Source organism: Onychomys torridus, chromosome 9 (assembly GCF_903995425.1).
Source record: "Onychomys torridus chromosome 9, mOncTor1.1, whole genome shotgun sequence".
NCBI classification, from domain to species: domain Eukaryota; kingdom Metazoa; phylum Chordata; class Mammalia; order Rodentia; family Cricetidae; genus Onychomys; species Onychomys torridus.
In genome coordinates this window covers 63,486,067-63,630,245 of record NC_050451.1, presented here as the reverse complement: position 1 = coordinate 63,630,245, position 144,179 = coordinate 63,486,067, and the positions used below count along the sequence as shown (strand labels likewise).

The window sequence follows — 144,179 nt, the reverse complement described above, 5'->3', positions numbered from 1 at the left end:
AAAACAGCAACAACCAAACACCTTTAATCCCAGCACTGAGGAGGCAGAGGCAGGTGGATCTCTTCAAGTTCCAGGCCAACCTGGTCTACAAAGCGAGTTCTAGGATAGCCAGGGCTATTACACAGAGAAACCCTGTCTCAGAAAACAAACAAACAAAACAAACCCCCTTAGCTCCAGAGACTCTGGGTTTGGGCTACTGGTATATTCTCGAGTCCTCTGGGGATTTGGAGTCCACTGAAGTTTGGGAAACACTACTTGCATCATTTCCAGTAAACTCGGGGTCTCATTTCCTTACACGTCTACAAGAAATTGACTACAGCCGATAGCATCTTGTTTGGAGAGTATTGGAAGGAAATTGATGGAGAATATTGATGTGGAGGTGAATCGGGGCTGGATGGGAACACGGGGCCTCCTGATTCCTCCTTCCAGTTAAAGAAGAGAACCACAGGCGCCAGGGAGAAACTCGGGTCTCAAACTGGCTCCCTGCCCCTTGCCTTTGACCTGCTTATGCAAAATGCCTTCTTAAAGCCTCCATTAGGTTGCCAGCTCCAAGGCAGCGCCTCGGCCATTAATAATGCAAGCCTGCACAAATGCCTGGGCGCTCAGCTTACTTTTATTCTGCTTTTTTCATTCACATGCACACACACACACACACACACACACACACACACACACACACACACACTCAAGAAAGTCTCATACTTGAATTAGCCTTTCCATTTTCCAGGTCTATTTCTGGAACTTTATAAGCCAAACTAGTCCTTCTCAGAGCTGCTCTGTGAGTCAGCACAGTCTGTGCCCTGCACAATTCAGGAGGGACATTCACAAATGTAGCCTTCCTAGCTCCTGTGGTAACTCAGATGCTGGTGGGTGTTCCTGCCTCTCAGGACCTGACTCCTGCTAGCGGCAGCTTCCCTGTCTTCCTTCCTAATTGGCATCACTTCATCCAAGTCATTCACTCAATCATTCCAAGGCTGCCCTACTTCATACTTTGCCTAGGTCCAAGGGCTGCCTCTTCCTGCTTCCCCTTCCCCAAGGACCCTTCAGGCTACACAATCCTATACTTTCCTGCTTGGAGATCCGAGGACACTGGGTTTTCAAGATCAGGAGCAGAGTCCCCTGTGAGCTGTCCCATCTTTAACTGTCCTAAACTCCCCCAAGTAATTGAGGAAAGGGAGAGTCTTTTGTATGAAGTCTAGCATAGACAGGAAATGGGTTTCCATGAGAAGCCAACATCTTGTGTCTTTGTTTAAACAAAGTGAATTTGAGAAGAGCCTGAAAGGGGCATCTCAGGCTCTAGACAGGAGGTGGAGGGGAGGTACAATGACCTTGGCTGACTGCCAGCAGGCTGTGAGCCTGGTGAGGGGCTGAGTAGATAGAAGGAGGCAACCTGATGGTGATGGGCTGAAAGCCACACCCTAAAAGCTGTAGTCTCCCTACCAGAAGGCTTCCTACTCACAGGACCCTTTCCATCTCTGTTTCTTGCATGTGTACAGTTTGTGTGAGCATTCTGATTGCTTTTGGAATGAGATCAAAATCCCCACTGTGAATGAAACTCAGCCTTCACCCAGCACCAGAAACTCTACAGCCCGTGCTCAGTCAAGCATTCAGTTCATGGGCCTCATGCAGACTGTTTGCTCCAGTTCTGAGGGACAAATACTTTCCCTCATTGAGTTCTCTGAGACAGGGACATGGAGCCCAATAAGCACTTTCAGTGAACACGCCTCCAGTGGCTACCTCTCCCTCCCTGAGAGGAAAAGCATCCACCACAGCACTGTGTCCTGTGTTTGGCTGTTCTGAACCACTAAGGTTCAACATTGCATACACACACACACACACACACACACACACACACACACACACACACACCACTGCTCCCCTACTCTCCTTTAAAATAATGAATCTTAGGATTTTAAGGAAATGAGACGCTAGGCTTCTTGGAAGATGCACTGGGTAGTGAGTTGCCAACTGTTCAGGGCTCAGGATCCCCTAGAGTGCTTAGGGAAACATGGATGTGTTGTTCTCAGAGTTTTCAGATTACAGAGGTATGGGATAGGACCAGGGGTTAGCATTTCCTCCAAACCCCAAGTCATGCTGACTCAGTGGGTGGGTCCAGGCCACACCGTGAAACTGTCAAAACTGCTGGGACAGAAAGCTTACAACACTGGCCTTTGCTCCTCCAGACTGCAGCTGTGAATCCCAGTCGCTCTCCTGAGACCTGAAGTGAGATAACTGCATTAGTCAGCAGACTGTGTGTTCCTGCGATGCGGATCATGCATTGTGAAAATAATGATGATAACTGCATCTGCCCCAGGGGACTTCCTGTGAGCTGGCCAGCTTTTCTAGGAAGCACCAGACTGAGCATTTTCTAGGCTCTGAGGGCTTGAACAGTCTCTGTAGCAGCCATTCAACGGCGCCACCTCAGGAGAGCAGCCACAGTCCTCGGAAGTGCAGGGCTGGCCATGCTCCAGAGGCAAAAATAGACAAGGAGCAGGGTTCAGACCATGGCATGGGGTTGCCAACTCCTGATTTAGCAGAAACAAGATGTTTGTGAAAGTCAGCTTGCTGCTAAGAGCTGTCTAAAGAGAGAAGCGGCCACTGCCCAGTCTGTGTGGTGTCCACACAAAAACCAAGCAATCACCTCAAAGAGAATAAGAGGGATTTTTATTCTAGAGCCAAATATGCGTGACCATGGCCCAAGAACACAGTTTCAGGTTAGCTCAAATCCAAATGTTCTAACATGGTGACAGTTTCATGAAGTTTTTATAGATAAAGAACAAAGCTATAAATCAAGGCACTTTTCAAACACATTGGTGGAGACATCAGGTGGTGGCTTATCCCAGAGTGAGGTAACCTCTGCTATAGGCCTTAGATGCTATCTGAGGGCTGTTGTGCGATATTTTGTTTTATGTTTTGACAAATCAAGCTTGCCTGGAGATCACAGGACAGAGCTAGCCACTAGTTAACTATTGAGCCGGGCAGTGGTGGTGCCCGCCTGTAGACGAAAATCTAAATGGTCTTATTAAATAAGAAACACAGAGCCAATTACAGGTTAAGGCCTAAGAGGTCAGAGCAAGAGCCATGACTCCCTTTAGGTTACCACTCGCTGTCATCCTTCCCCTGAGAGAGAGACCTTCTTTCTGTGTGTCTTGAGTTTTATTGCTTTCCTGTTCTGCCTTCTCATTGGCTCTAAGCCCAGCCACATGACTTCCTCATCACTGCCTGTCTATACAGACCTCCTGGTCTCTATGGTTGGTACTGGGATTAAAGACTCAAGGGTCACCACCCTTGTCTGTGTCCTTGACCACACAGAGACTCTGCCTGCCATGTGATCAGGTTAAGGGCCAGTTCCTCAGCTGATCTTGTTTCCTCAGACTGGAAACCTCTGAGTCCTCATCCTAATGGATCTCAGCTGAACTGCTGCTAAAAGCTTAACCAGGTTCTAGTTTCTGGTTTTCACACCTTATATACCTTTCTGCTTCCTGCCATCACTTCCTGGGATTAAAGGTGTGTGTCACCATGCCTGGCTATTTCCAGTGTGGCTTTGAACTCACAGAGATCCACATGGATCTCTGCCTCCAGAATGCTAGGATTAAAGGTGTGTGCAACAGCATTTTCTGATCTCTATGTCTATCTAGCGGCTGTTCTATTCTATGACCCCAGATAAGTTTATTAAGGTGCACAATATATTGGGGGACACAATATCACCATAGGCATGGGCTACCACCATCTGACTTCTATTCCTGGCTCACTAATGACCTCTGATCCCCAGGCAAACTTTATTTATTAACATACAAATAAAATCATATTTCAGCACAATTAAAATATCACCACACCCACCTTTAATCTCAGCCCTTTTGGGGGGCTTACAACTTTGATCCCAGTATAATCAGGAGGTGGAGACAGGAATATTGGGTGAGTGGAGACAGAATCTTAGCCCCCATTTGGTCAGAGGGTCTGGAGAGGTAAGAAGTCACTAGTGGCTGCTCCTCTGCTTCTCTGATCTTTCAGGTTATTACCCCAATATTTGACTCCTGGTTTTTATTGATAAAACTAAAATAGATCCACGCTTCAGAGGACCTTTTAGCCTTTGGGTTGGTAGAAGCCAGGGGATATGTTAGCACATTCTAAAAGGACTACACAAGACTGAATGGGCTTGCACCGAAGCATAAACACTTTGGGGTCAGGAAATAGATGAGTGACTGGATGAAGAGAGAACTGGGCATTTCACTCTGGGTATCAGGAAAAGCCAACATTTTGTGGGCACATATTCCTGTGCACCCAGGATGGTTAATTTTATGTGCCTATTTGGCTGGGACTTGGGGCCAGGTACCAAACATTTAACCATTCGGGGTGTTTCTCTAAAGGAAGTTTTCTATGAGTTTAGCATTTAAATTGACACACTGAGTGAACTAGAGGACAGGCTCTTGAGTGGGTGGGCCTTGTAGTTTCAGTTGAAGGTCTAAATAGAGTACTGTCCCTCTTGGGAGTCAGAGGCAATGTCACTTGCCTCGGGGCCTTGAGCTGAGACAGCAGTGTTTTTCTTTGCCTTCAAACATGGAGAACCTAGTTCATAAACCAAATGTTTTCATAGAATAAGGAGATAAGGCAAGAGATTCTTACTTAGGCTTAAGTGTGAGTATTTGGGCAAGATCCCCTAGAATGATTGCTGGGTTGGAACTTGTGAGGTATGGTATAAGGTACATGAATTATCCCAGACAAAGGAAAGACATGGACCTCAGGGGCATGTCTCAGGATAAGGGGCTCAGTCTGAATGGGGTGGTGGCTAGGGAAAGTGTACACAGTTTGATGAAGGGGCTAAATTCTGAGGTGTGGGGAGACAGAGTAAGGAAGGTGGGCCACAGCCTGGGACTCAGGGAAGACCATGCAGGGGCTCAGACAGTGGACTCAGAGAGATGAATCCCACCACTTCCAAATGCACAACCACAGGAGAAGCCAGAAAGCAAAGACCTCCATATTATATGTGTGTATATGGGTACACATGTGTACGTGCACATCTGTATGGTACACGGGCCAGGGAGCAACATCATATGTCTTCCTGGGTCACACTCTCCAACATAATTTTTGAGACAGAATCTCTCACTTAATATGGAACTCACCAGTTTGGCTAGGCTGGCTTGTGACAGAGGCCCAGGGAGGAGCCTATCATGGCTTCCTCAGTACTTTGACCTGAACATGGGTATCTGTGCTTGGGGAGCAAGCACTCTACCAACCAAGCCATCCTCCAGCCCTACGACCTTTTCTTCTCTCCCTCCCTGCAGTCTTGGGTCAAACACAACGGGAAGTCATTGCTCTGACTCAGTGAGGTAGAGGACACAAAATTAAACATCAGGAGACGAAGAGAACAGAGGGCCACAGTAGAGGCTAGTTTCCACAGCCAACAGTATATATAGCTTACGATTCATTCCTATCCCATGGAAAACAGACAAAACATTCACCTTTCTCTCAGTGTCCCCCAAAACATTATCTCATGACTTCCCCAAAGCCAACTCAGATTCCAGGATCTTGTCATCTGCTTTAGTATGGACAAGGCTCCTTGCTTCTCCTCAAGCAGTTTCTGTCTATCCTGAAGCACAGGGCTTAGCCGTTCATGCACTCCCCACCCCAGCATACGGTGGCAAGGCCAGGCAGGCGATGCTGAAGAACCACCACTGCTGTCCACTACGGTAACGAGGGAGTCACAGCGCAGAGGACTTCTGAAGTACGCGGTACCAGTGGGAATTCTCTGCTAGGACTTGACACCTGGGTCTCTCTCTCACTGATGCTTGATGTCCCTCTCCAGGTTGCCCTTCATCTTGTTGGACAAGTAGTTTCTGTTTATAGTTTCCAAAAGTTTGAGGGTTCAAAGACCTTTTCAAATTTTGTGTTCTCCCTGTGCCAGTGTGTCTGTTGGTGTATCTCCAAAGCCTGGCGGTAACTCCTCCTCATCTGCATTCATTCCCTTACTTACGGAACAAAGACCCTGATCCTAGATACATGCCTCTAATGGGTGTGCATGTGTGTCTGTAGAGCCATGCTCTGGGCAAGGGGTGGAGGCTGTGTTGTGTGTATCCATGTGGTGAATGTGTGCATCTGTATCCACAGGTATGTGTTTATGTGTGTGAATATGTGTGTAGGTGCATGCATGCATGCGTGTAAATATATGTATGTGTGTAGTGTGTGTATGAGTGCTTGTGTGTGTGTGTGTGTGTGTGTGTGTGTGCATGGGCAGGCACAGTTGTGTGATAATGAAAGACTGTGAAGAAGTGCAGCGCACAGGGAAACATTTCCATAGGTTCAGCTATAGAGAGTGTGTGTGTTTGTGAGCAGCAATGGGCTGAGAATAGAGCAAACGAACAGGACCTTTGCTGTAGGAACATGACCTCTCATGAGAACTCTTTTCCATCAGAAAGCTGAGGACAGCCTGGGCTACATAACAAGTTCTAGGCAAGCCAGGGTACTTATAGAGACAATCTCAAAATGAATCAGTAACATTTTGCAGTAGTGTAATTTATGTATGTATATAATTTTAAAAACAACATAAAGTCTCAACTGAAATTAAGGATAGATGGTTTATATAATATAAAATGCCGTGTCAACATGCTCACTCACAGCTGCACTAGAAGACACAATGTCTGAGAGACTGTACCCCTCGATGGGGCTGCAAGTGGGACAGCCATGTCTTATGCTGGCAACTCAAGCAGTAGTGTGGCCAGCACTGCTGAGAATTTCTAAAACTTGGGAATATTTCAGACAAAATAAATTGCAAATCCTTCCTTGATTTCCAGAACTCTGATCCTCAAGTTTTAGCTTGTGAAAAATAAAAAGGGAAAAAACTTTGTGTTTATATATAAAGTAGAACATGGTAAAGATTTAGTTAACTAAGGGCCAGAGAGATGGCTGAACGGTTAAGAGCACTTGGTGCTCTTGCAGAGAACCGAGTTTGGTTCCCAGCACCCACATCAGAAGGCTCACAACCACCTGTAACTCTAGTGCCAGAGGTTCCAAGATCTTCTTCTGGCCTTTGTAGGCACCTGCACACACACATATCCATACATATACTAAAAACTCAAAAATCTCAAACAATTCTCATTTAGTTCATTAAAACCAATTTCCCACCTACCATTTGTCTGTCATGACATTTCAAATGGTGCAGGTTGGGAGCTGGTTCTGCTGGAACAGCTGGAGCTGCTGGCATTTCCTCCTGCCCAGCCAATGCCAAACAAGGCAGTAGCCCCTCTCCTGATCAGTATGGTCCCAGAGTCTTCCAAAGTCCCAAAATCTTCCCTGGGGTGATAAGAGACTCCGTGCCCAGGCCCTACCTCACAACCAAAGAGAATTAACACGCAATGGTGTCTTACGGGCTTGTCGTTTGGTTGATAGACTGCATGCCTTACAACCACGGAGCTTCAGCCACTGCGTACAACCATGTGTGGTAGCATGCACAAGCCTATAATTCTGGCACAACAGAGACCCTGTTTCAAAAAAGAAAGTCTGAGAGGCACACATGCCATTTAAAATTCTCCAGGCACTGAAGAAGTAAAATGAAGCAATTTCAAGTGACTTTAATAATATCTCTTATATAACTCAGCCTGCTAAAAATATTATCATTTCACCACACTAATCCATATCAAATTGTTAGAGATTTTTATTCTTCTTACCCAAGTAAGTCTTTGAAATCCATGGTGATGTGTCTGCCTGTGTATTTCAGCTCAGGGGAGCCACACTCTATGAGCTATCTGCCACAGGTGGCTGGCCACTGATTTTCATATTGGATAGTGTGGTTCTCCAGAGTCTCAAGTCCCCTTCTTTGGCCCAAAGACATCGTTTTTGAACTCTTAGTCCTAGACTTTTTTTGAACTTAGAAAACATGGAGTAAGGTTTCTAGACAGGCACGTGGGCCTTGCAATGCAGACGATACATTGTTTAGAGGAGCTAGAAGGAGGACAGCCAGCCTGAGTCACACCGTCCAGCTCTCACGGAGGACCAAAAGCCACAATTAACTGCCACTAACCACACATGGCTGAGAATGGGCTGCAAACTGGAGGCCCCCTTGGAAATGATGGAAACAGATGTTCTGAAGAGGATGACCTCTCCTCATTAATTTCAGAATATAAATGCCTGGTAATTTCCACCTTTTTATGCTGAGCCCCTCATAGCAGCATATTCAATGTCAGTGGAAATATCCTTTGGGGATACGCAATGTATCAACTCTGAAAGTCATGGGAAGTCAGGACACTGAGAGGAAGGGAGGAGGAACAAGAGAGCAGGGTGAGGGGCACCTTGGGGCCCAGGGAGACGCTGCCTCTGCCTCTGGCTCTGGTTGAGGCCTGAGAAAGCACCAACCTGGGGCATGGACAAAATAAGAACTATGAGGAGGGAACAAGAGCCTGAGGAAGACAGACATGACGCGCTCTGCACATCTTATGACCTGATGCTGACCATCACGCACTGGTCACCAGAGGGCATGCCGTGTAGACTCCAGTCAAGCAAGCAGGTTCAACTTCTTTGCACAGTGCTGGGCAAACTGTGGGGACTTCGTAAACTCCCATTTTCTTCCCCTTTATTAGGACCTGTTCCCACAGACTCAGTAGGTGGAATTTATAGTGGCTGGTGACTTCGGGGACCTCCCAGAACTATCTGGGAAATTAAGAATGCAGTCCCCCAGCGGCAGAATCAAGGTGACTACAGACTGAGGCTCCAGAAAAGCACCGTGGCTGAAGACAGCCCAGCTCCTAGTATGTCCATGCCTCAGTGTCATTGGTTGACTAATATGAATGACCAAGGGAAGGAGACACAGAGGTGACTCACTGTTGGATTCACGGTTGTCACCCTAGCATGGCAGCAGAGGACAGCAGCAGCAGCACATGCTGGCTGGGCACTGGGGGAGAGGTGTGCCTGCCACTGACACCCAAGGACATGTGTTCACCCCTTCCCATTGAAGGTTTGCTGAAACCCTGGCTGAGGCCTGAGATAGCAACCATTTTCATGCAAAACCGTGATTTACACTGTCAGTGCTTAGGAGAAAATCCAGTTTCCTTCACAAAAGGAAGCTCTCCTGGGCTTTTAACTTTCCTTCTCTAAGGAGGAAATAAAATGCCTTCAGCAACCTGCAGGGGCTCAGACAAAGCTTTGGAGAATGTCCCAGTCCCCTGCTGTCACTTTTACCCTTGTCTCCTGGCCTACTCCCCAGGAAGGACAATGAAGAGAGGAAACGACCCTCACTCAGAGACCCTGCGTAGACTCACTCTACCTGGGAGCTGTTCCCCATTGGGGTGGGGATGCCCTTGTGAAGTGGGAAGCTGCTCTCCCACACGAGCCTTGGGTCACCTTTCTTGACTTTGCTAATATTGATGAAGTCATCTTACCAAACTGGCGCTACAAGACTAGCAGTGGTGCCCTTAAGGCCTTGCTTTTGATACCTGTGCCCATTTTAAAGCCACATCTAGCCCAGAAAGGGGCAGTGAGGCCAGCATCTCCTAGAAACAATAGAAAACAATCCATGTCCCTCAAGTACCAAATAGTAAGTCCCCTGTTTCTTTACCTGTTGCTTGGGAGTTGTGACCTTCTGGGGAAGGATGCTTGGTTCTCACTGGAATGGATAAGGTGTGCTGGGAATCCTGAAGCCTCCTCTGCGTCCGAGTTAGAGCCTGCACATGGTACAGGGACAAGTACACCTGAGGGCTTTGCTGGGTATTTTGTATGGTCTGGGGAATGATCTATGGTGGACATATTTGAGTTTTGAGTGAGTTTATTAACTATATAAGAAGCAAAAGTAAAAACAAAAACTAGCAAGAGATAGGTAGATGATAGACAACAAGATAATAGACAGATAGATAGACAGACAGGCAGACATAGCAACACATCATCACATCAGGTGCTCAAAACACCCACTGGAAGCCAACAGGAGAAGTCCCTTTAAGGCATCCAGCTGAGTTCCCAACAGACAGAGTCCCAGTGCAGAGCCGAGTGTCACCTAAGGAGAAGGATTTTCAAGAAGAAGAACAAATAACAGAGAGGACATCAAATCAGGGGTTCACAGCACCCAGCAGAAATGACGGGGGAAGTGGAGGCAGTCAGCTGGAATTCCCAATTGAGCTGTCGCTCCACAGCTGTACTTCCGGCGGCTGAACGTCCAGCCTCTTGTCCCCACACAGGCCCTTTCATGGAGAAGCAGCAGTCACATCTGTTGGAAACTGTTACCTCTCAGCTGTTCACAAGGGCACAGTTTTTTACTTTTGGACTCTTGTTCTTCTTCCTCCTCACCACAGATTTGTCCAGTGACAATGAGCCTTGAGGGCACTTTGAGACAACATACCTGAATCAGGAATGCCCGGGGAAACACCACTTTCAATCCCAGCTTCTCAGCCAGCTCACACAGCACACAACAGCTTACCAATATAACGCTCATCACCACCCAGGAGCTCCTAAACGCTGAAGGAGTTCCTGGACCCGGGTTGTGACAGAACTTCGCAGATTATGAAAATAGGGCCACTCCTCTTCGCTTGCAAATCCACCTGGAGCAGCACCAAGACCCTGGATGGCCTAGCCCCTGTGTTCCCCATCCTCCCATTGTGACCTTGAACCCCTCCTGCACTGCCCACTCCCGCTTGACCGCCCCGGGACACACAGCAGATGTACTCGGAACAATATGGCAGTCATCGTGGGCTGTGATGTAACTACATGTTACTCATCGGTTTACTGGGGCTGCTCTGCTTTTCCCGAATAGAAAGCATGGGTAGGAAGAGAGGTTTTCCACTCGCTGGTGTTTGACAGCTCCTATCCCTCGGTGTTGGACAGCAGGAAGTGACGTCAGTGGCAGGCGGGGCCCTCTGCCATGGCAGCTGTTCTACAAGTCTTGGGTCGTGGGCAGCTAGCTCCACATGTCACAGCTGTCATGGAGACCCAGGAAGTCGAGAGCCCATCGCCCTCAGCAGGCATTGCAGCTTGAGGGAAACCTAGGTTTTAGGATTCCTCAGACCTTGACAGTGGCCAACAGTACAACTTGGGGACATAGTGTCTAAAACATTGTAATCCCAAAGGTGGCTTAGTTTGCCATTCTCTCTAATATCTCCACCCTCCTTGTTCTCACCCTGGTCATTCTCTCCCCTTTCAGCTACCTCCTGTGATGGACGCTAATGCAGATGCTTTTAGGAGGCAGTTTGGGGCATCTTTTCACTGCGGCTGCTCCTGCTGTTGGCGATGCGACCGGCCCCTTTCACCGCTGTCCATGGTGCTGGTCCCTCGGCTGCTTTTGCGGCTAGGCCTGGGACGGCTCAGTTCCAGAGCTTCTGTGGCCCTTCCACTTGCCCGGCCGTCCTTGCCAGGCTGCTGCTTCCGCACCGCCCCAGTCTTTCATGCACACTTCTTCGAGTTACCAGATGAGCCTGCTTTAGTAATGGCCATCAAGAAAGACCACAGGAGAGGACCTATGCATTGGATCTCATGTCACCATACCAAGAGAGGCAGGACAGAAGGATGTCTCTCAGCCTCATCACTCGGTGAGTTTATACAATAAGAGAAGGGATGGATGACGGACCCAGTCATGTAATGAAGGCTTCTGCTTGCACCAGCCATGGCAGTGTCTCTTTTAGATCTGTCTTATTAATCTCCCTCTACTAGGCCACCAGGGAAGTATTCCCTTCTGTGACTCAGATGGAAAGATTGTAGGAACATCCAGAGTTGACTTATGATAGCAAACATGTGTTACTATATGTGTTACAAATAGCTTAAGAGTCTTCAGTGTGGCTATGTACCCTCGGGGTCAGACAAGATGCTTTTGGAGTTTCCTCAAGGCTTCTGTGGGGTGCCCAGGGTAGCTGGCATCAAGATTTGTCCTTGATCATCTTCTGCCTAAGCAGCCAAGACAGCAGGGAATCAACAGCTGCCATCAGAGTTGAGTTGCCCATCCCCCTCTCCCACACCTTCACCTGTTTCCAGGACAAGAGGAGTGCTTACAGCAAAAACTTAGAGTGTATCACGAATCCTCACAGTGATTAAGAGTGCTTTCACAGCCTAATGCACCTGGCCAGTACCCCAAGAGGTGAGTCTCACATCACCTTTCTCCCAAAGATCCCTCCTCTTCCAGCTGATTGAAAACTGAACCTTCCCAAGCATGGCGGCATGGGCTTTTAATGAAGCAACATGGGGTGGTGTAGAGGGAAGAGGAACACAGTTTGAGGTCATCCTTAGCTACACAGTGAGTTCAAGACCAGTCTGGGCCACATGTGACCTTGTCTCAAAACACACACACACACACACACACACACACACACACACACACACACACACGGCTGGCAAGATGGCTTAGTGGGTAAAGCACTTGCTGCATAAGCCTGACAACAGCTGAGTTCAGTCCCAGAACCCATCATGTAAAGGCAGAAGGAAAGGGCTGGCTCCTCAAGGTTGTCCTTTGACCTCCACAAGGGTTGTGTGCAAGCACTCTTCCCCAAGGCATACACATCACACATATGTATGTGCACACACACACACACACACACACACACACACACACACACATCAGACAGACAGACAGACAGACAGACAGAGACAGAGATAGTAACCCACTAACCTCGTGCACAGACAGACCCCTGTTCTTCACTGGTTGCTCGTTCTCACACATGGAAATGAAACATGTCAGAAATGTCACAAATGTGATAACGGGACAGAAAACTGGCCTAAGATAAGCAGGCAGGATTAGTGATCCCAGAAGCCTTCTTGGCTGCCATGCAGCTTGAATAAGGATTAACAGGGGAGGGGTACTAAGTAAGGGTGGTGTAGGAAAACAGAAAGAGAGAGGCAGCGGAAACCATTTAGGAGCATGGGCTGGCAGGCTGCAGGAGGGAAGTCTGTCTAAGAAAAAGAGGCAGGGAAGACCAGAGCACAGGACCTCATGTACCCCAAGGAGCAGTACTGGAGAAGAGAAAACGCATAATCAGAAGTGTAAGAAAAGAAGCACACATGGGCAGTGGGTGTGCTGTTGGGAGGACTAGGGACCAGGAAGAACCTTGGGCTTCTGGAAAGCAGAGATGGTGCCTGGCAGGTGCTGATGTCTTCCCACCTTCATCTCACCCACACTTTCTAATCCCTTGAGATGGGTCTCTCACTGAACTGCAAGCTTGTCATATTGACTAGGCTGGTTGGCCGGTGAGCTCCCAGAATCTACCTCTCTCTAACCCCTGGGTATGATGGCCAGATATGATGGCTATTCTTGGTTGTCAACTTGACTATATCTGGAATTAGCTAAAAACCCAAGCCGCTGAGTATACCTGTGGGGAGTTTTAGTTTATGGTATCATTTGAGGTGGGGAGACCCACCTTTAATCTGGGCCACACCCTCTGGTGGCAGCCTGTGTGAAGGACAAGGAAGGAAAGGCCTTCTGCTCTTTGTCTCCTTGCCTTGCTCTCTTTAGCAAGTCCATATCCTCCCTCATTGGTATTAGAGCCTATTCTTCTAGATTCTGGCATAGACTGAAGATCAGCTGAGACATCCAGCCTCATGGTCTGAACAGCAATTGGAATCTTGGACATCTTGTTGGGAGACAGCCTTTGTTGGACTAGCTGGACCACAGCCTGTAAGCCACTGCAATAGACAAATCCCATATATATCATGTGTATAGCTGCTCCTGAGGTGCTTGACTCCCAGTGTGTCTCGTATTAATTCTTCTTAATCAATAAGCCTTTCAACTTTGTTTCGTTCTCATTGCTCCTGAAATTCTTTCCTGTGGCATCAAGTCAAAACTCTGGGTATCCTCTAGTAGAAACCCCTCAAACTCTGAGAACCCCTCAGGCTTCAAAGCTGCAAAGCCCCAAAACACAATTGCACTTCCTGGGCTAGCAGCAGAATGGGACACTTTAGGGAGCCTGGGTCCTGCCTTCACCAGCGTTTGGGGAGCCACACAATGCCCATGGCTCTCCCTCCAGTCAGAGAGGGCTGATATTCAGTGCTACAGAGGGGCATTTTAGGCTGTGGGTTTTTCTGATTTCCAGCCAATCTCTTTCCTAGCTCCACACTAATTTGCCCACTCCACTTTATTCTTTCAGTTTCCACTTGAAAATGCCAGGAGTCCAAACATACAAGGTTTTCACACAGAACTATCTGACATACAGAAACACACACAATGAAAATTGAAGGCTGCCCTTCCTATTGAGTCAGTTCAGGCTTGGATGATAAAATGCTGTAGTCTGGACAGCTTAAGCGATAGATGTGTGTCTGTCATGATTCTAGAAGCTGGAAGGCCAGAACCAAAGCATTGGCATTGCCAGGGTCTGGGGAGGACTGTGGTCTGCTCATGTCCTCACATGGCCTTTCCTTGGTGTGTACACAGTGGGAGACAGGCCTGCTTCCTTTCTGAGTCCTGCTCCCATTCGAGAACTCTGAGGCAAACTCCAAAGGGAGGGCAGAATGACAAAGCATTCCATAAAATTAGACAAAAGCAGGAGAAGGGAAATGCCCAAATCATAGTTGTTCTGGAAGTGACGGAGATGATTTGCCACTCAGGGGAAAGAGTAAAACTTCAGGGTGCCCTGTCCCATCTCATCTGTGATGACAAGATCATTCCTGGGGTCACTTACTGTTGGAAGTCCCATTTGATAAATGAAACCCGGTCGAAATCTGGAACCTTTGATGACCCTTTAACACAGGACGAAGAAGAACCGAGGAGATCAACGGGAACCCACGATTTCTCTATGGGACACTGAAGAAGAAAAACTGGAACTACTCCTCTACAGTGGGGCTAACATATGGGCCAGGGTAGGGTCTGATGGTTTAGGCTCACATGTTAAAGTCTTGTGTTCCTCATGGTAGATTCAACCATAGACTGGTGACGGCGTCCACAGGGCTCAGACCTACTGGTGGATTAATTCACTGATGAACTCCTAATGTGATGTCATTATGAGCAGATGCTGAGAGGACACAGGCCTCTGGGAGAGTGCCTTTCAGTAGTATCTTGTCCCTGGTTCATCTTGTGACCCTCTGGTTTCCAGCTGCTGGAATGTAAGCAGCCTTCTCTCCCACAGTGTTTTGTTTCCACACAGGACAACTAAGTAGGAGAGACTGCATTTACTTTAGCAGGACCACAAGACCAAGTGTCTGGAGAGGCCACAAGCAACAGTCTACCTGTAGTCTTCACGCTGAGCAGGGGCATATTCTTAATCTCCATGGTAGGAGTGGTTGCCATCCCTTGGGAGGGTTTAAACATTTCCTCTCCTCTTCTTTCTGAAGCATTGGCCTCAGGAAAGATCAGCTCTCAGCTGCATCAACAGTCTGGAAGCCAGGTTGAAATGGTGATGGCAGTTCCCAGATGTGGGTCTTTGTTTTTTCCAGGCAAGGTGAATCGAGAGCCCATTTTTGAGATGATTCTTGGTCTTTGTTCTCAGGGAACATTCGTCTGAGTGCTTTGGCTGGAATCTTAGATAGCTGGTGAGAAATCCCAGGAGGAACATGACAGGATCTAGAAAGCACACTTCTTGTGGCTAGCTGGCCACTCTTCATGCTAGCAGGACATCTTCATTAGCTAATGGGTCTGTGCAAAGAATTGGTAAGGCTGGTTAAGTATTGATCATTTGATCAGCATTATTTAAAGAATTCCTGGACTGGATAAATTATATCTTTTCTGGGTGTGGAGAAGAACAAGAATTGGAAGTAGTAAGGGCAAAAAGTAAAGTAAAAACATACTATAAAATAACAGTGGGGTTTGTCATCTTCTATTACTGTTGAACTAGATGCCCTTTGAGGTCATTTCCAGTCACAAAAGCGGTTTATAAAGTTATTAAAACACTAGTCATTGGTTGTTTAAAAGCAAGTCATTTTTCCCCCATGGTTCCTAAAATTCCCCAATTTTTCTCTCCCTCTACAGAATAATTTTCTCCCAAACACCTACACTTGTGTTCATTTGAAAGGTGAGGGTCCTTTACACATTGCTTAACCAAAGTCACCCAGTAATCCTGTGTGGTGTTTGGTCCCTTTCACGGCAGAGCCCTGGAGAGGTTAAATATCCTCCCCACCACAGCTCTGATCCAGATAAAGGTGGTGGAGCACCAGCTCTCAGACTTGCAAAAGCAGCATCGTGTACCAAATCATGCACTGACCAGAGAGTTAAAAAGACAGAACCCAAGACCACCATCAGACTTGGTGCAGCCATGTTTTTAAGGAGCAGGGAATGGAAAGCACATAAGGAGTAGAAATGTGGGCCAGGACTGTCTCCCCACACTAAACGACCTTGAAGGACAGAATCTCCTTTGTTACGAGCATCTGAGAATTTAAGAATATCGTTCCCATGAACACTATCTAAGGAACTGGTTTGAGAACAGGTTTTACACAATCAAAGTGATCAGTGGGACATGGGCACAAGGACTTGTGAGGGACAGTATATGTTTACTTTAGGAACTTAGGTGGTGGAAATATGGGAGACAGTCTAGTGATTTTATGTTGTTGACAATGTGTTCACAGGTTGTCTTAGTTACAGTGCTGAGATGAAGCACAATGACAACAAGCAATTAGGGAGGAAACGGTTCATTTGGCTTATGTATCCCAAGTCACAGTCCAAATGAGGGAGCCAAAGCAGGAACTCAAACAGGCCAGGAACCTGAAGGCAGGAGCTGAGGCAGAGGCCATGGATGAGTGCTGCTTACTGGCTTGCTCCTCATGGCTTGCTTAGTCTGTTTTCTAATAGAACCCAGGACTACTGGCCCAGAGATGGAACCACCTATAATGTCTGGGCCATCCCCCATCATCACTAATTAAGAAAATTCCTTACAGACTTGCTGACAGTCCCATTTTATGAAGAAATTTTGTCAATCGACTCTCAAATGACTCGCTTGTGTCAAGTTGACATAAAATGAGCCAGTACACAGATCAGCCACTGAAATATGGAGGCAGGAAGTGGAGAGCACGTGGAAAGTAAAAAGGCCCTGTGAGGAAAATATCACTCTTTAGAATAACATGCTTGGGAGGATGCAGGAAGAGGAGGAAAGGAAAAAATCATTTGCAACTGTCATATAGCTTAAAGTGAAAAAATGATGGGTAGTGCCCCAAAAGAGGGATAAAATGTCACAAATAAAAGTGAACACACACTAGGATACTCACCTCCTCTTCCTACAAATGGCCTCAGGTGAATTGTGAGAATGGTTCGCTACTCTTGACCCAGAAAACCCTAAAAAAAATCATGCAAATCAAGAGGTTCAAGTCTTCGAGTTCACTTTAAGAACATCCATGAAATACCAGGGCACTGTCTTAGTTAGGGTTTCTGTTGCTGTGAAGAGACACCATGGCAACTCTTATAAAGGAAAACATTTAATTGAGATGGTGGCTTACAGTTCAGAGAGAAAGTCCATTATCATCATGACAGGGAACATGGCAGCATGAGGCAGACATGGTGCTGACTACATCTTGATCAGAAGGCAGCAGGAAATCCATTGTGACACTTGGAGTAGGTTGAGCATAGAGAACTCAAAGTCGGCCCCCACAGCCACACACTTCCTCCAACAAGGCCACACCTACTACCAACAAAGCCACGCCTCCTAACAGTACCACTCCCTTTGGGGCCATTTTCTTTCAAACCACCACAGGCACCATATCTGAAAAGCCATCAAGTATCTAAAAGATGTCACTTTAAAGATGCAACATGCACCATTCCAGTAGTTTAATGGTAGACTCAGTAGATGCGTCCGGGCCAATCAATGGGGCTGGACACAAGACTGGTGGTGTGTCCAAAAACAGGGCTGTATTTTTGCTGTTTGTGCTTTAAAATGCAGAAATGAAGGCCAACCTGAGGGTCTAGATGTTGATCCTCTAGTCGTTGAACATACCCAGTGAACAGAGCACCTAAAATGTGCTGCCAAACTTACAGAGCTTGTGATTGGATTAATTCATACACGAGCTCCCCATGACACATTGAGATGATCCTGACTGAGAAGAAACAAACTGTTCCTAAGCCAGAAGAGGAGGCTACAGAGAAGAAAAGATACCACTGAAGAAGCAAAATCTTAAGGCATGGAAAAAAAATCCAGGATAAAATAAAAGCAATTAAAAGTAAAAACAAGAACAAAAAATGGGTACTTGGACAAAAGTGTAGGCCTCTGTTTACAAGATTTCTTTGATTTCTTATTGATGTATACACATGTGTGTCTCTGTGTCTGTGTGCATGTGCATGTTAGTGCAGGTGCACACAGTGGCTAGAAGAGGGCATCAGATGCCCTGGAGCTGGAGTTCACCAGTGTTAGGATGTGACTTGGTTCCTCTGGAGAGCACCTGTTGAAGGCAAGTCAATCCAGGTCACAGTTCATCACTGAGGGAGAGCAGGGCAGGAACTTGAAGCAGAAACCATGGAGGAATATCACTTTGCTGGCTCACTCACAGATTCATGTTTAGCTAGCTTTCTTATACAGCTTTCCTGAGGCTCTGATATATGGAGAAAGAACATAGTTTCTTTTCTAAAACCAGGAATATGCTGGGCAAGCCCAGTAACAGCCTGGAGCCAGGGCCTTGAGGGAGCTGTGGCTTTGGATCCTGAGAACCCAACACTTCCCCATTAATGGGATATGGTTATCAGTTCCAAGGCCACTGTGTATTGGATCTGTGTTTCCTTGTGTGACATTGCTTGATTATCTTCCTGCTGACTTTTGTCCCTTGTGTGATAACTTTCTGCAAACTCTGTCTCACCCCCCACTCCGCCCCTCCACCCCCAGCAAACTGTATATAAGATACTACACTTCTTAATAAACGTGCTTGGCAGAAGACATAGCTTGTGCAAGACCTTCTAAACCTAGCTTTCTCATCTTTATTTTCTCATCCCCTGGTACTTTCAGGAACCTGTCACTGAAAAATGACCTGCCGGTTCAGGTCAAGTAGCAAGTGCTTTTAACCACTGAGCCATCTCTTCAGCCCCGAAATATAAACCTTCTAACCACAGAAGATATATCTGAGAGAACACATAAACTAGGAGCCACAGTAAAAGAATATGAGGTGGAATATGTGAGCCATAATCACTAAAAATAAGTGGGCTTACCTAACCTATAAAACTAAATAGAACTGCAGATTGTCTGGCCAAGCGAAAATAAGCTCTATTCCAAACACCTTAGAAAACAAAGAGGTTTGGATATGTTCTAAAAATCTCAAACCATGTTTAGTAGCCCTGGCACGCCAAATTGATATCATTATTCTATGTTTGTGTGTGCTACCTCAAGGAAAGTACATGGTTCTGATGTTATTGTGAAACAGAATTTGTGTGTGTGTATGTGTGTGAACATATTTGTGGAGGTCAGAGGTTAATGCCAGGTTTTTGTCAGTCTCTCTCCACCTTGTCTTTTGAGGTAGGGTTTCTCACTGATGCTGGGGCTCACTGACTGGGTAGATGGCCTCCTAGCAAGCCCCAGGGACCCTCCTATTGCTATCTCCCCAGCACTGGGACTGAAGGACACTGTAACTCCTGGTTTGATGTTGTGAGTGCTGGAACTTGAATGCAGGTCTTCATGCTTGCACAGCAAACACTGGACAGACTGAACCGTCTCCCCAGCTGTGGGAAGCACAAGTTTAATGTAGGAGAGAGAAGATACCAGTGTGAGACTGGAAAGATTAACTGAAAACTGTGGTTCTGAATTGAATTTAAGTGTGCTCGTCTTGATATGAACTCACATTTCTCTATGGGGAAATTATATATATATATATCTTGTTCTGTTCATTTAAAGGTCCTAGAATCAAGATTATAGTCTCTAAATATCATTTCCCACTATGGTGGTTTGGATTAGCATGGTCCCCATAGGCTCATACACTTGAATGTCTGGTCCCTAGTTTGTGGAACTGTTTGGAAAGGATTAGGAGGTGTTTCCTTGTTGGAGGAGGTCTGTCACTGGGGGTGGGCTTTGAGATTTCTAAAGCCCATGCCATTCCCAGTTAGCTCTTTCTCAGCCTCCAACTTGTGGAGCCTGATATAAGTAAGCTCTTAGCTACTGCTCCAGCGTCATTCCTGACCACAGCTGCCATGCTCCCTGCCATGATGACCATGGACTCTATGCTCCAGAAACTTGAGCCCTAATATATGTTTTCTTTTTATAAGAGTTGCCTTGGTCATGGTGTCTCCTCAGAGCAATAGAGCATGAACTAAGATACCCACTGAAAGAAACAAAGAGTTTTGGAGAAATGGCTGAGTAGGTCTTGGGGAAGAGATGCATATAACATCCTTAAACATATTAGAAGATAAGAAGCTTTTTTTTTTTTAAATTCTGAGTTGTATAAAAAAAAGTCTTAGGAGTCAATCTGAAAAGATCCAGTCAGGTGAGACTTTTACTAAGTGATATAATTTTGTTGTATTAAAACTTCGATTCCTCAGAAAGATGCCTGCTCCCTCCCAAACCAAACCTCTATTCTTTCCAACTGCCTCTACTGTCTTTATAGTGCTTCCTAATCATAGACTGTCCATGAGTCTTGGACTTGTTTGCTGTCTGTTGACAGAGACTGTAAGGTGTCTATGAAAAGGGAGTTCGTCCTTACGGTTCTATACTCAGCATCTGGAACACCATCCAGCGCTTATGGGCATGAGGTATTGCTGGGAAAAGAACTATCTCAGTGACACACAAACAAAGCTGAAGCAATCTGGCAGGTGATCTCTTATTTAGAAACGCTGTACCAGAACCAGGCTAGCACACACGCTCGACCCAGGCCCGTCTTCTGTCCCTCAAGTAGGTAGTGACTACATCTTGTCCCACTGGTGGGAGCTTTGGTTTTACGATTTGCCTTGGCAAACGGGAGGGAAGAGGTTCAGGAAATATGGGCCCTTCTTAGGCTGACTAAAATAAATGTCCTCAAAGTCTGTATCTGGATCAATAGCTCTATGATGTCCAAAGGGTCAATCCATTATCAGCTGATATCTTATTGCTGGGTGGTTGACAGGAAGTTAGGGGTGAGATTCTGCAGACTGGGGAAAAAGAGACAGCTGACACTCTGGAATAGAGAGGGATGTGAGAGCAAGAGAAGAATAAGTTAGTGTTGGTGCTGCGGTGTCCAAAACACCCAATAGAAACGCCCGGGAGAGGAGGGCCTCTGTGGCTCAGGGTTTAGAAATATTTCAGGCCACCACGGTGATGAAGGCATGGTGGAGTTCATGGTGTCAGAGCATGTGGCAGAGACTCCTTATGCCTTGAAATTTAACGAAACAGAAATACCTAGACCAGAATTAAGGCTGGCTATAATCTTCAACAACCAGGACCGACCCATTTTTCCCAGTCAGACCCTACTTACTAAAGCTTCCCACAAGTAGGAGGCTGAGAGCTCCAAACATGATTAGAACCTTAATAAGGGACAGAATACTACACTCTAGGTCAGGTGACGATGTCACAAAATGGATGAGAAGAGGCAGGGAAATCCTGTGCCTGGGAAGCAATGGCTTCTCTACCAAGCACCATTCCCCTCCTATCTGGAAGGACTGCCCCAGTCTCTTTGGAGAACTCGGACATGGAAATGAGTTTTAAACCCTAAACTAATAGTAGGAGATTTCTCAGCAGGAAAAGGCATTTGCTGCTAAGCCTGATGACTGGAGTCCAGTGCCTGGAAGCCACATGGTGGAAGGAGAGAGCCAACTTCAGCAATTTCCTCTGTCCTCTGACTTCCACACACATGTCATGATACACTCGCCATAACATATGTGTGGACACTCAATAAATCAAATGCTAAAAACTTTGAAAAATGAAAACCATAAACTATAGTGGCAATTAATGAGGCAGTTCCATGTAGTTTATCTGAGAGTCAAAAGAGGTTTGTTTTGGTAAACTTACAGCAAGCAAAGGGGCCACTTATAGGATCCAGGAGAGGTGAGCCCTGGTCCAACGTGGTTCTCTGGAGAACTCTGACTTGGTCTGCAGTACCAGCATCCAGCATCCAAGATCATGAGGCAGCTGAGAGAGAGTGAGCATGTACACATCTCAGGTCTTAAGGGGTCTCCATCTTGGACACACCCCAGGCGGGGGCACGTACCACTGCCTACTAGGGGCGGGGCTTCATGGGTGAACCACCCCTACAATAAACACTTGAAAACAGTTCATGATCAGGGTTGTAAAAAGAGATCTCACCCCACAAAAGGATTGTAATAAGGAGAGACTGCAGCAGAGACAAGGGGCTGACCATAGATCTGCCATGCCTCAAGGTCCTGCAAAAGGTTTTCTTTTATAGGATGAGAAGGACAGGTGTGGGGACTGAGACACTGGGCAATGGGATGGGGCAGTTGGTCAGAGGATTTACCCTGCAGCCTGCCAGTTCTGGGCGGGGTAGTGGTGGGGGTACAGACTGTTCCAGAAAGGGATGCTCTTGGTTGCTCATGCTCAAGGGTGAGTTAACATCCAGGAGTGTGAGGGAAGTCTGAAGTTTAGTCCTGTTAATTCAATGGATGTTTAGTTTGATGCATCAGTGAGGACTGTGGAAATCACTAATTGGGAGCCTACGGGGCTGAGCCTGTCCCACCCCTTGGGTTCCCACACAAGCTTAGGAGAACTCACTCCATATAATGGAACAGAACTCAAGCTTGACCAGCCAGAAGCCACCAACTAAGCTCTAACTAGGCATGTTCCACTTTAACCAATCATGCTTTCCAGCTACTGTGAGGTATTTTAGGAACCCGTTGTTAGAGTCTTCAAAATCAATTATGACTTACACTCAGCAGGTTTATTTAGATTCTCTGTATTTAAGCTGTTCCCACAGTGAAAAGACCAAAAACGCTTACTCAACATTATGCACTAACAGCAGGGAAAAAAGTGCTTTCATAATTGAAGTGACTCTCAGTTTATGTGTTCAAAACACATTCAGGATCAAGGAATGCCTCCTACCCAATTCTGTATATCATAAACAAACCTTTTCTCTTCCCACGTAGAAAGAAAAAGGGGGAAGAAGGAAGTCTCCACACAGATGGGGCTGGAGTGTAAGGATGCTAGAAAGGGAAGTGGTGTCAATGGCCAGCAATGATCATCTCCTCCAGAATGGAAGTCTTTGTCCTAGCTGTCCCCATAGCAATGGAAAGAACTGAAATTCGCTTCTCAAAGATTTGAAAATTCACTCATCATTTTCAAACAACACATTGAAATCTCCACATGTATAGCCTAGATGGGTCAACATATTTGTTCCATTTTAAATTCACAAGGGAAAGGAAACAGCAGAACAGTCCCAGAACACACCTTATAATTAGTGTAAACTGAAGTTAAAGATTCTACTAGGCTGACTGAGAAGTGTCATGACTGTGGTCTAAGGCTGTCCCATACCAAGTGCATCTGATCTGACCTAGGAAATCAAGCACCTTCTGGCAGCTGCTGGAATCTCCACCTTGCCTATGCTATTGTTTTGCTCTCAAACCCTAACAAAACAAAAACAATCCTGCCTTCCCTGGGAACTATCAGGCAAAACCTTTGGAGGGTATTAGCTAAGCAGTCATAGACTTCTACCAACCCTAAAGCTAACAGTATCATCTGAGACCCCATGTTAGTGTTCCCTGCCTATCTGATGTTCCCACCAATGTATTTAGTGCTTTGTTTTGTAATTTCCTTTGGCTCTGTGTCTATAAACCTCCAAACATCTTATTTTTTCTGTAGAGCCTGAGCATCCCACAAGCCAGTGCAAAAGCCAGAAGCCCTGACTCTTCTGACATTGTGGAAAGCCAACAATTGTGTCCATGTTGTTTCAGACATATCGTGCTGTGGCAACAATGCTTTTCACTGACATTAGTTAGTTAGACCTCACCAACTGAGGTCTGGGTTATCAGCTCTCCACAAAGACCATGAGAGCCAATTCGAAATAAATTGAACACCCCCTTGTCCCCTCTCTCCACCCTTGCCACTGTCTGCTTCTTAGAGATGACTGTTTTAATTTATGCTGCACCCATGGAGTCCTGATGGGAAATAAAAGTCAGTATATACAAGATTCTGTTCCAGACAAAACAAAGAGCTTCAGAAGAGCTCTGTATTAACATCCCAGTGTGGCTGCTAGAAATGCCATCATACTAGTTCACAATTATTCGTTAACCTTTTACACTTCAAAAGGACTAAAAGGTTCCTTGGTCAGATGAGTAAGTTTAAGAGGAAACCTGGCTACATTTGCCCTGTAGGAGAATTCACATTGTCTGTGAACAATCAGATTCAAGGTTGAACCCATTTAACATTGTCATTAGCACAATATGAAGATTAATTAGGCAATGATCTCTCCACCAGCTGCCCAGCGGCGGATAACAGGTTTGTTATCTTAAGCTACATCTTTAAATTGAAGCTCGACCTGGGATGGGAAGGTTCTGGACAGCTGGTTGACTGCCACAATAATTTTGACAAAGCTGATTGCTGCTTCAAATGGCTCTTGGTGACTAGTGACAGTTGAACTTTGTCATAAGGACTGCACAGGAGCAGCAGTATCTGCCTCCTCCATTCTCTGTCACATAAGCTAGCCCAGACAAATCACGGGGTGTGCAACGCCCATTACCCACTGAAAGGATATAAAATCCACGTATGTTCCTTTGTTTTAGAGCAGTGGTTCTCAACCTTCCTAATGTTTCAACCCTTTAATACAGTTCCTCATGTTATGGTCACCCTCAACCATAAAATCATTTTCGTTGTGACTTCATAACTATAGTTTTGCTTCTGTTAGGAATCAGAATGTAAATACCTGTGTTTTCTGACAGTCTTTGGGGGGCATGACCCGCAGGTTGAGAACCACCATTTTTAGAGGATTTCTCTGGAGGCTCTTTCTCCCTCCCCCATCCTCCTGTCCCTGACAGGTCTTCCATTACTTTAAACTAAGCCATCTCTTCATGCAGCTCCCCTTCAGGCTTCAGGGAAAGCCTCTGTTCTTAAAGTCCCATCATGCTAATGTACGGTGTTGCACGGCTCCTTTTCTATCTCAAGGCCCATCACAGGCTTGAGCCCCTTCTCCTTAATGAGGCTAATTCAAAAGGGTAATTATGTGTCTGCTCCTTTCCAGGTGCCCACTCATCACATTTTTTCTTTTTCTCCACATAATAGTTCTTATCGACATAAACCAAAATGGAACTCAGAATTTAAAAGGAAACAACACTTCCACTGACTCATTCACAAGTGGCCACCAAAGAAAGCCGTCCTAGTCCAGATGTCAGCGAACCCCAGTTCCTCAGCCCCAGTGTGCCTTCCGTCTACCCTGATGGCCCTGCAGTTTTAGTTCTCACCTAAATACCTTGCCCGACAACCAAAGACAGCACCTGTCCTACTCACAGTCTATTCTTTCAATTCCCTACTCAGCCCTTTCCTTCCTTAGAAGCACTATGATTTAATAGTCTGCTTACATCTAGTTTTGCCTAAGCCACTTAAACTGACAAGTCCACAAAAGTGCATACCAAGACAGTATGATAATCTGAATTTGATGAAGTAACTCTACAGCTGGGAAATTTTGTCTAGTTTTATATAGAAAGTTACTTAACAAAAACTTGCATTGCCTTCAGAATAGAGTATATCACTACATACAAAATACTCATATGGAAAATGCTAGTAGACCAGTGAATAAAAGAACTTTATTACATAGACTTTTAAAGGAGACATTGACTTTTTTCTCCTCTGAGCTGGGAATCTACACCAAGCCACTAAGCACATGTTCTGCCTTTGAGCTATATTCCCAGCACCACATACCTTTTAATGATTTATTTAATTATGTATGCATGTGTCTGTGCACATGAGTGCAGGTACACGCAGAAGCCAGAGGCATCATATCCCCTGAAGTTGTGAGCCCCACATGTAGGTGCTGGAAGGAACAGCAAGCACTGTTTATTAATAGCTGAGCCATCTCTCCAATGCCATCTATCTTTAAAATAAGCAGCACAGGTTCTGCTGGCAGCTCCTTCCTGAGGTTCCAAAGCATCGTCAATGGTCAATGTATCCCAGCTGCTTCACTCAAATGAAGAGCAAGAAACAAAGCGGGATGTTCTACAGACTCAACGTTCCACAGAATTCCTAATGTGGCTGTGTGGTAGGATAGGAACATCTGCATTCAGTGGCCAGGATGGGGATCTTCTGTGTATAGAGGCCAGGATGGGGATCTTCTGTGCTCAGTGGCCAGGATGGGGATCTTGTGTGCTCAGTGGCCAGGATGAGGAACTTCTGTGTTCAGTGGCCAGGCCTTTTGGTATGTTACTACTTAGGCATACTTGGAAAATTGTCAAATAAAAAGCTATCAGCTAGTGTCACGGTGTGGACAGGTGCTCCACGGACCAGCTGATTGGGTTATTTGACCACGCAGCCCTCACTGATCTTGCACTCCAGATACACTTGTCCTTTCTAACGAGCAGCTGGACTTGGGAGGCGCCACTACAGCAAAGGAACAAGCTTGTGAGAGGTTTCTTTACAACAGCCCATACTTAGACTGGAAGGTGTTTTCCAGGACTTTAGGCCCTGAACTTTTATAACACCCAACATGACTCAGGTAGCATTTCATCTGTGTAACATTGAGTTTGGAAACAAGACTGAATAGTGTTCTCCAACTGGGAATGTGAAGCTATGGAAATGGTTATCTCATGCAAAGTGTACTGTTCTAAAGCTTTCCCTGCAGCCTAAGAGAAAGACAGGCAGATTCAGTCATAAAGTTTCCATGTGTGTGTGTGCGTGTGTGTGTGTGTGTGTGTGTGTGTACATGCATGTGTGTGAGAGGGGGGCAAGGAGGAAGAAAGAGAGAGGGTGGGTATTTGTGCTATGTAGACCAGGTTGGCCTTGACTTCACAGAAACCCATCTACCCATCTTTGCCTCCCAAGCAATGGGTTTAAAGGCATGCACCACCGCACCTACCATAAATAAGTAATTTAGAATATTCTCAGCATTAGTGAACAAATTAGGAAGCCATAATTTTTGTCATGTTCTATAATCCTGGTAGCTTTTAGTTCTAGGACATGAAATGTCTTTTTCTTTTTAAACTTTAAATCTTGATGATGGAGAACAGTGTTATCCACTGCAATCAGGAAGTGGCTTCCTGCTGGCACGCACTCTCTGAGGTCATGACTGTCTGTTGTTCTTTTTTTTTTTTTATTTAGAGAATTCAGAAAGAGAAAATGACACCAGGAAATTTGCTTACTTTCTCCTTGCTCGGCTGGTGGATTTTTCTTAGAAATGGTTTCAAAGCTACTTGAAAATAAGATTATTTCCCATGTTAGGTAGATATCCTACATAAAAATGTTTCTTGAGACTGATGTAGTAGAAACTAAAAAAAAAAAAAAAAAAAAAAAAAGGAATTGATGTTAAGAAGGATTAACCAATACACCTGCTCAGGAAGACATTAAGTCACACAAAACAGACTTCAGCTAAGGAAGTGTTGCCTCCCAATACCCCAAGACAAGCAGTATGCTAGCCAGCCTCTTAAAGACAAGCAATATTTAGGGTGCTAAGATGTAAATGTTTCTTCATCAGGGTGGACCAGCCATCAAGCCCTTCCCCAAAGAACATGCTTCTAACAAGCAGTGCAAGGGGGCAGCGTGGGGCCACAGTCCTGGCTTGCCCTAGCTCCCCCAGATCTCCTCGTGAGAACATCGTAATCCTGCCAGATGGACAAGATGACCCAGGGTAAAAGAACAACACTGGTGTACTTAATAATTCTGGCAATATCTTTGCTGTGTAAACCTCCCATCTGCCCAAGTAGCCAGACTTGCTGTCTCCTGTCCTGTTTAATGTGTTCCAAGTGTAACCTGGGTCCAGGGCCTGAAGGAGAATTAAGGATGATTTAAGAGTTAGGAATCTTCTGTTGGAGGCTGACTCTTGCTTGGGCTTCCGCCTTAGTGAAGAGCTCTTCCTTCATCTCTTAGTGTGCAGTGGCCTCACTGAGAAGCACGTTATTCCCAGAACAAGATCAACAGACACATTGTCCAAGTGTCCTTATGCAATCTTCAGAGAAGGGACTATGAAACCAAAGACAGTCAACACAGGCTCATGGTTTTAACAAAGCCCCATAAAGAGCCACGGGCAAATTCTAACGTTTCTTTTATTATCACCTCAGTATCACTGTCCACCCAAATTCTTGAACTTGCAGTCCAGTCCAAGGCCTCCAAAGAGTCTACTTCATGAGCTAGGATATACAGAGAACAAAGTACTTTCAACTTTAAAGAAGTAAACTTTACAAAGTAAGGGGGGATGGAGGCAGCTCAGCACTGAGATGTAGTGGTCACATTTTCACCCTCAGATGACAAGTTAGCTTCCAGAACTACAGAGCTGGACGTGACGCACACGCTCCAATATCCTCACACATACACACCTGTCCAGTGCTCAGTACAAAAGGAGGGAAGATGTGAAGCATGGAACTATAATGCTGGTGACACATGTTTCTAGGGGTCTGGAGTCTGAGTAATAAAGAGCAAGGGAAATCTACAATGAGGAAAGGGAACATACATTTATTAAAAATAAAATATCACAGTCTCTGATAATGAACAATTCAATCCCACTCAAGAGGTCTAAGAATTCCAATATACAATGTAGCAATGCACACGTGTAGAAAATCCCAGTCATTTTTTTTTTTTTTTTTTTTTTTAAGAATTTTCAAAAGAAAAAACAAAAAACCATCCCTCGGGCTTCCCCGTGGTGGAGGCTGTCTCCAGGCACACTCCTGAACCCGTGGCGGCTCCGTGGTGCTCTGTACCTGGCCCAGCAGTGTGTGCAGTGGCTCCTCCAACACAGCCTTTTGGACTAAGGTCAGGTTCTGTGTGATGATCCAGAATACAAACCTTTTATTTCATAGGAAGCTTCGCAGGCTGGAAGAGCAGGGCTGATCTGGTTTCCTAAAATCTTCAATTTTAATGGAGACACAGACGAAACTACTAAATCTAGATGCTTTCACATTATTTTGGCTGAGAGTCAAGTACTGTATAAAAGTTAATGTAAAATCTAAAATGAACCAAAGCTCATGTCTCTAAAGGTCGAAGTTCTTCACTCTGGTGTGGCTGGTCAGTCTTCTGTCTCTGTAATTAGCTGCTGAAGGCTGAACCAAAGGGCTGCCCAAGCTTTTGCCTAGGCCACGCACAGCTCCTGCTGGATACTGGAGGGTGCCAATTTACTGTCCTCAGTCTTTTCTTGTCCAGGGGCTTGACAAGTGGCCTTCCTCTTAAATAACCGAAGGCTCAGCCGAAGCAGCTCGTTGTCCACCATCGGAGTGTTTGTGTACGCCTGCTTCACAGTTCCCTGTTGGGAGAAAATAAAAGCAACACGCTGTACACTGCTGGGCCATAGTGGGAAAGACAGGCAGGGTAGCTCTACCCCAACCCCAGTTAGCTGAGCACTGACTCTGAACTCTGCTGATGTTAAAGCAAAATTAGGACTCTGTTCAAGACCAAGCAAGCAAAGAAGCTTCAGAGGGTACCCTGTCTAGCTCTTACTAAGTGGGGCTCCCCAGCAGTTCCCAACAAGTAATTAACTGAATTTACTCCACCATTTCTAATGAGAAAACAAACACTGGAGTGAAGCAGAGGGATCCCTGCTGAGCACCACTTGTATTCAATCTTGCTTTTGCCCGGCAAAGTGAAAATTCTGAAAGAAGAATCCCAACTTCTTCCTCATTCTTCCTTCACCCACCAAACATCCTTCACTCGTCATTGGTCTCATAGCACTTGGGCCGTAGAACTGAACACATTTTCTAGGGGCCGGTTTGTCATCACTATGCTGAGGAGCTATTCCTCATACAGAAATAATGTGGGTCTCTGTTCCCGTAGCCTAAAGCCTCAAGAGATGGGACAATCAGAGTCAAACATTGTGTTCTGTGCCCTTAGCCACATGTAATGAAAAGGGCAAGAGCACCACACTATTACTCTTACTTTCTAGGGTCCCAAATGCAAATGACTGTGAATGGTCTCTGAACCACATTTGCATTCTTTCAAAAAGTATTTTATTTCCTAAGATATGGTAGAGTAAAAGTAACTTTTTATGTGCATTTCTATGAGCTTTAACACAGATTCATGCAAACATGGCAACAATCAGGGTAGACAGGGGCTTTACTTAATGAAGCATTCACACTATAGTCTCAATCCTAACATCCAGACATACAGGCCAGGTTTAACCTATTGATGTAGTTCCTCCCTTCAGCACAATGCCTTTGGATGCATGCATGCTGCCCAAGCTGCCAACAGTCTGGTTGTGTCTTTGACAGTGACTGTCTACTGTCTGGGTGGTGGTACAGTTCACCTACTGGCTGATGAAGGTCACGGAGGTTTCAGTTTGGAAGGAGTGTGGTCAAGTCTTAACAGCTTAGTTCTTTTTGGCAACTGATATAGGTAATTAATAGGACTTCACTGCAGTCTTAAATTGCATTCCCTAATGGCTAGTGTTGACACATCTGTTCATGTGCTTAATGCTATCCACACTGGCCTAACGTCTGTTTAAATATTTCACCATTTTGAAAAACTGAGTTGTTTTCTTACTGTTAGTTCTTCAGAATATCTTCATATACTGGGGATATTTAAGAAGTGTATTCTTTAAGTATTGTTTCCCACTATTTGTCTTTTCCTTTTCTTATCAGTCTCTTTATGAAGAGGAGTGATTCTTTCACAATAAAAATAATTTTAAAAATCAAAACTATTTTACACTCTCCCCTGCCCTTTAACTGGTCACATTTGTGCCTGTCTACTTGCGGAATCTGCTTGCTTCCATTTAACTGAAATTATATTCTTTTACCAATATCATACTATATGAAATACATTTTTCACAGCAAGTCTTGAAATGAGTAGGTAACACCCCATTTATTTTTAGAGGTTTTGTTTTGTGAAAAGTGATATGACCAGACTCCTTGTAAACTCCTGATCAGCTTGTTCATCTCTAGAGAGATCTTGGTTGAATTCTTATTACAATTCTGTTAAATTTGCAGACCAGCCTTGGGGAGAACAGCAAATCTTCACTATCACTTGATATGATCTTGATATGATCATGTATATATATTTTTTAAGTCTGATTCACAGATCACAATGAATGATTTTAAAACACTGGCCAGTCTTTCACTCTCAAGGTAACCCATATTTGACTGTGGTCCAGGATTCACTTCATATATTTCTGGATTTGATTTCTCAACATTTTTGAGTGTCTTTAGGACCATCTTCATGAGAGCGGATGGATGAGCAGCAGTTTTCTCTGTGTGTGTGCAATGCTGGAGCTGAGACATAAACCGTGACATAAGCTACTGTTTCTTCAGTATGTTGTTGTTTAATTTTTTTTTTTAACCTATTTAGCAGATTTGCAAGTGTGACTGTCCAGGAATAGAAATTTCATTTCTAAAAGTATCAAAACCAGAGGTTCTCAACCTGTGGGTCTTGACACTTTTGACAAACTTCTATCTCCAAAAATATTTACACTACGATTCATAACTGTGATAAATTGCAGTAATAAAGTAGCAACGAAAATAATTTTATGGTTGGGATCACCACATGAGGAACTGTATTAAAGGGTCACACCATTAGGGGGGTTGAGAACCACTGCTCTAAACTAAACTCAGTGTAAAGCCTCTTACGGTTTCTATTACTTCTTACATGGTTTGGTAGTCTGAGGACTCAGTCTACTGATTGCTACTAAACTGAACTTGCAGTGCTGGGGTTGACCTCAGAGCCCCGGTCCTGCCATGGAAGCCCTCTATCTCGGGAGCCCCCCAGGCCCCACTACTCTCCTGTCTCCTGTGGTGTCTGCAGCACCCTCTCAAGTCTCATTCTATGTGTGTGTGTGTGTTTTCTTCTCTATCAGTTTAGCTAGGAGACTATTCATTTCTTTAAAATAAAACAAAACAGCTTTTAGTTTCACCGTTTATTTTTCTAATGTCCTTCTATCTCCAATTTTGTTAATCTGCTATTATTTCCTTCCTTTTATTTGCTAAAATGATAGTTAAAGTAATTTACAATCACTAAGTGGCTCCCCTCCCCCCCATTTTTCCTAAGGTGCTTTATACTTAAATACTTCAAAGTGATTCTCTTATAAAGAGACAATGTCAAATAAATGATTAATGTTTTCCCATTTCTTGTCACTGGAGTGGAATCTAGCTCTTCTCCCAGGATCCAGTTCTGTACTTCTACTTTATAGTAACAGAAAAGTTAATCTCAGTATTCTTCATTAGGCTATTTCATGTTTGAAACTGCTTTTTTTTTTTTTTTTTTTAGCTCTGTCCCCTTCTTTCAGCTAGTGTTGCTATTTGTAACCCAGGCTGGTCTCCAACTCAAGATCCTCCTGAGCAGAGTCCACAAGCCTGAGCTACCAGGCCCAGCTAGTGCTGATGTCTTCAATACTGAGACATCTGAAAGCTCATAATTCTTTCTGCAGATGGGTTAATTAAGACATTTATTAAGACAATGTGTCACATGGTTCGTGAATTATGTGCACTCTCTGTTACAGTGTATGTATGAGGTCCATGAGATTTTTCAGGGGTGTTTGAGTTGCTACACTTTTGGAGGGACACAATGGTATGTTAGGGAAAGACAAGTACCATGAGATTTTTGTACACAAAGTGGGCAGTATCCTAGGATACCGGCACTTCTTACTGGAACTAGCCCTAACAAGACACAAGTGATCATTTACAACTGAACAATAAGGGTGATGGTGACTGCTGTTAGTGCCCAACTGCAGAGAGGACTCGCTACATACATGTTTAGGGATGGGGGGTGGCAATACTCTCAAGAGAAATGCTGAGTTGAGAAAGGCTGCCAGGAGAGATGGCCACCTAGGCAGAAGAAGGAGGAGATATTAAGTATACACAAAACAGAAATCACAAAGGAGAATGATTCACTTTGTCAAAAGTCATTTTGAGCCAGTCCTTTTGTGGGGAAGACAGACAGACAGATATTTGATAGAGACCAAGAGACAGAGAGAGGTAGACAGACAGACAGAGGGTAGAAGAGGGGGAGAGAGAGACAGAGGGGCGGTGGAAACAGAGGAAAACACACACACACACACACACACACACACACACACACAGAGAGAGAGAAGCCAGAAGAGGGTGCCGGATCCCCGGAGCTGCAGTTATATAGGTGGCTATGAGCCACTCAACACGGGTTTTAGGAACTGAACTGGGGTCCTCTGGGAAAGCAGCCAGTGCTCTTGACTGTTGAGCCAGCTCTCCAGCCCATACACGACTTTCTAAAATGTCTCCCATTCCTCCTATCTGTGTTCATTTTAATCTTCACTTTCAATTTATAAACTTAATCCTCCAAATCTGCCTATTTTTCATATTTATAGCAATATTAAAGAAGAAAATTCAATGTTTTCCTACCTAGTCCTGTAAAATCTTAGTAAGTTAATGCTTTTCTAACTTTACAGGACCAATTTTCTTCTGTCTAATTGCCCATGTTCACCACACTCACCTACAGTCTCAGTTTCCCAACTTTAAAAAGCCTAAGACGCTTTCAATTTCTCATCATCTCCTTCTCAAATCTAAAGTAACTCTACTTTTTGAGTTTTAAGTCACTTTTATTATTCTCTAGTAAATGTTTATATGCACTCTGATATACCTGCTTATCCCAAGAAGCTTTTATCAAATGCAAAACATTTCACACAACGAATAAACTTCTTTTATGAATGAAGTTTGGAATAACAATGAGCATTTACAACAAAGCACTCATGAATACTACTGAGGATGAAATGTGAATTCTTCCTTTATGTGTTTGGCAGACAGGAGAGCAAATTCACAAAAACAGTTAAGATGAAAAAGAGACAATTCCTACCACCCACCGCGAGGTACCTTTTCGTTCTTCACGAGCTGCTTCCGGATGGCTGAATCCCGTCTGAAACACAACGCTTTACAGCACGGTCCCAGGTCACTAAGAAGATTTGCTCGCTCTTCTTTTCGCAGTAAAGCAGCCATGTTGAGGGCCCCTAGTTCATGTTCGAAAAGGCTGTCTGCATCTTTCAATCAAAAACAAGCATGCGTTAAGTCTCCCTGACAGAGGGAAGTGTCGGCACCAACTTACCCGAGTACACTCCTAGGACCTCTGACTTACTGAAGTTCTCCTTAGTGAATGACTTGTCAAGGCCAGCAGCAATGGTCCCTCATGAAGGACCTTCCACATGTAGTTACATTGCTAGTCTTACTGAAAATAGTGTGATGCTATTTTAAATTTAAGACGTATCAAAAGCAGACTTCAGAGGGAGAACGAGGCCACTGATTATTGACTTGAAAGAAAGGTCAAGTGAGAACATTTAAATCAAATTCAGTGTCTGGCCTAGCATTAACTATCATGTACAGTTAGTTCTACATTTCAGGACTCTTCTAAGCAAGATACAAAAGTAGTCCGGGCAGAGAAGGTGACCTCTACAACCTCAGTTAAAAGTGTAGTTAGGTGTTAGCCAAACGTGTAAGTCACATAAACACCTGGGACAATGTGTTAAGATACAGTAAGTTAGCTTTAAATTATATCATGCAAGAGAAAGAGAAAACACTTGACAAGAAAGGAAGGAAGGGAGGAAGGGAGGGAGGGAGGGGAGAGGGAGAGGGAGAGGGAGGGAGAGAGAGAGAGAGAGAGAGAGAGAGAGACAGAGAGAGAGAGAGAGAGAGAGAGAAGGGAATTTTTGTTCCGCCAGGATAAAGTAAACAAACAACTGAGGTTAGTAGTTGTTTTCTGAGGGCTACAGACCTACACAAAGTAAAAAGAGTTCGCACCGCAAGAGCCCTTAGGTCACTTTTCAGATTACAAAATGTTCACTGTTACAATTTATTAGTAGTGTTAAAATTCAGAATTTTACTGATTATAGGAACAGGCAAAAAGGACATGGACTCATGACACTCTAAAAACAATTTTTTTCAGCTAGGTGTTGGTGGCACACACCTTTAATCCCAGCACCCAGGAGTCAGAGCCAGGCAGAACTCTGAGTTTGAGGTCAGCCTGGTCTACAGAGTGAGATCCAAAGCTACACAGAGAAATCCTGTTTCAAAAAAACCAAAATAAAGTAAAATAAAAAAATAAAAAGATTTTCCCAATTTCTTTTTTTTTTCCAACTATAGGGACATAACATAAAACTGTCAAACAATGTTGCTTTCACTTTTTACCTTCCTTCCCTTTTAAGCATCTGCTTAGCCTCTCATTGACAAAATTATTATTAAGCTACAGAATGAACCACAGAACAAACCCCAAACACCAGAAGTCATAAAACTAATTCAGATAAACTATCTTCTGACTAAACACTGACAGTCAGAACACACGCTGCTGCAGCCCGGGCACTGTTCTCCTGTCTTGCCTGTAGGAACTAGTCTGCTGCTCACTGCAGACACGGGGCAGTGGTGGTGGACACCACTACTCCAACTACAGCCGTCACAGACAGAGCTTAGGCTTTGAGAAGCGGGGTGTTCTCTGGAATACGGATTAGACACACTCCCCACTGCACTAACCATTCTGCTAAGGGTCAACCTAGACATTCACATTTGGGTACATCCCTCTGCTATTAACAGATGAAAGGGTTGTCAAGTCACCAACACTTTGCTTAGAAGTGTTGCTACTAATTTCATGGAATTGTTTTCTTTAGCCCTGAGCAAACCTCGGTGCATTCTGACACATGAACTTTTCAGTAAAAAGCATTTTCTCTTTTCTACAGTGCTGGAATTAAGTCCAGTACCCTGTGATTCAGCCCTCAAAAATATTTTTGATACAGAAAGTTCATTTTCTTACTTTTCCAGCTTTTTTCCTGCAGAATTAAGCCTTCCTTGAACTTAAGAAATAACGTAACTCCTAAAATAATTCCTAGAGCTCAGGTTCTACAAGACAACCAAATGGAGTGCTTCCCAAGAACACTGACAGTTAAGCATTTACACAGTTAAAGCAAAATGAAGTTACCTTTGGGTTTCTCTAGAAGTCGCTGACATGTTTCTTTAACTTTAGTAAATAGCTCAGAACCTGCCAACTTTTTAGAAATCCCAACTCGCAGCAGAACAGCTCCAGGCGTGAACTTTAAGAGCGCAGCCCCAGGCTCTCTTGGTTCTTTTGGATGCTTTGGCATAAGTCCAGACCAATCCACATCTATCACATCTAATGGATCTGCAAAAAAGTTAAAGAATACAGATCAGGACTTAATTTTACACCAAGACACTGCAGGCTGAGGCTGGCGAGATGGCTCAGCAGGTAAGTGTACCTGAAGCCAAGTCCTCAACCTCAGTGTGATTCCTGGAGCCCACATGGTGGCCGGAGAACTGACTCTTACGCTATCCCTCTGAGTGCCACACATGTCCTGCGGCATAGGGCCCATCTCCAGCAAGTGTATCATGACTGACTATAAAAGAGTAATACGGTGAGTGTTAACACACAGAAATGATCTCTGGAGAGTGATATGACAAACTGCATCTAGGTTAGGAAATACAAGGACAAATGAATATCTTACCTATCAATCAAAATAACTCCCTAGGGTTAAAAACAACAACAAAATAAAACAAACAAAATAAGTGTGGCAGCAAATGCCTATAACCCCAGGGTTTGGGGAGGTACAGGCAGGAGAATCAGAAGGTCAAGATCATCCTCAGCTACGTAGGGGGTTTGAAGTCAGCTTGGGCTACATGAGATCCTGTCTCAAAAACTAAAATAAAAAGAAATAAAAAAAAATTTGAAAAAAGAGTCCAATAAATTAAAAAGTTGCACTCTGAGACCCCGACTGAGACAGATGGCCCCCAGAGCGTCTCAGGGGAACCCACTGCTTCACAGTAGTCACTCAAGTGGGCCGGGCAATGCACAGACCCCAGGAAGGACAAGAGTCATGGACGGACGTACTTCAAAAAGGGAAGTTGGTCAACTGTCTTCAAACAAACTTAAACTAATTCTAGTTTTGAAAGTTGTTTAAAAAGTTGGTGCAGGCCACCACAATTGTGAAGTCCTGTACCATATATCTGCCATGCTGGACACTGCAAGCAGCTGGGATTTGGTGAGGTTCAGGGCGAATTAATAAGAATCTTAAACTCTGGGAAAGAAATCTTACAATTCTGCTCTTCCCTAGACACTCTTTCACAGGCAGTGTTGATAAAAGAATACAGATGCAGGTATTATAATCTTCTTTCTGATGGGCTTCCCTTAATTAAGACCCAAAGGAAGAGTCTAAGTGCCCCTTACCACTTCTTACAGCATGGAAGAGAACAAAGGACACACCACTCACACTCCAGTTCTTCTGGGAGCTTCGCAATGCATTACCTGGCATCTTCTCCTCTTCCTGCTGGTCCTCTCTCTTTTCTGCATCCCCGGCCAGAATTTCATCTAGTTCATCATCACTGATGGGTTCATATCCTTCCCCAGCACCAGATCCTAATGAATGTGCATCATCTAACTTGGAGTCATCATCTCCTGCTAAACAGACAAAGTTCATGTAGAACAAAATAATGAGAGAGGGCAACAGCGGAACTAAAAGGCAGAAAATACTGGACACATTAAAAGGAAACAAAAAAACCAGAAAACTACATTTCTTTGCCTAACACTTGATCATTTAACCTGAAAAATAAAAATTTAACTAATTATTTTTTAATATTAAAAATACAATAGCAATATTCAAACACACTGTAAGGTCACAATTAAAATATCAGATGTAATGCTGGGTGTGTACCCTGTATGAAATGACAGTTTCATACAGAACTGAGTTTTTGCATTTTTACCCTGCTCCCACCCGATTCTCTTCCTGTTGGAGCCTTTCTTCAACAAGCCCCCTCTGACTTCATGTCTTCTTTCTGTGTGTTAATTTTCAACAATAACACTGGAACATTCAGAAAAGTCTAACTTCAAAAAGCTACAATAATTTTTCACCCAAATAAACTAATTTTAAAAACTTGCAAAGCTATTTCAAACTGCATTTTAAGCTCAAATCTCAGTCTATGCTATTTAGCTCATAATACGAACTTCCTAACAGTGAGGCACAAATGTGAAGGTGTTGTTGATTTCTCTACCTCTCAAATCTGTTTTCTGTCTCAATATTTTCATTTCCTTACTGTTGAAATTTTTGGAAGAATGCTGTAATAATACATTAGAAAGTAGTGCTTTTGTTGGCATCAGTACTATAAATTCTATTTTATTTTTTTATTGACTTTTTCCCTCAACTATTCCTACACTAAGCTTTTATTTCCTGCTGAGCTAGTTGTAAACCTAGTCCCTAAACTATAAATATGCTTAATTATTTCTAAGCTATATATTTTATGGATCTATAACCCTTATTTCAAACTGTAACAACAGGCTCATGGGTATGCATCTGAAGCATAAAAAGTATGAGGCTATGAAACATTTCTAATCATTCCAATGGTTTTTCTACTTTTCAGAAGAAAATCCCTTTATGTACTCTATTATTCTCAGTAATAACATCATACTGCTGGCTTATGAAATCACCGTATGCCATCTTAGTGGGCTTGCATACAATGAGAATACCTTCTTCTCTGGCTGTGCTGAGCAATGACGCTGATACTAACAAGAGAAGTGTAGACCAGGGTTTTACACCTTCTTGGCCAGTTACATTTTTATGCTTTGTAACTTGGTTGGTCACCAGAGCCGATTTTAGATTTTACAGTTTGAAAATCTTGATTAGATTAATCCCTTTTGTCACCCTAATTCTGGGCACACTCCAACAACTGTTTTCTCTTAAATCAATGACCCTAGTCTGCTATCGTACCAGCTGGGCTCTGAGCCTCTGGCACATGGTCGAGGCTTTCTGAAGACTCAGTGTTCTGACCTCCACCAAAGCCTCCAACATGTGTCTTGTGGCACAGGCCACAGGCACACCAGATAGTACTGCCATCTAGATCATCACTCAGATGTGGTGCAGCAGGAGATCTGGACTGGGTGCTGCTCTCAGCTGAGTAATCCATATAAGCACTGTGAGTCTTAGACTCATGGATAAGCCCATGTCAACATGGGTAACAACTTAGGAAAGCTGCATCACTGTGCTCCCCCGCCCCCAATAAATCTTCCACAGAAGATTCTCCTCCCACAACAACAGTTTACTGATTATTCTTTACTCAAAATTCTATAACACCTTCCCAATACCCCCACCAAGTCATCTCAAATATTTACATACAAATATATTTCTAAAAGTAAACATACATAATGGAGTTTAGGTTTTCAAGTTTATCTAACTCACTTTTTTCTACCGTGAGTAAAATATGATACACTTCTAAATATTTATACCATATTACCTGCGGTCACAATAAAGAAAAGATATATCCAGGATGAAGAGAGTGACTCCGGTCCTAAAGGACCTATTATAATGATTAGTTCAATTACATTCAGTTGTATCCCAAGGTTGTACTTCCACTGGAACTATAACTTGTGACCAGATGCTACTTAGACTCAAACTGAGATGAAAATCTAACATGGTGAAAGCTCAGACAGACGTTTTTGTCACATGAGGAAGTAGACATATTAGGAGTTAGACTTAACAACCCACCTTCTAAAGACTGGGTTTTACTACACAGGCCAATGCTATTATATAGCATGACAGACAAACAAAAACCCCAAAGAAAACAAAAACTAAGAACCCGGGGACTTGAAAAGGAAGCTTACGTCAGAACAATGATGTAAATTGTGACTGTGAAACTGCAGAGTCCCAGGGAGGCAGAATTTCCAAAGAATTCTCCAAGAAGCCTCTCCCTGTTCCCCCGGGCTACAGTAATTCATCCAGGACTACTATGTGGTGAACACACACAGGCAGAGTATTGGCAACACAGTATGTCCTGATACAGTTCTGATGACAAAGGATGAAAGTGATTTATAAAATGAGGAGGAAGACACGAGAAAGTCAATCTATACAGAGCAGGGATGCTCACAGCCACACAACACAGTGGAAGGAAGCTCAAAGAGCAGCCACACTTGGAGAATGCTCCAGGAAGCAAGTAATACATTAAAGGCTTGGTCTGAGTAAGATGATGAGGGGAAAGGAAGGGTGAGGAAAGGTGAGAGACTGGAAATGCCTCTGTCGGTTTGTCTCTGGCCTGGGGATGAGTACACAAGCAACCATCTTTTATTGTTTCTGAATTGCTGCATGACAGCACTTAGCCTACGTTTAAAATCCACAGATTTAAAAAGTGACTGTTTACATCTCTTGGTTATCTGATTAGATAGCTCAATAACACCTGTTTTAAACACACACACACACACACACACACACACACACACACACACACCATCTGACAAAGACATTTATCTTTCTTCCTACTACATTTCACCTCAATTTTGAGTATAAATAACATGAAATCATGGGTTATGGTTTGAAAGGAGGTTTAGACTTTCTACATAACTAAATTGGATTTCATTCAACTGTAACAAACTGAACTGATTATAACAACTTCCCTTTTAATGAAGTCACTATCTCTACTCCCGAAAGTGAGTCAATTTTTCTGGCACAGTGGAATGACAGGTGGAGAGGATAGGCAGTGGGGGCTGAGGTCCCATGGCCTCAAGATGGACTCTGACTGGGCCAAATGCTGATCTGGCCCCCGTGTTCTTGCTGGAAGACAGGGAGCGCCATCAGGCTTCTACAGTCACTCTGCCATCCAACGGTTTTAGGGCTGGTGTTACAACACGTTCACTGTCGACTGCCCAGCAAACCGAGACTGCTGGCAGCTGGTTAATTCCCAGCTTCAGTTTCTGTCAGGGTGAGACCGGTCTAGCTATGCAGGCCAGCCAGGCTGACCTTGAATCTGATCTTCCTGCCTCAGCCTTCCTGGAGACAGCACCACAGGAGTAAGTGACCATGCTCAGCTCGTTTTTGTTTTTACATGAAAGAAAAAGATGTGATGGTTATTAAAGGCTACAGGTAATGCACCTACGTGAGCCATCCTTTCGCTTTGTAGGCGGCAATTAGAAGTGGCTGCTCTGTCTTTGAATGCTCTGCTCCCTAGCTTTCACTTCATCAGAACTTTACTTCCTCAATGTCTTTGACAACGGGGCTGAAATGAATACACTTGGACTCCCACAGGCCTGCCTCACTCACCTACTCCCCTGTAACAGAATGAAGTCACTTCGTCTGTGTGTTCGTGGACACTTCAAAAGAAAACAGTCTTGCAGGGAACTGTCAGGAAAGGAATGAGGCAGTACAAGAGGAAGGAAACAGTGGTGCGCTCACCTTCCAGGCTCTCGCTTCTCTCGGCTTTACTCACATCTTCAAATCCCTGCAGAGACCCGAGGTCTCTGTCCAGTCTCTCTTTCTCCACAGCTATGGAGTCCCGGGAACTGCCGTCCAGGTCTCTCTCGTGCTCACTCTCCAGTTTGGTGTCACCGCGTTTCACAGATTCTGACTGAGAAGCCTCGAAAGTTCTGTCCCGGTCTCTGTCCCTGTCCACGGGGTCGGCAGTCAGTCTCTCTCTCTCTCTGTCCAAGTCTCTCCTTTTGTCTCGCTCTCTCTCTCGTTCCCGCAGTCGCTCTCGGTCTCGGGTTCGCGGCCACTCTTTGTCAGCTTCGCGGTCCCACTCCCTCTGCCGTGGGTCTCTGCGGTCCCTCTCCCGCTGCTCCCGGTCATGCTCATACCTATCCCGCTCCTGAAGTCTGTCCCGACTGTCAAACGACCCAGACCGTGAATGGACCTGCCGATCAGACTCCGGGGAGCTCCTTCTTGAGCTGTGGCTTCTGGAATCCTGGCGATCTAGTGAGTGTGCACATCAAGGTTAATGCAAGAAGCAAACCTATAACTTCTCTACTTCCTACAGTCTTTAATGTTCTGTTGACATACTCTGTGTTTCTAGATTCTGTAATCCCGCACATCCAAACTCTCAACTAAAGTGCTACACTAAGTTCCACAAGCACTAACAGCCGACTCTCTGGTCTTCGACCCCTGCCTATCTTAGTGTCTATGGACTATAGTAGCTCTGGCTGCAGGAGGGAGGAAGCTAAAACACAGAAGCTGCAACAGGAAGCACACCACGAAGGTCCCGTCGTGGCTAACACTCCACTGCACATGTTTCTCCACAGTGGCGGTACTAAAGTGCTAACAGACGAGATTTTCTGAAATGGTGAAGCCTCTGTTCTGCTTTGAACTTGCAGGCAATTTCAGGCAGTACATAAGACCAATTTGGCACTGCTTTAGGGTTATAATTTGGATCCAACACACTAGCACAGAAAACACTAACCGGATCACAATTCGACTCTATTACCTGAAGAAGTGCTTCGACTGGGTTCACCACGCTTTAACTGATCAATCCTAGATTTTCTCTCCCCCGTGATCTCCAGGCTCTTCGTTTTCTCCCTGTCTCTGGATCCGCTGTGCAGCACTCTCTTGCGACTACTCTGGTCATCCCCACTTGGATGGGCTGAGTCATTGGAAGGGGAGCGCAGGCGACCAGAGGTGTGGCTGCGGTGACTGCGATTGCTTCCCAGGCTGCCGCTCCTCTTCTGATCCACCAGCTTGCGATGTGGTGGATCTTCTAGGGCCCCGTGACACGCCTCTACTTTCTCCACTCCACGTGTCCTGTGGCCTTTTCTGTGTGAGTCTTCACTGGCATTGGCTGTGACAGCAGAGCTGGAAACGAGGGCGGAGGCGGTGGCAGCCGTAGCCGAGGAGGCAAGAGCAGCGGCTGCAGTACCCGCCGCAGCCACAGGGGGCGGGGGAGGGAGAAGAGAAGACAGTGGGGACGGGGTGCTGCCAGGAGTGGCAGCGGCTGCAGTGTGCTCAGGTTCCATGCCCTCGGTGCGGTCAGGCACGTCCTCATCCGACCAGTCGCTAAAGGCTGTCTCCTCTTTCTTCAGTGGGTCCTCCAGTAGGCCATCCTTGTCGGTGCAAATGTCAATCAGTTCCTCCTTGATGGCCAGAGGGGGCGTGCGTGGGCCTCTCTTCTTCTTGCTCTGCGGCGCCATCTCTTCATCAGAGACATCGGAGTCCCCTTTGGATCTTTTACGCTTTTTCTCAATGTTTTTCTTCTTCTGTCCTTTTTTTGGTGAAAACACTTGTGCATCTTCAGATGTCTCAAGGTTGCCCCTCTCTAGTCCAACATCATCTTCCTTTTTCTTCTTAATAGGTTTCTTCGGAGCTTTTGCTTTTTTCTTCTCATCGTGGGCTCGATCGGGCCCGTCGCGGTCACGGTCGCGGTCACGGTCGCGGTCACGGTCTTCGGGCTGGCGGTGGCTAATGAGGTCTTGTGCGCGGGCTCTGGAGCTGTCCGCGCTGTCTGCCTGCTCCCTCTGCCTCTCGCCAGAAGGAATCTTCTCTTTGAGTTCCTGCTCTTCATAGCGCCTTGAGCTCTCCTTTCTTTCTGCTTTCCGATCCTCCTCTTTCCATCTACTCTGCCTGTCTTCTGGGAGGTGAGATGGGCTGAGGGAACGAGAGTCTTGTGGCCGTACAACCTGGCTTAAGAGTCTATGCTTCTCATCTACACAAAAATAAAAGTAGCCACATCCCCATTAGGTCAGTAAACAGAACCTCACATTTAAACTACAAACTCATTTTTCATTTCAAAACCTTCAAAATGGCAATAAAGATAAAAACACATCTCTAACAACCCAAATTAGGAAAACATAGTGGGCCTTGTATAGAAGAGGATTCCTGACACACCTTACTCACACACGGAAACATTTGGTAGCAGAGAAAAGGCCTTTTCCAAAGTCAGACTCGAGCTGCAGCTGAAGTCAAAGGGTGGGCTGGTGGCTGCAGTGAGCACGGGCAGACAGAAGACGGACTACTCACTTTTGTCATCCCCGCTGTGGTAGGTGTCGCTCTCAGGAGAATGCTCCCTCCGGCGCTTGGGGGACTGCCGGGGGCTGGGACTCCCTTCGTTTCTATAGCGTTTCCTAAATTTGGACACAAATGAGTTAAAAAGTTCCACGTGGACCAAGGACTTCTGCACTCTGCTCTTCACCAGCTCTCGGCGTCACTGAAAGCAGAGGCATCACTGTAGGGAAGCAGTGCAGTCAGAGCTGTACGCACAAAGGCGTGTGGGGATCTGTTCCAATTTCTTCTACTTCGCTTGCTAAAGCGTAAAGCTGAGTTACAATCCACAGGGACATTTCTCTGATCATACACGTGAAACACTCAAGGGAAACTTGCCAGATCTACATACTACAAGCCGATAATATACAGCAGAAAAATCAATACAATAATGTACTCTATAATACAACTCGTCAATTTTATATGCCTCATGCAGAGAAGAGGGATAAGAAAAATCTAGAATTATTTTGGAATTTAAAAAGCTGTGGCGCACTTATAGGCACATTACTTCCATACAACCTGAGTATGTTCCTTGAGGTCCCCAAATCTTAGTTCTCTCATCTAAAATTTCGAGAAAAAGCAAAAGCCCTTCTCATGAGACTAAAGTGAGTTAAATTAGTTACAAAAGTCCAGCGCCATGTGTGTACACTGTGGGTACGCTATAAAAACTCCCTTTGCCTACAAACAACTAAATTACTTCATATACTTACTGTATTTGTTTTTGTAACTAATTTTGTTTGAGTAGGAGCTTAAACACCTTGGGTAAATTACTAGTGTTTTCTCACATGCTCATAAACTGACCTTTTTTTTCCCCACTAAATTCTGAAAAAAAATTTTTTTTTCCGGCTTTTCGAGACAGGGTTTCCCTGTATAGCTTTGCGCCTTTCCTGGAACTCACTTGGTAGCCCAGGCTGGCCTCGAACTCACAGAGATCCACCTGGCTCTGCCTTCCGAGTGCTGGGATTAAAGGCGTGCGCCACCACTGCCCGGCTTAAATTCTAAATTTTTTTTTTAAAGATTTATTTATTTATTATGTATACAGCATGTATGACCAGAAGAGGGCACCAGACCTTATTACAGATGGTTGTGAGCTACCGTGTGGTTGCTGGGAATTGAACTCAGGACCTCTGGAAGAGCAGTCAGTGCTCTTAACCTCTGAGCCATCTCTCCAGCCCCTTCAATTCTAAATTTCTAAGAGTTAACACTGTTTCTAGATACCAGGGTCAAAAGCTGAGGAAGAAGAGCTGCTCCTTACACAGATGAGTGACCATGTAGGGCAGCCCCAGGAACAGTATGACAACACACAGGACCCAACTAGTGCAATTCACTGTGTAAAGCTTTGTCTCCAAGAGCTGGCCTGTTTCTATACTGTTTAAATCTGGGTAGGCTCAGACTTGTTATACCCAGAATATGGACGACAAGCCATACCGTATGATCATGGAGAGGATCGAGGGCTTTGGGGTTTCAGTCTGGACTACTAAAGGGTAAAATGGCTCACCCACAGAATCTGTGAGAGAAACTGCTCACTTCTGTGATAAACTGTTAACACCGCAAGGGGCAGAATTTACCACACAAGAGAAACCACTTATATTACTTCTAAGAAAATCCGAAATTAGAATAATCAAGCAAATACTACAGTAATTCAGCAACCTTACATAGACCAATGTTTCTGTTTTTAAAGTTCTAGGTAAGTTCAGACCACTGAGATGAGAGAGCAATGAAGAGATGAAATTATTAGTCTCATTTAACTATTTTTGGTTACATATAACATCATTCCTAACTTTCTATGTTCAATTTTTGAGTTGGTTAGATATGAAAAAAAAATTTTTAATTGCTATTGCTAGACAGTAGATACATCAAAAAATATTGATCAAAGCATGAAACCATATGAAAGCTGCCTACAATGTCTGAAGACTGCATTTACTATTCTTAATGTGGAGAGAGGGAGACCAAAAATAGACAAATATGGAAAACTATAACCCTGGGGATCCATCAACGCACTCACAACTATTTTTCTAGACAACTACAAACATTTTAGACACCAAGTAACCACATGACGCACATACACACGGATGCACACACACGATGGGGCTTTGGGAACAGGAAGTGGAGCTGAGCAGAGCACCGACGGCCCGCCCTCCTTACTTGGACTTCCTGTCCTCGTGGCTGTCCCTGAGGTTCCGGTCCTCTCGCGGGTCCTCGCGCTTCTCCCTGCGGTCGTCGCGGCCCTTGTCTTTGTCTTCCCACTCTCTTTGCCGCTCTCGCTCTTTCTCTCGCTCTCTCGCCCTTTCTCGCTCCCGCTCTCTCTCTCTCTCCCGCTCGCGCTCTCTCTCCCGCTCTCGCTCTTCTCTCTCCCGCTCCCGCTCTTTCTCCCTCTCCCGTTCCCTCTCTCTCTCTCGCTCCCGATCATGGTCACGATCTCTCTGATCCCTCTCTCGTTCTCGCTCCCTCTCCCTCTCCCTTTCTCTCTCTCGCTCTCTCTCCCGCTCTCTAGCTCGCTCTCTTTCTAGTTCTCTTTCTCTTTCTTTTTCTCGCTCCCGATCTCGTTCGCGCTCTCTCTCCCGCTCCCTTTCTCGCTCTCGGTCCCTGTCTCTGTCTCTGACCCGCTCATCTCTTCTCTCATCCACCCTGTCTACTCTCCGCTCCTCTCTCCTGTCATCCCGCTCCAGCTCCTCACTCCTTCCCTGATGTCGAAGAGGTGAGCTTGGTCTCTGATCTACAATAAAAATCAAGTTGGCGAGTGATTGATTGGTCAGTAACTTACAGGTAAGTCTTAAATTTTATCTGAGAATAGAGTGTCAGGTCACAGTAGCAGCACATTATAGAGCAGGTACTGAACTAACTTTTCATTTCATCATCCCAGCCTTTAACACTATTTTCTTAAACATGATGTTCACTTGCCCTCTAGCAACCCCCCTTTCTGCTTCCCACCAGCCCCACACTACTCCATCTTTGAGTTCACTCTGCATGCTCCCACCCTGTCTGCAGCCCACTCCTTCAACCCCACTTCCTGTCATCTCCACCCTGGACCGCTTATCTCCTGTGTCCCCCAGCAGGACCTGAGAACACCGATGGCAAAGGACAGGCCAGCGGGAGGGCAGAACACAGCAGCTGGAGGAAAAATTTCCCCTGTAAGTCACACCTGATTTCAGCCCCAAACATATTCACACCAAAGTGCAGCTATCAAGTGAGAAAATAAAGAACAAACCAGTGTTTAAAACTTGTGGCTGCAATATTAATTTCTAATAAGCTAGAATTAGGGGTACTGATGCCTCTAAACCTCAAAGTAATCAAATTACAAAATTCCATTTATTGATGTATTTAAAATAATTGTCTCATTGCCTCTTACACATTTTTCTTCCCCCAGTCTTCACACAAACCCTATAAACAGAGAAACTGAATGCATGCTGCTCAAATGCCTGGCTGAACAGGAAACTTGTCTGGGGCACGGCACAGGCTCTTCTCTAAAGAGCCAGACACTTTTAACAGCAAACACCGTGACACGATTACTTTCATGCTACCGTATGTTCAACAGGCTGGCAACCAGAATATCTATTAAGTAGATAATTTTAGAATATTATAGAACCTTGAATTTGCTTATCCCTGCTTGCAAAAAAAAAAAAAAAAAAAAAAAAAAGTCAAAAAGTAAGATTTGTCTACATTAACTCCTTAAGAGTTTCGGGGGGGGGGGGCGCCGCGGCTGGCGGCGCACGCCTTTAATCCGAGCCCTGGGGAGGCAGAGGCAGGCAGATCTCTGAGTTTGAGGCTAGCCTGGGCTACAGAGCGAGTTCTAGGAAAGCTTCAAAGTTACACAGAGAAACCCTATCTCAAAAAACAACAACAAAAAAAGTTTCTAGGTCCCTTTCAAAAGTTCATAGACTTTTAAAGCTCAAACACAATGAAATCCTACTGAGTCCTTACTGTTCTTTCTGTAAAATCTTAGTAACTCTGGTATGGAAGTGATTCTGGTAATTTTGCCAGAGTTAATCAGAAATAACAGAACTAAAAGTCTGCTTTTCTCACTCCTTTTTACTTTTGCTGAAATCCATTACAACTTTAAAAATGGGTCTACTGTATCATAATTTTTTTTTCCAACATACCCATGTTTAGGGGCAATTTCTGGTTTGGCGATCATAAACAAAATCAGCGTTATGAAATAACCTGAAAAACAACAACAATAACACCATCCAATATGGTGGTTTCCCAGTAGTTCCTATCAGTGACCTTGGATGCAACAGCACCAAAAGCTGGAGTGTCCAGTCACTTGTTTGACAGATGAAACCTTTATGATCCCAGCCAAAACTTCCTATCTTAAAGAAAAATACAAACACCCTACGAAGTGCCACAGCGCCGTGCCAAACTGCCATCCTTCTGTTCTCTCTGCTCATGCTTCCCACTCCCATTCCACACAGGCACACTGATTTCATTCCAACACTTCTTTCTTTTCTAGCCCCTAGCTCTACAGTTGCTACCTAATGCAGAACTTGCTCATCTCATCTCACATGACGACATCAACAGTCTAAGTGGTCAGCATCTGCCTTCAGTTCCCAAACCAGATGCACAGGTTTCTCTTGAAAACTCAGACCCACATGCTTAAAAAAAAGTTACTTGTAGCCAGGAAAAGCAATGAAATCTGACTATCCAGCCTGGCTTAGAGGCGGTTTATAGCTGTGCTACAGTCCCTTTACAGTCTTTTCCTCCAGCTGCTCTGCTACCAATCACAGGAGCCCACTCTGCAGCCCCAGAACTTAATGCTTGCTACTTGGGAGCAGATGAGTCTTCAGGCCTGTATGTCTATTTATGGCACCAATACCAAGTCCACACTTTCCCACTGCTCCCAGCAAGCTCACACAATCTCTGGGCTAAAGCAGAGAATACCTCTTTGCTTAAGGGGCTTTCTTGACATTCCACAGGACTGTTACTTTGCCTGACAGAACTTTACATAGTCCTGGCAATTACCCCTTCTCAGCTGTCTGTGTATGCCCTACTCAGGCTGTGAAAGTGGGAACAATTTATGTCCGAGCATACATCTGCCCTCAGCCTCCCTCCCTCTTCCCCCTGCTCAGCATGCTATAGCCATACCAGTGTTCTTTTATACTCTGGGACATGAGAGAGTAGTTACTCCCCATCTCAGGGATTTGTACCTACTCTTTATTCCCAGTAGAATCTGTCTATCATTTTGCAAAGCTGGGTGCTTCTCTTACCTCTACACCTCCACTTAAGTATCCTTCCTTGATGTTTAATAAACACTCTAAGGTAAGTAGATGATATCACAGAGGATCTGTTCTGCATCTAATCCTTATGTACTTCCTAGAAATCCTGCTTCAAACTGATTTAAAGATCATCTAATAGATCATCAGGAAACTTCCATTTAAGATGTAGAAAAGAAATTAGCTGCAGAGTACAGATTCTCAGGACAGAATATGAACCTGTCTTTCTGGATAACCCTCAGCCCTCTCACCACCATAGGACCCCCCCCCCCACCCCTTTCTCAGTTCTCTGGCTCTCCCTTCCTTGCACCAACCCCCCTGAGCTGATCGAACACTCTGAAAAAGGACTGGCAACAGCCAATTATCGAGTAGCCAGGACCTTGGGCTACAGGGTTTAACTGGTAATGACAGACAATAGTAATTCACAAGCAATAGGGCAACCCAAGTTCTTCAGATCTGTTGATTAGGTGCTGGTAGCTATTTACATAATCACTCCTGCACCACACAAAATATGAATAGCTTCAAATATGTAACCAAGTATAGATCCCAAACTCCACTCCATGTTAGAAGTGGCTGGATACTCATTTAAAGAGCACTACAAGATGCGTGGCTATGTGACAGACCTCGTTCTCGGTTGTCACGACGGTCTCTTTCTCCATGCCTTCTCTCAAAGGAAGAATCCCTTGCTTGGTCTCGAGTGTCTCTCTCAGGGTATCTGTCTCTTTCCGGGTAGCTACTTCGAGTTTCCCAGCTGTCATGGTAGTTGCTGCTACTACTGTGGCTATCCATTTGGGAACTTCTTGTGCGACTTCCTACACAAAGGATGTTCAAAAGTATTTAACAGACACATTTTATGCAACAAGATAATCAGTCACAATCTTTCCTCAAAATAGTACAAAGTTTTAATTTTTTTTAAATTCTAAAATGTCATATATACTATCGAAGAAACAAAACAACAAAGACACTATGTGGGCCAGAGAACCCAAGCTGTCTAAGGACTGACTACATCAGTAAGTTAAGCCATAGTTTATCCTATCTATAAGGAAGTCATCTGATGGAAACATACAGCTAGAAGATTGACTTTAACTTCCAAAACAGTAAAAAAACAAAAAAACACTCAAAACCCTACTTCATATTTAATATAGATACAGCATGAAAAACTGGAAAAAATGGGGATATATATTATTGCTTTAATTATATGTTTATTGTGAAAATATTCCAATATAGAACCAAGGTAATCTGACAACATGAGATGGTATCTGAACTTTCTTAAAAGATATGGGAAGTAGGCATGGTTAAGCCTACAACCCCAGCACCTGTGATGAAGAGGCAGGAGGAACAGAAGATCAAAGCCAGGCTTCAGTGAGACCCCAGTCCCAAAACAAAACAAAAACCCAACAAAGAAAGATGTGGAAAAAAAAATGTTCATTGTTCATAGTAATCTAACTCCTAACAGTCACCAAACTGGAAGGTACCTGAACTTCTCTCAGCAGTGAAGGGTTAAATTAAACAAATGATGTAAAATCTACCATATAATCACACTGGGCCAGAAGAAAGAAAAGACTGGCAACAAACTGGATGTACCCCAGAATATTGTGCTAAGTGAAAAAAGCCAGTGTCAAAATGCATACAGCATGATTTCATTTATAAAACATTCATGAAACAAGAGATTTGTCAGAGGTTACAAGAGTCCAGGATGGGGAAGGAATGGGTGTGGTTACAAAGGAGCAGCACATGGGAATCTTCCAATGGTATAAAGACCAACCTGATTAGAAGGCAGTAGGACTACTCATGTGACAGTATGTGCACACTCACATTGCACACAGGCTTTGTGGCCGTGTTGATTTCTTTTGATGCTGTGTTAAGATGTTGACATTGGCAAAGCCAGTACACAGAAGCTTCCCTTTCATTTCTTTGTAATATCCTTGGAGTCCTTAATTCCTTCACAACAGATCTTTATTATTTTCTATGTATGTATGTATGTATGTATGTATGTATGTATGTATGTATGTATGTTTGTATGTTTTTTTTTTGAAGCAGAGTTTTTCTGTGTAGCCCTGGCTGTCCTGGAACTCACTGTGTAGACCAGGCTGACCTCAAACTTACAGAGACCTGCCTCTGCCTCCTAAGCGCCGGGATTAAAGGCATGTGCTTTGTGGTGCTTGGAAAGAGGTCAGGCGTGGATGAGGAGTGCGGCCAAACTAACCAAACCTCAGTAGTTGGCAGACAGTCAAAACATTTCACAGGTATTTGGATTAAGAAATAAGATATAATGGTTTTGAAGCAGTATAAATACTGAATACATAAATCAATTATTTTGACAATTTTGAAAATACATCACTTTAACTCTACTTGAATAATCATTCGATCCCCTCACACCAGTTTATTAGAAATTACCTTCTTGTGATTCTGTTGTAGCTATTTTCACAGTACCCTACATTGGTCAGTACAGTGGGTATGACACACACAACTCCACCTAAGTTAGTAATTAGGTTTTTCTACTCAAGTTAGCAATTCCAATATGGAATCCAACTGACTGCAAATTACTCCACAAAATACTAACAATAAATGTACATAATAATGCATTTAGAAAAGAAACCTTAGATATTTAATGCTTTCTATGTGAATATTCAAGATACAGTTCATTAACATACCAAAACCTTACCCTTTTCTGGCAATTCTGGTCCTCTTCCCCTACTTCTGCCCATCCGGTCATTTCTAATTTCACTCCGAGACTCATTTCTAGAGTCATTCCTTAGCTCAACCCGAGAACTCTCCTCTCTCAGGTGGTTTCTGCTGTAACTGCGGGCTTCTTCCTGGTATGCATCCTCCTTCCGATGACCATCCCGACCATCCCGACCATCTCGAGAATCACGGGCATCACGGGCATCCCGGGCATCCCGGGCATCCCGAACTTCCCGAACATCCCGAACATCCCTAACATCTCGAACATCCCTAACATCTCGAACGTCCCGAACGTCCCGAACATCCCGAACATCCCGAACATCTCGAACATCCCGAACATCCCGAGCTTCACGGTCTCTGTAGTCATGCACATCCCGAGCTGATCGGGAATCTCTGGGGTCACGGCTCTCCTTGGTGTCTCTGCCATAATCCCTCATCTCTCTGGAGTCCCGGATGTCTCTGGAGTCTCTCAGCTCCCTGCGGTCTCTAGTATCTCTCCGGTCCCGGCTGTCTCGAGGTTCTCTGTCATCCCTGTGGTCATGTTCAGACTCTCGGTCTTCTCTGGTGTCCTTTTCTCTATCCCTTTTGCCTCGAGTTTCTGTAACATTTATTTAGGAAACAACTCTAATTCTGTTTACATTTCCATGGAACTAGATGATACATTTCACACATAGCTTTTAAGGTTTTATTACAAAAACAGATTCATGTTTTAAACTGAGAATAAGGGTAAATGACAAAATTGACAAAATTAAACCTGTAATCTTGGTGATGGGGAGGTAAAGACAAGAAGACCCCTGAGGCTGTCTGGCCTACTCAGTGAGCTGAGGTTCATCAAGAGAGGGTCTCAAATCTTAGGTAGAGAATAATAGATGAGGACACCAACAGACGCACACTCTGGCCTCCACTGACACATGTACACCTAACCCACACATGTGCACACACAGCACAATACACAAAGTAGGAAGAGATGACAGCTATTACTCTATACAGCATCCAGCTTGAACTGGTAGAGCACATCTGTCTCAACTTAGTTTTCAGGGATCCAGAAAGGAACACTTTTTTATGGGGTGCTGGGGAGTCAAGTTTAGGACTCACACATGGGAAGAGCTCCACCACTGGGCTACACTCCCAAGCCTTCTTACTTCTTCATTCTGACTCCATCTAGAAATTCCAGCCGTTAACTGCACTGGCCTTTTGGGAGCTTCCCCTGGCCTCCTTTATCACACCTTTCTGAGGTTCTAAACTCGGATCAATTGTCTGCCTGTCTACGTTCTGTGGTGCCGGGGACTCAACCTTATAGTCTCAAAAATACTAGGCAAGTGCTCTGCCACTAACCAAGTCCCCAGTTCACTTTTCTCCTTGTTCTAAAAATAAAAAATAAAAAAAATTTTAAAAAAATTAAGAAGTAGAGAGTGATACACCATCACTCAGATGGCCAAAAGTATTCATTAAAATAGTGCAGGAGGCACCAATTTAGATACCTCTGAGTGCCTACTTATGCATACTTAATACTTTACAATTCTGATTTTAGGCATTGACTATTGACCCAGTCTGCATGCCACAGAAGACTCAATACAACACAACCCTCTTCTGTTTCTTATGTAATGATGAACATGGAAGTGCAATTTTAAAATAAAGCACAAGAACTCTGAAAAACAAAAAGCTCAAATACAGAGTATACCTTCCCTCCTTTCATGACGCCGATCATGTGACTGTGAAGTCCGTTCATGATCATGCCTCCCTTTCTCTCGCAATGGAGAGCGATGCCTTGGAGGACTTTGTTTTCTCTGAGGAGAAGACAGACAATGTGTTGGATAAGGAGAGGCAGAACGTCGTAAAGAAGGAGTTAAAGCCCGCTGGTAGGATGGGGAAGGCGTTCTTTTCCGACGCGGAGAAGGAGAATGTCTCTGAATAGACGATCCTGACTGGGAGGAGGATGAATGATGTCTAGAAGACAGAGGAGAATGGTGTTGTCCTGGGGAGGAAGACCTAGGAGGAACAACAAGAAACCTGTTTAAGAGTTTTCAATTCGAGCCAAGGAGAGTCCTTAAAAATAAGATGGGATATAAAATTCAAGCTGGAAGTATAGATAAGAACCCAGGGTACATTTTAATTCACAGTGCTGTAAAATTACAAGGGCATTAACTTTTAAAGAGGTAAGTGGTTTACAAGTCAAGTGCAAACAAAAGCCCTAGGAGAAATCTCCCAGATGAGCTGGAACAGTCACTTTCCTAAACCAGACTAACCCTAACTGCATTCTAAGTATGTGTTCTTAAACCCACAAGTGTAACAGGACACAAGGCCATGACAGAAGAGCACAGCCAATCAAAATGCAGTGTTGTGGAGCCCAGGCCCAAGATACATCCCCAGCACAACCTCTGCGCATAAAGCTCAGGGGCCACTGCAGGGGCAGGAAGCGTGTAAGAGCCAGAGAATCAGTCTCCGAGACCCCATCTCTGGAAATGGCAGAAGCTACCCCACAAAGTCTCACCAACAGGACTGTCTAAACATAATCTGAACACGATGACACCAAGAGACATGCTGACATGGACAGAGGTGAGCTCATGAGGCCTCAACCCTAGACAAAGAACTACAGACAGCTAACGAATACTTGAAGCAGGAGAAACAGTCTTCCCTAAGAGCACATCAATTGGTCATCCAATACCAAATGGTCAGCCCTGAAAATACACATACAAGTAACATACAGACTGAGAAGGTTGTATTTATGTAGTTAAGAACACACACACACACACACACACACACACACACACACACACACACACACACATATCAAAGAAAAGAAGGCCATGAATTTGAAAAAGAGCAAGGAAAAGTACATGGGAGGGTTTGGAGAGAGAAAAGGGTAGGGAGAAATGATGTAATTATATTATGATTCCCCCAAATAAAAAGTATTTAAAAATAAAAGAAATGAAGAATGACCACGACTGGATTCAGTTCTTAATTTGGTTCTGGGCTACACTGAAAACTGATTCAAGAGATCTTCTCCTGATCCTCTTGGGCTTAAGTTCTCATGATATGGCTAAATGCACCAAGAAGGTAGGGATCATTAGGAAATAGAGGACCCACTATGGTGCCTCCCTACAGAAAATGGTGAAGAAAACTGAAATCAGCTAGCATGCCAAGTACATGTGCTCCTTCTGTGGAAGACCAAGATGAAGAGACAAGTAGCTGGCATCAGGCACTGTGGTTCCTGCATGAAAACAGTGGCTGGTGGGGCTACTGCAACATAGCCAAGTCTGCAATCAGAAGATTGATGGAATTTGATGGAATTTAAAGACCAGTAGAAGTGCTACCATTTGAGACACGCCTAACCGGCAATAAACTGTCTAAATTACATTTAAAAAACTAATTCAAGAGTATCCATAATATTCTTTGATGACCGGCTCAGAGAACATACATACAAAAGCCCTAGTTAATCTACAGTATCTTTTAAAAGTATCATGTAGTCTATTTCTAATAGATCTTGGTGCCTAAAAGGAAAACTACAGTTTAAGCTTAAGATAATCAAAACAACACATTAAAGCCAGAATACTAATCTATCACCAAATAATGGCTTTATCATCTTAAACACATTTCTTTCTCATATACTCTTGTAAGTTTCAGAAAAATGTTAATTTAAAGATCCTTACATTTTCTTCTCCTCTACAACTTTAAAAGTCAATGGCCAGCCAGGCAGCTACGGTTGAGAGCAGACTGGACCTGAATTCCCACATGTCTATGTAAAAGGTGTATGCTAAGCAACGGAGCAGGCCTGCTCTGAAATACAGTAGAAATACATAAGCATTTCCACTGAAAATAGGAGATAAGAATCAAGCCAACTTTAGAGCATAATCCCAAGAGTAAATCCCAAGTTTCTGCCATTCTGGCAGATGTGGTGATATTGTGTTCCCCAAAATATTGTGCTCTCTAATAAACTTATCTGGGGTCAGAGAACAGAACAACCACAATATTAAACATAGAGGTTAGGTAGTGGTAGCACACACCTTTAATCCTAGCATTCCAGAGGCAGTGATCTACTGGATCTCTGTGAGTTCAAGGCCACATTGGAAACAGTCAGGCATGGTGACACATGCCTTTAATCCCAGGAAGCAAGGGCAGAAAGCAGAAAGGTATATAAGGCATGAGGACCAGGAACTAGCCTGGTTAAGCTTCAGGCTTTCGAGAAGCAGTTCAGCTGAGAGGCATCCAGTCTGAGGAAACAGGATCAGCTGAGGAATTGCAAGGTGAGGAGGCTGTGGCTTGTTCTGTCTCTCTGATCTTCCAGCATTCACCCCAATACCTGGCCCTAGGTATGTATGTATGTATGTATGTATGTGCATGCATGCATGCATGTATGTATGTATGTATGTATGTATGTATTTAAAGATTTATTTATTTATTTATTACGTATACAGTATTCTGTCTACATGTATGTATGTATGTATGTATGTATGTATTTAAAGATTTATTTATTTATTTATTACGTATACAGTATTCTGTCTACATGTATCCCTGAGGACCAGAAGAGGGCACCACATCTCATTTCAGGTGGTTATCAGCCACCATGTGGTTGCTGGGAATTGAACTCAGGACCTTAGGAAGAGCAGCCAGTGCTCTTAACCACTGAGCCATCTCTCCAGCCCTAGGTTTGTTTTTATTAATAAGACCTTCCAACAATTCGTGCTACAGGTAGAAAAATAGTGTGTTCATTTTAATTTTTTTTAAACATTTTAGTCTAGTTTTAAGACATATTCCTTCATTTGGTCCTGACTTGAACTCAATGAAGAGTATTATAGATATTTTGTAGCTGAAAAAAAATGTCAGAGACCTAGTAACTTGCTTAGGATTTTGGATCAAAGCAGAGTCATGTAAAATGTTTGCCCTGATCACGTAATTTCAAAATTTTGATCACATTAAAACTCAAAAGACTGGCTACTCTCTTGAGAAGCCCACACCTGTCATGGAAAATGAGTACTGCATCCTTTCTTTGTGCCTTTCTCTCCTATAGTTTTGTATTAAAATCCTTCTCTGGAAGGGAGGGATGCATAAGAAGGCCAGAGCAGGATGTCAAGTAACTTCCTCTAACAATCCCTGCCTTGAGACAGGATTGCTGACTGAACTAGACATCAGTACGTCAGCTAGGCTGGCTGACTAGCTAGCCCTCAGGACCCATCTGTCTCACCCCGCAGTGGTGGGGTTACAGACATGTTTTGGATTCTTGGTAGCATTTGAGAACTGAACTCAGGTTCTCCTGCTTACAGACCACCAAGCTATCTTCCTTAAAATCTTTACAAATTCCAACTGTCTGAGGGAGAGAAAGAGGAAGAAGGAAGGATTGAGATCCCTGTAAAAAATTATGCTTTTTTAAAGGAAGCATTAAATTTATAGAAGAATTAATGCGAAAACTGATCAAGAATGAATCCGGCTCTCATTAAAGTTGTATTTCACAAATCTTATAAACAAGGAAGAAAATGAATACACATGCAAAAATTTTCAACCAAGTACTAGCAAAGTAATTTGAATAGCATGTTAAAGGTATACACACCATGACCAAATGGATTTATTCCTAGAATGCAAGGGTGGTGGAACATTTTGAAAAATGACTAATAAAATATACCATATTAACTAAAAGGAGGAAACAATCACTCAGGCATACTAACTCACAAAAACATCTGATAAAAGGCAACAGCATTAACAGTACTCAGTAGAGCTGAGCATAGTAGCACATGCCTTTAATCCTCGCACTCAAGAGGCACAGTTTAAGGCCTCTCTGAGTTTCACGCCACCCTAGTCTACACAACAAGTTCTAAGCCAGCTAGAGCTACATAGTGAGACCCTGTTTGAAATAATGATGATGCTAATCAATAAGCCTTTTTTTTCTTTTCTTTTCTTTTTTTTTTTTGCTAGAGCTGAGGACCCGAACCCAGGGCCTTGCACTTGCTAAGCGCTCTACCACAGAGCTAAATCCCCAACCCCTCAATAAGCCTTTCATGAAAAGCCTAAAGTTAACATATCATTTAACAGAAAAAGATGGAAGCTTTTCCTATGAGACAAGCACTACAGGAAGGGTGCTCTTTCTATTCAACATAGTTTGCAAAATCTTAGCCAGAGCAATTGGGCCAGAAAAATAAATAAACATCATCAAAATGGGAAAGAAACGAAGTATGATTTATGCCATATGAAATATACTCAGCCTTACCAAGAAGAAAACTCTGCCAACACGCTATAACATGGATGAGCTTTCCAGACATTATACTACATGAAATATTCCAGTCAAATATTGAATGATTCTACATATGAGGACTCTAAAGTCATTAAATTCAGAGAAACCAGAATGGTGTGTGGGATAGTACTGTGTGATAAATGCAGTCCTAGATGTACCTCATACTGCTGTCCATACATGCAACTTTATGTATGCAATATGGTTATAATTTTCAACTTTCACTTAGTAAGGACACTAAAATCATTTGATGTTAAATAATATATAACTCATGATCTACTGTGGAAACTATTAAACAATACACAGTTGAAAACAATAATTTTAAAAGCTATCTACCTATGCTCCACAGCTTTTGCAGTGAGGAATCTTGGTTTCACATAAACATTGACTAAACAATTCTACTTACCTTGGCTTGTCTCTTTTTTCTCTTTGCCTTTCAAAATCTCGACCTCTGTCCTTTCCATCTCTTGGTTTTTCTTCTATCCTGTCCTTCACTTTATATTTCTCTTTGTATTTTTTCCCCAGAATGCTATCTTCCAGTATGGGAGGAGGTGGGCTAGGAGTACGTGGCCCTTTCTTTTTACTCTGGCTGCTTTTGGAAGTCCTGAAGGGACACAAAGCTATAGTTAGAGGTCTTTATAGTTAGAGGTCTCCATTTCTGGAACCCCACATGGAGGGTTTAAAGTGCGTTTTCAAGAGCGGCGACATTCTTTCCAATCACTTGCCCTTTTACTGTGCTGTATAATAATAACCGATATCCAGGGGGAAAAGTGAGAAGGAGCAAAGAATTTATTTACTGTTTATTTTTTTAAACAATGCTTGTTAGTTTTATCATTCCAAATGGCAGTTTCTAAGAGAAGTTAGGGACAGTGGACGAGTTTCAGGAAAAGACCTAACATTAAAAACCACTGCTAAAGTTGCATTTTTTTAAAAAGCTCATATAGAAACGTAGATGAAAAAGGTGCGCATGCCTGTAATCCCTGCACTTGGGTGACTGAGCAAAGACTGCTATGAATTCAAGGCCACTTTGTGCTTCATAGAATACTGCTAGGCCAGCCATGACCACAGAGCAAGACAATGTCTCAAAACACTCTCCCTATAAGAAAGCAAATACAAAAGGAAAGCTATTACGTAACTATTATAAAAACCTTTAACACACTTCAATACTTCTGTGTCTCTTCCTTTTTATATCTAGTCATTTAAAACCAGATATACATGTATAAAAAATGAAGCTGAACTTTTATCTTGTATCATACATAGAAATTAATTCAAATTGTGTCAAAGATTGAAACATACAACTCAAAATTTAAAATTCCCAGAAGACAACATGAAGAATACACACTCCGGTTGGCAATGGTTTTTTGGCCACAACCTCGTGCTGCAGGAAAGCAACAAACAGGCTACAGCAAGCACTCTCCAGTTGCTTCCACCAGAGTCTCAAATTTGTGTCAAGTTGCATGCTTTTAAGTCACCATCATTCTACTAATTCCGTATTTAATAATTGCAGTGTACATGAAAGTCTTTTCTCCCCAAAGTATCTTTACGTAGATTTTTTTTACAATTTCAAAACAACAACAAAAAAACCCAAAAGACAAAAAAAAAAAAATCAATCAAACAAACAAAAAACCACCCAGCACTGCAATATTCTTATGAATGTATCTAAATTTATTTGTTTTTTGTGTGGACACTTTTGAATACGCCGTCTACTCTTAGTGTCCACCATTGTCTTAGGATTTTAAGGAGCCCCTTGTCTTCATATATCTAATGAGGTTTCGCTGGAGCTTATTTAATGTGACCTTGAGTTCTCTGCAGTCCCAAGATTCATTGACTATATTATTATAATGGATAGTACAGTCCTCAGAATTGCTGGTAAGATTTTTAAAAGATTAAAAGCATAAAAGCATTTGACTCATGGTTAGCTTTCAGAAAATTGAGCTGTCTTGGTCCATATCCCTGTTATTAATGTAGACAGGAACAGCCACTTACGTAAGAAAGAGATTCTTAAAATCTGATGACGGAATCTTTGCATCCTTATCTTCTACCAACAACCATAATAGCCACAAACCTCAATACATTATTTATGAGATTATAGAAACTCTTTATGTACAATATGGTAATAAATGTCTCTATTTCTAACTTTTGCCCACTTTAAGGAGAAACTAGACAATACTTGTCACTCATGCTAAGATTTAAAAGATTAATACATGGAGGAGTCCTTCACAAAATTTATTTCCACATTATTCTACAAAATAGAGACAAGCTGGATGTTCACCAATCTTCCTCCTGGCCCAGCACTGAACCACATTCTCTCCAGTGCAGTTCTCTTCAAGCATTTCCATGTACCAGGCTACTGTACACCGCAGAGCTAAATAAGTACAATATTCAGTTATTTCTCTTATACATCCCATTCAAGTCCAAGAAAATTCAACATGGTCAGTGGGTGCATATCTAACCCCATGTGTAGGAGCTAGAGCTCAACCTCATGTGTCACCCCTGCGAAGGCTGCCCACCTCCTTTGCGACAGGTTCCTCCCTCATTTGCCTGTAGCTCACTGGTTGTCCAGCTAGCTCCAGGGATCCTTCCTATTTCTGTCTCTACAGTCAGGGATTACAAGTGCACACCACTATGCCTGTCTGTCTATGTGGGTTCTGGAGATCAAACTCAAGGCTTCAGTGACGTAAGCCAGCACTTCAGTGACTGAGCCACCTCTCCAGCACAGAAACATCCATTGTGATTCCATATGCCTGAGAAACTGCTGCTGTGTTAAACCACTAACATCTTAGGATTTAGCTATTACTATTACCAGAAACGTCTTAAAGAACTTAATAAAATAAGGGCAACATCAATGTGTGTGTGTGTGTGTGTGTGTGTGAGAGAGAGAGAGAGAGAGAGAGAGAGAGAGAGAGAGAGAGAGAGAGAGGTGTACATATGTATAAAATAACTACAGAAGAGGCCATTTTGAAAGAGGGTTCGAGGACATACGAGAATTTGGAGAGGAGAGAAAGGAGAAATGGTACAAATACAGTATACTCAGGTATGGAATTCTCAAACTTAAAAAGTAATAAATTTGGAATTTCTTCATATCACCTTTAAAAACACAGGGTTGGAAAACAAAAATTCTATTTTACTGCATTGTTTTCCAAATGAAAGGACTGAGCTCAGCAAGATCTTTCAGCATTTTAAAGTCTACTGGTTATTCTTTTAACAACACTAATTCAATATACTTCCTACTCATGGCAGAGAGCACACTGTCTACTTTTATCATTTTTACGTCACTCTGTAACTATTTTGAACAACTTTAAACACATTTCCTATTTCTCTTTATAAAAGTATCTATACAGAAAACTTGGCCTAGGTTAAAAAAGCAAATGGTCAAACAGAGAATGCATTTGATTCTAAATCACATTGAATGCACATCTCCAGATACTATCGTACTAAACTAGGTGAGCATCAGAGAAAGAAGTCTGCTTTCAAAGAAAAGTATGACTTCATTTACCAGTAATTATATCTGTCCATTATGCTAACCTAAAAAGACCAGCGAGTCTTTCTGTCATTCAGTTGATTCACTAGCATTGCTTGAAACAGCCTATACAATTTTAACAGAAAGTCCAATCCTTGAGTTTAATGTCTTCCAACAGTTTATAGTATGACTAGGCAATGAACTTAAAAGTAGGTTACCTGCATGTTACAGATGTAGCTCAGTGATACAATGATTATGTAGCACATCCAAGGCCCCTCATTAATATTCTCTCTCTCTCTCTCTCTCTCTCCCCCTCCCTCTCTCTCTCTCTCTCTCTCTCTCTCTCTCTCTCTCTCACTCACACACACACACACACACACACACACACACACACACGCATGTGCACCCTGACCATCTGACAGATTCATGGGCACAAAGGCTGACAAGATAATCAGCAGGTCAAAGTACTTGCTGCAGAAGCCTGATGAATTGAGTTTGATCTCAGGGACCCATGTAATGGAAGGAGACAAATGACCACCAGAAGTCAAAAGCTGTCCTCTGACCACCTCGTGCTTGGCGGGCTGTGGTATGAGCATGTCTATTCTCCCATACACAATAATAAGAAATATTAAAAATAAACTCTGTACTTGGGTAGGGTATGTTGGTACACATCCATGTGATCCCAGCACTTGGGGGTTAGGGGTAAGACCTGATACCAATAAAAAAAAAAAATCCATACTTAATTTAGTGTTTTCCTTGTACTTTTATAATGTATTATTGTTTTACAGAACCTTCTGCTCTATATTTTAAAGGTACATTTTAAGGGCACCAACATATTGGAATATAGGAAATAGAGCACTTAAATCAATATGATGAAATTCAAATCAATAAATCAAAGAATAAGCTAATAACAAGTAGTAAAAGATTATATGAAAAACTGGATAAAAATCAACCCTTTATATCTAAATAGTTATTAAAAATTTCTATAAGAAGAATAAACTTCAAAGAACGCATAAACAGACAGGTAAGAAAAAGAAAGGCTGCTCGGGTGATGTGATTTGTTGGACAATGGATGACCCGAGAGTAAGCTGTCTAACTCACAGTCAAGAGGAAGAAGAGCAAGCCAGGACAGCTCACACCATTCTGAAGTCGGCCTCTTTCATACCCTTCACAGTATCCCGCAATCCTAGGAACAAAGAGGGTCCCAAGAGCGCCTGCTACAAAGCAAAAGCTCCAGGCAAAGGAGGAGCTGTGAGAAGACAGAACAATGAACCATCAAGGCCCAATTTTCAAGAACCTTAAATCTAATAAAGGCTGGAAAACACACATGTCATAGCTGCAATACAATGCAAACAGCAATTAAAACGAACAAGAATCCAAACAAATTCCGATAGGGGAAAAATTATGTAGAGTAAGAAAAAATGGGGAAACCTAACAGAATATTTAGAATTTAAGCTAAAGCCTACAGGATTGAGTATTGAGAACTAGGCAGACAGGACAGAATTAAATAAAAATATCGACAAGACAGAAAAGGTCAAAGCACAAATGTCATTCTTAAGGAATTTGAGTTTCATTTGGAGAAGAGAAAAACAGTTTTTCAACAGCATAAAATTTAATTGGAATTGTTCTTTTAACATTTCTCTTAGAGTATCTACAAAGTAGATGGTCTGAGGTATTCCAGTGAAAATTTGTATGCCTTGTTCAGAGGTGGGCATCACATTATGTAGGCAAATAAAGTAACTGAAGTCTGAGTTATGGTCTAAAAGCAGGAGATAACATGAGCTTTATTGTGGGTTCAGATAAACAGTATTTTCCAAATAGCATTAGAGCATGTTTTTAGTAAAAAAAAAAAAAAAAAGTGTATGTACCTTAATTCAAAGTTATATAGTAGAGGGATTTTAAATGTCTCCTGTCTTATTCTTAGTTCTTAATGTAATTATATTTCATTACTCCTATTTTTATTTCTTTAGCTGACTGCTATAGCAAATACAGAATCAAATGTACATACTGCTAAGTGCATACTTTAAAATAACTAATCTCTTGACATGTAAACAAAAAATAAGTAGAACATTCCCTGTTCATAATTGATAATGGTTAAAAACTGAAAAAACGTTAGACAACAGAAAGATAAAGTAGAAATACTAAAAGTTAAAAAATGTTAAGAAAAAAGGCAACCTGAACAAAGAAAGTTGTAGTATACATTTGTGTTCCAATTCAATACATAAAAACAGTACTTTGCAAAATGATACATATTGGCTAAAGTATAAAAAAAAATAGACATACACACTACATATACAAAATCCCAGAGTTAGAAAGCTCTAGTGTGTGAATGCGATATGGATATTTGTTTCATTGTGTTTCAGAAATACCCTGCTCCATGGCACTGAAATCACCCTACTGACCTCTGGTGGTCCAGCAGTGGAGAAGCCACCACAGCAGCCTTCCGCTCCTTCTTGCCAGCTGAAGATGCCTTGGGGCTTGACTTCCGCTTTGGTGATTTACTAGACTTTCTCAGAGAAGGTGATGGAGACAATTTTGATCTAACCACTTCTGGGGAAACCTGTCAAAGTAATTTAGTAAGTTAATTCAGAAACTCACAGAACCAAAAAAAAAAAAAAAAAAAAAATCACAATTCTTAAAATAGTCAGGGGAACAAAACAAACAAACAAAAAAAATCAAAAAACCTGTGTAAAAAATTTAAAAACCAGTTTAAAGTTAAAATTTTTCAAAATTTCCTCAGGAAAATCAGAAATTATTTCCAAATGAATTTCCACACCTTAGAAAGGTAGACAGGGCAATCTGGAAACAGCGTGGGCCTGATGTGTAGGACTCATTTGGAGTGTCAGTTAGGTTCAACAGCAAAAGCATTTTGAACTTAACAAGAAACGTAAAGATTGAATGATTACTCTTTTATGGTGTAGCTGCTATGTGGGGAGCTGAACAGTTTATCACTGTGTTAGTTACGAAGTAAGCTACAGCATGGGGCCGATTTCTGTGATCAATAACCACATCTATGTTAACAACACATTCACTTCAATACACATACCTCCTTTTGAATGATAATTTCTTCCCTCTTATCCATGTTTTCTTGTTCCAGCTTCATTAATTCTCTCTGTATTTTCTGACGCTTCATTTCCAATGACAACTCATGAACATAATCATAATTAATATCTCCATTGTCAGAATCTTTAAAATACAAATTCCATTATTTTTTTGTTAGACACTATTATAATTATTTACAGAGAATTAAGACTTTTCAGCTAATTTTTACACAACTTTTAACAGTCAGTATATTCTTTCATTTTCCTTCTGAAAATCCAATATTAAGGTTTCTATTGGGTTTTGGTCACAAGAGATTTTGAACAGCTAAAATTCAAGCTAGAATGTAGCAGTGGTGGAGTATTTGCACTGCTTATGGCCATGGCTCTGCGCCCCAGCACTGAAAACCATGGATGAAAGCAAAACCAAAGTCACAATTATAGTACTCAGCCACCCACTGGGGACACTGGGACCTTCAATCCTTCATACAGGATAAGAACTCTGTCCTCGCTGTAGACTCTTTACTGAGGTAGGGGTAAGCCAGGTGTTCCGAGCATTAGTTCTCCAATTCTATCTTTTTTATTGTGAGATAACTGATTTGTATCTAAAAGGAAAGTTAACTAACTTTAACACTAATGTGTGCTAATTTTGTTTGTTTTTTGAAACAGGGTTTCTCTGTGTCAGAGCCCTGTCTGTCTTGGAACTTGCTTTGTATACCAGGCTGGCCTTGAACTCAGAGATCAGCAAGGTGTTTGCTGTCATGCCTGGCTGGTCCCTGTGTGCTAATTGTTAAGGAGTTCTAGCATTTTCATTTCAATTGACTTAAATTGTCTTTTATATCAGAACCAACCATTCATTCAATGGATCTGACGTCATCTTTCATGTCCAGTCTTTTCTGATGGAAACTTCTGTTTGTTTGTTGTTTGTTTTTCAGGAGAGAAGGAAAGGCGAGAAGGGTCTATTATAAAGATCTTTATAGCAGTATAAAGCTGTTCTCAGTGTTACAGGCACTCAATCCTTCACCCAAGAAACCTGGAGGAAGGAATCCACTGACTTCCACCCTAATCCTTGACCATACTTGCCCTGACCACAAGCCAGTATGCTTCCTATACACCCTTAGCATTTTAGACTATTTGTCACACAGAGGTAAATAAATAAAATGGAGAATTAAAAAAAAATCACTAAACATAGTCCCACTTGATTACTTTACACACAGGAAAATAGATATCATTGCTGCACATAGTTCAAATGCATTACAACACCAACTGTCCATCCTAGCCTGGTGTGGGGCCGATAACTGTATGTTCATTGCCTGAGTGATTGATTACACATCATATGTATGGAGTATGATACTAAGTCACCGGAAAAATACTACATATGACAATAGTATATTTAACACAGAAAAAAGTTAAAATATGTAATAAAAAAAAGATGCCAACATAAAAAGAAAGGCTGACATTACTTAAATAGATTCTCTCTCTCTCTCTCTCTCTCTCTCTCTCTCTCTCTCTCTCTCTCTGGTTTTCTGAGACAAGGTTTCTCTATATAACAATCCTGGAACTCACTCTGTAGATGGGGCTGGCATTGGACTCACAGAGCTCTGCCTGCTTCTGCTTCCCAAGTGCTGGGAGATTAAAGGTGTGCACCATCACCTCCTGGCTATTAGACTCTTATTAATTAATAGAAAAGAGGATTGAGGACATGGACAAAGCAATTCACACAAACAAAAAGATGTATAAATAACCTTCTATGTGTGTTGTGGAGCATTTTAATTACAGCTTGGTAAGGTGCAAGGAAGGGTCTAGTGACAGAATGGTAGTACATCTAGCCTATAAAATAATTTACTAGTATGGGTGTAAGTCTTAAGAACACTCGTATTCTTTAATATATCAAGACTGTTTTTATTTATTATCTCAAAATACATCTTAAAAACTATAAAAAGGACTGAAGACTAAATTTTGAGATTTCCTTTTGTTTTTATGACACACTCTCACTTAAAGTCTTAAATCCGAGGACAAAGAGAAACATGAAATTCCCTTTAGAGCCCTCAATGGCCATCCTCATAGTGTCAACACTGCTGACAGCTTAGTGTTGCATACATAAAATTCCAACATCAACAACAGAACTGCCAGGCATACTGGTTCACACCTGTCAATCCAGCACTGGGAAGGCTGAGGCGGAAGGGTTATGAGTTTGAACCACACAAGGAGATCCTGTATCAAACCAGGAAAAGAACAAAACCCCCAACAGAACTACAAACACTGCCATATACACAAGGTCTCTCCATGTCACACACACAGAGATCAACTATCTTCACTTCAGTATCTGCAAAGCATTTCATAAGCTAAGCACACCACAGCTTACGTGGTGAGCCTCCTCCTGAGGGATGCCATGTCTTGTTGCTATACACAGGGCTGCAATGGTGTAACTGCTTTGATTCAGGAGTACAAATATTTCTCTATGAAATTTCTCAAACTAGGTTTGCTAGAATCAACATGTAATTTCTGCCCCTGAACTGCTACTATATACCTGTTTCTGCCTGATAACTCAGTTCTAATCAATAGGATAATTCTGAAGCAATGTGAAGATGACAGTTGAAAGCGATCTCAAAACCCACAATAGGCCAGTGAATAGTCAAGAGTCTACAAGCCACGCAGAAATTTTCAAACTCACCATCTCTGTTAGTCTCCCATTCTACATTTTCTTCTTCGCTTTCTGGAGTTCTCTCCTTAACAATTTTTATGTCTTCCTTGTCTCTATGTCTCCCTCTTGAAGATTCTTTCTAAAAAGGACATATACACAAAATTCAGGTTATTGTATGTTTAAGGCGTTGCGAGGCCATTACTGAGTACACAGCATTTCCATTTCACTCAGCTTTGCTTGGGAGGGGGGGTGATCTGTAAGTGTCATTTACATGAAGCCACATGAAGAGAATTGATTTTACTAAAGAACAGCAGTATGATAAATGTAAGAAAGTAGTTCACACATTTTTAAAGATGCAAGGAAACTCAATACTTTTAAGTTCTACTCCATACTAAGCTTCTATGTGAAAATCCACGGGGTAAAAACCAGTTTAAAATGGCAAAAGTACAATGGAAAGATGCAAAGTGACCACATACAAAATCCAACTTTCAAAGATTAAACCAGTGAGCAGACTCTTAACCATCTAAAATATATGCCCTAAATCACAGTTACTGCCTTATATACCAAAGGATGAACTCAAATTCATTGTAATAATTTTATAAAAGCTTTGAAAAAGACTTTTTAAAAACCCTATTTTGGTTAAAGCAAATGATGTTTAAACACAATTAATGTACTAACTCTTAATACTGTAGCTAAAATACTATAAAATACTGGGGTTTAGATATTCTAATCTTAACAGTAACCTACACTCCAAACTGGGAAACAGTAATTCAGTTTATAAAGTAATTCAATAATTCAACTGAATACCTGGTTTTGTAAGATTCCAAACCACATTTCATTAGGTAGTGAGAAAATGGCCAAAGCCCCTCACAGTAGCTCACCACTTCTGTGGTCATCTGAACACTATGTCTGTCAGTTAGATTAAGTGCTTAAACTTCCGAGTACTTCTAGTCATAAAACTTAGTTGCCTGAAACACAAATTATTTTTCTTTAAAGTTCTCTTTTTAAAGAATCCCTCTAAATTTTATACATTTAGGTATAACTTACAAGCATTAATTCCAAAATCACATTATGTGTTTGCTTGCTAGACCACACTGGCTGACTATATAAGAATATGCAATATGATAAATGTAAGAAGGACTTCTGCCAGGGGAAATTTACCAAAGACCAAGAAATAAAGCAATGGTTTGTAAGATGGTAAAGGGAAGACAAGGAAGACAGTTCTGTAGCATAAAGTGCAGGCTCTGGAACACCAGGAAGAACTGACCTATGTCCAAGGCAACTTCTAAATGGTCTGTGATTTAAACCCCCGGAATACACAGCACATACCCATATTGAAAACAACAACCAACTTTCTAAGGTGCCACATAAAACCCAGCTACTAATGTAAATAACAAGGATTACAGAGTAGCAAAGCACACAAGATAATCTGTAATCCTGTATGTCATGTTATTTAGATCACATTATGAATTGGAAATACAATATCAATAGATTTCACAAGTTATGAGTTCATATTTATAGGTTTAGAACTGTCTAATCTCGAGTTGCCCATGTGTTCCAGTGCAACTCGGACTCTGCCCAGAGATCACACAGAACTTCTATTGTACGTCATACAGGCTGTACTCAGGCTTCAATATGCAGTAGAATTAAGTTAGAAGATTACGCCTTTCCCAATACATAGTAACCATTCCACTTAAAAAAATCATAATACAGGAAATTATCTTGATAACACCGAGGCTTTAGCTTATTACAAGTATGCTGGCTGGCTTTATGTCAACTTGACACAAGCCAAAGTCATCTGAGAGGAGGGAGCTTCAATTAGAGTACGACCCTTAAGATCCAGCTGTAGGTAGGCCTGTAGGGTATTAACTAATGATTATGCCGGAGGGCCCAGCCTCTAGTGGGTGGGGCCACCCCTGGGCTGGTGGTCCTGGGTTCTATAAGGAAGCAGATTGAGCAAGCCATGAGAAAGAACCCAGAAAGCAGAGTTCTCCATGGCCTTTGCATCATCCCCTGCCCCCACATACCTGCCAGGCTCGGGTTCCTGCCTTGACTTCTCTTAATGGAAGAATCCCATGGCTTGGGGTATATAAGCCAAATAAACTCTTTCCTCCCCAAATTGCTTTTGGTCATGGTGCTTCGTCACAGCACTAACCCTGACTAAGACAATAAGAATACCCCATTCCTCCATTTCTCTACTTATCAGCTTATAACTTGTTAGGCACACCACTCCTTTATCACATATGTAGCTTGGTCTTCTTTCAGCTTCCTCAATTTCCTTAATAGAATGGCTTGATATCTTCTTTGAATCTCAAATATACTAGTTAGAAGCATAACCTTCTTATACTTTATTGAATACTCTAAAGTTAGTATTCATATTAGAATACTGTTAACCAACCACAATATTTTAGGCCAAACACTTCAGACCAGATTATTCATTATTTTTAAAAATGTAAAAGCTATTGCCATTGATATTGGTTACCCTGATCAGAACCTGATAAGATTCTTGCAGGGTGGTGGTGGTGCTGGCCTTTAATCCCAGCATCCGGGAGGCAGAGGCAGGCAGATCTTTGTGAGTTCGAAGCCAGCCTGGGCTACCAAGTGAGTTCCAGGAAAGGCACAAAACTACACAGAGAAACCCGGTCTCAAAAAACCAACCAACCAAACAAACAAACAAACAGATTCTTTTGCTAAAGACACCACACACCCAAGTCAGAGAACACGAAGAAATCTAGCTGGTACTACACTGGAAGCTTCATCCCTAATGGCTGGCTTTCACAGTGCTGGAAGATGCTATGCACATTACTAGAGGAGAAAAGTGATCATCAGTCTCACCCAGCTGTGAATCCTGTAGGCTCTGATCATGGCCTGTCCAGCAAGACATACCTACGAGCACAATACTGACAAAAATGCTAAGGGGGTAACCAACCACTTTTCTGATTGGGCTGATGGCCCACTCCACAGGATGGAACTCTAGCACTATCAATGAGGCCAAGAACCTGCAGCTAGATAGGTCACAGGCCCAAGGGGAGAATCTATTACTCTGGTAAGTGGATACAACATTCAAATGACTTCTAATGACTTATACCCACAGACCTGTACATTTCTAAACCCTCAGAGAAGCTTCTTCTTGCAGTGCATGACAGTTAACAGAGACCCAGAACTGGTCTAAAGGCAGAAAACAAGAGACATCAAAGAGCTCTCCTATAAATAGGACAATTATACATCACACCTCTCCCCTTAAAGGTCAGGGACTTTTCAACAGCAGTGGTAAAAGACTGTAAGCCAGAGGTGGTGGGTGGCTTCATAAACAGTGTTTTCTGGGCACAACAGGACAGTTACGCATATGAACCCACAACAATTTCAACTCATGCACAAGACCTGCACAAACTCAAGCCAGACTAAATCCCATAGTGGAGTAGGGAAGGTGAGATGAAGTCTACTCCTAGCTAAAAAACTATTGGCATTTGGTTGCTCCTGGGAGAAATCAAGCCCGTTTTCTTCACAGTGTGACCCTGATGTATCAATAACATTCCAGGGCAAGCCCCATACCCAACACAAGCTGGATGGGTTTAAGATGGCAGGAGGGGGCTGGGAGGTTAGGAGGTCTGGTGGGATGGGGTGGGGTGGAAGGTGTGGTGATATTTTGTTTGTGATCTAACAAATAAAGCTTGCCTGAAGATCAGAGTGAGGAGCTAAGCCACCAGGTGTTAACTATAGAGGCCAGGCAGTGGTGGCACACATCTTTAACCCCAGCACTCAGGAGGCAGAGGCAGACTCTGTGAGTTCAAGGCCACCCTGGGCTACACAAGATTGATCCAGTCTAAAAGAGAAACAGAGCCAGGCAGTGGTGGTACACATTTGATTCCAGCACTTGGGATCTCAGGCCTTTAATCCCAGTGCTAGGGAGGTGGAGACAGGAAGTGATATGCCTGAGCAGAGAAAGGAATGTAAAGTGGAAGGAGGCAGGAGCTTCCTTTTGGCTGAGGAGTTGGTGAGGTGAGAGTAGAGGTGGCTGTGGTTTGTTCATTTGTATCTCTAATCTTTTAGCGTTTACCCCATAGCTAGTGCCAGGTTTTTATTTCGACCAATTAGGATTGGTGCTACAGGGAGTAGCTGAGGGAGGAAGATGAACATGATCAAAATATATGACATGAAATTCTCAAATAACGTGAGTAAAAATTTCAAAGCATACTAACAATGCAGTCTATGATAAAAACAAATTAGTATTTTTCTAGTAATACCTAAGAATTTATCAACTGAGTAAGATTTACAACTGGATCATTTCAATTAAGACCAAGTTGTGATAACTAATAAGTCTGTGCCTAACTTAGAAAAGTGTTTTAGGTTTCTTCCATTTCAGAGATCCAATGTTTGTGGAGTTTTAAATTACTTTCAGATATATTCATTTTTGAACATTTACTTGTGAGGCAGATTGTGTTCATTATAAGTCTTACCTTATAAGACATTACAAAGAATCTGAGATAAAAATTATTGGGGCTAACAATTGAAAACCAACATTATAAGTGGGTTAGTAGCCAAATAATGTTATGTTTTTGAACAGAAGAAAATGTCTAATAAGACTATATAATGATACAAGTTCTTTAACAGGGAAAAAATTAGCCCCCAAGGTTTCCAGTGACAGCTATTCCTATTTCTAGAGGGCTCTGATTATCAGAACTTTTTCTTAATCTTTTTCTTTCCAGACTCTATAAGACTAGTTCTAATCTCTGAAGTTATGCAAAACAGATCTAGTACTTCTACATGCTTACTCTTTATATATTTGGAGCAAGAGCCAAAGGCACCTCATGTTCATCACAGATTTATATGTCATGATTTTCACACTTTCATTAACCTACCAATCTTCTCTACACTAATATGCTGTTCTAATTAGCTTTCTGTTGCTATGATAAAACACTGACCAAAATCAAATTGAGGGAAGAAAGGATTATTCATAGAGAGAAGCCAAGGCAAAAGCTCCACACAGGAACTACAGCAGAGAGCACAGGGGGCTTGCTTCCCCTGGCCTGCTCAGCAACCTTTCCCATACAGCCCAGGCCCACCTGCCTAGAGACAGCAGGCTGGGCCCTCCCACATCAATCAGCAACTAAGAAAAGGCCCCACAGACATAACCAGAAGTTAATTCAGAGGAGGCAATTCCTCAGTTGAGGTGCTTCCCTCTTTCCAGGTGTGCCAAGCTAATAACTGATGCTAATTATGACACACGACAATATTTCAATAGAATTGACCTAAGATTGAATACAGTCACCATCCACAAAACAAAAACCCAGCAGGTTGCTATTCGTTAGCCTGATGCTGAAGTTTACAAGAAGTAAATCAAAGTATGGAAAGAGAAGATCAAGTCTGAAGAGCTGAAACCCATCAGATTTCATTACTCAATATAAAGTGATAGTAATCAAGACACTGTGAGATCAGACAAATTAACAGAGGAACACATCAGAGACATACAACAGAAAACTGAGAAATAGACCTTCACAGATAATCAAGTGATTCTGATGGAAAGCAAAGACAATTCAATGAAAAAAGGACAGTCTTCCAATGGACAGCACACAACAACTAGGTATTCAGTGCTGCTGGACACAGACTTCACTGTTCTCACAAAAATTAACTCAAAATGGATCACAGACATAAATATAAAGAGCAAATCTGAAGGAAAATATCTAAATAATCTCAAGTAAGGGATTTTAATGATCAAGGATACAGTCCATCAAAGAAATAATGTTAAGTGGCCTTCATTAAAGAAATAACGTTAAGTGGCCTTCATTAAAATAGAAAAGTTTCACACCAGGAAAGATACTGTCAAGAGAATGAGAAAACAATTCAAAAAAATGAGGAAAAAGTTTGCAAGGGACATGTGCAAACATACAAAGTATGTTATCTAAAACACTTAAAACTCAACAACACAAAAACCTGATTAAAAGAAAAGTGTATCACCAAAATGAAGACATCCAGATGACAGATAAGTATATGAAAAGATGTTCAACATGGCAAGTCACTGTAAAAATTGCAAGGAATAAAAAAAAACTTCATACTAGGCACATGTTTTTGAAAGGACAAAATTCCATATAACGACACCACTAAATGCCAGTAAGCTGTGGGCTGCAGGATTCATTCACTGTCAGTGGGCATGTAAGAGGAAATCCTGAGGACTGTTTGGCAGAGACAGGTTTTATTGGGTGTGTGTGGAGGGGTGTATTTTCTCCCCGCCAATCCTTGCTGTCTGTCTCTGTCTCTGTCTCTGTCTCTCTCTGTGTGTGTGTGTGTGTGTGTGTGTGTGTGTGTGTGTGTGAGAGTGATTGAGGACTGAATCTATGGTAGCACATAGGCTAGGCCAGGCAAGTGCTATGCCACAGAGATACCCATTTTTTTCTTTTGTTTTCTTAACAGGACCTGAACTTGCCATCCTCCTGGCCTTAGCCTCTCCAAGAAGTTAGTGTTAAAAACCTGTGTTGTCAGGCCAGGCTAAACTAGTTTCTTCCACTACCATCACCTCCCTTCCTTCCTTTCTTTTCTTTTAATTCCTTTTCCACACAATCCAGCAGCAACACTCCCTGGTATTTAACCAAAGTCCTGTGCCCACATAAAAATCAGCACAAAATGTCTGCAGAGAACTATTTATAATTGCCAAAACTGGGAGATAATCAACACACCTCCATTGGGCAAATGGTTAAATATACTATGGACATCAATAATGACAGTTCACAGATAGTAACACAGTGTGGCCTTTACCATTAGTATCCTCTGGTGGGATATTGATGGTAAAGGCCACACATCTGAAGCGAGACAAAGAACTCAGGTAGTCTCTGTACTTTCCATTTAGTTTTGCTGTGAACCTAAATTGCTCTAAAAAAAAAAATTAAGTTTTGAAAAGAGTCAATGAAAATTATTACTTGATATTATAAACAAAATGCTATTGCAGGCTGAGCATTCCCAATTCAAAACTCCAAAATCTGAAATGTCCAGATTTGAGCCTGTAAGCACCAGCACAGGCTATGTGGGCACCTACAGCTATCCTCACATAAAGGTTTCACTAAGATACAAGTACACAAAACCAGCACAACTCCCTTCAAGCGTCCTGTACACATGACATGAAATACAAACCAATTTCATATTGAGATGGGGTTGCCATCCTCAAAAAAGCTCACTATGTATAAGCAAATATCCTAAAATCTGGGGGTGGGGGGATCAAGAACTGGAAACACTTGAAGTGTTTATTTATCACATAAATCACATTCAACTTTTAGCCCTAAGGATGCCTAAATTTCACAAGAGAAATATAAATTAAAACTAACCCAACACACGTCAGTCCCCCTATCTTGCAGGAGAAAAATTATGCAATCCACACCAAGGGAGCAAAGGAAAACCAAGAGGCACCCCACACACCAGCAACCCCACAAGACTGCCTAGCCTCGTCAGCCTTGACCCTCTGGCACACCAGCCCTATTCTTCAGATATATCCTGTTCTAGGACACACTAAAAAAAATACAGCAAGCATACAGCCATTCACCACAGTTCTACAGCAGGAACAACACCGAAATAACCGAAGTCCCCATGCACACAAGACATGGTCTAGTCAAACAACGAAACTCCATGGAACTAAAAAAGCCTAAGAAACCTCTCAATATATTGCTATGGAATGTAGGAACCTATAAAAAAAAAAAGTCTAAAAAGCCACGTGAAACATAAGTTCATCTTTTATGTATGAAAAATATTACACACAAATTTATGTGCATATACACCGTGTCTATCAACATATGCATTTAACATATGTAAATATACAAGTTCACATATATACAGATAAAAGCAGAAGGAAAAATAAACATGGTCTATAAGGAACAAGGCAGAGCAATCAAAAGATGGAAGGCAGACTTTTTAAAAGTAAACTGTCTTAAAACCACACTTTGTATATTTACAAAATTGAAAAGAAATCCCAATACATATATCAGAATGACACGGATTAATTCATACATGCATTAATTTGGTGGTTTAAAACACAGTAACTAGCTAAACCCCTATCGAGATTTAACAGATGTTTCCCAAATAAGGCATACCCCAAGAACTATAAAGAGATTTAACTTCTCAATAACCTATGCATGAGTTACTCTCCCATTTCCATGACAAAGACGAGACAGAAAAAGAACTGAACCCAGAAGAAGTCGGTCTGGCTACAGTTCTAGGGTACAACTCACAATGGCAAGGAAAAAACAAACATCAGACTGGAGACCAGAAGCAGAGACCAGACAGGAAGCAGGGATGGCCTAGAACCCACTAGGCCCACCCTCACCTACCCACTTCCTTCCGTGAAGCCCTACAGCCCAGCTCCCCATCCGGGGCGTGTCCAACCTGCCGGATACAGGTTCAACACAGAATCATAGTAAACATATCCGAGAGCAGTGACGCATGCTCGTAATTGCAGGGCTACATAGGCTGAGGCAGTAGGAACAAGAGCTCAAGGTTGCCTGACCTACACTGGCCTACACAAGAACAGGTCTCCGGCCTCCCACATGTCCCCGCCCCCCCCAACTTCCATCCCCGTGCCTCCCCCATCATAAACTTCATTAAAACATTGTAAAAGGGTTTTTTGTTTGCTTGTTGTTCATTTTTGTAATTTAATTGCCTGGTTCTGGAATGAACTTTGTAAATATTAAAGTGAACTACAATTTCAAAAGGCCAAACAAATTCACCTTGAAATTCACCTAAACTGTCCCCAGCTGAGGCCAAGTTTTCAAACAAGTTTTATACAGGGCATTTTACATGCAAACTGTAACAACTTGCTAGTAATAATATCGTCTAAATATAAAATCTTTAACAATGTAAAGAGGCACTAGAATTTTCTGCACAAGAAAGCAATACAATTGTGAAAGCCGTCAAATCCTAAATCTGAATGATTAGAACTTACTTGTCTGTTTTTTAAGAGAAAATACATACATACTTCCTGATCTTGGTTAATGAAAGGCCTTAAAGGCCATGACTAACAGTAGCAAGCCTCGGAGTACATGCTGCAATGTGCTGGACACATTACTTTAATGGAAACAAAGGGACTACCAGAGACTGCTGAGGAGGGAGGTGTCAAAACAACACAAGATAACTGATAAAGACAGCCACACTCTGAGAAAACACATTTGCAATACTATAGTTCACAAAGGAAGGTATCCAGAACCTAAGAATTACAAATGTGTCATAATCTGTGAAGAAAATGCACCACAAAATACAAAAACAAAGAGCCAATAAGTGGTGTGTGTGTGTGTGTGTGTGTGTGTGTGTGTGAGAGAGAGAGAGAGAGGGGGGGGGGACAAATAGCCCCCCCAAAATAATTCAAAGATGTACAACACCATTAACCCTCAACAAATAAAAGCACTACATGCCTGCCCGCATAGCTAAAATGCAAAGGCTCAACAATGCCAATGGTGGCAAGAGCAGCAGCAGAAACTCACCACTACATGGACATGGAAAATTAACAACTACTCTGCAAAGCTGTCAGCAGTTTCTATGAAGCCACACTACGCGTACGGCCCGGCCACACTACAACTGGGTAGAAGAAAACATGCCCATGTAAAGACATGGTTCTATGTAAGTAACTGAGACCTGGAAACTCTCATGCCCATCAACTGGTACGTGAACAGATTCTGCTGTATCACAAACTGCTAAGCAAGAAGAGGAACAAAGTATGAACACAATAATGTGGCTGAATTTTGAAAGTATTAATTAATTAATTACATTGAAAGAATCCTGACAGGGAGATATGTACTAAAGGATTCCAATCAAATGATAGCTCTAAACATATAAAGACTGGGTTTAGGATGGGGAATGGAGACATAATTTTGAGCTGACAGAAATACTTTGTATCTTGACTGTAAGGTGACACCTTGTTAAGAATAATATGTACATGTGTCAAAAATTGGACTATATATTTAGAATGGGTGCAATTTGTTTGCAAATTGTCCCTCAATAAAGTAAGCTTTTAAAAAAGACGTGTGTCCAATATAAATATGGCCCACAAGCTAAGGACACAGAACATGTCAGCTTAGGGAAGTAACAATCATGGTGGTAGATTAAAGCTGAAGACATCAGCAAGAACTCAGGCTTAGCTCAATACAGACAGGTGGTCACTAGAAACACATCTAATAATAATAGTTAGCATTTCTGTAGCCTGCTGGCTACATAACACCACCCAGATTTTGGTTTCTGATACCATTTTATAGTAACAGGAATGAGGCCACATGTACACTTGCTCTTCCTTGCTACACAGGGGTAAGGGTGTGTACGTGTGTGTATAAAACAAGTTATTAATCTTTGATATCCAGCCTTCAGGTAAGAGGAAGCCCAAGCTATCCACATGACTAGATCCACATGAAGAAGTGAGGTTTCCAAATGACTAGCATCAGCTTTGAGACACATGAACAGACAGGCCTTTCAATGATTTCAATCCACATTCTTTCAGCCTTTTGCTAAGGTTCATACATCAAGAAGTCAAGATGTTCATTCTTGACTTTCTGAATCTGGACAAGATTCACTAGCACAGCAAATGCTTGATACTATGTAATCATGTGGAGTTTCTTATGAAAGGAAACTATGATGAAAACAATGTCATAATTATCTCTGTACTGTTTGCTATGAAATTTCCACCAAGAAACACTTACATCTCTGCTTACACTCTCGCTCCTCACCTCCTCTTCTATGTCTGATTCTTTCAGTAAACACGTATTTGATCAACTTATTCCCATAGCAATCAGCTTCCTGTTAGCTTAGTGCCTTTCCACTCTTTCTGTTTTGCAAGTCCATTGTTTCACTCTTTCTAAAGACTTCTTACTTGTACTTCCCCATTTGGTTTTCAACCACAAATTGTGGCATATGGAAACAGGCACCGTACTTAGTATTACAGATTTAAAGCGAGGTCGAGGCTTCCCCTGGAGTGGTCAGTAACTGTTTAACCTTCTACCTTAAAGCTCTCCACGGCGAGAGTCGTCCTTACTGCAGCAGCTATGGAAGCACCGCCTCGAGCCAGGGTCATCCCAACCCCAGCTAGTCAGAAATAGTAAGACACTGACAGAAGAGGGACAAAGCACATGGCGGGGTGGGGGTGGGGTGAGGAAGACAGTTAAGGAAGGGACTGTTAGACAAACTAGTAGTGAAGAGTGCACTCTCGAAGAAAGCGCTCCCAGACCCAATGCACTCTACTAGAAACAGTTTTGATTCCTAGCAGGGCAGAACTTGGCAACTGAGAGTAGTAAAAGATCTAGCAGAGTGATGTCAGATGTTGGCCAACCATCTTGAGCTCTACCTACACAGCGAAATCTGAAAAAGTAACTGAAGTAATAGCCCGATTGAAGTGACCCAGGGTAAAATCAAGGCTAAAGCAGAGTCTCTATCTCAAGGTAAGTAATCAGGTTGAGGGCAGAAAATTAAAGCAACCGGCGATTTTGGAGAATGGAAAGGGAACTGTTCATTGAAGGAACTAGAAATGGGCATACAAATAACAGATTAAAGCAGTTGAATTAATCAACATTTAAATCAATCATATCTGGACATGATGGCATTTGAGGAGTTGAGGAGAAGGCAGGAGGATTCTAAGTTGGAGTCAACTCTGATTGGCAGTACCAGAGCCAATCTCGAAAGAAAAGCAACCAAGAAACCCCACAAACACAACAACCGGAACAAGTCTCAAATGGCAACTCTTGTATCTATTTTATCACAATAGGAACTAAAGTGGGGAAAGCCAACTTGTAGAAGTGAAACTAAACCACTGCTCTTGTCCATCTATCCTGAGAAAAGGATCTACATAAACAAGGGGACACCCAGAGAGGGCCTCTAAACTCTAACAGATACTTTCCCATTATGATGAATCATTTAACCTACTCTGAAATGTGGCTGCACAGCTTCTCTTAAGGGACAGCTCCCAGGACACATTTATGCCTTTATCATTAACAAATTTTCTCATTGACTATATTCAGGGTCAATTCTGCTCTCAGTGATATTTTACAGAATTTAAACATAGCAAAGAAATTAACAAGCCTCTGTCAGAGACTAGAACACAATTCAATGAGTGTATTTGTAAGGTTCTGTAGATTTAACTACATGACATTCACAGTTCAGGTCAAGCAGGCCACACTCTTTAGTAAGTGCACTGGCGACCTTTCCATTCTTCACTGCCACATCAGAAAGAAAAAGAAAGCAGGTAAAATTAAAATATTAATGTATTTCATTTAACTTAATGCATCAAAATCTATCATTTCAATATGAAATCCAATAGAAACTGAGATTTATTTACTTTTCATACTGAGTATCTGAAACTCAGTACATATTTTATACTTACAGCACACTTCAATTGAGACAAGGCCACCAAGGTTTGCCAACTGAGGCTGTACATCAGAACCACTTCTGTTTAAGTGAACTGACCAGTACCTACTTAGCACTCAACTTCATTCCAATGTGACAGCAGGACCCAAGCACACAGCATCTCAGCTCCTCAAGCATGGTGTAGTCCTTTAAAACTCTCCATCGCTAACTGCATCACCCCCCACCTTTCGTCTACTCACCCACAAACCTCTCCTTCCCTGTGGTTCTCAGGCTCTGCAGGGAGTTGTTTATTTTGCCCACTGAGCACTTTGCTTGGATCTCACACCCTTTCACACACTATGGAATTACAACTGGTTTACTTATGAAGTGCCTCTCCACAAAATCAAGGGTAATCCAGCAACCTTATAACTTAGACATACTGGAATAAACATCAGTGACAAAGGAGTAAATCTGTTAACTCCCTGAAAAATCACATTCTTATCTCAGCTCTGCCTGGGTTATCCATATGATGCTGCCCTTCCTTAAAATCAATCTGACTTCTGATAGGAAGCCATTACATGAAGATCAGCATCACATGCTGCTGAATACCTTAGAGATGAAAGCAAGAATCAAGTTTTACTTGCTTTTCTCTAAAGGTTTACTCACTTTATGTGAGTAAGGGTTTCGCCTGGATGTATGTCAGTATATCACTTGCATGCCTGGTGCTCTCATAGGCTAGAAGAGGGAATCCAATCCCTTGAAACTGCAGTTATAGGCAGCAGTGAGCATCATGGGGGTGCTGGGAATTGTACTCAGGTCCTCTGGAAGAGCAGCCAGTGCTCTTAACTGCTGAGCCATCTCTCCAGCCCTAGACTTTAAATTTCTTAATAGTCAACTTTGCTATTTACTAATGTGATCTAAACATATAAGCCTTTATAACTATATATATTAATATTACATATGTATATTTAGATATGTGTTAACCTAAATTAATGCTCGCATCCAATTTCTGCTAAAAGACTAAAGTCAATTTAGAGAACAGAAAAGCCATTTAAACCATTATATTATTATATTATTAAGAGTCAGCATAAAATGGCCAATCCTACCCATCATCATAACATACCAACAGAGCCAGTTCCTAATTTATAGATGAGGAAACTGACAGCAGAGTTTAGCTAATAACACCTAGAAGTAACTGTATTCACACTGTAAATCCTTGTGCCTGTCCCTTAGATTACCTATTTACAGTTCATCTAGTCAACACATGTCATGTAAACTCAGAAAAGCTGACTTATGTTTTAAGTAATCAGATATGCGCACGCACATGCACATGCACACACACACACACACACACACACACACAGAGGAGAAGGTTCAGAACTCACTTCCTTAATATTTTAGGACACTTTACTCTTGGTATTATTTATATTCTATGTGAAATATATAAAATAGTCATAAATCTTTATGATCCTGTATAATGAAAGTTTCTCAAATGACAAAGAGTAAGCAACATTAAATTAAACAAACAAATAAACAGGTAAGCTGAATTCCACAAAACCAAAACCTTTTGAGTTTTAAAGAACATGATCAAGAATTTGAAGACAAGGGGCTGGGGAGATGGCTCATACAGTGCTTGGTGGGCAAGCACAAAGACATGAGTTCTGATCTCTAGTACCCATGTAAATACTGGGCATGGTGGCATACCTCTGTAACCAGTACTGGAGACCAGAGACAGGTGGATCCCAGAGGCTCAATGGCCAGTCAAGCTAAAATGGTGAGCTCTGGGTTCAGTGAGAGACCTTGTCTCAAAAATAGGGTGCTGAAATGCCATGCAGCACTAAGTGGGCTTGGTGGGGTTAGAAAAAGAACACATGAAGCTGAGAAGAAAGGTTACGTGGAAGGTGGGGTAGACACAGGAGAGGAACTGGTGGAGATCGGATTTAAACATACTATATACATGTGTGAAAGTCTTAAAGGATTTTTAAAAGTTTGTTTGTTTGTTTGTTTTTTAAATACAGTGGAGAATGGCAAAGGAAGAAACCCAATCTCAATCTCTGCCTTTCATATATGCCCATATGGGCAAGTCCACAGCTATGTGCGCGCGCGCGCACACGCACGCGCGCACACACACACACACACACACACACACAAAATGACAGCTGTGTCTGATGCTGAAAGCCTATGTAGCACCAATTCCCGGATAGGCTGAGGCAAGAAGATCACCTGAGCCGAGGAGCCTGGTGTAAGTGCAGGCCAGATGACATAGTAAGACACTGCCCCAACTTAGAAAATTTAAAAAAAAAAAAAAAAAAAGTAACAACAATGCAGAGAATGGTAGAAAATTTGTTTTAGGCACCTTAAAAATGAAAGCAAACATAGGAACTGTATGCTAATTCTGATAAATTTTCTTAAATTTTAACTTATTTCAGAGTAAAGATAGTTAAAGGAATAAAAACAAAATTTTAGAACAGTGATTTTATTTTTTGCTATTTTTAACTTAAAAGGAAATTATCCACATTTGTATTAAACACTGGTAAAGCAAAACAATTCATCCTAGAATTTTTTTTTTTTTTTAAAGTTTTTCAAGACAGGGTTTCTCTGTGTAGTTTTGGTGCCTGTCCTGGATCTCACTCTGTAGACCAGGCTGACCTAGAACTCACAAAGATCCGCTTGGCTCTACCTCCCAAGTGCTGGGATTAAAGGCGTGCACCACCACTGCCCAGCTTAGAAATTTTATGATATATAAATATACAATTATTTCACACTATTACTAACTAGGAAAAAAAATTGGAAAACTTGAAACCTTCAAAGAATATATTTTTACCTGTATTCAAAATATAAAGAACCCTTACAACTCAATAAAGATAGCCCAATTTTAAAAATGGGCAGAGTATCTCCAAATACACATCAACAGCCAGTGAGTATGTATGCAATGCTTGGCATCCTTAGTTCTCAGGGAGACACAAACTAAAACCTCAATTAGATTAGGAGCTGGAAAAAAAATATGGGGAAACCGGAACTTTCATATCCTACTGTCTAGAAGTAAAAATGATGCAACCTCTAAATGACAGTCAAGCATAGCAGTTCTCAATGTGTGTGTTGATCAGATATTTACAACTCACAACACTACAGTTATGAAGTAGCAACAAAAATAATTTTGTGGCTGGGGTCACCACAGCATGTATGAAATGACCGCAGCACTGGGAAGGTTGAGAAGCACTGCTTTAGCAGACCCTCCAAAGAGAAAGCAGCATTCACACTGCATGCTAATACTGACTCCCACTGTGACATGATCGAGAATCACCTGAGACACATCCAGGGGCTTTCTGCCAGGGAGTTCCTAAGCTGGTTGGTTGAAGTGGGGAACTCCATCCTACAGAGGGGGGTCCTGAACTGAATGACGGAAGAAAGGGGGCTGAGCACAGCACTCACTGTTCTCTGCTTGTTGGCTGTGGATGCAAACAGCCTGTGCTCCTGCTTCCACACAGCCCTGCCACGTGCACACCTGCCCTCAAACTGGGCCAGAAGAATCCCTTCCTAGGTTGTTTCCGTCAGAATATTCTGTCACAGCAGCAGGGAAGTCACTAAGAGATCGTGGGTTCACTACTTCTGTTCCCCAGGGTTAAACCACTTGACAAATGAACTCATATGCTAACCAAAAACTTGTACAAGAATGTTCTCATTCACAATATGGGGGGGGGGGGAGCCCAAATAGTCATCCATGGGAAGTGAATGAACAAAATATGAAATTCTTTGAAAAAACAGACGAGAGTAATTCATCTTATAATTCTCCATAAATGTTAAAAACTAGGTAAAGGAAACTAGTCACAAGAGATGACTCATTATATAAGCACAGAGGGGGAACAATTTATAACACAAGAAGTGATTTCTTGACTGCTAGGGCTCATGGTCAATGGGACAAGTGGGGTGATTGCTAGAAAATGTGGAGTTTCTTTGCAGAGGGATGAAAAGTGACCTCAGGGCTAGCCACACAGCTGTAAAAGTCCTTGAGAACTATGGCAGCTCCTTGAACTCAAAACTGTACACTGCATTTAGGCACTCCTGAGTTCTGGAAAGTACAAAACCTTCTAAGTGCAGCCTGAGCTCTGCTAGTCAATCCCTTTCATTTTAAATACACAGAAGAACAGACATTTTCCCTGCCCCTTAAATTACATTTATTCTGAGGCCAGCCTAGTCTACAGAGCAAGTTCCAGGATAGCCAGTGCTACACAGAGAAACCTATCTTGATAAAAGTAACAAAACAAACATATTTATTCACACAGGACATTGTAATGTGTAGTCATAGTTTTACCATGTATTTAGCACACCACTTCATATTTAAAATGGAAATCATGGACTAAATGACTACTGAAATTTAGGTGAATCGTAAATTAGCCTACCCTAACAGGTGAGGATGACTCCTCTGTGTTCCGTTTCTGGGATTCGGTGTCCACATCCTGACGCTTGTTCTTCATTCTTTCTCTGAGGTCACCTGTAGGTCTTTCTGGTGACCTTTGACACAAAACAACAAAATTCTGTTTTTATATGACATTTTATAAGAATAATATAATAAATAACCTCATAAATACTGATGCAATTTCCTGTCTGTTTGGTGGCTAAACTTCTGAAAAATGTTTCAGCTTAAATAGTACTATATAAAAATATGAGCAATATTAACAAGTTTTCTCCCAATGCCAATCAAAATGCATGTTAACTTCCATGGGGTGGTAAGTACTGATAATATGAGAAACAATGAACTGAAGAAAATGAATATACAAATAGCAGCTTGAGTTACTTCCTGTTCACCACACAAATATAGCAGTCATATTGTAGATGAAGAGCAATAATAGAAAGGTGAAGTTATAAAGAAGCAAAATTATTCCAGAGGGAATAGCATTCCCATCCATATATGTATGTAGTTGGACATACTATCAACTAAGAGAATATTTCCTGCATCTTAAAAATGAAAGCCAACAGCCATCAAGATGGCTCAGTGGGTAAAAGTGACTGTTATCAGGCCTGAGGGAGAGAACAGATTCCCAAATGCTGTCCTCTATCATTCACATTCAAGTGTGGTGAGCGCACACGCACACAGACATTCATTCATTTCCTCTCTCTCTCTCTCTCTCTCTCTCTCTCTCAAAAAAAAAAAAAAATCTCCAATGACTAACTTTCAGTTTTCCTACTAATGTTGTAGGCAAAGCAATCAGCATACACATCTCAGGACTACGTAAATTCTATCTACCGATTAAATGATTTCTGTAAGAAACACTGTATCTGTTACATTTAAAAAATACAAAAAATCATAAGGGGACAAAAGGAATACTAAAAAGACTTTTGTTATGCGAATTCAGTTTAGTCAAGTTTCTATCAAAGGCAAAATGATGTTCTGCAAAGAAAATGTTTATCTATATATAAACACACTTAAAATTATTTATTTGTTTGCTTTATGTGTGTGGGTGTTTTGTCTGCATGTACGTCTGTGCACCATGTGCATACCTGGTGTCTGAGTTTAGAAAAGGATATTGGATCCCCTGGGACTGGAGCTACAGACAGCTGTTTGCCACCATGTGCGTGATGGAAACTAAACTCAGGTCTTCTAGAAGAGCAGTCAAGGCTCTTAACCACTGACCTATATATTGCTCCAGCTCCGAAAGACATTTATATCAACACAGTGTCCTAAGAGGTTTGGCAAGCAGATTTTACAACAAAGCTTGTAGAAGACACAAATTCAAGCTGGGCAGTGGTGGTGTCTTTAATCCCAGCACCTGGGGATCTCTGTGAGTTCAAGGCCAGCCTGGTTTACAGTATGAGATCCAGGACAGGCACTACACAGAGAAACCCTGTCTTGAAAAACCAAAAGGAAAAAAAAAGATACAAATTTAAAAAGCCTTTGAAAAATTACAACTAAATCTTATTTAAATTTTACTCTGTTAAGAATGACTAGTCTAATTTTATTAAAAGTAAATTCTCACACCTCTGAGTTCTGCTTAAGTGGAGATTTAATACAGATTTAGGGCAGTATGAGGTAGTGGGTGTTTTAAGGGTTGTTTGTCCCCAGACTTAGTCTCCTTACAGGTGTGCACTGATTTGAATAAACACACTGAAAAAGGATCTATTATCAAAACATATAAACATGTACATTTTAAAGCTAACATTTTATTAATCTTAAAAGTAACAACCAAAAGATCTGGCTACTCTATGACTGTTAAGACTACCCCAAGACGGGAAATCTGACCAAATATATGGTTCAATTTCAGATTTTTACACTAAATTGCTAAAGTTGGTTTTTAATACTATAGCAAATGCTTCCGTTCTCAGTTTACCTTCTGTAATTGCTGCTGTAACCTTTCCCACGAGGTGAAGGGCCATGGACGAACCTACACGTGTTTCCATAGAGACAGCTGCCAGTCTTCAGCCAGTTCCGGCACTGTGTCTAGGAGGCAGCAGATATTACTACGTGAATGTCTGAAGAAAAGATGCTACTAAAGCAAAATCAAGTCAGAGCAACCCAAATGCCAGCTAAGCACATGCTACTCCAATAATAATACCATAAAGGAATGATAAACCACAAGAGGGTATGTGTTTGGGGTTGGGGGTGTTACTGGAATGGGGAATGGATACGATTAAAATACATTGTATATATAGAACAAACAAAAACCTTATAAAACAATGAGAAATTTGCAAACCATAACCCCTCTTTCATTTCTTTCCTAGAGTAAAATTTGCTAAACCAACCTCACGACAAAATAACCCATTTTCCTTTATAATAGCAATTAGTACTTCAATAATAGTATTTTAAATGTCTCCCCCAGTGCACAGGATTGAGGATGGGGCCCCTTCGTACAGGCTAAGTGAGGGCTCTGCCACTGAGTCACACTCCTAGTCACCTCTAGTGAGCTCCCTGTGTTCACAGTAATGACAACTCACCTCTGCTGTGCTGCCAGTACTGGGTCCAAGCCTCTCAAACACACTAGGTCTTCTGGATGTACTCTCAGATATGGTCTTGGTGTTTTCCACTGTGACCTTCCTCCTAATTTTTGACATTTTGAACTACTTTAACCAAAAGAGAGAGAGTTAAAACTGTAAAATCTTTCAATTTTATACACCTGAGCCTAAAACTTACAACCAGACAAAGATATGGGTAACATTCTAAAATCAAAAGTGTTTTCTTGAGGCCAGGGCATGGACAGAGGGTAACAGAAGAGGATGCCAGTAAACATGTTGCCTGCTATACCATGCCTTCTAAGTCTAGCAACTCCGTGGGCTGGACCTGGACCTCCTCTGTACTGGACATTCAACTACAGTTATTAATTTGTGAGTTACTTATAAAAGCCACTGTAACATTTGGTAGCTCTGTCCTTTAGGGGAAGATTGCTAGCCTAACAATCGGTTAACTAAAAGATATGTAAGTCAAAGAACATGGGACATAAACCCAGGTGAAATCTTAACTGAAAGTGGAAACAGCTCTTTATACTGTTTCAGCGGCTACAAAAGTACTGCTTCAGATGAGTATGGGAATATCTGGGTGTGGCTGGTGCCGCACGTCAGTAATCCCCGGCCTCGGGAAGCTGAGGCAGGAGGATCTCCAGTTCACAGAATGACCACATCTGGAAGAAAATCAAAAGTCAAACAAACAACAGTATGGAAGAAAAGTGGGTGCTGTTTAAGTATTCTTTGCTGCAAAGGTCATGGAAAGGCAATTTGATGAAGAATGTTAATTTTTCAGTAATACTAAAAACAAAACTCTCCAAGGTATTTCTATAACCCACCACACACTGCCATGAAAGTCAAAGGTGCTAAAAGTAAGGAATGGGTCATTATTAGCAATAAGAAAGAAAAATTGCAAAAGTATATAAAAAGCTAAACAAAGCATTAAAAACTAAGACTATAATCAGAAAACTAATCCAGTTATTCAATTGAAAGTAAAAATTCAGATGACAGCACACATTAGGAAACAAAGTCCAGACCAAGTAATAACTCATACTGATCTCCTGAAGGAAGAAACCATCTCGTAAGCAAAAACAAGACAAGCTGAACTGTACATTTTACATCACCTGAGCATGAGCAGAAATCTAATTGCCAGATTATCAGAAAGAGCCATGGCAGCTTAAAAAAAAAAGTTAAGTTCTACTTGGTATACACAGTAGTCGTGTGTGTGTGTGTGTGTGTGTGTGTGTGTGTGTGTGTGTGTACACTTGAGACAAGATTTCCTGTAGCCCAGTTTGGCCTCAACTTCAACATTCAGCAGAGGACAGTCTTTAATTCCTCTACTCCTGTCTCCATCTCCAGTTCTGCAATTTCAAGAATGGACCACCATGCAGCGCTGGATCTGAACACAGGGCTTCCCTACATTTTCTACTAACTGAGCTACATCCCTAGCAACAGAACTAGTCTTTATAGAGATCACAGGTAATCTTTAACATGGTTTCAAAACAAAGATATATTCCTGGACATGAAATCACATCAGCACCAGCTGAGAGTATGGTAGGTAGGGCATGCCTGTAATCCTAGAACTCAGAAGACGAAGGCAAGAGCATTGCTGTGAGTTCAAGACCAGCCTGGACTCTAAATAGTGAGTTCAAGGTCAGCTGATAATAAATAGCAAAATCTTGTTTTGAAAACAACAAAAAGGAAAAATGTCCTGGAATAGAAAATCAAAGCCAAAAACTCAATAGTAATTATAAAAGTATTCCATTTAACTAGGTCACTCAAGTCATATTCTGATAAAGATTCAAAAACTGAGAACAAAGTTTGACAAGTGAGAAAGGATGACAAATCAAGAGGAAACCATAAAATGATACATCAAAGTGGATTTAATTGGAAGTTTAGATTATAAACTCTTTAACATAAAATGTAACCTTTTTTTTTAACACAAGTTGGAAAATAACTCTGAAGTAATACGATGCTTTACAGTGTAGAATGCCATATAGGTGAGCAAAATCAGTTTTATCAGCCATTCTCCAAGAAAAAAAAAAAAGAGCCAAATATATATTAGCATCAACATAATGTGTATCTTTAATTTTTCTTGAATTCATTCTCAGCCCAAACATAAATGTTTAGGGGAAGATACTGCGAAGCCCTATCAGACATCCAGTTGATTTTGGAAAGGAACAAAAAAGGACAGAAAACTTAGAGAAGTGGTGTAGATTTAAAAGACCTAGAAAACAAGAGCTTTGATTAGCTGAAAAAACACCTAGAAATATACAACTTCTATCTATGCAGAAGGTAATAAGAAGTAAATGTATGCTAGCCAGGCATGGTGGCTCATACCTTTAACCCTGGAACTTGGCAGACAGAGGTTGGTGGATTCAAGGCCAGCCTGGTCTACAGAGTGAGTTCTAGGACAGCCAGGGATACACAGAGAAACCCTATCTCAAAAAATTGGGGGTGGGGGATGGAGGTGGGGGTAGGCAGAAAAGTTTGAAGTTAAAAATGTATCTTAAAGTTCCATTATATTATTATCAATTAATATATGAGTACCCATCATGATCCTCAACCATTTAATAAAACCGAACAGATTATAAGTTCCCTGATGAACTTGTTATTCAGAACCTAAAGAATGCAAATCTTTTTCCTCATAAGTAGGTGGTCTCATCCTATAATACTACCTACAGAAAACTCACTTTGGAACTTTACCACCACCACTATCAATGAAAATAGTCAGCTCTGCCTCCAGCATTCCTACACTCAATGTGACTACTTCCACCACCACTTCCTACCAGAAACTAACACATCCCACCAAGATATTTGTGATGCTGTTCTTGTTGTCAACTTGACAACAGCTGAAATCAGCTAAAACCCAAGCGGCTGTGTCCACCTGGGAAGGAATTTTCTTGATTGAATGATATAAAGTTGGAAGACCCATCTTAAATCCAGATGTTTTGAGGTGGGAAGAGCCACCTTAAATCTGGACCACATCTTCTGGTGACAGCTATATAAAGGACAAGAAGAAAGTGTTTGCTCTTTGCCTGCTTGCTCTTACTTCTCTGGTAACAGAACCTACTTTGGAATTCTGATATATACTGAAGACCAGCTGAGACATCCAGCCTTATGGTCTGAATAACCACTGGATTCTTGGACTTTCTGTTGGGAGATAGTCATTGTTGGACGAGGTGGACACAGCCTATGAACCACTCTAATAAATCATATATATATATACATATACATGATACACATATATCACATGTATATATAATACATAAATATCTATAATAAATATTCATTCACATATATCCATTGTTTGTCTAGAGCAGTGGTTCACAAGTTGTGGGTCGCAACTCCCACAGAGGTCACATATCAAATATTTACATTATGATTCATACAAATTTACAGTTAAGAAGTAGCAACAAAATAATTTCATGGTTGGGGGTCACCACAACATGAGGACTGTATTAAAGGGTCTCAGCATGAGGAAGCTTGAGGCTCACTTCTCTAGAGAACCCTGACAAGACACTGTTTATTACTGTATCTGAAGTACTGGTCATCTGCCATCTCTTTCTTGGTCTTCTAAAGGATCATGGTATTCCTTTGCTCTACTACTTCTCTACATGCTGTCACCTCCTCCACTTAGTTCATCACTGCTCTCTTCCCTGACCTACGGCTAGAATGCACGGCTTCACGGCTCCTCTCCAATCCTACATGCCTAGATCCCATTGGAATTTTACATCAAATGAAGTAAGAATTACAGACCCCAACTTATAAGCCACATCCCAGTCTTGTACTCTTATCAGTAAAAAGCTGTTCCCCATACAAACAGAACCAATTGCTTTTACAAAGAGCATGAAGAATGATCAAGAGTCACCTGTAGGGGCTCATCAGTTAAAAGAACTTGTTGCTCTTGCAGAGGACCATGGTTCAATTCCCAGCACACACATGGTAGCTCACAACCATCCATTAACTCCAGTTCCAAGGGATCCAACACCCTCTTCTGACCTCCTAAGGCACCAGGCACACAGGCAATGCACATACATAGATACATCTGGACAAAACAGTCATATAAATAAAATAAACTAATCTCTTTAAAAAAAGAAAGATTCACCTGTAAGGGAATTTCCCATGAATTTTTATTCCCAGCTACTACTTAGCCTTCCAAATGAAAGAGGAAATACAATGAAGTAAAAGATGTATTCTTGCCAGGCGGTGGTGGTGCACGCCTGTAATCCCAGCACTCGGGAGGCAGAGGCAGGTGGATCTCTGTGAGTTCGAGGCCAGCCTGGTCTACAGAGCTAGTCCAGGACAGGCTCCAACGCTACAGAGAAACCCTGTCTCAAAAAAAGATGTATTCTCCTTTTGCCTCAGAATCCTAGAGTGCCAGATTCTGTCCTACAATTACACTGTATTTTGGTAATGGGTCTAGATTATAGCTATCCATCTGGATGACTTTTTCTACTTCAGCTTCTTGGGTTCTGGTATTGCAGGCATCTGTTACCACAATGGTTCTGAAATGAACACCTCTGATCACTTGCTAAGGTTTGGATGAGTCTCCACCACCCCCGCAAAGACTATCAGTAAAAGCTTGGTCCTCAGGGTGGTGGTAACAGGAGGTCCTGTGGATCTTTAAAGAGGTAAGGGATAATGGGAAATCCTTGCATCTTGAGGCAAAGGGATGCTTTCAAAGGGAGCTGTAGAACCTGTCTGTTCATCTCTCCTTCTAATTCCACTTCCTGGCTTGTGCCACCCACCCAAGAGGCCCAAAGCAATGGATGCAACCCTGGGCATAAATCTCTAAAGCCAGAAGTCGAAATTAGCTTTCTTCCTAAGTATCCTGTCTCAGGGATTTCATTACAGTAATACAGTTAATACACTGTCCACCTAAGAACTCATACTAGCGGTCCACAATGCAACACTGTCCTCAACATTAGTAGCCACACAGTTATGACTCTGCATGAATAAACACTTTCTGTTTGAACAGAAAATAATATAACTTAAAAGCTCATTTGTTGGAAAATAAATACACCAGAAAAACATTTCTTTTTCATATATTAAACCATGTAACTCAAAACCATGTAATCAACTGATGTGAAAGCTCAAAAATTTCGATTCTAAATGATGGGTTCAAAGAAAGATGAATACCACAAAAGAGTAGAGTGTAGATTTGATTAAAGGACAAAAACCATTAATGGGATAGATATGAATGCTTCAAAGTGGGGGAGAAATATTAGAACAAGAACCAGAATTGTAGACGCCAATGTCTTTCCAATCACAGAGACTGTAAACCAATAACCTATTAGTAAACTGACTCTTGTCTGAAGATGTTCCTTCATTTGGTATTCAAATTATTCTTTTGTTTAAGCTGTCATCACCTGTTTCATCATGTCTTCCTCAAATAAGCCAAACAACCACGCAGTTATTTTCCTTTATCTATTCTCCTTTGGAATTTAATAAATATCTGGAGCTTTCATCAACTCCTTTCAATTAAAAAAAAAAATCAATCAAATTCTGGGGCACTAACGATGAGCCTATTAAGACAGAAAATGTATCTCAAAGATGAGAACTGCTCCCCTTCTTCAGGGAACAATGTACTCTGAGTTCCACATCATAAACATGGCTGAGAAAGGAGCATCACAGAGGTGGCTCTTTTTGAATAATTACTTCCAAGGTCTGTTAAAATTCTGTCAGTAAAACATATGCTAATTGAGAACCCTTATCCTAAATGTTTGAGACTAGGTATATTTTGGATTCAAATTTTGCAAAGTTAAATATCTTGAGGATGTAACCTAGTTTTAAATTCAAAATTCATAATTAAGTAACACTAACAACTGAATAAAATGTATTGATATATGTTACACTGTGCTTTAGTATTTTTAAATTTACATTACAGACATCAAACTGAGTTATGTGTGTACATCTCCAATCCAAGTATTAACAAGGCCCAACCCTGCTTAGCTTCTGAGACCAGGTGCATTCAAGATAGTGTGGCCGTGGATAGAGTATATATCTCAAAATAAGCAGTTAATGATCACTCTGAATCACCAGCAAACAGAAAGCAAATAAAAGGCTGTATCCCTGCATTAGAAATACTAGAAGAAAAAAAAAACCTACATGAAAATAGACAAACCTTTATTTGCATTATTCCTAAATAGTATATAGTAGTTACATCATAATATGTATTAGAAGTATAGAGATGACTGAAAGCACACAAGGTGTGGACATATTCAAAGATTATATCATTTTCTAGAAGGGATTTGAGTGTTTGTACATTCGGGTATCTGAGGCCCCACACTATGGGTGGATGTCTATATGCCTTCATCCACTTGCTAAGTCTGCAGTTGAAAGTGTCATCTGATAATATCAAGTCATTACAAGGCTGGAAGTTGCTTGCAGATCTATACACTGTGTTGCAAAATATGTTGCCTAGATACTAAAGCTAGTAATGTAAAAATTACATAGCAAAACTGAACACATAGGCAGAACCACATCGTCATTTGGATTTAACTGAGCAACTATATCACAGACTTTTCTAAGGAGTTTTTGGTTGTTTATTGTTGTTACTGTTTTGTTTTGTGTTTCGAGACAGGGTTTCTCTATGTAGCTCTAGCTGTCCTGAACTCGCTCTGTTGTAGACCAGGCTGGCCTGGAACTTACAGAGATCCTCCTGCCTCTGTCTCTGCTGGAACTAAAGACGTGCGCCACCACCGCCCAGTATCACAGACTTTTAAAGTCTTAAATGCCAGACTTAATTTGAGAAGTTTGGAACTTCTCAAATTACTTCCTCAAAACCCCACAAACCAGAAGATTCCACATGTCCATAATTCGTAATAAAAAACTAATTAACAAGATACTGCCCTTCACAAACAAGATCCTACCAATATCATCCAAGTCTTCTCAACTCTGAATACTTTTCCAGCCACATAAATGTTAACCTGCTTAGAGAAAGATACTGCCAGACATACATTCTCTCTTCATCCCACCCTCCCCTGCTTCTGATATAGTTGTCAAAAGTGACTAGGGAATGTAAGATAAAGTAGCACTCCTACACTCCCAATAGTATTTATTACAGCCGGGAAAAATGCAAGACCAGACAGAAACAATCAAAAGCGAGACTCTTTCCAACAGGTCTAGAATAGGTGAAGGAGATAATTCTAAATCCGAGACTGCACCGCTGCACCCTCTCATCACACACAAATGAGACCACCGCGCCAGGGTATCCAAGTCCGCCTGCCCCCTGACACGGACTCCAGGACCACTACTAGAGCAACAGACACATCTCAGCACTGGGAGCTACTGCAGAGTTAAGAGTGGGATGCTCAAGCAGAGATCAGAATAGCAAGGGGCGTAAACCGCGAAGAGGATGGAGAACACAGCGCCAACCTCCCACCTGAGCCCGGCCCCACGCCTCTCCCGATCAGCTCCCAGAACGCTTACCTCCTCTCCGGGCACCCTTAGTAAGCGCAGTCCTCAGGTGTCCCTGCCGCCTCCGCTCCAAGAAGCTGGACAGCCGACTGTCCCCGCGCCGGGCCCCGGGAGGACAACGAGGAGGACGTGCACGCGCGGCTCCCAGGAACCGGTCCTCCGCAGGCGGGCGGACGCCGGGAACCGGGAGCAGCGGAGCCGCCCGGATCCTCGCTAGGCTCCAGAGAGCTCGGGACGCAAGACGAGACTCACAGAGGGCCGCAGCAGGGCAACGCGCTAGGACCGCAACTCTGCCAGGCCGCTAGACAGGTAGCAGCTAAACGCGGCCGGAAGTCGCGCGCCCCGCTCCTCTACAGGCCAGGCGGCTTCCGGCCGCCAGATTAGTCGTCAGAGAGTAAGTCCCGCCCCTCCCGGACAAGGCGTCCCCCGCTTCCCCTCCGCGTCTCGAGGGCGGTGAGGAGTGTGACCGCCTCCTGTGTACAGAGATCTGGGAAAGGAAACTGGGAGCTGGCTAGGGAGAGCTGAGATTCTCGATTAATTAAAAGGTTCTCGATTTAACGCTTTTCCAGTGCGTAAAGTGCCACTTTGTCCACTGGCAGTAACCACAGCCTGGCATGCTTCAGAGCTGCAGAATTTGACATCCGCCCTTCCCCCGCCTGGGCCGATCGCTGGACTAAAAGCTGTGCACGGATTGTGCTTTCAGGAACATGAGCAGAGATTGAAATTTTGGAGTGGGAATCCTTAAGATGCTTCAAAGTGCCTTTGCTCTTGCTGCTTGGATCTAATGAGCTTCATAAAATTAGTATTAAAGTTGCTTGATGGGGGCTGGAGAAACAGCTCCAGCCTTTAAGAGCGGTTGCTGCTCTTGCAGAGACTAGATTTGGTTCCCAGCACCCACGTGGCTACTAATAACCTTCTGTAACTTCAATTCCAGTGGATCCAGCGCTTTTTGGGGGGTCCAGCACGAACCAGGTGCTTAAACTCGCTCAGGGGCACACACGCACACAAATAATAAATCTTAAAACTGCTCTGGTCATCGTAGATCAAGTGGCGAGGGAGTGGGAATCAATACCTAGCCCCTTACAATAAAATATTAAAATACACATGAGCATTGTCACGCTTAAGCTCCAAGTGTTATGTATTTTATTCTTTGACAAAACCAAGGAAACTGATTAGACTTAGAAAAAAGGCTAGTTCAACAATTTGGTGTTGCTGAAATCAGTAAAATAAAGACAGCGGAGCAGAGGTGTAGTCATTAAAGGTTCCTAATGACATGCCAAGCTATTTTGGAGACAGCTGCCAGAGCTTCTGCACAGGTGGGTTTGATGTATCTCTCGGGCAGCAAGAATCCAAATCTGCCTTTATCTCGAAGTTCAATCGTAAATGAATATTTGATGCCCAAATCGTAGATCCAATCATCGGAACCTCCAGGAGCTAGGTCTAAAAGAAGACGAATGAGAATATTTTGAAATATACTTATTTCAACCCAATTTTTTTTGTAGAAATGAAAATAACTTTGCTTTCTTCTAATTAAGTTACCTAAATTTCTTATCCAAAAATTGTAGACATTGAAAAGACAACATGTTAAGAAAGAAAACAGATGTTGCCAAGAACTCAACAATAATCTGACTAAGGAGTGTGATAAGTACCAATGACATTTTAGTGCATTTTACAGTGCACTAAATGATTTTTTTTTCTGGCTTCATTTTTATTATAGTCACACAGTGCCTGTCTGCTATTTTGTAACATTTCTAAACATAATTATTGTAACATTTCCAAATGTATCATAACTGAATTTGAGGCTACATCATTTTTAATGATTTTATAGGACTGCATTGTAAAACTACATGTGATGGATTTAAATAATTTTGTTGCTAAATAACTTAGTTTCTTGAGAGTGAGCACCGTTGTTTATAAACAGATGTTTATTTCAGAATATTTTCTAGAGGTAGAATTACTTGTCCAAGGTTGTTTATCTTTAACAGTGACCACCCTTGTTACCCAGTAACATCAAAAGAATGGAACCTATTCCTCCCAGCAGGGTGTGAGTACACTCACTCACTGCCAGCTCCTGCACCATTGGCAAGAATCATGATCCTGGCAATTTTCTGAGAAAAAAAAATAATATGCAATTGTCTTTGGTTTAGATTTCCTTATCAGTGAAGTGCATGCTTTTAAATACTTGTTGTTCATCTCTGTATTTGTCTATCAATGTCCTTGCTTATTTTTCTACATGGTTCATTCTATATATTGTTTGTAAGAACAGCATTAATGTTATTAGATCCGTGTAACATGAAGTTTTTCTCACTCAAGTTTTTAGCTTGTGGTAGGATTTTTGTACTTTATTATTTGATAAATTTGGCATTTATTTCAGTGAAAGATGTATTAATAATTTAATTCAGTTTTGTGTTTGGTTGGTTGGTTATTGTTTGTTTGTTCTGTTTTTTTTTTTTTTTTAATTTTTGTTTTCGACACAGGGTTTCTCTGTATAATAGCTCTGGCTTTCCTGGAACTCACTTTGTAGGCCAGGCTGGCCTCAAACTCACAGATATCCATCCACTTGCCTCTGCTTCCTGAGTGTTGAGATTAAAGGTGTGCACCATCATCACCACCACCACCACCCAGCTTAATTCAGTTTTTATTCTTAGTGACTTGTCAGTTTTTCTAGGACTGATAATTAATAATTTAACTGGCTTGAAAGTGTCTCCTTTATGAAAAAAAAAAACCAGGTCTCCTTATTTGAGTGTCTTTGCATGCCCATTATTTCCTTCCAACGATCTGTCTCCTCCAGGCTGAGTTCTACACTACTGTAATTATCCTGTGCTTATAACATGCTTCAGTACTTCTGTGGGGCAAATTGTCCCTTCTTAGCCTACTGTCAGCATTTTACAAATTCTTCTACCAAATGTATGCTTCCAAATGAACTTCAAATCCTGTCAGTGGTCATAAAATTGCATCAAATATACAAATCAATTTAGGAAAATGTCATTATTCTTTCCCCATCACAAAGCATGTAGGCTTCCTTCAAAAGTATTTAAGTGTTCATGGAATTGCATCAACTATACAAATCAATTTAGGAAAATGTTAATAGTATTTTCTTATTGTTCAAAACATGAAGAATTCTCCTGTTATTTGTCTTTCAGTAAAAGTTTTCAATTTCTTTTGTAGGTACCACAGATTTATTGTGTTTATGTATACACATGCACACATTTAACAACCCACATGTATGTGTATGAATGAACACATATATATTCATACATGTTGTGGCAGGCAGTCAGATCTATTCCCTGCCCGCCCTGTGTGTGTGTGTGTGTGTGTGTGTGTGTGTGTGTGTGTGTGTGTGTATGTTTGAGACAGGTCTGAATATATAGCCCATGCTGGCCTGCAACTCCCTCTAGTTCAAGTTTGGCTCAAGGTCATGATCTTCCTGACTTAGCCCCACCAAGTGCTGAGATTGCAGGGATGTGCCACCTTTTATTCTCTGCCTGGTTAATTCTACATACATGAACATTTGTATATATGTATTGACTCATTAACCAGCTTACTTAAAAGTATGTTACTAATAGTTTTGATTGATTTCCTAAAGTTTTCCTATTAAGCAATTATATAGTGTTCCTCTTTCTGTCTGTGCTTGGATTGCTTGTGAGGTTTGTTTAATGAAACATTAATTATACTTTTTTTGAGACTGAGTCTTACATAACCCAGGCTGGCTTCAAACTCTCCATATAGCTCAGGATGTCCCTGAACTCTTGGTCCTTCTATTTCACCTCCCAAGTGCTGGAATGCTGGTTTATGCACAATTTCTAATATTTTTTAGATATCCATGAATAGTGGATGCATTCAGTCATTCATCAGTATTTCTGATCATTATGATCAACAAACACCTAATTTATAGTTCCAACTTTTATCCTATGTGTATACACACACACACACACACACACACACACACACACACACACACACACGAGAGAGAGACAGAGAGACAGAGACAGAGAGAGGGGGGCATCCTAGGTGAATGAATGTGAAGATGACCTATGTCAACAAAGGTAGCCATGGGCCAGTGACACCAAAGGACAGAAGCATGTGGCCCAGTCTGATAGACAACCCAGGGTGATTGAAGACAAGGAAGAGGGAGAGCTTGGACTTCTGCTAATGCAGCATTTTGATACTTAAAGGGGTATTGGAAAGAACTTGGGTGCAACTGTTGTACAGCTTTGTGTCAATCATATTTATTAAGTGAGACCTGAGCATTCACTATATTGTCTCAAAATCCTTTTCATGCCCTTATACGACATATTACACTGTTATTTGGCAGCTACTTAATAGTTCCCCAAGGACTGCCTTGCCAGGCCACATTAGCCAAGTAGCTGCTCTCAGCTACAATAAATCTCAAACCTAAAAATCTGCTTTATTTTCTTGAAATCACTGAGGGAAATTGTATTTTATTTTACCATTTGTTTGCATCAGAAGTTGGCAAGGCTTTTTTTGTTTTTCTGAGAAAAGGCAGGATAGGAAATCGGTTATGTTTTGTGAGCCATCTGGTCTCTGTTGCAGTTATCTGGGCTGTCATGAAAGCTGCCATAGATAATATGCAAATTAATGAGCACATCTGTGTTCCAATAAAACTATTCATGGAAACAAATATGAATTTCATATCATTTGATGTGTCAAAATTTAATTATTTTCACGCTTTTTTCAAGTGTTAAAAAAAGTAGGAAAGCCATTCTTAGTTCAAAGGCTATGAAAATATGTAGTAACTTAGGCTTGGTCATTGAGTTACAGTTTGCTGACATTTGTTTACATGTTTGTTTTCTATTCTTCTTTTTTATATAGCATTTTTCTCTAGATACAACATTCCAGCTGTGTGTCCTAGGGTTCCAGCTTCCCTAAGCCATCACCCGTACTGGGGTAGGCTTTGGTCATGTTATAGCCATTGAGTCATTTCTGCTCCTATAAGGCACGCCTTTAGCCATATTTGTGTAAGCAACCCCCAAGCTCTTGGATTCACCAGACTGGACAAAGGTGTCATCTCTACTTTGGTTTGTTGTCAGTTCCCCTGTCTGGAGTGAGTAGACATGTGTTCCTGTCTCCCCAGCAGCTGTGCCACATGACACCCATCTATGAAGAACAGAATCAATGTTTGCTGCCTATGCGGGAGTTTCCTCAATAAATGTCTTTCAGTAGAAATCGGTCAGAAACATTTGTTAGTTTGCCACGCTCAAGCTCTCACTATGAGTCAGGAAACAAGCTGTCACTAAACAGCGTGCAAGGTAAATGGCATCTTCTAGATTTATGTATCACGTGATAGCCATGATACCCATATTTTGACCCTGCGTGGCCTTTTCTTCTTTACATAATCAGTGTGATTGCTAGTTATATAACCCCTGCTCTATAGTGATAAGCTTCCCATCTTAAATGCCACGTTGCTTCTTTTGTTGTCTAAACCTAACAAGAAAACTGAGTAGTAGCCTCTGTTGTGCCCCACAGTCTAAGCTCTCAGGCAGAAACACTGAGGACTGCCCTTAGATTCAGTGTGGTTGCCCAGGGTACCTAAGGCCAGGGGTGTCATCTCCCACGGGCCAATAGGATGCAAAGATGGGACAGGAGGAAAAGGAGAAGAAGGAAGGAAAGATGGAGTGAGGGACAGAGGAGGAATACTTACATAGACTTTCTGAGCCACTGCCATATGTGTACTTGGTGTTTTTATTAATGACTTCAATTGCACGCGCGGCTTCACTGGCTACGAGAGACTGGAAGCAGTCGGAGAGAGAGGGTGGTCAGTTTGCAACCTTGAAACAGAAGAGACTGAACTTCCTAAACAATCATAATCACATTAATTGAATCCAAGTGTGTGATATATATATCACACACACACACACACATATAAAGCCTGGATTCATCCAAAAAGTAAATTAAAAAGAATACATTAACTTAGAAAATGTTTTCCTCCTATGGCAATCACAACTGAGTAGCTTAAGGAAAAAAAAAAAAAAACTCTGCCAATACATTGAATGTTTTCTTTAATTTGCATTTTAAAAACCTGACATTGCTTTTCAGGAATTAATTATGTAAAATGAACTAGGTATTTATAAATTCTGGCAGCTATCCCATTTCTAGACAAAATTATCACCAGACTTTGAATTCCACTTCTCTAAAGTGCACGCTTGCATCCGCTGTATGCATAATTTGCTTCTCACAAACTTTATTGTGTACTTGCCTAACGACTCCCAAAGGCACATCACATGACGGGCCATGCCCCTGATATGAAGTAAGTTCCACTACATGTGATCCCAACTCCTAGAAATGGTTTCTAAAGTTCCCGCTTAACACTTAGCTTTTCTAAAATTGGAGCTGGCATCTTGGTACTTTCAGTTGCTTGAGGACCCAGATGACTATCCATGGCTATTGTGTTGTGCCAGTTTTTTGTGGAAAAAAATGTTTTAGCGTACACACACACTGAATAAATGTAAGAAAAAAAATAAGCTTGTGGTGGCTGGAGAAATGGGCTAGCAGTTTAGAGCAACTGGTTTCTCTTACAGAGGACCTAGGTTTGATTCCCAGCACCCACAGGCTGCTCACTACTCTCTAACTCCAGCCCTAGAGGCTCCAGTGCATTTTTCTTGCTTCCTCAAGCACTGTGTGCATGTGGTACACAGACACACATGCAGGCAAAACACCCAGACACATAAAATAAGATGGAAAAACTACTCAATTGAACTTCATTATCTACATAACAAAATACAGATTGGCATTCAAACATCTTCACAATCTAACTTCATCTATTTACTTGTGGCCCCCACAGTTCCCTGAGTACATTCCTGTGGGAAACAGTATCTCCTCTGCTTAGGGGGTCTCCCTTGCCCATAGAAATCTCTCAGTGCCTGGTTGCGATGGCATCAGCCCCTTGATATCAATAAACTTTATTATTCTTGTTTCTTCTCCCCTTAGTGAACAATAATTTGTCACAAATGGGGCTCATTTTACCCTCTTCCTTTCCTGACATCCCAGGCGGCTGTGACTTCTGCCATTGTTGTGCTTATGTAGTAATGAGGATGCATCATCTATGAGTACAGCCGTCTGTGGTACCCACTTTGGACCAGCTCTCTAATCATATGGGATTATCCTTAATTGCAGGGCTTACCTAATGCTTCTTTGAACGTTGACAGAATACAGAATTGTACCCATAATAAGTAGTTGTGCTGATAGCAACCATCAAGTAAGGCAAAATCAGGCCAATTCTACACTTAAATCATGGCAAATGTCCTGTTATTTCTCTACACACAGTGCTACTAAATAAACTAATAAAAATAAAAAATGATAAACATGTCTTTAAAATGTTTCCTTTGAGAATTAAAAAGAACATAAATATTAAGTATGTTTTTATTTCAAACAAGTTATTTTCAGAAAATGCAAAAAAAAAAGTATTTGTCATAAGTAATACCTACCCAGGTATATAAACATAGCCTACTCAGTGCAGGTATTGTTGGTTATGGCGGTGCTGCTCGTGGCTGGCCGCTGCCTGCAGCGGCCATGCCAACAGAAGAGAGTGCTAGTGGAGCTTTATTTAGGGAGAGAGTGAGAGGGAGAGAATGGACCAGAGAAACAGAGAGACCGCGCAGAGGGAAGAGAGCGTAAAGAGAAAAGGAACGCACAGAGGGCCCACCCACTTTTTAGGCTGGGCCGCCATTGCAGGCTGATGACATAATTAAGGACAGAATCCTTACATCTGTACTTTACTCTGGTAAGAGAGCCAGGGAACAAAGAACAATAAGCACAATCCACTAAAGAGAGATCAGCCTTTGCCCGTGCCAGGGCATGGCCACTGTCTGGGAAGCACCTGGGACAAGGGCTTGACTAAGTCTGGATATAACCTATGGAGAGTCCTGTATCCTTTACCGTCAATCCCAATAGAGCATCCAGGACCAAAAAGTTGTAAGAAGATAGCAGACTGTGTGGGCCTTCGTTGACTGTCCTGTATTGTATGCTACATTCCAAACAGGTCTGCCCATGGAAAGGGCAGTACATTCATAGTTCTCCCTGCTGGCACCCGAATGATTGAGGGGCCAGGAATTAGTCAGAGGCAAGCTGGCCTAGGAAGTGAGTGACCACCATGTAAGTCAAGTGGGACAGCTCCCTCCTGGCCTCTCCATAGTTTATCTACCAGGGAAGCCATTTCCTGAGAATGAAGTTCTTATCCTCAGCTTAACAGCAATTCTTGGAATTGTCTTAGGGACCCAAGCTGATCCCTGGCAGAGTTAGAGGGTAGAGGAAAATACCTACCTATTGTTCCCTAAAGGAAAAACATTTTCCTACCTTTTTTGATTCGAGGACAGAATATTGTTTTATTTCTAAAATGCTTATAATGAAATTCACAAGTAGTGCTTACCAGTTCCTCATGGTCCCTGCTTTTGCTTCTGTTATAGGAATAGGGAAACAGTATTTGTTGGGAGTATGAGTGCATGGTGATGTAAGCTTTAATGTGGTTGATGTTTCTCCTCAGGAAGTCAGCCACCGCCTTCACTTCTGGCTCTGACTCAGGATAAAGTCCACAATAGGTTTCGGAGCAGGAGAAACTTGATGCACCTTCCTCTGTAGTAAAATGGTTAGTGTGACATTATTAGAACTTGTGTGTTCTGTGCTTTGTGATTCACCTTAAATCTATAGTGCAGCAAATGCAGAAAAATGGACAAGGGAGGGCTCTATAAAGAATGTATTTTTGATATCCAGTAAATATCATCTGTGTTTCTTTTGAAATCAAGTATTTGCATCAGGCTTGCTTAGGCCATCCTAGGTGGGTCTCTCTGAATGCCTGGGGGCAGCCACCTTGGATCTTGAAAATACAATCAGGAAGGTCTCAGCTGTTAATTTGTTTCCAAACTTTTGGTAAAATGAGGAAAAATAAACTGAATTTCCAGTAGTCACTATAGATGCATTTTTCTGATGTTAACAGCTTAAAAATCAGCATAATTCATTAAAAAAAGAACCCTCACCCAGAGTGAATCTCCAGATCTATTTTACAGTTAGATACATGGGTTATGACTTAAAATGTGACCATAATGTTTGGTACCAGAGTAAGCTTTATTAATTCATTAATTCATGTATTAATCCATTTAATTAATTTATAATGTGTGTCCCTTTGTATGGTAGCCTGACATGATAGCTCTCCTTTGTTGTCAGCTTGACAACATCTAGAATTAACTAAAACCCCAGGGGCTGGGTACACCTGTGAGGGATTTTTCTCAACTATTATTTGAAGTGGAGTGTATATATACATGCATGTACATATATACATATATCCACACATATATTATATACACATCCTTTTTTTGCAGTCTATCAGTTAAGTTCCTCTAGAGAACTCTGACTATACACCTGCCTTTCAGCACTTCTCCTCACGTCCCTAATTCACAGGAGTGAAGCCTCAGAGAGCCACGTTTTACCCAAGCCAGGTGTATACATTCTCAATATGGCAGATGATTGAAGCTCACTGTATAATTTAGGGCCTTGTTTGTAATTTCTTACAGGGTCATGCTGTGTGGCCCAGTCTGACCTTGAACCCTGCCATCTGCCTGCCTCAGCCCAGGAGTGCTGGAGTTACAGATGTACACCATTCATTCTTGGCCCATGGCTGCTTCTTAACGGTAGCATGATGAACTCTAATGTTAGATGCAGTGGGAAGAAAGGGTGAGCTTACATCTGCCTCCGTGAGAACTGATTGTTTCCACGACCCAAGTCCATGTTCACCGAGCGCCTCAGCTCATTCAAACCAAAGGATGACAAATTCCCACTGTGCCTGTCTTTGTGTCAATTTTTACATTTGTATTACTTCTTAGTATTTTATGTTATTCGTGAAAGGATGAACTTGTTAAGAGAGACAACAGCTGACACAAAACAAAATGTTTCTACAAAAATAAACATTTACCTGCGCAATTGAAAATGAGAGGATGTCCCCTACCCTAGTTTTTGATGTCCTGAGGATGAACATGACATGTTAAAGCAAGATCTCTAATAACACCCTTCTTAGTCTGAGATTATATATATATATATATATATATATATATATATATATATATATATATATTTTAAATTTAGAAACTAGAAGAGACCTTTAAAAACTGGTCCTTGTTGAATCCTCAGCCTTAAGTGGATCATCTATATCAACCCCTGTAAGGGACAGGAAATACTGAGAAAGAGGCAGGAAAAAGAATGCAGAATGGTTGGGGATTTAGCTCAGTGGTAGAGCGCTTCCCTGGCAAGCGCAAGGCCCTGGGTTCGATCCTCAGCTTAAAAAAAAAAAAAGATAAAAGAATGCAGAATGGGAGAGCCAAAGAAGTCTGAGGAGAGCTTGGGAGCATTCTCATCTGAACATGACATCGCGCTGCACCAGGGACTCACTGCAGTTGTGGTTAGCTGTACACACTTGGACAAGATCAGACCAGTCAAAATTCTATCGTGGATATGGCCAGAGCTCACCAGGCCCATTTCCTAGTTGAGGGGCCATTTGCGACTGATGGATGCTGGGAGAAGGTTGTGGTGGACTGGGAGGAGGAGGAGGAGGAGGAGGAGGAGGAGGAGGAGGAGGAGGAGGGCAAACTAAGATGGGAGTGGCACATATTTGGGGCAGTTTGGGGAGGGTTAGAAGGGGAGTTGAAGATGGATACAATCAAGCTACATTGTCTATATGTGAAAGATCGTCAAAGAATAAATAAAACTTAACTGGTTCAATTTCCTTATTTAAAGATGAGCCCTCAGCAGCAGGGGGAGGTTAAAATGGTATGCTGGCTCCAGGCAACAGTCAGAGCATTACATTTTCTTCAGATGTTCATTATTAGATTATTCCTGTTTCAGATGCACCTCCCTGTAATTACTTTGAATTCATGAGCAGCTCTCACGATTTTCACGAAGAGGCACATCAAGCAAAAGCTTACCACACCAGTGTTTGGAAGCGAAGTTCCTGTTCAGGTCTGTGCCCACACATCGGTTGTTCTTGTGGACAGAACGGTTCTTTCTCCACATTCGGTTCTAAAGGAACCAGAGGGGGACAGGTTAGCAAGCTGGACCATCTGCCACAGTCCTCTCACACAGCCCCATCTCCATCTAGGTCCCGGTCACACTCGAACTGTTAGCTTGAGCCGAATAAAAAATGATAATATCTCATGGATTTTGACTACACAAGTATGAAAACTCATTTGTTTCCACCAAGAAGCTCACTGGCCTTCTTATTTAGCTCTGCCTCCTTTAAATTAATTGCTTGTGAAAGCTCATTTTGAGTTTCTTCAAAGAAAAGTAAAATAGCGTGCATCTCAGATTGAAACTATGAGCCGGCCATGCGCTTCAGTGTTCTCTCTGTCCTCTCCACACTGTGCCTTTTTGGGTTGGGATGTGTTGACCAGGTTTGTGTTGCATTGGTTGACAGGGTCTTACACTGCACAGGCTGGCATACAGAACATTATTTAGTTGAAGCTGACCTCAAACTCCCAGCGATCCTCCTGCCTCAGCTTCCCAGCTGCTGGGATTATGGACATGAGCCATTGCTACAACAATGAGCTTTTATCTTTCAAGAGTTTAGAATTTCTGAGACGCACAATGATGCGTTTATTAATAAAATGATGGTGCAGTGTCTTGGATTTTCTTTAAAATAGTATTGACAGGACATAAATGAAACACAGTGGGCCTTTAGCTGTGGGGTGGCTTGGATCTGTAACATTCCCCAGAAGCCCAGGCGTTACAGGCTTGGCTGGCAGCCTACAGCATTATTGGGAAGGAGCAGAAGTGGGTTCGAGCAGAAGAAACTGAACCCCACTGCAGGATGTGTCCTTGAAGGGGGCGTTGCCCCCCCCCAATCTCACTCTTGGCTTCCCAGCCATCATTACATGAGCACTTTTGCTTTATCATGTGCTCTCTGCCAAGACCTCTTGTCACAAGCCTCATTGACTGAAGTTCCTGAAACTCTGGATCAAAACCAACCTTTCTTTCTTCTAAGCTTTTACTCTCAGGCATTTTGTTCAGCAGCAGAAAGCCGATCGTCATCACTGAGGCAGTGAGACGGATGTCTAGGGGGTTAGTGTACTGTTGGCATGCAATTACATCTGTTTTTATGGGTGTTTGAAATTTCCCATAATGGGATACTTTTTCCACAGCAAAACCTCGTCACCAAGGTCCAGGATTCCATGAACCCTGCATCTCTGTATGCCCCAAACAGGTATATTCTACCTCCGTGGCTTTCACCCACCGTTTTCCATGTGTAATCATAGCCATCCACATTCATCACTGGCATGATGTAGAAATCCACGTGCTTCAGGAGACTGGTATACAGCTTTTCTTTCCCATAGAACTGGGTGACCTGCGCATTAAATCAGGGAGTTTAGTGTCTCATTTTGGGTCCTTCTAAGCTTTGCCTTGGTTTTAAATGAGTTTCCCTCTCTTCAGAACAAGTTGTTTGACAGCTTTTGATGTGTAGATTTAATTTTCAAGAAGAGTAACAGTTTCTTTCCTTTTTTTTTTTTAAATATTGGGTCTTAGGTAAATTTATTTTCAAATACAAATAAAACTGTAAACAAACACAAATAATTAATTGTAATACAAATTGACTGCTGTAACACTTGAGGATTTTTGTGTCTTAGTCCCCACCACCACTGCTTTATTGTTTTCAAAGGACTTGAGATTTTTCATTGAGAATTAATAATGACTACTTAACTACAGCTAGGCTTCTGTTGGCTTACAGCAGACTTTGAAAACCTCCTCTTTGCGTCCTCACATTCTGCTCTTCTTACTTCCTTATGCTTGTGTATGGCAGGTGAGCTCTCCTTGCCTCACTCACACATTCCCCCGACATAGTATCCTTGTTCACAGAACTACTCTGCTGCCTGCCCTCATCTCCCGTCTCCCTCCCGTAACAGAGATCTGCATGTCGATCACAATTCCTTCTGAAATCTCAAAGCATCTTGTTGTGAATTCCAGTTCCTTAAAGTGACTGAACTTAGGGCACTCTGATACCACATGGGTCAACAGAGACCTTCCTATTTAATGATGGCAGAAAAAAAAAATGAACCACCCATTTCTAAATTCTCCTTCAAACACCAAGAAAGGATACCCTTTAAACCCATAAAGCTTACAACAAAGATTTTAAAAAATTTCAATATAGTTCTGTTCCTTTCCAATAATCCATTGTAACCAGAGCTCTTCCTAATCTTGGTTAAGACCAGTGGTTCTCAACCTATGGGTCGAGACCCCTTGGCGAGTTGAACAACCTTTTCACAAGGGCTGCCTAAGACCATCAGAAAACATAATTTACATTATGATTCATTACAGTAGCAAAGTTATAGTTATGAAGTAGCAACGAAAGTAATTTTGTGGTTGGGGGGGGTCACCACATGAGGAACTTTATTAAAGGGTCACAGCTTTAGGAAGGTTGGAAACCATTGTTTTAGACCCAGACTTAATTAGACGATTATCTAACAGTCCTTAGAACTTGTCATAAATTTGTCTCCAGTTCCTTTCCCTCACAGTCTTAGGAGCACTTGCTCTGAGCTGCCGATACTCATCATCCGGAACCCACTCCTCCCCTGTTGTCTCACACCAGCTTAGAGGTGCATCTTTTAGCATGGTCCAAGGACATCCACAGAGTTCACTCCCAAGTGATCAAAAACACAGGCAGTAGAATCTCAAAGAAGGTTCTCTAGCTGGTTAATTCACTTCACCTACAAAGCTTTGGTTTAACACTGCCATACTGCAACAACATTGATACATTTTAGTTTGGGTATTATTGATACATTTAGTTTGGGTAGAATTGTTTGTTGTCTTAAATACAAATCAAAAGATATCGATAAGAAACAGGTTTTTCTCATTATTAACTTTTACAAGTTTCTTTTAAGTTGTACTTCCAGGCTGGAGAGATGACGCAACACTTCAGATCATAAACCAGTGTCTGATTCCAGCACCCACATCAGGTGGTCCACAGCTACCACAACTGCAGCCCCCAGAGGATCTGGCACTTCTGGCCTCTAAGGGCACCTACACACACACACACACACACACACACACACACACACACACACACACACACACACAGAGAGAGAGAGAGAGAGAGAGAGAGAGAGAGAGAGAGAGAGAGAGAGAGAGAGAACATTTTATGGCTTCAGAGAGAGGAAAAGGCAGTCTTTCAAGGACCCTGATAGGTTATCCAATCCCAGGTGGCATTCCTAAACATGTATACATATGAGCAACATTAAATGAACTCAGCAGGTTGTATATTTATAGGTGTGTGTGTGTGTGTGTGTGTGTGTGTGTGTGTGAGTGAGAGAGAGAGAGAGAGAGAGAGAGAGAGAGAGAATGAGTAATGATTAAAGAATAAAGGGCCATGAAGTTGAGGAGGAGTAGAGGAGAAGACACAGAAAGAGTTGGGAAATGATGCCAATACAATACTCATATATGATAAAACATGTTTATACAGTTGTGCTGCACAATAGCATCAACATCCTCACACACACACTTCCTATGCCTTATCTCTGTAGGAAGGAGAACCCCAGAAGCAGAAAGGCCACTCAGAAGTACATCACTTAGGTATCACTTGTTGCTGCCGGGTTGATTTCCATAGAAGAGTCAGTGAGTAAATGATGTGTTCCCACCAGCAGTGTACACGCCCATTTCCTGCAACAATGTCATCGTCTTTAAGTTGTACCAGTCTGAAAACTTTAGAAGACCTTAATTTTAACTGCCATATTAGAAAGTTTAACTCTCTTTTCAGAGATTTCTTGACCCATCTGATTTGCTGATTTACATTCTTGACCCACTTTTCCACTGAATTCATTGCCTATTGGATTTGCTTACAGTATCTATTCTATACAAATAATAAGATGTTTATGTAGTAAAAATGAGAAATAATGAAAGAGTAGGTAAAAATAATAAGAATAGAAAACACTGTATAATGACGGCATGAGTCATGCCACAGTTGCTTGCCAAAATAGAACAGAAAAGAATAGAAGAAAGAAGCAAGTGTTTTCTTAAATCTTCAGTTTAAGGAAAAAAAGCTTAATGAAAGGAAGGAGAATTTGCATTTGAGAAAAAATTCTTTGAAGTAGTTCAGTGACAAGTTAAATACATTTCCCGCTACAAATTTGTGAATTATGATGATGTCATTTTCCAGGAGGAATGTAGTATTCATTGTTAAAACCATAACAGAAGAGCCTTTTACTTTCAAAGTAATAAAGCATGCACCATTTTAACATTCATGGTGTTTTTGTAATATAATTTATTTATTTTTACTTTATGAGCATTGATTCGTGTTTTGCCTACATGAATGTCTGTGTAAGGATGTCAGATCCCCTGGAACTGGAGTTACAGACAGTTGTGACCTGCCATGTGGATGCTGGGAATTGAACCCGGGTCCTCTGGAAGAGCAGCCGGTGCTCTTTACCTCTGAGCCGTCTCTCCAGCCCCCAGTGTTTCTTATCCTGTGGCATGATGAGTTTCTTCATTGCTTCACCCTCCTTTACCACTGATTCTATAACAGTCTTCCAGCAAATCTGGACCCTGAGAGATATTCAGTGTTAGCCCTTGGGTTTCTTTATCCCACAGTGAAGGACCCAGAGACATGGAGTGATGATGGGTTGGAACAGGCCTGGGTTCCTGGTCCAAGCCCCACCCACACCTCCACACATGTGCCTCTGAAGCAGCCATCCCAGGAGAAAGGGGAATTATTATTGCCTTTAATAGATTTACTGAGACTTAACTGACATACCAGAAATTTGACGTTTTTAAAGATGAAACTCAGTGGTCCTTGGTATTTTCACGGGACAGTGTAAATGTCACCACTCTCTGATTTCAGAGCCTCCATGACAGTCATTCCCCTTCCACCTCCCTTTGCGTCCCTAGACTCTGCCCTCAGCCAATCTTTCTGTCCTTTCCCCACTTCAGGATGACTTGTCTGAATTTTACATGTACAGGGGGTGTTTTGCCTCCATGAATGTCTATGTACCGTGTGTTTGCCTGGTGCCCTTGGGGGTCAGAAGAGGGGGTTGGGCCCCTTGGGACTAGACTTACAGACAGTTGCGAGCTGCCATTTGGGTGCTGAGAATTGGACCCATGTCTTCTGGAAGAGCCGCCAGTGCTCTTGACTGCAGAGCCATCTCTCCAGCCCCTACATTTCCTGTCTTTGTGGGTCTGCCTATTATTGAGATGTGTAGCTTTCATGTTTGGCTTTTTTGACAGTACAACACGCTCAAGATTCACCTCTGCCACAGCATGAATTAGAATCTTGTTCCCTTGTAGTGCTGAATTTCATTGTAGAGACCCACCATATTTTGTTTCTCCACTCCTAAGTGGTCGGGCATTGGTGCTGTTTTCACCTTCTGACTATGGTGAATGCTGTTGTGAACATTTGTAAGTGTGTGTGTGGTTGTCTTGGGGAGATACCTAGGAGTGGAATGGCTGAATCATATGGCAACTCTATGTTCAACCTTTTTGGCATTTTATTTATTTACATTACTCAGATTGCAAACGATGCTCTGGTGTTAATTTGAGAAGAGTGTCTCATCTCCATGAGTGTGTCATCTAATAAATCATTGCCATAGTGAGTATGGTATTTATATCTAGTGAATGAATTGCTTTTAATGAGATAGATGGTTGAAGGAATTGTACCTGACACACAATAGACAACAGTTCAATGTTTGCTGGAAGTAGGATTTTCCAACAAGGAAAGTAACACAAGTGAAATCACAGTGATGCTGTAAGGAGAAGGACAGAAGACTGGAAGATGGAAGACCAGGCCAAGCTGATTCCTGTCTACTGGGCTGTGATGGATGAAGACTCCGCTCTTCATCCTGATGCTTTCTCTCCTATGTGTCCTAAATAACAAAACTACCAAAGCATCAGCCAATAACAACTGCATAGAGAATAAAGTAATAAAAAACCTTTCAAATACCATGCATTTTTCATAGCCACACCCACCACTGTTAGAGATACAGGAAAGAGATGTCACCATCTTTTTATCAATCTCTGTACATATTCAGATAATTCAGAACATAGCCAATGATGTACTTGGCCCAATAGTAGGTACCATTTAGGCATGCTTATAATTCAACCAAAACCCAATTCAGTAATTTGAATTTCAAAAAAGAAAGAATGAAAAGGAGGAGGAGGAAGGGGAGGAGGAAGAGGAGGAGAAGGAGGAGGAAGAAGGAGGAGGAGGACAAAGGAGGAAGGAGGAGGAGGAGGGAGGAGAAGACTCAAGCTGTAAACAACCCAGGAGTTTCAGGAAAATCCTGAAACTGACCAGACACACAAGGTCCCTCACCTGCCAAGTAGAAAGTAAGGCTCTCTGGGGAGACAGAATCAGATGAACTACCTGGATGACGATCAGACAAGCCAAGCCGCCTACAAGGGATGCTCTTCAACCTGTAGAGGTGCCTGAAAGTTGTGCAGGGAGCCCTAGGGCTCTGGCTTTCATGAGCTGTCAGTTGGCTGGGGCAGGCTTTCGGTAATAACAGCTGCCTTTCCGTCCTTCCTGCTCCGGGAAGTAACCCGTTACCCGCAGTCTTGGAAGTAACCCCACTAAACCCGCTGGTTCTTGAGCGGCGTTCTTACATAGGTCTGTGGTTGCTTTGATTTCTGGGTTGGGTGGACATTTATTCACATCTCCCCAGGAACAGTCTCCCCTGAGACTCCTAACAAGCTTGAATTTATTGAAGAAGGGAAGGTGTGAAGTGGGTGACAGTGGTTAGGAGTGTTGTATTTGTCAGGACCCAGTGCAGGCAGAAATAACTTTATGTGTGATGTGTTCTGTTTGGTAAGAGAGATCTAACCAATGATGTCCTAATGTTCTGACTGATCTTTTTTTTTTTGTTATAGTCTTTGTGAGTAGTGTTATCAAAAAGGTATGCATTTTGAATTTTCCAGTACATGTCTCTTCCTATTAATCAGAATGGATGGTACATATGCCCATTTTGTAGGATTTGAAGCATAATCTTACTGTTTTTATTCATTGTGGAGGCTGATAGCCCTCCTAATTATCACTTTTATGGCATACCCTTTGTCTCTTATATATGCCTTTTTCTTTTCTTTTCTTTCCTTTTTTTTTGGGGGGGTGGGTGAGTGGGTTTCGAGACAGGGTTTCTCTGTGTAGTTTTGGTGCCTGTCCTGGATCTCGCTCTGTAGACCAGGCTGCCTCGAACTCACAGAGATCTGCCTGGCTCTGCCTCCTGAGTGCTGGGACTAAAGATGTGTGCCACCACTGCCAGGCTGTGTATGGCTTTTTTCTTAATGCCAATACCTTCTTCAGGGACAGAATTATTTATTATGACACATGAAAAAGCATTATCTGACCTGTAAGTATGTGCTTCGTGTTCAGTTCCCAAGGGTGTGATGTGGCAAAAGATGTCCAGACAATATGAACCAAAATGATGACGGTGATGACGATGGTCATAATGATGATGATGATGGTGATGATGATGATGATTAAGACCAATCAAATAATTTCTTCAAATATTTTTTTCTACTTTAGGAAGCTTATCACTTAATTGTGGTGGTATTGTGTTCCCCGAAATATTGTGCATGCTAATAAACTTATCTGGGGTCAGAGAACAGGACAGCCACAATATTAAACATAGAGGATAGGCAGTGGTAGCACACGTCTTTAATCCTAGCATTCCAGAGGCAGAGATATACCTGGATCTCTATGTGTTCAAGGATACAGCCAAGCTTGGTGACTCACGCCTTTAATCTCAGAAAGTGAGCCTTTAATCCCAGGAAGTGATGGCAGAAAGCAGAAAGGTATATAAGGTGTGAAAAACAGGAACTAGGCTGGTTAAGCTTTTAGCTGGTTAAGCTTACAGGCTTTTGAGGAGCAGTTCAGCTGAGAGCCTTTCGGATATGAGGAAAGAGAGGCTTCCAGTCTGAGGAAACAAGATCAGCTGAGGAATTAGCAAGGTGAGGTGGCTGTGGCTTGTTCTGCTTCTCTGATCTTCCATCGTTCACCCCAATACCTGGCTCCAGGTTTGATTTTATTAATAAGACCTTTTAAGATTCTTGCTACACTTAATAGAATATTGTTTCTTAATTATCATTCTGTGTGAACATGACAGTTTCCCAAGCTGCACTTGTAAAACTTGAACCAAGAATTCTAGGATGTGATGTGGGAAAATCCAGCTTAGTCATAACACAATTGAAACACTGGCCCATGGGAAGTACTTACATAGCCTATGAACCACAAGCAGAAAGCAGGTGAGATCCACTCTCTGGCATGGATTCCGCAGTCGATCCATATGGCATTTTTAGCTGTTTGTTTCTCTCCTGAAACCTGCATACACACACACACACACACACACACACACACACACACACACACACACACAGACAGAGAGAGAGAGAGAGAGAGAGAGAGAGAGAGAGAGAAACAAATAAATAAATATATAACACAAACAATATGTCTCTGTCTTGTCTTTTCCTTTACTCCATCCTTTCAATGGACTTACTGCATAGACACTGTTCTCTGTGTTACTTTGAAAGTTCTCAGAGCAAATTTAAAAGCTGGTGAGATGATGGGGGGATTGCTTAGGTCTGATGCAGGTGTGAACTGGGAATGAAGTTGAAGCCAGGACTCCTGCCCCTGCATTACCTAGGCATGCAGACAGAAAGAGAAGTGAAGAGTATTATCACAAGCATGTCTTTATTCCCCAGAGGTAAGTGCTATTTGCTGGTGGGCAGTTGTGTGCGGGAAGGATAGAGATGTTGGGAATATAAAAGCCCTCAAAATTTCTCCATGGAGTCCACTTCTTATGCACTACTATTTATGCAATTCACCCCCAAAGGATGAACTATCACCAGCTGATTCGTAGACTGGTCCCATTAGATTGGGGACAGGGGCTTTGATCTGATATACAGGGTGGAGGGCTAGCACAAGGTGTCAACTCTGTAGAGCAAGAAGCATCAGTTTTTACACAGTGACAACCTTTGACATCTGTAGATGGATTCTCAAGGTCAAGCCAGCCCAAAATCCCAGCATGGATAGAGGCAACTGATGGTTGTTGAGGGAGGGAGAGTAAGCTTTCTCCAGGGTTGAGGCCCCTGAAAGTCTACCATGCTCCAGTAGATGGTCCTATATATACATGAACATATGGGTGCATAAGTGAGGAGAGAGACAGAGAGGAAGAGACACAGAGACACAGAGAGACACAGAACATGAAGCTGGGAGGGAAGGGAGGAGAAATAGAGAGGAACTGAAGGGGAGGGGTAAGGACTGGCTTTGACCAAAGAATTCTCAAGAATATTTCCAAAATCAATCATGATTTATTTGATTTAAAAATGTTTTTCCTTATTTTTGTGGATGCTGGGAATCGAATCTGGGTCCTCTGAGAGGGCAGCCAGTGCTCTTACCACTGAGCTAACTCTACAGACTCCATAGATTTGATTCTTTGAAATTAGTTACAAAAATAAATTCAGGATATGGAGAAAAGGGAGAAGGATTATAAATTCAAACAAATATGTAGTGTAACCAAATCAAGAAGAAAAGAGAGTGAATATTGTCATTTACATCCTCCTGGGAAGGTTTCTGTGCTGGCTAGTCTTATGTCAACTTGGCAAACAAACTAAAGTTATCTGAAAGAGGGAACCTCCATTGAGAAAATGCCTCTATAAGATCCAGCTGTGAGGCATTTTCTTAATTAGTGATTGATGGGGGAGGCTCCAGCTCATTGTGGGTGGTATAATCCCCAGGCTGGTGGTCCAGGGTTCTATAAGAAAGTAGGTTGAGTAAGCCAGTAAGCAGCACTTCTCCATGGCCCCTACACCAGCTCCTGCTGCCAGGTTTCTGTCTTGTTTGAGTTCCTGTCCTGACTTCCTTCAATGATAAACAGCGATATGGAAGTATAAGTCAAATAAACCCTTTCTTCCCCAACTCGCTTCTTGGTCATGGTGTTTCATCACAGCAATAGAAACCCTAATGAAGTTGCCTTTCCTAAGAGCAATATCTAAATAAAGGGAAAAAAATGGCCACTAATAGTCAAATCATCTAATCAAACAGATGTGGGAGATTCTATAAAGTCAGTGTCAGGAAAGTCCTTACTTGTCCAGGTTAGTTGCCTTACTTGATCATTCATTCACTCACTCATTCATTCATTCATATTTGCATACTTCAGCTTTAGGGATAAATTGCCTGTTGGCTTGACACTGACAACATTGTGGGTCTTCAGACTTGATGCAACCATCTGGGATGGATGATTTTCCCCATGTGTTCATTCAGCTTCCAAACATCCAGTTGCAAGACACACACAAAATGAGAAAGTGTCATGGGTGGGCATGCCATTACAGTTCCCGTGGAACTAACCTATTAACTGACTGATTCACTAACGGAATCCATATGCCTCACCTCTGCCTTGAGTCTGTCCTGGAAGTTCCTAGGAAGGACAGATTGAACCTGAGACATCCTGATTCAAAGTCTTGTCTTAGAACACCTGCAAATGCTCACCTATTACAGGTGATCATGTACCAATTCTGCACCACTAAAAGAAAATGTATTTTTCTATTAATTACATTTCTGCAGAGCATTTCTTTAATTTTTTAAGGGAGAGGGTATGGGAGAAAGCAGAACTACAGAATTGGAAAGGTGTAACAAGTAAATGTTATCATGGTCATAATGACTATGGCTTTTCTAGAATTCATTCACTGATCTTCCCTAATCATAGGTTATTCAAAGAAGACACCTCAGCCAAGGCCATATCACTCTCTCCTTTCTTTGGATATTGTTAATTACAAGGTTGAAAAGAAGCCTCTCTAGAATGGTATAGATGGCAACATTTAATCCTCTTTTCTTCTTGTTTTGGTTACTGTAAATATTCATTAATCTTTATAACTCTTCTCCCTTATTTACATATCCTGACATTATTTTTGTAACTAATTTTTAAAAATCAGATTCTCTTTCACAAGATTCCACAACTGAAAGCACATAGCCACATGCGTGGTGACTAAGGTGGTCCCTGCAGCATTGCCAGGCTCCCTCAGTTTACCTGGATGGTGGCTCGGCTCCTATTTTCGTTTTTCAAAAGCTAGGCTACTGTTTGTCCAAGAACAACTCAAGATACACAATCTCTCTGAGCCGATTTGAGGAGGTAGTAATAGAAACAGAACAAGGACTTGAGGAGTAGCCAGACTACTTCCATCATTCTATGTGTGTGGCCACTGAAACCCACAGAAAGTGTTTTATCTAGTTGTCTAACATAACATGAACACAAGGGAGTCTGATTCTAGAGGTGTTTTGTACCCATAAACTCATTACTCAAGAAAAAAAATATAGGTAATTTATTCCTAAGTAGCTGGATATTAAAGTTAAGATACACTTGGAACAAAAATATTTCCAGAACTCAAAGAAAAGTAGAACTAAGCTATAACACACATCATTGCATGGTTACTATCCCCTCTAAGTGACTCTCCCCACATACCTTTAACACATAAAGTGGGTACTTTTCATATGATGAGCCAATGTAGATTTTCTGCAGCATGTCAGGATACCGTTCAGTTACAACGTCTATCCAGGAATAGATCTATGAGGACAGAAACCACAGGTTAGTTACAGGACAAGTTCTCAGGACATCGCTGATCACAGTAGTTAGTTTCCTTGCAGACAGGAGATCCCTCTCCGTTCTCTGCAGATAGGAGAACTGAAAACACAGGGGATGGAGTATTTCCTCTGCTGAAAAGAATCTAAATTTTAGGGGAAAAGTGAAATGGTTTCTCAGAAGCGTAGAACAAAGAGTTAATCTTTAAAATGTGGCCTTGGAAATGATTGGCTTTTATTTAATTTTATGTTGTGTCTATGGGTGTTTGTCTGTACACCATTTGGGTGCCAGTGGAGGCCAGAAGAGGGCATTGGATCCTCTGAAAGTGGAGTTACAGACAGTTGTGAGCCGCTCTGTGGGTGCTGGGAATTAAAGCCAGGTCCCATGGAAGGGCAGCCAGTGTCTTAACTGCCGATCCAGCTCTCCAGCCCAGACATTATTGTGTATCCATTGTCTAGAGCTGATGATTGAATGCAGGGCCTTGTACGTGATAGACAAGCACTCTACCATTGAGCTAGGCCTTGGACTCTTTGATGTTTTGTCTTTTGAGACAGGATCTCCTATGTAACCCAGGTTGGCCTTGAACTTGTCATCTCCCCACCTCCGCCTTCTGAGTACTGAGGTTGTGGTTTTGAGCCGCCATGCCCCATTCAAGAGTTCCTTTTAGAGGCATATCACATTGAGACTCTATCTCTATGTATGGGGTCCTCCTACCAGGCATCCTGGAGCTAACATTATGAGGCTTAAAAAAATTTTTTTTTCAAGGCTGGGGATTGCTGTTGCTATGGTGGTTGCTGAGTGAGCTTGACGACCCAAGTTCAGATCCCCAGCACCTGTAAAAAGTTTGGGCGTGGCAGCATGCCTGTGAAATCCTAAACCTGGAGAGGGGGAGTATGTTGGGAGGGACAGAGTCAGGCAGATTCTTGGAGCTCACTGGCCAGCCAGTCTAGCTGAGTCAGCGAGCTACAGATCCAGAAACTACATCTCAAAAAATAATGTGGAAAGCAATTGAAGACAATAACAAATGTAGACCTCTCTCTGGCCTCCAAACACATGTACATACATGGGCATGCGCGCACACACACATACAAATTTACTTTTCAGGACCAAGGCAACCTGGGCACCATTTTTACACAGGAAAGATGTCAGCATTATTGTTTCCCACCATAAACCTGTGAGATTGTTGTGATAACGAAAGGCAAATATGAGGGTAAGCTGAAGGAAACAACTCTACCAGGAGAGGTGGCTTCATTCCGGACTCTCTCCAGCACAGAAGTCCAGCAGCATTTGAGGCTCTATGGAAACTACAATGGGAGAAAAAAGTAATTTCTGGGGCTGAGTTTAGCAACTCCTTTAAAGCAAGTATTGAATTGCCATCTGATTTGGGATAGTTGGGACCAAACTTGGTCATATCTTAATACAGACCAACTTCCCAGGTACTCTTGGACCTTCTGAACTCATGATGTTCAACTCTTTGGTTTTATCTCCGAGAGTTTTCCTAGTGATGATTTCACACAGCAGTCCTGGAGGATGGCAACAGGAGCATCATTTACCTCAGGTTCTCTTGTAGTGGCTTAAACAGCAAGAGCACGTGTGAGTTCTTGTACCAATGCTGGGGACAAAGACGCTCCTGAAAGGGCATGTTCACCAACTTCTGACACTATCAGTTTCTACGGTGTCAGAGACTTAACCACCAAATGGAATTCACTAGAATTCCATTTCCTAAATTAGTTATCCAGGGGTGAATGCCTCTGAGGAAGCTAGTACATAGATTCATTAATGCTATAGCACTAATGGTTCAGCAGACTTCCTCCAACAGAGTTGAATGGAGTCAGCATCACTGATGAACTTACTAGACCACCTTGAGTGGAGGGCAGGTTCAGGTTACCATAAGTAGAAGGAAAAGGGAAGAGATAAAAGAATTTCCTAAGAGTAAAATCACCACATTTCCCATGAGCCTCTTAGAAAGGATTTGGAGTAGGGAGAGGAGAGATTTAAAATGCTTTCTGAAATATCATGGTGATGATACAGTATATTTCCCCAACTGATATGTTGAAGCCCCGATGCTCAGTATCATAGAATGTGATTGTACTGAAGTTCAAAGGAGGCACTGATCCAGTCTGACCAGTATTCCTCCAAGAAAGGAGAGATTAGGACCGAAGGAGTCACATGGGAATGTACGGAGAAAAGCCACATGTCCTGATTGGACTTTTGTCAACTTGACATAGGCTAGAGTTATCTGGAAAGAGGAAGCTTAATTGAGAAATGCCTCCATCAACTTGGCTGTAAGCAGGGATGTGGGAGCGTTTTCTTGACTATGAACTGGTAGAGGAGGGTCCAGTCCCTTGGGGGTAGTGACACCCCCAGGCAGGTAAGTGGTTCTGGGTGGCATAATAAAGCAGACTAAGCAAGCCATAGGGAGCAAGCCAAAAAGAAGCACTCCTCCATGGCTTCAGTTCCTGCCTCCAGGTTCCTGTCTTAACCTCCTGCCCTGACTTCCCGGCATGATGGACTGAGACCCAGAACATGTAAAGTAAGTAAACCCTTCTCTCTCCAAGTTGCTTTTGGTCATGGCGTTCATCACAACAGTAGAAAGAAAACTAGAACACCTTTTGAGGACAAGGAAACAATTGACTCCAAACCAAAGAAAGAGGCTTCAGAAGAAAACCAAAGACTGCCAAGATCTTAGGCTTCTTGCCTCCAGAAATATGAAATAGAAAAACGTCTGTACAGTCTGTGTCATTCTGCTATGGAATCCCTAGCAAATGAATGCACTCATGGAGTATGTTTGTTTGCCATTCCAAGTCGTTCGTGGGTATATGGTAAGACAATAGAACTTTCTGGAACAAAATAATTAGAAAGTGTATTTTGAAACCCTCCTGGCTAAGGAGCCCCCATCTACCTATTAAAATCCTACCTTGCCTCTGTATCAAGTCTGTCACGTGTTGCTGGTGACAGAGGTTAGAGGGGAGTGGCCTAAGAAGAGATAGATGTACGCTCTAAAGAGAAATAATGTGATGGTGTAAACATGTAAGACCCGCATCAATCAGCCAAGCACACGGGCTCTGAAAGCAGACAGGGTTCTGGATTAACCAACTGGAAAGAAGCGGATGATTTCAGAGATGAAATATAAAATTGATTCTTATTACCTGAGTCTGAGATGTGGTCCCTGCTTTCTTTTTAGGCACCCAGTCAAAGACCTCCTGATTTAAAGGTTCCCACCCAGCAGGATTAAATGCATTCCTTTGTAGCATATTAAATATAAGTGAATATATCACTTTATTTCTTTGAGGTGAATTGATAATCTGATGATGATTCATTAAGAATTAACGTAATTGTAATTTTTGTGGCAGTTTCATTGTAGCGGTCCTATTCTTCACTTTCTGCTGTTCTTAGCAGTCAATATTTTTAGGATTAGTCCTAGGAGTGTGAGATACTCAGCCTTAGATACACATGCTGCTGTGGAGCCAATTGGTCAAATATGGGGGCAACCTTCCCAGAGGAGAGGCCAGCAACAGGATGAATTACCATCATTTAATCATCCTAAATGTGGTTGGATATGATTCTTTGATAATTCCTCATGGTTGAAATGGCAATCCCGGTTAAATAAAAAACAGTACCTTTCGGGAACGGCATGGTGACTTACTTCATTTAAGGAGTGATACTGTTCGTAGTATGAGGAGGAGGCCCGGGGGCTGACGGTGTCATTGGAGGTCTGCTGCTGAATTAGACCCTCCACATCCTCCATCAGGACGCTGATGACAAAGCAGAAGGTGAGTGGTTTGCAAGCACAGTGCTGGCCTTCCCATATGGCCCGTAGCAGGTACAGAATGTGAGCTTGGGGGAGAGTTGCCAGCAGGTCTAATGAGCAGTTTAGCAAGTAAAACGACACATCTGTAAATGGAGACGAGATGACCCCACAAAACTCTTTAGCTGAGCCCTGTGGACATGGGGGAGAGGAGGAGAGGTACAGCTTCAGGACTATCCAGATCTTACCCTCCTCTATCAATATCTCTATTTCTTTTTTTTTTTTCCTTCTCGAGACAGAGTTTCTCTGTGTAGTTTTGGTGCCTGTCCTGGAACTCACTCTGTAGCCCAGGCTGGCCTCGAACTCACAGAGATCCGCCTGGCTCTAACTCCCGAGTGCTGGGATGAAAGGTGTGTGCCACCACCGCCCAACAGTATCTCTATTTCTTGACAGGGTAGTCTTCAGTGTGTTTTCCAGGAAAACTGTGATGGCTGATCTTGGTTGTCAACTTGACACCTGGGCAGAGGGAGCCTCAACTGAAGAACTGCCTCCACCAGACTGGCTTGTGGGCAAGTCTGCGGGGACGTTGTTTGGACTGCTGGTTGAGGTAGGAAGACCCAGCCCACTATGGGTGGCACCATCCCTAGGCAGATGGTTCAGGGCTGTTTAGCAAAGGTAGCTGAAAAGCTGGAGAGTAAGCCAGTTAGCGGCACTCTCCTATGGTTTCTGTTTCAAACTCCAGCCTTGAGTTCTTACCTTGATATCCCTCAATGATGAACTATAATTATGTAAGACTAAATAAACCATTTCCTTCCCAGGCTGCTTTTGGTCTTGGCGTTTATCACAGCACAGAAATCTGACTAGAATATAGAGGTTGATGGACACCTGCTTCAATCATATCAATATCTCAGTTTTCAATAAAGGACACAGGAGAAGCGGCCTGCCTTTCTTTCTTGTGCTTCACAGATGTATCCCAGATGTTGTGCAGGATGAAAGATGACCAAATATTTTGCAAATCAAGATACAGGGAAAGATAAAATTGCGGCTGTTAGCTTGCTTACTCTTCTAACTAGGCAAGTACTATATTTAGGCCAATGGCTAAAAGCCAAGACTTTGATGTCTGGATGTTTTGAGTTTGACTTCTGCCTCCATGTTTCAACTGGCTGACTTTGGGAAGTTTCCTTGTAAGCTAAAAGAATTTTTCTCAAGGCTGGAGAGACAGTGCAGAGCACTGGCTGCTCCTGTATAAGACTGGGTTTCAGCTCCCAGTACCCACATAGTTGCTCACAACCATCTCTAACTCCAGTCCATGGTCTTTGGTGCCCTCTTCTGGCCCCTGTGGGCACTGCACACAGGTGGAGCATACACATACGTGTAGGCAAAATATACACACGCACACAAAAATAAAATAAAAATAAAATGAACCTTTCAATGCTTTCCCACCTGTATCTGGGAAGTGCATCTACCTTGCACAGTTCCTAGGAAGGGGCAGTAAATACCTCTAACAAGTCATCAATAATTTTCCCAGCATATGATACAGAGGATATCCATCATGACACATAAGACTCTGGCCTCAAGAAACACAAAAGGACAGCAAGGGACCCTGGTTTCTGGGCAGTGGATCAGGAGAGTAGAAAGTAAACCAGAGAAACTAAAAGAGGGAATGGACTCTGAACAGAAACAACACTCAATACACTGTTTTGAAAAAACGTTTTCAAGGCACTTATGATCTGTGGTCAGTGTCATTTTATTTCCAGCCTGCATTTATAATTTCTACAAGGACACAGAGGTGACTGAGTGGGAGGGCCAAGCTGCCAAGTCAGACCATCTTTCTCGTTCAGGGCTAGATCTTCAGAAACATTCGCTAACTTTGAGAAGAAAGATTCGGTGACAGATTTGTCTCCTTTTCCAAGAAATGTCCTAAAGCCTACCACAGTGTGATGGTTCATACTGTCCACTTGACAGCCTCTGCAACAACAGTTCTCAACCTGTGGGTCAAGACTCCTTTGGGGGATTGCATATCAGATATCATTTACATTATGATTCCTAACAGTAGCAAAATCACCCTTATGAAGTAGCAATGAAAATAATTTTATGGTTGGGGGTCATCACAACATGAGGAACTGTATTAAAGGGTCGCAGCATTAGGAAGGTTGAGAACCTCTGCTCTAGAGTCACTGAAGAGATGGGTTTCTGGGCATGTGAGGGATTTTCTAGAGTAGGTTGAGCCAGAGAAGAGCCATTTTAAATGTAGGTGGCAGTATTCCGTGGACTGGGAGCCAGGACTGGATGCAGAGGAGAGAGGGAGCCAGCGGCAACATTCATTGCTCTCTGCTTCCTGACCGTGGGTGGAATATGACCAGCTCCTGCCACCATGCTTTCCCTGCCATGGTGGGCTATGTGCAATAACAAACCCTCCTGTGATGGCTGTCCTTGCTGGTCCACTTGACTGCATCTGGAATTAACGGAAAACCTAAGCAGCGGGCATGTGAGGAAGTGTCAGTGAACTGGATCAGTTGGGGTAGGAAGACTCATCTTAAATCTGGATCATTTGAGGGCAGAAGACCCACCCTAACCTGGCCTGCACCTTCTGGTTGGTGGCAGTCTACATAAAGGACATGGAAGAAAGCAAGCTGCTTTTGCTTTTTGCCTTCTTGCCCTCACTCTTGCGGACAAGTTCATCTATCCTGACGCTGAGGCACTCCTTCACTGGTATTAGAGCCTACTTTCTCAGGATTCCAAAGTAGACTGAAGACCAGCTGAGATGTATAGTTCTAGGGGCACTGATATCCTCTTCTAGCTCAGTGGGCACCAGGGGCACCTATGGTACACAGATATGCATTCAAGAAAAACACCTATGCACATAAAAGTCAGTAAAATTCTTTGCAAGTATGCCCACTATTTTATATATATATATATAATAAATAATAAATAAAAACAGTGAATGAATGTTGTGCCTGTTAGATCTAGGAATAGAGTAATCACAGAGGATGAATGAGAAGTTCTGAAGAGTGTTAATTCAGATAAAGGATTGAAGTGATAAGAGATTAAACCATTGCCACTAAGTTGGGTCTTAGGTCTTATCACTAGTCTCTCAGAGACTGTCAGGCCACCATTTTTAATTCACTCCATTTCCCCCACAAAGCAATTATACCATGTTTTGGTCAAGCACACAGTAGGTGTTTGTCATAGCTGTTGAATGGATGTAGCCAAGGTTACCCACCTAAATGGGATTCTGCTCACATTTAAATGGGCTTTAACACCGTCGACGTGCGATGCATTCACAAAAAAATGGACTTCTTTTTTCTTTTCAATGAATTCAGCTGTCACTGGCTGCCAGAGGACAACCTTCCGTTTCCAGGAGGAGATCAGTAAATCAAAAGCTGAGTTAGTCACATCATTTGCATCTGTAGTTACATAAAAGCCATGTCTCTAAAACGGCTGTCTGTGACAAGAACACCTCTCAGCTATGGTCTCCACCCCACACACAGTAATACAAACAGTCATCCGGCAGGGAAACTCTCTTCATTCACCGGCATTCTGGTTGTCAAACAGGCCCTGGATCACCCCAGATGCTTAACATTTGATGAGAAGATGAGTATACTTATGACTCTACTGTGGAGCTGGATATGTGTTTCAGGTGCTTAAAAGAAAAATGAAATTCTCTCTAGGAAGGAAGTTTGATTACACATTGATTTTGCTTAGTAAAGATGTGTTTGATATTATTATCACGTTAGTGTCTCTTTCTTTATCTAACGCCTCTGCATATTTACATTTTTCTCATTTTATGGCACTTCTCCAAAGTGCTTTCAGACTCATTTCCTTCGCTCATTAGAATATCATTTTAATATCAACCGGGCAGATGTTATTATTTTCTTTGTAAAGATGAGCCAATTAAGGATCGTAGCTAATTTGCCTAAAATCATATGCCCAGCATAGAATAAGCAATGAGAGTCCAAGGTTTAAATGAGGATGCAGTATTGTGATGTATGTTTGAAAATGTCACAGCAAAGCTCAGCTTTTTTTGTAAGCTAACTGATCAATGAAATTAAAGAATAAATGAGAAGAACAAAATGAAATAAATTTTGTGATTTTTTTTTTTTTTTACCCTTTCTCTGGTGGAAATGTCTCATTTTTATCTTGCAAAAGGATTATGAACATGTCCCACTCAGTTCTGCTCCTGTCAGTGGTGCGGGGACTCCTAATGGCCACCCACGTGAGGACCTCAGGCTGAGGCCATGCTACCCCGGGCTGCTGCTCATACCACCAGCACACTGGGAGTGTGTCCATGCAGAGCCCTTCCTCCCAGAGGATTCTTGTAACCGAGGGTTTTGCTAAAGCAAAGTACTGGCAGCTACTTCTGCCTGGCTTGGGAACTGCTTTGAGTCTGAGAATCATGACTCAAAGCAGTTCCTGCAGAGTCATCCACCCCACCCCCATCTTCCACCCCCACCCCAGTGAAGGCACCTCCACCACCTCCAGCTCCCTCCCTCCTCTTTATCCTTAGTAAGCACCCCCTTACATCTCCAAACTTGCACCTCCGAACTGATCTGACCTCTATCTCTAACAAACACAGGTTTATTCGTTCTCTGCTCTGCCAGTCTTCTATACCTCAGACTTCTCAGGGAGATGGAATCCAGGAACAGGCATTTTAATAAAAGTTTCCTGTGGCTTATGTGCCTATTCTTTGGCTAAGAACCACTGTTCTACAAGCAAAACACTGTCAAACATCTGATACCTTAGCAGTTTGTGCTGACCTGCTTACAGCTTTGAGGTGATACCACGAAAGTGTCTGAAAAGCTAATCACACAGGTAAAGGTTTGGTTCTGGAAACAAAAGGTCATGTGGTGGTTACAGGTAGATACATACAGATGGACTGGAGGGGGAACACAGTTTACAACACACACAGAAAAAAAAAAAAAAGCTAATGTAAATGTAAGTTAGGGGACGTTACCTCATAGGTTGTAGTAAGATTCTGAAGAACTTGAACTTGCCTAGAGGTTCTAGGAAGAGCAGATAACACCTGGCCACTGGGGAGGAAAACAGGGTTTGGGTTAAATAACCACGTGAAAATGGTGCACATTTACTGAAAGGAGCTTCTAGGTCATCATGAGACAGAAACAACATGTAAAGATTTTAGGATGTAGACAGTGTAAAAGGTCAACAGCATCTCTTATAGTCTGTACCACTAAACAACCACAAAACCACAGCTCTCAGGTCCACAGAGCACTGGCCTCTCTCCTCTCCCTTCTGTGTGTGCAGGTGTACAAAGACTTGTGTGGGACAAAAAGACAACAAATAAGTTTGCTTTTATTTTTGCACATGGAGAACGCAGAACTCTAGTTTGCTGTCACTGGGAGTGTGAATCAGTAGAGCCATTATGGAAAGCAGCACAGAGTTTGCTCAAAAAACGTAAAGACAGAGCTGGAATATGATCTGATAATCCTGCTGGGCATAAGGAAATAAATTTAGCATGTCAGAGAGACATGTGGATTCTCGGGGTTTTTTTGTTTTTTGTTTGTTTTTTTGTTTGTTTGTTTGTTTTTGTTGTTGTTGCAATACTCCTGACACTGCTGTGGCATCTATCTGAGTGTCCATCAGGGGATAAGTTGATAAAGAAAATGTGATAAATACACAGACACACACAATGGAATAATATCCAGTCATTAAAAAGAATGAGATCCTTGGGGCTGGAGAGATGGCTCCGTGGTTAAGAGCATTTGTTGCTCTGCTGAGGAACCGGGTTCAATTCTCAGCACATACATGGCAGCCCACAACCACCTGTCACTCTGGTTCCAGGGGATCTGACATCTTCTTCTGATCTTTTCAGACACCCAGCATGAACACAGCTCACATGCTTACAGGGCAGGCAAAACATTCATACATGTAAAATAAAATAAGTAAGTCTTTTAAAAAGGAGATCCAAGGGTTGGAGAGATGGCTCAGTGGTTAAGAACACCTGTTGCTCTTGCAAAGGACTCAGGTTCAGATCCCAGAACCCACAAATCTCACAACCATCCATAAGTCCAGATCTGAAAGATAAAATGCCCACTTCTGACCTCCTTAAGCACCAGGTATGTACATGGTACATATACACACATACAGATAAAACATTCATACACATAAATAAAAAAAACTAAAGGCAAACAATTTTTAAAAGAATGAGATTCTGTTGTGTTTGATAACAGAGATTATGTGAAGTGAAAATCCAGGCACAGAGGGGCACATGATATCCACGTGTGTGTGACGATACACCCTGTAATCCAGAGGCCAGCCCGAGCTATATAGATCCTGTCTCAAACATCACCACAACTCCATCCGCCCCCACACACAGGAAGAGAAAGACACAGGGAGACTTTACTGACATCCTTGGAGGTCCCTGTGGGCTTTTCCTCCTCTCTCACATTCCTACATCCCAAAGACTTCCATTTTCCACCCTTGCTTTTCATCTCTTGTTTGTCTTTATGGTAGTGCTTCTTACACACAGCTGTGGATTGTTGTCTGTGTGGATCCTTGAGGAATTGTTTGGATTTATTTGATTTTTATTTTAGAAAAAGTAAGGAGTGTAGCTCAGTGGTAGAGTGCCTGCCTTGCACATACCACAAATTTAGAACTTTAAAAGGCCATATTACATGTCCCCCTCCGAATGTTATCCTCACTTTACAGTTGTATTTTCAAGGTTATTGTCATAGTTCACATGTTACAAGACCTTCCTCACAAGTGGACTCGCTGATTCATAGATACCCTTCACTTTCATCTTACAGGGCAGTGTCAAAGCAGTCCTTTACTTTTCTCATTCCTCTGTATTTGCAGTGGGAAAGGTTTCCTTTGGTCTCCTCTTGCCAACACTTGACGACATCTGCCATTTCACTTCTCCAATCAACCTAGCACAGAGATCTTATATTTTAATTTTCTGACTAACTCACTTTAAGTTTCTGGCCTATCAATTACATATTTTTTTTTATGTTCCAATTATTTATGTTCCAATTTTATACTTACGTGTTATTTTTATCCAGGTTATTTACTCATTTTTTTCTATTCATTCCTTTCTATCCTTAAAATAAATTGACCAGTGTCATTTGCTTCTTTTCTGGGTAGTAATCCTTATCAGATTCTCACAATGTCTTCTACCAGTTTTCAACTAGTGCCCCACTTAATTTTCTTTTGCTCTTTCTAGTGTTGGGGCTGAACCCGGGGACTTGCGCATGCTAGGCACGTGCTCTGCTGCTGAGCCACATCTTTGGCGTCTCTTGAAGATGTACTTTTACCCATCATTTTTTTACAGGTTTGTGTGCATTAAGAGCTCTTTCCAAACCTTGGGACACAATAATAGTCACATCTATCTCTTTGGTCTTTCTTTTTAATTTCTATTTTATGTGTATGGGTGTTTTGCCGACATTTGTGTGCAGTGACCACAGAGGCCAGAAGAGAGTGCCAGATCCCGAGAACTGGAGTCACAGACAGTTGTGAGCCGCCACAGTGGTGCTGGGAATCAAACCCAGGTTTTCTGGAAGAGCAACCAGTTCCCTTAAACCATCCCTCCAGTTCCCACCCCGTTGTCTTTCCTAGTTCATCTTTCAAGCCAGTGGAAGTTATTGGCAGGAAATGTAGCAAAGGAATCTCTCTCTCTCTCTCTCTCTCTCTCTCTCTCTCTCTCTCTCTCTCTCTCTCTTCTTTCCTTTCCCTCTTAACATTGTTAGAGGCCAGCTGACTCCATTTTTTTCTTCCTTTTCCTAGTTAAGCATAATGTTAGAATCTGATTTATTTCTATATTTTTCCCTATGGTGTTTTTTCTCTAATCATGTCCCAAGCTAATGGTCAATTTGATTTTTTTGTTTTATGACTTGTTCTTCTCCTATAATCTTGTGATTTACATGTCATAAATACATACACACATACATTGTTTCATGGCATGTTCCAAGAATTGGTTGACCGTAAAATGTTTCATATGTTTCAAAAACTGACTAAATTACTAAATGCAAAAATTTCCACTTTTGTATTCACTTGCTATGTTCCTCGGGCTTGAGCTTGACTATAAAAAGGCTCCCCTACTTCTTAGTCAGGGCTGCTTCAATCTCCTATTCTTGAGGAGACTGCAAGTTTGGCCTGGGCATAAAACAAATTTTTACCTTGCAACATTTCAGTGTTTGCACCTGGTTTTCGACACCATCGCAAACATCATTTCATCATTTAAGCATCTCCAAAACCTTCAGTAGATATCTATGTCAATATTGATACGGGTTAAGTTTCCATACCAGCTGACAGAGAAAACGTGCCTCAAACCATGTCTTCTTCCTGGGCTGCAGAAAAGTTGCCTCCCCAGGATTTTGCATGGCTATGCTGAGGCTTGGAGTTTCAGCCAGTTGGGATGTACGGGAATGTGCATGGGCTCTTCTTCTGAGGCTGGAGCAAAGAATGTCAAGACACAGAGTTGTATAATAGAAACAGTTTACACCTCCCCTCCCCCACAGGATGGAAGGTACAAGGGAGAGCCTGTGTTTTCTATTGATAGGTGACACAAAAAATGTCATGGTGAGGAGGCTTGTGTCCTTCTCAAATCTGTATGTTGAGATCCTAATCCCTAAAGTATTGGCATTAAGAAGTGAGGGATTCGGGAAGGGAAGAGGTCAGAAGGCAGAGCCTTCTTGAACAGGGTTTGTGTCCCTATACCAGAAGCCTGAGAGTGACCCCAAGCATTCCCTCCCGCCCTGTGTACCTGGTGGAAAGACATTGTTTTGGGGGGAACTCTGCTTGTCCTTCACCGTGGGCTTCCTGCTTCTAGCACAGTGAGATGTTTCTGTTGTATAAGCCTGTAGTTGAAAGCATTTTGTGGTTATCATAACAGACAAATGGACTACTAATTGAGGCTTTATTGCATTGGGCAAGGCTATTTCAGGACTTCCTATTAGCTGTTGTAGCATAATCTGTGGCGCTCCTCACCAATATAGTGTGGCTCTTTCTGGGCTGTTGTGCTTTACCGGAGTTTTGTTGTCTGTCTGTCTCTCCAGTGTGAGGCTAACAGCACAGGCCACCATGCCTGGCTTTTTCACACTGTCCTGGGGATCAAATGCAGGTTACTCCAACCTTCCAACTAATCCTCAGCATCTTACAAAATGAGCTCCTCTGCCTTCCCACTCCTTTGCCTCTTGGGGAGAGCTGCTTTTTGGCATAAAATTTAAAAATCAATACCCATGAGTTTATTGAATGTATTGGTTCATAATTTGGGGAGGATGGACTCACGATTCCAAGTCTTCTCATTAAGACCCACAGATTTCCCAGTTTGACCTTTTTTCATGTCTTTTGAAGAAATTTTATCCATGAATCTATTGTATATTCTAAAATCATGCTTGTTCTAACAACACTACTTTTCTTTTGTAAACGGTAATGGAATATTCCATATCATAGTCCTTTGTTGTGGAGATTCACAAATGAAGTTGATTTGGGGATATGGATTTTGTTACTACTCCCATTGTGTGGTGTTGAAACTATCAACCTGACACAGTCTGGAATCATCTGGGAAGAGAGTCTCCAGTGGAATTGTGTAGTCAAGCTGGCATGTAGAGGGATTGTTTTGATTACATTAATTGTTATTGGAAGACCCAGTCCACCGGGGGCAGCAACATTCCCTGACTTGAGTCCTGGACTGTACAGAGAGGAGCGAGCTGCTGGGTGCAGCATGCCTTCATTCTCTCTGCTCTTCACGGTGTGTGTGTGTGTGTGTGTGTGTGTGTGTGTGTGTGTGTGTTTGTGACCAGCTGTTGCACGTGCCTATTGCCTTGACTTCCCCACAATGATGGACTGTAACCTGGAATTATGAACAACAATAAACTCTTTCTCCCCTAAATTGCTTTTGTCATTGTGTTTATGGACAGTGATTAGAAGGGGAACTAAGATATCTTGGTAATGTGAGATCATTTTAATGTACGTAGTTCTTTGGAGATCTTTCTCTTTGCAAAGTCATTACAAATGTATACACACGTCTATGCTTCTTTCATCTGAATGTTCCTTGGGCCTTTCTTTGCTGGAGGAAGGGTCTCTTACATGAGCCTGTTAGCTGGCACTCTACAAAATACTGAGTAGAAGGGGAGATGAATAGTGATTTATAATCTTTAAGGTTTCACCATTAGAATCCTTAGTGTAGGTGGTGTCTTTTCTCTTTGCTGAGTGTTCATGATGGATGGTTGTGGGCTTGACATGTTTTCATGGGTTGAGCACCTGGGTTTTCTTTCTTACTTTCTTAATTTGGTGAGTGGATTGGCTTTAGTACTGACGCGATGGCATCTGTTTCCTCACATTTGCTTTGTGTAAAAGAAGCTTTGCACTCTCTCCTGCAGTGCTACACTTGCTAGGACTTCGGAATTCCCAGTGATGCTTGCGCAGTCTGGGGAACACATTAGTGTGACTCAGTATCAGATGACTTTATGTGTGTAAACCATTAACTCAGAGAGGGAGGATTTCTTAGCAGATTCATGTCTGTAGCTTACCATCCAATTTTGCTCCAGGAGATAATTATATAAATAGAGAAAAGAAGCAGGGGTTGGGGAATTGTAGGCATGTGTGGAATATGTTACCTACAATAGGGTTATCGGGTTTACAGTTATACTTCTGGGCAACATTGCAAGAACTGTGGTATCTAAATTAAAATCAAGCTATGTCAGGGCATTTTCCAGAGGAGAGGGGTTTCTTTTTATTTTTGGACAAATATTATCATTGAAATATAAAAATGCATACTTTTTAAATCAGAAAAATAATTTCTTCCTTGTTTTATTTAAAATTACTCTTTAGAGCTGGGTGTGGTGGTACACGCCAGCAACCTAGTATCGAGGAGGTCGAGACAGTAGGATTGCAAGTGCTCAGCAAGCCTGGGCTTCATGAGTTCAAGACCAGTCTGAGGTAACAGTAAAACACAGTCTGAGGCTGAACACAGGAGGTCAAAGGACTCTGCTGGGAAAATGGCAACCTGCTCATTCTTCCAAGTTTAATAATGGGTGTTCGGGGAAAGAGAAGAATAGTAACTATACAGAAACAAGTTTAGGGCCTTATGTTAATCTTCTCCTGAATCCCTACCTCTTAGACCATGGGTTTAATTTGAGGCCGCGGAACTTGAGTATGGAGCTCCTAAAACTTTGGCAACGGTAAAAGGTTTCTGAATGCATGAAGACCAAAGACAAATTTAAAATCAAATATCAGATGAACCCGCATGTTGGTGGCAGCACTCTCCTGTGAGCTGTGACATGACTTCAGGGTTGGCCTGAAACACTTCAACTCAGAGCCCAGATTCTGTTTCCATGAACTGTGGCCCAGGCAGTTTTCTGCTCTTTCAAAACACGGCAGTTCAGTGACCGAAAACAAAAGAGTTTTAATACATCCTTTATTCCTTTCCCTCAGCATCCCCACAGCAGTGCCACCTACGGGTTGCATTGTGTTCAAATATCTGAGTTTACAACTTGCTATCTGAGTCACTGACTTGAGTTTCACAAAAGGCCATTACATGAATTTTGGCTTGGGGTTAGGACAGAATTCCCAACAATTTCTGAAATGGTTCTAACATACTTCTCCCATTTTGTAGGAAATATTTATGTGAAGCAGCGTTCTCAACATTGACTACGTAAAATTGAAATACTGATTAACATAAAGTTGAAAATGTTCTGTATCCTGGAGTATCATGTTCCGGCAGCACTTACTCCTTTGTGTAAAAGTAAACAAACACACCCATCTCAATAGTTTGCAAATTTTTTCATATTTATGAAACAACAAAATTCTATATATATTGAAGAATTGTTTTAAAACAAATTTCTTGATTTCTTATTTTTGGTAGATGCTGGCTTTGTATACGTTTTTTATAGACCTATATACTCAGGGTCACATGAAAATTTCTCAGGTAAAAGGCATCAAGGATGGGAAAAAATTTCAGGATTTTTTCCATATAGAGAAGATTTTTGAAAGTATATTGATAAAGTTGGACTTCATCTCACAATAACTAGCAGTAGAGAGAGAGACAGGGTTGACAATAGAGTAGAGAAGGCTTTTGTTTGGAGAACTGACAAAATGATTCTGAATTCTTGACATCACTGAGAAGAGGAAAAAGTGGTTCGTAAAAGAATAGTCTGGCAAATTTGATGTCAATCCCTGGTAGAGGTTTAGCATAATCCATTCAACCACTGCTTGAGGGCATATGTTTAAGCTCTTCATTGAATCATTATTCAAAGTGTCAATGACTGGAAACATTTTGCAGAGATCCTGGGGCGTTTTCTGGTTATAAAGAATTAGTTTGATTTATAACAGTTAACTTGGGGGATGATTTTCTGATATATTATAATGGAATGAAACAACATGATGCAGACTGAAATATGGTCCTAATTTTGAAAACATAATTTAGAAAAGGAAAAGAAAACTATTAAAAGCAGGAGAAAGTTCTGAATAGACAAGGAACATGTTGTAAACCCCAGCTTGCAAGCTGTCTGAGAAGAAGAGAAGGCAAACAGGTTTGCTTTGCATCACAGGCATTAAATCTAGAGCTTTGCACATACTACAAGTGTTTGCTTGGTTTGGGGGTTTTTTGGTTTGTTTGTTTTTTTGTTTTTTTTTTTTGAGACAGGGTCTCACTATGTAGCTCTGGCTGTTCTGAAACTCACTCTGTAGACCAGGCCGGCCTTAAACTCACAAAAATCTGCCTGCCTCTGCCTCCAAAGATCTGGGATTAAAGGCATTCACCACTATACACAGCTAATCACAACTGTTTTAAAGAGAAAGGTCTAGCTGGGGTGGTGGCTCAAGCCTTTAGTCTCAGCATTTAAGAGGCACAGGGAGGCATAGCTCCGTGAGTTCCTGGCCAGCCAGCTCTACATGGAGAGAACCTGTCTCCAAAACAAAACAAGACAAAACAAAAACAACAACAACAAAAGAAAGAGGGAAGGAAGAAAGAAGAAAGATCTAAAAACTTAAAAAACAATTAGGCTGTCCAACTGATGTAGAGTTCTACAGAGAGACATAAATGAATAAGAAATCCATGAAAGAAGGCTCCTGATACGCTCAAGAGATTTTTCTCCTAGTGGCATAATTTTAGTGTTTTTTTAACTTCTTTTTTTTTTTAAAGTAAAAAAATGAAATCTTATTATTTTACTGAATCAGAAAAAACAAACAAAAACCAAAACATTGAAGTCTTCCTTGACTAAAGAAGGCACAGTGGACCCCAGGTCTGTGGGGCCTCTCTCTCTGTCCCTTATTACTATAATAAACAGAGTGCCACCCTGGCATAGTATATTTATCTTAACATGTCTCATTCTATGAATAGTTGCCTCCCAGTTTTAATTCTGCTATGTTTAGTGTAGTTAGTGCAAGCCATTGTTTTCTCCAAGGACTTAAAACCATCCATGTCAGGACCCTCTCCAAGGACCTAACTAGAACGCCAACTCCATGAGCGTGGATTTCCTTCTGGGAACTGTTCTTTCCTTGACTGTCATGTCCAGTATTTGCACTGCCAGGCCATGCTGTGGCTTTAACCCTTCTGACTGTCCTGGAAGCCAGACAAGGAAGTGCAGTAGATTCAGAGGGCCAACGTAGGACCTTCTGCCACAGAGTGGAGCTTCCTGATAGCAACAGAGCTGATGAGACCCCCCCCCCCATTGTTGGTTCCGGATGGCTCGGCTCACATATCGGTAACAAGCTGGGCACAGTTGCCCTAATGAACGGCAACATTGGAGCAGTAGCCTGAAAGACATGACCTTCAGGGAGCTCTGGGGTGAAGAGAACACAACATTCCCAGGACCAGGACGGGTGAATAGCCAATAAAACTATTTCTCAATCTTTACAATCAGAATAAGTCACAGACGAGCAATGAATGGGGCTGAAGACAAGCGACCATAACCGAATGTCATAATCCATTGTCTAGTTCCCACACTGGAGTCTCTACTGACACCTAGACTTTCTTGCCAGAAGGAGGATTCAGATACTCCCCCGAAGAGCTCCGACACTATAAGGTGTCTAAAGCAGCAGTTCTCAACCTGTGGGTTGCGACCTCCTGGGGTCACATATCAGCTATCTACATTATGATTCATAGCAGTAGCAAAATCACAGTTGTGAGGCAACAATGAAATAATGTTATGATTGGGGTCACCACAACACGAGGAACTGTATTAAAGGGTCGCAGCATTCGGAAGGTTGGGAACCACTGGTCTAAAGGGATTTTGACTCCTTTAAACAAGAGTTCTGTGGCAGTTAACTCCAGCTACTCTGAGCACTGCACAAAGGAGATCTTCAAACACTCTGAGGGTCTGCAGCTATTGGCTGAAGGGTCCATGCTGATATTCCACTCTGGGCATCTGGAGCCCTAGACTAACTCCAAATCAAAGTGAATGTACTAGATCCACAGATCTAGTAAGGATTTCCCCAGTCCCCATTGTGTAATCACAACGATCATACTGGGAGTTGGCACAGCCCCCACATGGTTCCTTGCTCCTAAGGTAAAAGCTATCACAGTGTGTGTATTGGGAGGGACCTGAAACACCCTTCTCACCAGCTCTGATGGGAAAATTTAAAAATGCACCAGTGTGGCAGGGGACAGGGTGGAGTGGTCGTGGCTATAGTGGTATTGTGTTCCCCAAAATATTGTGTGACCCTAATAAACTTATCTGGGGTCACACCTTTAATCCTAGCATTCCAGAGGCAGAGATCTACCTGGATCTCTGTGTGTTCAAGGATACAGCCAAGCATGGTGACTCACGCCTTTAATCCCAGGAAGTGATGGCAGAGAGCAGAAAGGTATATAAGGCGTGAAGACCAGAAACTAGAAGCTTTTAGCTGGTTAAGCTTTTAGGCTTTTGAGTAGCAGTTCAGCTGAGATCCATTTGAATGAGAACACAGAAGCTTTCAGTCTGAGGAAACAAGATCAGCTGGAGAACTGGCAAGGCGAGGAAGCTGTGGCTTGTTCTGCTTCCCTGATCTTCCAGCATTGACGCCAGTACTTGGCACCAGGTTTGTTTTTATTAATAAGCACTTTTAAGATTCCTGCTACAGGTGGATGATCTTAGCAGCACATCTGTGGTGACAGCATCACAGTTCAACACCTCCACGCCCATCCCAAACTCTCTTCCCTTGTTCCTCCACAGATCTTGATGACATCCCTTTCCAGGAAACTGCCTGCATGTCAATCTCCATCTCAGAGTCTACTTCCTGGGGAATTTGGCCAGAAACAGATACAATTCTACTATGTGAGATAAATCACAAAAAAAAAAAAAAGAAAAAAAAGTGTGACAGAGTCTTACGAGAGAGCTGGCTACCTGAATGCAAATTGGTTGAGCACGCAGGCCGGAAGAAAACAAAAAGTCTGATTTAGGCATTTTCTTATTTGGTTTTGGTTCTGTGGTTTCGGTGGATGAGGTTGAGGCAGCCTCAAACAGCAGCTGAGGCCGAGCTTCCTGGTTAGAGCAGCTGAAACAGTACCCAGGCAGTCAATAAAGTGCGCTCTTCCGCCCTGCACGTCTGTTTTCTGTATCTAACAGGAAGGTATCCTCTGAACATGCTTCTGGAGCTGGGGAATTTGCAAGGTACTCTCTTCACTCCAATGAACCGATTCATTAAATAAACCTTAAGTTTTTCTTTCTAACAGGAAAGACTGAAAATTTTGAACAGTGCCTTCACTGGAGATGGTATTCTAACTTCTGCATGGTGACACTTGGCATTTTAATATAACCCAAGGTCTGCCAATTACTTCAGAGTAGGCTGAAAAGCCATGAGATTTTTCTGAGCTTCTGTGTATCAGTCAGGAAAAATAATTCCACTATGTGGAATGCCCAGGGGCAATGAAAGATGAAAATAAAGGTGTGTTTTGTTGAATCTCTATAGTCATAATTACAGCTTTTGCACAAGAAATATTTGAGTAAAAAAAACCTACACTAAAAATAGAATGAAAAGTATAAGCACAGAGGGTGAATGACAGATGATAGATACCTAGATACATAGGTAGATAGGTAGATAGACACATTGATAGCAAATGGAGATAGTTAGTAGAGATGATAGATAAATGGATGGATAGCTAATAAAGACAAATGATAGAGATAGATAGACACATTGAGAGCTGATATAGATGGTAGAGAGTGATAGATGGATAGATAAATAGATGGATAGACAGTCCCAGTCGGTGGTGTTGTTACATGTTTTGCAGTGTTTGGGGGGCCTCTGGTGTTCTGTACCTCGAGAGGAAAATAATGTATCAGTGGAACTAATAACTGAAAGAGAATAACTGGTACAGATACACAGCCAGAACATGATGTCAACAGAAAGCACATTTGCTGTGGTCTATGATGCTGCCCATGCCTTCCTCTCTAAACCCTCTCTTCTTTTCCATCCATGTTTCTCATTCTCCTTTCTCCAATGGCCTGGGCCTTGCCTCACTTAGACAATCGTCACACAATACAGTTAAGGACTTTGTTTACAAGAGTCTTGCTAGTATTTTATTTTTACCATTTCTCGTATCTGGCCTCTTAAAATGAACTGAATATGGAAATGGGAACTTCAGCTGTCTTCCTCTTTGGCATATGGTATTTATGACTTGAACAAAGCTGGTTTGTTGTCACGGTTCCAGGGCATTTCACTGATGAGAGTTATCGAAATGCACCTACAAATCAGCCACGAGGAGATTGCTTGAACACAAACCATTATTAGGAAAATGGTCAGGGCAGGAAAACAGTAACAAAGAACAACTTCGGGGAAATGCCAGCTGGTTACTGCTTTCCAGAAAGGTCTACACTCTAAACCCCAGAAATAAGGACTTATCAAAGGCTGTCGCTCTGAGTGAAATTAAATTTCTCTTTCAGATGTAGTAATAGGTTACTCCTGAAAAAAGCAAAGCTCAGAAACATTGCAGGGAGGGGGGGGGGGGGGGGGGGGGGGGGGCACTCATACTATTTTTTAGTGCAAGGGTGAGAGCCCAGAGCTCAGACATGTTTCTGTCTCCCATGTGGCTGCTCCTTTTCCTGTGGGTCCTCCAAGTATGTACAAGTGCTAAACATTTTCCATGTAGTTTTAGTTGGTCAACTGCCTGGTATATGATTCAAACACACTCCTAAATAACAATGGATTTCCTCCCTCTCTCCTCATAATCAATGAGCAACTTGGAGATGGTATTATCAGATTTGCTACTTCAACCCACCTTTCTTTTAACAAAAGACAATTACTAGGTTATGGAACATTAGAACCAACAAAGATCTTAAAAGCACATTTACTTGACTATACATAAAATATAGACATATGAGCTACCAACTGTTCTAGCAATTCTGATCCTTGTATCAATTCATTAACAACCACTTTTTCACGATGGAATTTCCTGCTTGGTACTTGACACTCACACTGAACAGAACAGAATCAACCAGCTATTATAAACACAGCTTCAGACATACAATAGTACCAGAATGATTGATTATTCTACGGGTTTGACGACACAGAAAAGGGTTTTATGGGTAGAATTTTCCCTACCTACATACACTATGTTCCAGTTTTCTCACTGTGATTCAGTAAGGGGAGGCAAGGACCTATCTCAAAGACAACTAGAAAAGGGCTAGAGAAGCAAAACAAAGAAAAAGTAAGACAATTCCAAAATTACATATAAATTTTAAAGCTTACAATTGACTTGTTAGTTATAACAGGACATGTATGTTGCAACTGTTACTCCATGTATTATTATGCCCTAACAGGCATTCATTTGTGTTCAAAGCAGTTTACAGTTAAATACTCTCAGGAAATCACTCTACTAAGCAAATGAAGAAATAGCTAAGATCCTCTCTATGTCCATTGTAACTCAACTTCCTTTCATAGCCTATGCTCAACAACTGCACAATCCAGATCTATTTCATATTTCTACTCTCTCTTCCCTCCTCTGCTCTATGTACAAGATGAAAATAAATAATACATGTATTTAGTTGATGCATCTATGTGTTAAGACAGGAAGAAGATAATAAATCATGTGATATGTGAAGGTACCAATAATTCATCAAGATCCCATTTATTTAGCCCCTAAATAGACTTATCATACTGGTAAAAATGAGAGCAGAAAATGAAAACAAATCTAGTGATAACCTATTACCCCCAAATCATGTGAAGTCTCCAAAAGAACCTGCCTGCACACAGTAATCCTTTTCTCTCCAGCCCAGGAAACTGCTTCTGCTCTGTGAGAGGTAAACAAGTGAGAAGGAGCCAGCCCCATCTAGGACCCTGGTGTTACCTCTGAAAGGCGAGGCCATGCTGCTCACAGAGGAGGACGGCTACCAGGACTCCAAGGCCATAAAGCTTCATCTCAGCAGTGGCTTGGGGAGCAGCAAAATTCCCTAAGGGAGAAAGTCCCAGATAACCCATTGCATAAGAGTCTTCTTTACACACTGGTTAAAGTATAACGGTGGGTTCCCTCTGGTTTCTGCATCTCGGTTGACTTAGCTTTCATTCCACAGTCTAAAAGAAACACACACACACATACTTAGGTTGTTTGATAACTAAATCCTCAAAAAAAGATAATGAACACCATTGTGTTTAATTTAGACAATCTCAATCCTGACACTGTGACATCATATACAAAGTTCACGCAATTGAGTTACAAAACAAACTCAAAAAGTTTCATAATGTTCTAAGTAAATTTGTGATTTTTGTATTGGGCCTCATTAGTAGGTATCCTTGGCCTCTTAGAGCTGCATGTAGCTCTTAGGATAGCAGGGTAGACACACCTAGGAGAATGATTAATTCCCCCAGAGAAGAAGGCCTGGAAAGTTCTGTGGCAGGGCGTGGTCTGAAGATTCACAACTGTGCAGCTTGATGCCCATGTCAAGGGGAGACCTCCAGTGAAGCACAGAGCCATATCTTCCCTGACCTTGTCCTTTTCAGTGTTTTCAACTTAGGTGAAGCTACAGTGTGTGTGTGTGTGTGGGGGGGGGTGTCTTCAAAGTTGTGGCTTTAAAAAACCCAGTAGCGGAGTCTGTGTAGGGGCTTCTAGGGTCTCCATTAAAAATATCCTTCCTTAACCATACTGAACGACAGGCCTACCCATTGGGGCTGGGGCTGTCATGGGTACCGGTACAAGCAGTGAAGAGTTTAGGCGGCTCTGGATGACAATTTGTTCAGAGTAAGTCCTCACAGTAGCCACCATCTCCCGCAAGGCCACCACCGTCACCTGCAGGTGGCATCATCTAACATTCTGTCTAGTGTTGGGCTACATCTGACCTCTGTAAGAGGACAGAGTCCTGCCAGCCCGCCCCATGTTCCACCTGGTAAATACCTTTAAACGTTCCTGAGGTGAGGGCAGGGAAATTTTCAAAAGAGTCCACAAGAAACACTTGAGAGCGAAAAAAGAAATGATGTGATGTTTCAGACTTCTGAGATTTAAAACCCTGAAACTGAAAGTCAGTGGGTTAAGGTGACCTCTACTGAAAATGGTTTTTTATTTGTTTGTTTTCTTTTTTCTTTTTTTTTTTGTAAAGCAAAAGAGAAATAAGAAAATATATACACATCTGTCCATTTGTGGGCAAGAAATACAGGAAGGATAGGTCATAAAGTGATGGGTTTGTTCTCCTACAGGCAAGCGTGGAAAGATGCCAGAGTAGCAATGGTGAAGGAGAGACATTAGTTTGAATAAAGCTTTGGAATAGGGTCGTGCTATGTTTTCACATCACCAAAATAAAGGAGCATACATTTAAATGATGGGGTTGGGGATTTAGCTCAGTGGTAGAGCACTTACCTAGCAAGCACAAGGCCCTAAGTTCGATCCTCAGCTCAAACAAAAACAAAAACAAAACAAAACAAAACAAAACAACACTTAAATGATGAGTACAAATAAGAGAAAATAAGTAATAGGCCCAGCAGGGAGGAGGGAACGGCGCCTATAACTCTCTTTTACTGAAAACAAACTGTGTCATACAACGCATTCTGATCGTGGGTTCTCCTCCCTTGTCTCCTCCCAGATCTTCCCCTCCTCCTCCCCACCCTTCCAACTCCATGTCTTCTTTCTCTCTCACTCTTTAGAAAACAGGCAAACGGAAAAAACCCAAACAAAACAGAATAAAATAAAGCAAAACAAAGAAAAAGCACAAGAAATACATAAACATACAAAACCCACAAAAACACAGAACTGGAAACCATAATTTACAAGCAAAAAACAAGTAACAGTAAAAATGCCCAAACAATAGGAGGCAGAGGCAGGCAGAGCTCTGTGAGTTCGAGGCCAGCCTGGTCTACAGAGCGAGATCCAGGACAGCCAGGGCTACACAGAGATACCCTGTCTTCAAAAGTAAAAAAAACAAAAATACCATTGAATTTGTTTTGAGTTGGTCATCTCCTGCTGGATAGAGGGCCTACTCTTAAGTGTGGTTTGATTACTCAGTGAGATGCCACTGGAGAAAACTATTTTTTCACTTTTGAGCAGCTATCAATTGGAGATAGTTTCTTGGTTGGGTATGGGAGTTCGTGTCCACTCTGCTCTCCCAGCACTGGGACCCCATCTAGCCCAAGCGATGCAGAGCCTGTACATGCTGCCACAGTCTCTGAAAATACATTTGTGCTGGTTTTTAATGCTTATATATGTGGATGTGTGTGTGTGTGTGTGTGTGTGTGTGTGTGTGTGTGTGTGTGAGAGAGAGAGAGAGAGAGAGAGAGAGAGAGAGAGAGAGAGAGAGAGAGAACGTTCAGGTACACACAAATACATGTGTGCATAAGTTTTTCCTTTTGTTAGCACAAGAAACAACTAGTCAAGAGGTAACAAATTTTATACTATGCATTTTGTGTTCTGTGTTTCCTAGAGAAAGTATGAAAATCAATATATTTTGAATTACACCTCTTTCTGTTGAAGTAATCTGGACATTTCTTTAGCAGAACTCCACAGAGTGGCATGATCTTCTATGTTCTTTGTGTCTGACTGTATTATTTAGGGTACCTATTGCTGTAATGAAGCATCATGACTGAAAGTAACCTGCAGAGGAAAGGGTTTATTCAGTGTCTATATACCGAATCACAGTTCACTGAGGGAAGTCAGGACAGGAACTCAAACTGAGCAGGTTCCTGGAGGCCGGAGCTGATGCAGAGGCCACAGAGGGGTGCTGCTTACTTGGTTGCTCCTCATGGCTTGCTCAGTCTACTTTCTTACAGAATTCAAGACCACCAGCCCAGGGATAGCACCACCCACAATGCCCTGGGCCCTCCCCCATCATCACTAAAAAGAAAATGCTACAGGCTTGCCTACAGCCTGATCTTACAGAGGCATTTTCTCGGTACAGGTTGGTTCCTTTCTCTCAGATGACTCTAGCGTGTGTCAAGTTTGCGTAAAACCATCCAGAACGCTGACCTTAACTTCTTTCTTCCCTTAGTCCCGGACACTAGTCTAGCTGCCTGTACCGTGTGTGACAGAGGCTTCCTGTCTGGTAGCATCTCTGGCCGTGTTGGGACTCTACTGACAAGGATCCTGTTGCTCCTGGGCAGGCTCGCTGTCCTTTCTTCTTGCTGCTTCTTGGATCTCTGTCCCTCTGGTCTAGATGTGGTTTTATTTGTTATTATCTTTTGATTTGAGGATTTAGGTGTGTCTTCAATTTTAGAAAAACCACTCTTCCTTCCTTGGCCGTTACATCTTTGCTAGTCCTACACTGGGACTTCTGCTGGAGTTCGCCAGTCAGCCCTTCATGTCCTATATCTGTCCCCTCACATTTGAGAAAATCATGGCTTTTGTCCCTGTATGTTCCATACTGGGTGCATTCTCTGCACTATCTTCAGGTTCATTATTCCAACAAGTGGCCACATGGTCACTGGAAAATGACCTCAGCAATTATAAACCTTTCATCAGCAGTGTATATGTTTACCAATGTTGTTTCCATATCGGTATTTTAAAACATTGTGTCAAACTACTTTATTGCTCCATCTTTTACCGTAAGATTGCTTAAGGTCCCCCTCCCTTCCTCCACCCCTCTTCTACCCCTCCCCCCGCCCTGCCTTCCTCTCTCCTTTCTCTCTGCTGTGCTGGGAATAAACTCCAGGGCCTTGCCTATGTTTGACCAGCGCCTCACCGCCCTGTGCTCTCAGCCAGTGTCTCTCAGAATATTTCTTTGAAGTCAGGGCCACACTGCTCTGCCAGGTCAGTTACATTCGGAGTGAATCTACTCCTACTGTTGATTTGGTTGCTGGCTTCATTAGTGTTTTCAGGGATGCAGTCCTGATTTGCAGGCTCGTTTTGAGCAGAGTGACTTTTGCATAGGGAGTTTCTGTTTCTCTCTCTCTAGGCTCACTTTTTGATGTCCTATACTCCCCACTACCAGCCCCCAAGTAGCTCTCTAACACACACACACACACACACACACACACACACACACACACACACACACGGTTTTTCTGTGCACCCTTGGCTGCTCTAGAACTCATTCTGTAGACCATGCCGGCCTGTAACTCAGAGATCCACCCGTCCTCTGCAAGTCTGCTTTAAGGTCTGCTCCAAGTCTTGGCTCATAGCAGACTTCGGATTTCCTATGTCAAAATAATGCTAATGGCATTTGAAATGCAGGCACCAGGCAAGGGCAAAGTGACACCTTTACTGATTTATTTCCTCTTTTATTGCCTGCAAACCAGCAGCTGTTTGTAAACCACTCCGGATATCAGTGAGCAGCCCTCTGAGATTCTTTTGATTGTGGCACATACAGAAAAACACACAGATCTCTGAAGTTGGATTTGCCTTACAAAAAAATGTGTGCACTGGAGTACCACACCCCTTTCAAGGTGCAGCAGTGTCACCCTGTCTACCCCTGTCAGTTTCGCCTACTGCAGCAGCTGCTGCTATGACTCCACCTCTGTAGTGTAGCTTTACCTGCTCTGGAACGTAAGTGGTCATACTGTGAGCTGTCTTTTGTTTCAGGCTTCATTTGTTAGTTTATGTTAAGGAATCTTCTACATCATTCTGTGAACTAGTAACTGATTCTTTCTTACTGCTAGGCGGCATTCAGTTGTAACTGTAACACTCTTTATTCAATTTTTCCATGAAAAGACATCGGGGATGCTCTCAGTTTGGGGCTATTATGCATATAGCTGCTATGAATATTTGTCTACAAGGCTTTTTGCATGAGTGCCATTGGTAGGGAACAAGCATGTGTAGTTGTTAAAGTCCTAACCACTTTAAAGTCTTCTCATTATTTGCTGCAGTCAGTCTTGTCACTGGGAAGCTATTCTAGTAAGTGTGTGGTGTTTCTCGTTTTGGCCTTAATTTATACTTCCATGACGTAATGTTGGGAAACATTTTTCCATTCCTATCAACCATGTGTGTGTATACACATCTATGTAGATAGAGAATGATATTTGTGGTGAGAATGAAATATATAATGATAGAATATATCCGATATATTGCATGTTTAGTGTATATATGTATTTAGTGTGTATATGTATTATGTATTTAGTGTGTGTATAGTCATTATGTAGGCAAAGGCAGGGAGAGAAGTGTTGGTTCCAATCATGTGTCGATTTTGTTTGGGATCTTGTATGGGTAGTGCAGACGCCACTGTTCAAATGTGGAGGTTGGTGTGCAAGGACAACTTGCAGGAGTTGTTTCTCTGTTTCCACCATGCTGGTCTCGGGGATCAAATTCAGATCATCAGGCTTAGCAGTAAGTACTTTAATTGGCCTGCTGAGCCATCTTGCTGGTCCCTCTATCTTATTTTTAATCAGATGTTTGTCTTATTACTAATGAGTAGGAATTATTACTTCTGGAACTCAGTACTTTGTCTGATATATAGATTATGTACACAGGCTGGAGAGATGGCTCAGAGGTTAAGAGCACTGACTTCTTTTCCAGAGGTCCTGAGTTCAATTCCCAGCAACCAATGTATGATAGCTCACAACCATCTATAATGAGATCTGGTGCCCTCTTCTGGCCTGCGGGAGTACATGCTGTATATACGTAATAAATAAATCTTTAAAAAAAAAGATTTAAGTATAGATTATGCATTCACACACACACACACACACACACACGCACACACACACACACACAATCTCTTGATCTCATAGAAGTGCATCTTCTGAAAACATAAGGTTAGTAAGAGCTTATATCAGAGAGCTGTGGTAAGGGCTGAATGTGGTGACATTTGAAAGCGACCACAAAACAGGTGCTCAGCACAGCTCATTCATATTAAAGAGGTAAGTGAAAAAGCGTGAGCATAGGCCAGTGTATGCTCACTCAGAACCTCGTCTGGCCCATCACTACCCCAGAACAGCTAACTCTCTTTCTGTGCTATTTCAGGTGGTAATGAAATAGCCTGGTCAATACAGCAAATCGGATCACAGCCCCTATGTGGGATCAGTCTCTCATTCATAGATTGGTTCTGCAGCTAATTTGGAATATTAGGTGGCAAAATCACTTAACAAGGATTTCTTGAAGCCTTGTAACCCTCTGTCTTTATTAAGG

The 144,179-nt window shown here is 42.1% G+C and overlaps 2 protein-coding genes across 4 annotated transcripts; both read right to left on the bottom strand.

Moving 5' to 3' along the window:
* Positions 1-27,898: 27,898 nt before the first annotated feature.
* Positions 27,899-93,816, bottom strand: Zc3h13 (zinc finger CCCH-type containing 13). Of its 3 annotated transcripts, none has more exons than XM_036198748.1 (19): positions 93,488-93,816; positions 86,051-86,176; positions 85,447-85,556; positions 83,521-83,632; positions 66,854-66,962; positions 64,188-64,327; positions 63,544-63,701; positions 58,088-58,285; positions 53,143-53,450; positions 51,442-52,059; positions 49,400-49,588; positions 45,712-46,282; positions 43,546-43,649; positions 42,020-43,231; positions 40,996-41,511; positions 37,089-37,241; positions 35,751-35,951; positions 33,665-33,828; positions 27,899-29,142 (listed from the first exon to the last, which is right to left on the bottom strand). In XM_036198748.1, exons 2-19 carry the CDS (start codon positions 86,165-86,167, stop codon positions 28,972-28,974), a joined length of 5,151 nt encoding a protein of 1,716 aa, XP_036054641.1. In that variant the 5' UTR covers positions 86,168-86,176; positions 93,488-93,816; the 3' UTR covers positions 27,899-28,971. The 3 variants fall into 3 exon arrangements, with proteins under 3 accessions (XP_036054641.1, XP_036054643.1, XP_036054642.1); XM_036198750.1 differs by having other exon boundaries at positions 37,089-37,238; XM_036198749.1 differs by having other exon boundaries at positions 86,051-86,173.
* A 773-nt stretch (positions 93,817-94,589) lies between these two features.
* Positions 94,590-138,127, bottom strand: Cpb2 (carboxypeptidase B2). The gene is made up of 11 exons (XM_036199971.1): positions 137,988-138,127; positions 124,725-124,800; positions 122,994-123,118; positions 119,669-119,777; positions 115,906-116,007; positions 112,665-112,769; positions 105,708-105,818; positions 104,404-104,497; positions 101,862-102,064; positions 99,138-99,225; positions 94,590-94,915 (listed from the first exon to the last, which is right to left on the bottom strand). Exons 1-11 carry the CDS (start codon positions 138,116-138,118, stop codon positions 94,731-94,733), a joined length of 1,329 nt encoding a protein of 442 aa, XP_036055864.1. The 5' UTR covers positions 138,119-138,127; the 3' UTR covers positions 94,590-94,730.
* Positions 138,128-144,179: the final 6,052 nt, after the last annotated feature.

Bases quoted from the DNA above. Each gene is read 5' to 3' on its own strand.
- Zc3h13 (XM_036198748.1), bottom strand. From the start codon at position 86,167: ATGTCAAAAATTAGGAGGAAGGTCACAGTGGAAAACACCAAGACCATA. The intron at 52,060-53,142 runs GTATACTCTGTA...TAAATGTTACAG, and splicing joins GCGTCATGAAAGGAGGGAAG to AAACTCGAGGCAAAAGGGAT. The intron at 41,512-42,019 runs GTAATAGAGTCG...CACACTCACTAG, and splicing joins CAGTCGAAGCACTTCTTCAG to ATCGCCAGGATTCCAGAAGC.
- Cpb2 (XM_036199971.1), bottom strand. From the start codon at position 138,118: ATGGGTTATCTGGGACTTTCTCCCTTAGGGAATTTTGCTGCTCCCCAA. The intron at 104,498-105,707 runs GTGGGTGAAAGC...TGGTTCCTTTAG, and splicing joins ATGATTACACATGGAAAACG to AACCGAATGTGGAGAAAGAA. The intron at 102,065-104,403 runs GTAAGCTTTTGC...ATTTTACTACAG, and splicing joins CGCTTCCAAACACTGGTGTG to AGGAAGGTGCATCAAGTTTC.